Below are 144,179 nucleotides of genomic sequence, written 5' to 3'. Positions count from 1 at the left end.
AACATCTTATTAAAATTTTCTTGTATAAACACACCTAAAACTAGATTTTTTTTTTTTCGCGAAATAACACCTTTACCCGATTTTAGAGCTTTGACCTTGTTTTCCGGTGTTGACCCTCACGTGAGGGTCACATGCTCAACCCCTCCCTCCTCAAAACCACCAAAACCGTAGCCTAACCACCTAGCCGCCACTAGAACCACCTCTCAGCCGCCGACGCCACCACCATCAACATAGCCGCCATCACCACCTACCTAAATCACTCTAAACCCGCTGAATAAATCTCTTTTTTTTTTTTTACCTTTTTCCTCTTCCAATTAGACTCTCACTCCTCTATTCTTTCTAGCAACCCTTGAATTTTTTTTTCAATTGAAGGGAAAACTTCATTGTTTTGCTCGAATTGCTGCAAAGAACAACCTCAAATAATCTAATTTTGAGGTAGGTAAGTTGTTAATGTTAATAAAATTGATTCTTTGTTGTTAATTTTGTTGATTTTTAATTTATCTTAGATCTAGTGTTTCCAATTTTTTTTTTTTTTTTGGGGGAGGGGGGGAGGACTACTACCTATCCTTTTCTCTCTCTCTATTTGTTTTTGGAGGAGTACACTTTTCCGGGTGAATTTGGGTAGTTTAGGGTGGGACGTGGGTGGTTGTAGAGGTGGGTGAGGATTTTTGCGGGTGGGTTTAAAGTGATTTGGATGGGCGGTGATGGCAGCTAGGTTGATGGGTGGTGATGTCGGCGGCTGAGAGGTGGCTCTAGGTGGTGGCGTCAGCGGTTGGGGCTGGCTATGCTATAGTGACCCTCACATGAGGGTCAACGCCGGAAAACAGGGTCAATGTCCTGAAACTGATCTAAAGTGTTAACTTGCAAAAAAAATCTAATTTTAAGTGTGCTTTACAAGAATTTTTTTATAAAATATTTTTTTCACAAAAAGAGTGTTATAAAAGGCGGTTTCTTACAATTTTTCCTAAAATATAATACATTTAAAAAGACTTTGCAAATATTAAGCATGGCCTGGTTTAGTGATTTTATATTTCACATTTTGGTCTCCATGAATTTGCAGGTCCTCTAACTTGGGGAATTTTAAGATTGAGACTCATGTGCTCTTCCCTTGCCATCGAGGATTCCATACCAACGAAAATCACATGTAAATACAACTTGATACTTTGTGAGATCTTGTAACATTGATCTTGATTTTTAGTTTTTATTTATCAAATTTTATATTATCACAAATTCTTAATTACGTATTTAGAGATATTGTTATTATTATATTGCAATGAAAACTATGCAAATTGTAAATGAGACTATCAAAATGAGACGAAGAGACTATGTTCTTAGAATATTTTTTAATGTTATCATCATAATTTATGTTTAATTCAAGATATGTGACTAAGTACATATAAAAATTGTACTACCCCCATTTCATATATTTTACAACTTTTGTCAAAAATAGATGCTACATATTATTTGCAACTAATATTTTCTTTTCTTTTTAGGTTGTTATTTCTTTCTATCTCTCTTCTCATCACATGCATTCCTATTTTATCTCTTTCTATTTTACACTCATAAACAAATTTTGTCTACGAGTCCATACATCCTTCAAAGTTGTAAAAAATGTGAAACATACTTAGTACGTAAATTAGATGATCAAGAGAGACACCTCTCAACTAGAGTATTACAAATGAATATTTTTTCTTAACCATAAAAGAACCATCGTTCAAAATAACGCTAATATAATATATTATTCATGGGAAAAAAAATGATAAGGTTACATTTGTCGTTTTCAATAATTTCCACTTTTTTTTTTTTTGAAACGACCAATAATTTCCACTTGGCAAAGGAATATAGGTACATAATCCAAAACAGAAAAAACACAAGTCATAAAATGAATTTAAGGTGGAAATTGGACGGTCTATTAAATATGCAAGGAGGAAAATGTTGAAAAACATAATCTTTAAGCTAACTCATTTGTGGCTAAGCTGATGCCTATTACCTCAGAACCTTACCCACTCATGATTCAAATGGCCAAGAATTTTCAAACAATTCATATCACATATTATCTTAAAAAAATTTCAACTAGTGAACATAAATTTTTTAAGGAATCTAACACAAATATTTTCACTACTTCACTAGTATAAATAGTACTTGTATAGTTGAACATAAGCATCACTCTAAGAAAAAAAAAAAGTTAGAAAAAAAAAAGGAAGGGGAAGAGAAATGGCTTCTAGCTTGATGTCCAATGCTGCCTCGGCAGTCGCCTCGGCTGGCAGTGTTCAGGCCAACATGGTGGCTCCATTCAATGGGTTGAAGTCTACTTCAGCTTTCCCTGTTAGCAGGAAGAACAACGTCGACATTACTTCCCTTGCTAGCAACGGTGGAAGAGTGCAATGTATGCAAGTATGGCCACCAATTGGCAAGAAGAAGTTCGAGACTTTGTCTTACCTCCCACCACTTTCCCCCGAGTCATTGCTTGGTGAAATCCAATACCTTCTTAACAATGGATGGGTTCCTTGCTTAGAGTTCGAGACTGAAGTAAGCTCCATTATACTCCGTCTTTTAAAATTACACTAGTTTTTAGGCTTATACATCGAGTTACCGCATTAATTTCATGATTGAAATCATTATTTTATTAATTTTAATATAATGACAAATAATATGGTAATAGTTTAGTGGCTTACACAATACTTTCAAAACTTAAGGTCTTGGGATTAAATCTTGTACAAGCATATTTAACTTTAAGCGCGTGAATAAAAGACTCGATTGATTGAGAAAGGTGTCATGTGGCACCAAATTAAAGTTCTTTAGAAATTCTTTTTTTATATATATAGTATAGATTAGGAATTCCCCTCGTATAGTTTTAGTCTTAGATCATAATAATATTACACTTAGCTAACATATATTTGTTATTTTGTGTAGCACGGATTTGTGTACCGTGAGAACCACAGGTCACCGGGGTACTATGATGGACGCTACTGGACCATGTGGAAACTACCCATGTTCGGGTGCACTGACCCAACACAAGTGGTGAACGAGCTCGAGGAGGCCAAGAAGGCTTACCCTAATGCCTTCATTAGGATCATCGGGTTTGACAGTTTCCGTCAAGTGCAATGCATCAGTTTCATTGCCTACAAGCCCCCAGGCTATTAATTACTAAAGATCATATGATCAATAAATACTTTGTTTGTGAAGCAGGCTTGTGTTTTTATTTAAGTTTAGTAGTTGTGTTTGTAATGACTTTTCCTAATTTTAATGGAATTATATGCAACTATGTATGTTTCATTTAGAGTGAAGTGATTGTTCTTATAATTGAATGGAAATTTCCCTTGTTTTAAAGTGTGCTAGTTTATCAAGTTTTCACACTATTTAGCAATTGGAATCCATGCAAATTATTTTACATGAATTAGTCAAACAAATTAATTTCTTACAAATTTGATCCCTTCAAATTAGACATACTTACATTATAAAACAACTTAATTGGGTAACACCTACAAGATTGTACATCTTTGTTTGTCTTTTTTCTTTCTAATGAACTTGAAATTATTTATACTTAAATTAAACTTGGATATTAAAAAGTGAAACTACAACCGTATGTTGTTATGTTTGCATTAGTTTAACAAAACTATGGAAATCACAAAATGTAGTTTTCAAATTTTTTGTTGTAGATTGTCAAAATCAATAAGTATGGATAATATTTTTTTATAAGCCAACCTAAATCATATAAATATAAATTCTAATACCGATATAGTCATAACAAATAAGCCCGTAAAATTAAAAAAAAAAAAAAATGCTGTGCTTACCATGGGAACTCCAAATTAGATTTTGTATCTACATATGGATCCATCTTTTTAGGCTATGCCATGTTAACATGTACAAGTTCAAACTGAATAAGTGTTGCATGGATCAAAATTTATTTGCAAAAATATTAGAAAAAAAGTTAAAAACAAGAATAGAGAATTAAACCTTTTTCTAATGGATTTGCTCTAACCCAAAATTCCTTGAACTAATTTTAACCTGATCTGAATCAATACAACCGAAAATTGATGTTTTTAAAAATGATTAGTGTATTGCATATTGGCAATAGATTGAAAACAACCTTATTATCATCTCTAAATATTTCCTTTGTTCGTCTTAGCCTTTAATTACTTTAGTCATCAACAACTCTAAGAATGAATAAAATGAAAGCATTACTCAACAAAGAAAGGAAAAAGATCATGATAAAGGTGTGCATAAGAAAGAAAAAGTTGTGGACATTGAGTGAGAGAGTAATCGCAATTCGCAAGAGGTTGAGAAAGGAAGAGGAGGAGAAAAAATTTGGTATATTTGTTGTGCCATTATACAGGAATTTAATAGTAGTAATATTAGTATTGGACCATTAATTATTTAATTGGTACACAAGACTTGGCCTAGAAAAAGGGCATCTCAAAATCATAAAGTTGTACCCTTTTTCTTTCCTTCCTCAGGAGTTTAACCCATTAATTTGAACCAGTTTGACTTGTGGTCTGGCTCAACGGAGCCTTCTCCTTTAAAAAAAAAAAAAAGTTATAGGTAATATGTAACTTCCATAGAAGATGCTCCTTAAAAAAATTAGAAAGTATGGTAACTAAAAAAAAAAAAAAAAAACCGAATGAAAAAAGCAAGTGTGGCAATCAATTAGTCGAAAACAGAGAGAATAACCAAGTGGTTAAATTAGCTAATTTAAGAGTGTTGTATAACCCGTTTGTAAAAGTTACTCAAGGGGCATTCCTCCGTCATAGAGCATCTCTCTACACTCTCTAGAGTCCGAAGACTGAGTATAACCATTAATCTCATGTTTAGTCCCTTATTGTGCTACGCAATTAATACTTACAATGTTACTTGCACTGTGAGTCTGTGATTGTTAGTTGTTTTTGTTTGCTTTATTTCAAAAATGGATCAACACAATCATAAGCTAAAAGTGCAGGGAACTGAACATGAAAATAATTATTTAGAATGATATTCATGCAGCTATGAATATGAAAATAACTGAACAAGAAATGATGCAGATGCAGATGCATCTGAGATACATTATGAATTATACAATGTACAAACAAATTTAATACACTATTTTCCCGATGGACTTTTTTAAGTCAGTGAAATCAACCAGTGAAGATACCTGGAACTGCGTTCCTTCCACGACTGTCAGCTTGTCCCAGAGTTTTGAGTGATACACAGATCCCAGATGTTAAGAAATATTCCTTCAGTTGGCTAATTTTAGACCCAGCATTAAAATGGAACCAAGCTTCTTCCAAGTCTCCAACAAATTTGAGAGTCCAGCAACGCAAATATTCACCGCCATAGTTCATCTAGTTCGAAAAATAGGCAAGGCCACAGGCCCATCAGTCAGCATAAATACTGAAAACAGAGCTGAATACTTGGCTTCCAATACAATTAAAGCAAATTCCAAATGAGTCATTTTGCATTTAACACAAGTCTAGAGTTAAAAATAAAACGAAGGGCAAAACTCAAACCACAAGACTATATGATGTAACATTTTCTGTCAGCAGAGACTTCTGAAACACTTGCTAACAATATATAATGGTTGGAGAAATGGAGAATAGCAAATCAACAGGAGATCAAAATTTAACTGGGAGCAAGAATTGCAACTGATCGATTGAGACTTTGTAATAATGTATTATTTTGGCTGGACAAATAACATTGCTCATCTCCTACAGACTTCATAGTCCCTAAATAGAGGTGAATTCAATATTCTGGAAAAAATAGAAACAATAATTCAATATCTTTTGCCTACAAAATACAAATAGAACAAGGTCTCAAGCTATAGGTTTATTGAGAGAGATTATAAGAAAAAAAAACGGCCATCCCAAAAATAAAAGAATCCATGATGGGAAGAACTAGTTAGTCATATAACAAGATGTATCCAAAGAGTTTCTGAACGTTTTCAAAATGGGAAAATATAAATTGATGTTTGTCCTAACTACTAACAACATTCTATAAGAAGCCTAAACTTTCAATTACCAAGAAAAATAACTTTTCTTTCCTTTTTTCCCCACTATTTTTCTTCGTCTCCTTTCACCTCTTTGGCAATTAACACCCACTATCATAGTCACTCTCCCACAGCACAAACACCTCTTTCTCTCTCTCTCTCTCTCTCTCTCTCTCTCTCTCTCTCTCTCTCTCTCTCTCTCTCTCTCTCTCTCTCTCTCTCTCTCTCTCTCTCTTTCTCAACACCCATTATCGTTGTCCCTCTCCCACAGTACAAACACCACCCAACAGGCCAGCACAACACAGGGTTTTGGGCAACACACTCTTCTAATTTAACACCTAAAAACTGTTTAAAGAAGAATGACTATAGTAGGGACTACTAAAATCAATTCAAATGGGATAGGCTAGATTTTCATTCAAAGCTATTAATAATAAAAGAGTAAGATAGTTTGTGACTCCATAGCTTACCATACCAAGACCCTAATGACTATCTAATAATTACCATACCAAGTTTACATAAAAGCTAATAAGATTATCTCACAAGCAAAAAAAGGGTAGAAACATGGGTTAGAAAGTTCAAATCACAACTAATGATAAGTTTAGATAACTCAAATAGTAGATAAGTCAAATAAGTTTATGAGATAACTTGACAATCCACTTGGCTATGGATACTTCAGTATCAATAAAACAAGGGACTATCAATACTCATATACATACATGCATAGCAAAGGAAAGTACCCTTGTCCAAATTAAATGTCCCAATCAAAATTAGGCTCACTCATAACCAAGTCACTGAATCGTCAAGCTTAGAATTTTCCTTGACAGATTCTCAGACCCTTTCCCAAATCTGGTAGCACAATTTTCAGGTAAAAAAAACACACATGTTTGCAACACAAATGGAGAACACGCTTGAGGATGTCTTTGTCAAACTTAACACCATGATAAAAGTTTTTTTTCAAAGATAATAGACAATTTAATTTCCAAATTATTGAACCTGACATTTACATTTAATTTAGATTTTGCAGATACTATATCTAACTAAAAATGGACATAAGACACTTCAATGTCCAGTTTATACTCTCTAAAATCACATGCCCAAACTATTCTCCCATCAATTTCTTCCTCTCTTACCAATGAGTGATCAATCTACCAAGAGATAACCATATAAATTGTAGTAAAAATGGCCTCTAAATATCGGGACTTTGCATCATTTGCAAAAAATAATCCTCATCTATACAAAGTTGGGATTTTCAATACATGTTGCACCAAGCCACAAAGTGGTTTCACTGATTTACCAAGGTGTCTTTATGAAATCACTTTTAAATCATGAATTCATGTGTGACTTCTTAAACCCCTTTAATCACTAATTGTGTACAAAAGAAATGTACATCAACCCAATTTGTATGCTAACAAATGATACACACCTTGAATCACGTAATGAGGTCTACTAAGATGCTTCATTATCTTTAAATTGGAAAATTAATTAATCACATAATCTATCATCGAATATGGAATATGGTCCGACATACTACCAAGGTTAAAATTGGAATATAGTTCCTAAACATATTGGCATACTATTTGAGAAAGTGATTAGAAAAGGTAAACATATCTATAAAGCTATAAAACTTAACTATAACATAACACTTTTTACTTATCGATTACAAATTATTTCAATTAGTTTGTCCGTTTACCTAGTCCAATATTTTTCTTAAAGTGCGTGCTAAAATGGTGTTTTGAACGTTAATATAACAAAAGAAATATTATTTCAAACACTCTAAAGTATTGATCATTAGAGAAAAAGAAGGGAAAAAAAAAAAAAAAAAAAAAAACCTATACTTCTTCCTTTTAGTTTTAGTTGACAAGTTTGGACTTCTGTCACTATTCACAAATTTTACTTTAACTAGCCTTTTGGATACGGTTTTTTCCTATATTTAAGTGTCCCACTTTCATCAGCACATACGCCAATGCAAAACTTTGACCAATGATGATTTTTAGGCAAAATTGGCCTCAACACTCTCAAGTATGGCTTGGGTGCACCCTTTGCTTAGTGGCCAAAACACCACAAATTAATGACTTGGGTGCAAAGCGCACCTTTAGTGAGTTTTCTGACCACCACTCCCACCAGTAAATTTTTCCGATTTGCGTGCCGAAAAATGTCACATAAAGGTTTCGGGGGTCATTTTAACCCTTAAGGATCCAAATTGAGCTCGAAACAAGCAAAAAAAATATAGGAAAAAAATAGTCATGTACGCTATTTTTTTGCTTGTTTCGAGCTCAATTTGGACCCTTAAATATAGGCAAAAAGTTGATGTGTATAGAACTATAGACTATATATTAAGATTATTTTAACAAGTACCCACGTGATGACATGACTATTTAATCTTATTTATGATTGTAGAAAGCACCAATAGTCAAAATAGTATATGTAAATAGTGCAAAAGTCAATATATAACCATGTTGTCGCACCAATACTTTTTTTTTGGGGGGGGGGGGGGGGGGAGGGAGAGGCATAATTACGTGGGTTCTTGTCAAACTCATCTCAATATGTATTTTCCAAAATATGATTTTTTTTAAATTATTACTTAAAGTGGCTGCTACATTGATACACAAAACGTGTCCCGAAACACGGAACTTACTCGTTCCGGTTCGTGATGGTTCGCGATCTGGTTAGTGTTTGATAGAGTACCCATTTATACGCAAAATAATCTTCTAATTTCTTGAGTTTTTTAGATTTAATTAAAGCTTCAAGTCCCATTAATGGAGGAAAATGAAGAAAGAAGTGAGTAGAAGGAAGAAGGTCATTGATGGCTCTAAATGAGTAAAATAACCCTAACCTAATTTTTAAAACAAAATGGTGGACCCCTCCCTTTTTATCATTTCTTTTTATTATTACTCATAGTTTTTATCGTAGCCATTTTATTAGATCAAATCTAAGCAATTCATTTATTCTGACTAATCTAAACAATAGACATTTTAGCTTAAAAAAATTTGACAAATGAACTATATATATATATATATAAATATATATATATATATATATATATATATATATATATATATATATATATATATATATATATATATATATATATATATATGTTGGATTTTTCCTTCAGTACTTTGCTTCATTCCTCTCCTCCAAAATCCTTCTTGTTCAAATTGTTCCCAAAAAAAAATTAGGTAAAGCAGTCAAACAGGTCATGTCGTGTCGTGTCGGGTTCGTGTCAATATTAAACGGGTTGATAAACCCTTAACCCAAACCTAACCTGCTTATTAAATGGGTTACCTGGTTAACCTTTAACCCGCAACATATTTATTTTATAAAATTTAAAAAAAAACACACACACAATAGAAGGTAAGGGTGAGTTGTGTAAGAATTGAGGGTGGGTAACTAAGGGTAAGTCAAGATTATAAAAGACTTTAGAGCGAAAGAGTAGTAAAATTTGTCGGCCAGCCAAAAAATTTTACCCTCTAAAAGTTTTTACTAAAATATTAATACAACCAAATTATGTAATTAGGAGGGTTAGTAAGATTGGCATAAAAAAAATTCAAGTATAAACATAATATGAAATGGAGGTAGTAATAAACAATGTAAGCTATGAAAACTTTGCACTCGATTTATACAGGCTCGCGAAACAATTCGCTTATGTTCGCTTATAAGCTTACCTATAATTGATTTTAGGGTAGGAATGAGACTTGCCTAAGCTCTAAAAGCTTTTACTAAAATATTTATACTACCAAATTATGTAGTTAGGAGGGTCAGTAAGATTGGCATAAAAAAAATTCAATTATAAACATAATATGAAATGGAGGTAGTAATAAACAATTTAAGCTATGAATTACACTCGATTTATATAGGCTCACGAAACAATTCGCTTATAAACTTACCTTATTTGATTTTAGGGTAGGAATAAGACTTGCCTAATAAAAACCAATTTTAGAAATAGCTAGCTTTTAAAACTTTTTTTTTTTTTTTTCGAAAAAAACTAACTTGAAAACCCAAATAGTTTAGGTATCCAAAACATCCATTTATAGGCCCCACTTTTCGATTTTATGTCTAAATACTAAAAGCAAAAGCACATTATGCCCTTAATACCCTAAGTTGATAGTTAAACTTTCATTCCCAAATTTATAAACCCTATATCCCAAACTTTATAAGCTATAGTTTCTAAATTTACAAAACCAAATCACCCAAATTTATGAGCCCTAAGGCTATGTTTCTCATTTTCCATTGTTTGGTTAGCAAAGGGATGGAAAATAATTTTCCCAAAGGTGGAAGATAGTTCTCCCAAGAGTAGAAATGTTTTCCTTCTAAAGGAAGATATGCCACATTTTCCTACTTGCTCCTTACATCTCGTACCTCTCCTCTCGTCCATCTTCTCCCTTCCACTCCTATTTTCCCTTCCTATATAATTTTTCTCGTAAGGAAACAAACAAAGGAATACTAATTTTACAATTGTGTTTTCCCTTAGAATTATTTTCCATGGAAAATCATTTTAACCAATAAGTCATTTTCTATTAAAACAAAAATGAGCCTTATTCCCAAAATTAATAAAACCTAATTCTATTATAGCTTCATACCATAATTCAATCCCTTAATTCCCATAATTATAAACCCTCAATTGCAACATTTAATCCTAAGTTTGTTTAAAAACACTAAACCCATAAATAGGTATTAAAATCCTATAAATTGATTCAAGAACCCTAAAGGTATACATCTATTCAAGAACCCCTAATTCCCAAAATTAAAACCCTAATCCTCCAAATTTGATAATCAATTTTCTAAATATATTAATTCGAAAGCCTAGGATTAATGAACCAAAGATTGTAATTGTAAGTCATTGAAATTTGAAGCCTTTTCATTTAAAATTTGCTTTGAATTATCATGATCAAGGATATAACATGAATGAATTAAAATAAATTTTAAAAAGGGGTGGGGAGGCTACAAATGAAAATTTTAAACGGAAACCGATAATAGGTAGCGCTAACCAAATTTTTTGGGTTCTTAAGAGTAGTTGTTTTAAAATAAAAAAAATATATTAAAAGCTAATAATTCCAAAAATGGTATTATAATAATTAATACTACCTCGTTTCATAGTATTTGCAAGTTTGGGGTATTATTAGTGAGATTTAAAAATATTCCAAAGCTACAAATAATATGAAACATAGGTAGTTCCTGACAAAAAAATTTACTTCTTATGTTCTTTAAAAAATCCTTATTTGCTCTCACATCATCATGCAGCCTCCTAAAATATTGTACACTACCTTCATGTTACAATAATAAAATAACAGAGGAAGTAGCAAATACCACTACCATATTTAGAATACATATTGTTCATAGCACATCCTAACATATAAGGTTAGAAAATCAATAAAAATCTATTTTTACTTTTTTTATACATTCTTAAAAATCCAGATTGTATGATTATTATTTTACTTTAGGAGATACAGTACTACTACGCAAACTTGTAAATACAATTGACATTCTTCAATAAATTTAAAAATATTTATATTAAGAGCATGTACATTTAGATATATGCTCCTTTAAATTCCACCTTGCTTGTACATATAGGCTTGCTTATCAAAAGCTAGTTTAATTTTGATCTAGATCAAGTTGAGCTCGAATTTAAACTAGCATGAGCTAAGCTAAAAGAAGCAAATTGAAAGCTTGATTAAGCTCGCGATCACATGTATTACTTATTAAATTGGCTCCTACAACTCTACAAGCTCGCTCAACTAGTCAACATCCTTAACCTTAGTGCTTTTAATACATAGAACCCATCTTTCAAAACAAGGATAAAATAATTAGAAGGAAAGTTGATGCCTTGATGGACTAATACTCCCCAATCTACATAGTACTCAAGTAGACGTGAATGGGGGATTCCTCTTATCCCAAATGAACCGATTTCCTCCAAATCTACAACCGAGAAACAAAAAATACTACTCCATCCAAAATTAAATTTTACATTTTTCCTTTTCATTAGTCTTAATTTAGTTTTTACACTTCCTTAATTATTTTAACACGTCTCTCTTTTCACCACTAAAATGTTAGGACTCACTCTCTCTCACGTGTACTTCAAAAGAATCTCACTATTTTCTATCACATCTACTTTTTAAATAAAATAATACCCAATTGTCTTCTTTCACATCTACTTATCCAATAGAATAACGATAAAAAACACATTATCACGAAAAACTATGTGTCATAATAAGTGTAAACATAGATCTAGGACGAAAGGAGTAGTCTTTAATAAAGTCTATTAACATTCTGATATTTTTTTAACATAAAAACTTAACTAAAATTACTAAAATCTACAAGATTCTATGGGTTCTTTCTTATTTTGTGTTATTTAATCATTCATAATTTTAACTCTTTATTTTTACAGTTTTTTAATATACTTCATTTTAATATTTAGGTAATTTTTCTTATTCTTGTACAACCATTATTAGTTCTTTTATTATTAAATTATTGTAAAAATTCAATTTTCAATCAAAATTACTACAACATGAATAGGCCCTGTTCTTTTGAGCTTCTGGGAGGGCAGAGCAGAACAAGAGTTAGTAGAGCAAAGCAGATTTCAGGATAGGATAGCATAGCATAGTAGAGCAAAGCCGAGCCGAAGAGGGTAGATTTCAACATTATTATTAATACTATTATTAGTGTTGTTATTATTATTACTATTATTACAATTATTATTATTATTATTATTATTATTAAGTGCATATACCATTGATTTAAGTGAGTGAAAACATAAATAAATGTGTACCGTATTTAACATATGTTAATAGTATAAAGATAAAAGACAACAGTTTACTTATATTCACTTCACAAAAATTTTAAAATAAAATGATTTAATGAGTAATAATGATTTTACTTATAAATATGTCTTAATTATATATTTTTAACCCTCAAAATAATAATGATATATACAAAATACTCCTTGAAAACAAGCTCTTTTTTTTAATTCTTAAATTGTATGGAAAGATTTGAAAAATAATTCAACTCAATGAACTAACAATCAATGCCCACATAAAATGTTTCTATACATTGTGATTCTAATATCATATGTTTATAAAAAGAAATTGTTATTAATTGTTATTATTATTATTTTTTTTTTTTTTGAAAGAATTGTTATAATTATTAGAAATTATTAATTAATAATATTATTAAATATTAATTCTTAATAGTTTGAATTATTAAATATTATTATTGATAAATATTATTATGATTAATTAAATATTAATTATTATTAATATTAATAATTATTATAATTATTTAAAATAATTAATTATTATCATCAATTCAATATTAATTATTATTATTGAATATTAATTATTATTGTTATTATTAATTATTATTTGAAAATAGAGCAGAGCGCAGCAGGCAAGGCAGAGCAGATTTCTTTCGAGCAGAGAGTGCTCAGAGCAAGGCAGAGCAACTCTAAAGAACGGGACCTTAGAATGGTTGTCCATATAATATATTCGCCCTAATAATTTAGGCAATGTTTAGTTCATCTTATTTTTTCTTTTTTCTGATATGATCTTCACTTATTTTTTTCTAAACTGATTTAATTGCCCAATTTGACTAAAATTTGACCTTATAAGTTATTTGTACGCTAATCCATAAGGAAAAAAAATATCAAAAAGGGTCTTATTAAATTTGCATTACTTTTAAAATATTTCGTATGCAATTTTCATTATTTTTTTACATTACAAAATTAAAGATATAAGAACGAAAAATGGCACATTTATCGATAAAGTAGTTCTTAACCTTTTTTTATTAATCTAAAATAAGTAATCGTAATAAAGTGCTTAAATAAGGTGAACTAAACATAGCCTTACTTGTATTAATGACATGTGCATTTCACAGTTTCTATTTTTTCTAACGGTCTAATCTATTGAAACAAACACAGGAAATCAAGTTAAAAGAACTTCCCAACATGTGTTGTAAGAATGGATGCATATATAGGCATAAGTAAAACAAGTAACTAGTTCAATAGGTACTTTCCAAGAAACAACACCACAATGGTACACCAAAAAAAGACAAAAGGAGCCCATTCATGCCTTGCTCTGCACCTTTTTTTTTTTTTTTTTTGTGAATAAGACCAAACAATTTACATTCATTTCACAATAATAAGTTGAATTAAAGTTCAATTGAAAGAACAAAACCATGTGTTAGTAATTACAGATGAGTCATCCACAAGCTTATAAAAATCTTAAATTCAACAGAAGGTCCTAGCATGGGAAATATACTGTTATTGGATTCAACACACTCTGCCTATCCCAAGTAATTGTCCCCCTTCATCTTATGATCAACCATATTCTATACTTCTATAACCCACTTTGGTCAATAATTGAATACTAATTCAACCAATTTCCTCTTTCCCACCATACTAGCATAAGTTGGGTTAAACCCAATTCAATAATAACACTCCTCAATATTAACAGAAAGTTATGGGCATTATTATATTTAAGACAGGGGTTATTATAACTAATAGGCAAACACAGATCAAAAATTTAAAAAGTACCTGTATTTCATTGGACAATCACTCCAATTCAGATGCGTCCTCGGATTCAGACAAAGGTAAAAGAGTGCAGACCCCTAGCATGTGACCATTAAGACAAACATAATACTCAATTGCATCTTCATAAGCTCCCAACCTGCAACTGGCACTCTGTGGTATCATTTTTGCTTCTTGCATACTCCACAATTTTGCTTTACAATAAGGGCATGATTCTGTAGGGTGTAGTTGTGCTTTTCTCTTGATAAGCAACTTGCGAACTTTGGACATAGAAAAGGACTTAAACATACCCCGAAAAAATCCAATATCCCCATCTTCCCCTTGGTCAAGATGTTCACAGGGATCAGAGACATATAACACATCCGATCTGCACTGTGGCAAAAGAAAACTCTTTCCTGATGTTCGAGAAAACCGGGTTCTGTATACAAAATGACCAGGTATATGAATGTTATTAAACAAGCCACCTTTGCTACAACCTGAACAATAGATAAGCAATTTCCCAAGCGCCCTCCAGCTCCCATCAACACTATGACTACCACTAGAATGCAGATCAATCATCATCTTAGGCGCTCTCGTCTTACAAAACTCTTTCCACAACACTCTCTTTGCAAAATCATCAAACCATTTACAAGCACAAGAGAACGCTGCAATCAATTTAGGGTTCCAATTTAACTGCTGGAAAACAAGGAGGATCACATCTTCTGTTATATGCCCTTTCATACAAGCACAGCTTGCTGAATGCATACACCGATACTGCTTCGATAAAGGCATTTCTTCCAAACCAACCTGCAACATACGAAAAACATGAATTTGGAATCTATAAACAGCACCCAATAAATCTAACGAATGCGAGAAATAGGCCCGTCCCTGAGTCAGAGCACGAGGGACGACCGCCCTGGGTTCGGGGAATAAAGGTCTATTTTCATAGTTCCGTCCTAACATTAAAGGTATATAATCAAAAACCTATGACAAATTAACAATCGAATTTGACTCAATTATCAAATTAGGCACCAAAAATCGCATAAAATTCTTCCCAATATCATCGCAAATAGCGCACAGAAAAATTCTACTAACAAAATCGCTTGCTAAGATTTTTCATAACTGAGTAATCATAACCAACACCTTAGAAGAATCCTAAATTGACTATACTGACAATTTAAATCGACGATTTTGTAAAATTAAACCCTAGATTGTAAAATTGAAATTCGATTATTTTAAGAAAGAAAAAATTCATACCTCAAAAGTCGTTTCAATGGAGGAGAAGAAGCTCAGAAATCGCTTCAATGGAGATTTCAGAGCACGCTTCAATGGTGGTGGTGGGGGGTAGGGGGTGGGATGCAACGTAAAAGTGAAAAAGGGGGAAATGCAAACAATGGAGGAAAATAAACGCATAATTACTCCGTATATCTTAATAAAATCAAACGGTGAGTTCATTCTCATTTTTGTTTAGTTCACCTTAATTTTGCTTATTTAATTTAATTTAATTTAATTTGAATTGATCAGATTTGGTATAATTTGATATGGTTTGATGATTTAATTTAAATTGTAAGATAACTTTTGAAGAAAAAACATATCAAATGGGGTCATTGTTAGATTACTATAATGTATATTTTATGTAAATTTTTGGAAATTTTCACTTTTGCTACACTCAAATACGCCTATTTAACTTTTGCTAACCATCTAAAATTTTATGGAAAATTTGGATTTTGGTACCTCGAAAATGGGGGTAATTGAATTTTAGTACCCATCTAAAATTTTATTTTAAATTGGTACCTCAAAAATGACTAAACTATAGATATCAGTACCTCCGTTAGCATTCTGTCAACTTTGCCGTTAGTGGGTCCCATTATCTAATTCTTTAATAATTTAATTTATTAAAAAAAACATTTAATTAAAAAAAAAACTTAAAAAATAATAATAAAAAAAAAACTTAAAAATAAAAAATAAAAAAAAAACTTAAAAAAAAAAAAAAAAACCCAGCCCTGCCTCCCCACCACCCAGCCCTGCCTCCCCGCCACCCACCCTGCCTCCCCGCGCCGACGCCATCCCCCCACCCAGGCTGCCTCGACATCACCCCTTCCCCCTTTCCCCCAAATCAATTTTTAGGTTTTAGGTTTAAATTTCTGGTTTGTGGGTGGTGGGTTTCGGGGTTCGTGGGTGGTAGGGTGGTGGGTTTCTGGGTTCGTGGGTTGTGGGTGGTGGATTTAGGGGTTCGTGGGTGGTCGGGTTGTGGATTTCGGGGGTTCGTGGGTGGTGGGGTGTGGTGGGTTTTGGGGTTCATGGGGTGGTGGGTTCTTGGGGTTCGTGGGGTTTTCTGGGTTCGGGGTTGTGCCTGGCCGCGGCCGCAGCTGCCGTGGCTGGGATTCGTGCCTGGCCGCGGCGGTAGCAGCTGTGGCTGGGCTTCGTGCCTTGCCGCGGCCGCAGCTGTCGTGGCTGGGCTTCGTGCCTGGCCGCGGCGGCAGCTGCCGTGGCTGGTGGTTTTTTTTTTTTTTTTTTTTTTTTTTTTTTTTTGAAAACTGGTTTTTTTTTTATTTTATTAGTTTTTTTTTTGTTTTTTAATTTTAAAAATGTTTTTTTCTTTTTTTTTAATAATTTAAATTATTAAATTATTAGATAATGGACCCCACTAATGGAAAACTTAACGGAACATGGACGGAGGTACCAAAACCTATAAAGTTACACTTTTGGAGGTATCAATTTAAAATAAAATTTTAGATGAGTACTAAAATTCAATTACCCCTATATTCGAGGTACCAAAATTCAAATTTTCCAAATTTTATTTTATTTTGCTACCAACAAAAGTTACAACATATAACTTTTGCTACCACTTAACAGAAACCGTTTGGGTTCCGTTAAGTAGGGTCCATTATCTCATTAAATAATGGTTTAATTTATTAAAAAATAATTTAATAAGTTTTTTTTTAAAAAAAAAAAGAAAAATTTATATAAAAAATAAATAAAAAAAAAAAAAAGTTATTGCCTCGTTGTCAGCCACCCCTCCCCCTGCCGGCTGTCAGTGGTCAAATGATCCCCCAGCGCCGACAACCCCACCCCCCTCCCTTTCTCCCGCCCACACTGCCCATCTCCCTCCCCTTTCCCACTCTTGGCTGCCCCCACTCCCTTCCCGACACCACCCTTTCTCCCCTTCCCCCAAATGGCCATAAATAGTTTTAGGATCCAATTTTTTTTTTCTCTCTCCTCAAATCATACAACAACAACAGCGGTAGCTTCAGGAGCGCTTGCGGTGGCGGTGTTTGAGGCAGACGCGATGGTCGTGGCGGCTTTGGTGTACGCAGTGGTGGTTTCGGTACACCTCTAGAAGTCGTCGGTATTCCTTCTTTCTTTCTTTGTAATTACTTGATTTTTGCGTTAGGTGGCAGGGGAGAATTGATTGAGCGGACAGCTATGAAAGGTGGTGTTGGTCGGTGGTGGTTTGAGGTGCTGTGAAAGGCAGTGGTTGGGGCAGATGTTGTTGGGTGTGTGAAGTTGCGGGAGTTGATGCGCGTGGTTAATTGAGATGTTGTAGAAGGAAGGAGGTGGGCAGCGTGGTTAGGGGAAAGGGAGGGGGTGGGGTCGCCGGCGCCGGGGAATCATTTGTCCACCGACAGCCGACACGGGGAGGGAGAGAGGGAGGGGTGGCTAATAGTGAGGCAGCGGCAGGGATGGTGGTCGATTGTGGGCTATTGTTGCTAAGGTGCTGTTGTTGGTGGTTGATTGTTGGTGTGAGCAGGGAGCAAGGGTGCTGGATGGAGGGAGGGGTTGCTAGAAGGTGGCTAGATGGTGGCTGGGCCCCACTAACGGAAATAGTAACCAATTTTGTTAAGTGGTAGCAAAAAATATGTTTTTGGTTTTCCTGTGGTAGCAAAATAAACTAAAATTTAGATAGGTAGCAAGTGAAATAGGGGTTTTTGAGTGGTGCCAAAAGTGAAATTTCCTATTTTTCATAATTTCTTAATACAAAACAAAAGATATATAGTGATAAAAAAAATAAATAAAAAATAAATAAAAAAAAAAAAACAAAAAACACACAAGGCCCCGTTCATTTCACCTTATTTTTGCTGAACTGAAATTATTTTTTTACTGAACTGAAATTATATTTGCTGATTTTAAATTATTTTTACTGAACTAAAATTAATTTTACTGAACTGAATTATTTTTACTGAACTGAAATTATTTTTACTGATTTGCTATTATATTTCTTCTTTAAGTTCACCGATTTTTACTGAACTTAAATTATCTTTACTGAACTAAATTATTTTTGCTGAACTGAAATTATTTTCACTGAACTTAACTTATTTTTACTGAACTGAAATTATTTTTGCTAAATATTATGTTTTTTAAGGTGAAGTGAATATGGCCTAAAAGGATAATTTGATATGAACTTACTTTTTATGATATGATTTGAACTTATTTTTTCTGAAATAAGTAAAAATAAGTTGAACTAAGCACTCCATAAATAAATTCCATTGAACTTAAATTAGTTTCATAGATTAGGATATATTGACTTTTACCATAAGAATTTAAAATGAAATTATTATTTACCACCAAAACTTCTAAAAATTTTATTTACCACCAGAAAATTTTGTAAAAATTATTTTTCATCATCTACTGTCAAGAGAAACGTTAAACCTAACGGTTTAGAAAAACTTTATTTGATTTTCGTGCCAAAAACATGATCTTTAGAGGATTTGGGGGTTATTTTAGCTCTTAGATCCCAAACCAATTTGAAGTCAGAATCAACAAAAAAATTATAGAAAATATCTCTGCGTGTGTCATGCAATCTGAGCTATTTTCTAGTAGGCAAAACAAGGCATTTGTGATAATTTTTTGTTAATTTTGACCTCGGATTCAAAGGGACAAAATGACCCCCAAAACCTCTAAAGAACATGTTTTTGGCACGAAAATCGAAAATAATTAGGCTAGCTCCCATTTCATACACGGTAATTTTCAATAACCATTATTAAAATATCATTATAATTAGCTTTTAATAAACAAAAAAAATCTAAAAATGTAGATGACAAATTTTAATCGATATAAAAAAATATTACCAAAGATATGTTAGATATAAAATGATATAGAAAATTATAAAAATTATTTTAAGAAATTTTTTTATAGCTACGTAAATTTATGTTATAGATATGTCAAATCTTTTTATTTTAGGTAATTATAGTGTATAAGATTAGGAATTTTTTTTGCATAAGATTTGTTTCTTTAATAAATTTTATTCAGCAAAAAAAAAAAAAAAAAAAAAAAAAAAAAAAAAAAAAACCCACTAAGGACACACTAGGAGATGACATGTGTCATTTCTGCTGTGTCCTCTACTATATAGTTATTGATTGATATTTTGTTATATTTAATAGTTATTTTTATGTTAACTGGTGAAAAACAATCGTTAGATTTACAATTATTTGGTGGTAAAATAGAACTTTTAGAAGTTTTGGTTGTAAAAAACAATTACGTTTTTTTTTCTTTGTGGTTAAATTCAATATATCCTACAGATTATTACTTATAAGTATTTGTCTTTTAAGTTGTTGATTAAATTAAAACTTATCTTTTAGAAATTGATATTATTATCTTATTTTTATTGAAATGAAATTAATTTTATTTTGAATATGATTATTTTAAGGTAAAGAAATCACAAATGAGGTGATTGCCCAAATGCGTGCCCTTGATGATAGGATGGATAAGATAGAAACACGGGAGGATATGTATTAGATACAACGAAGTAGGTAAGATTGGCTCAATAATAATGGGGATAAGAACACCACTTTTTTCGCAACAATAAAGTGAAACAAAAAAGGGAGAGAAATAACATTACTTGTATCAAAAACTTTGTGGGGAATGAATACAAGGATGAGGATCAAATTTCTGAAATTTTTGCGGCACACTTTGAAGAATTGTTTTCCACATGGGGGCAAATTTAACCAGGATCAATCATTGGTAAAGTTGAGGCTGTAACCTAACTTCCAACAAGCAGTATGATGAGCTAGCTGCTCCGAAGCACCCTATGAAGGGCCCTAACCTGATTGTATGTCTACAATTTTTTTTTTTCAAAAATTCTAAAATATTTTGGCAATGATGTGATTGAGAAGATTTTGGGTATTCTTTATAACGATGATGGTATTAGCTCTATTAATCAGACTCATGTTGTCCTAATTCCGAAGAAAAAATTATGTGAGTCTCCTAAAGATTTTGGGTATTCTTTATAACGATGAAATTTGTGCATAATATTATGAGATGTATTATGGTTGCTTCGTTTGATGTTCTAGTGAACGGGCAACCTTCATTGAAGTTTATGCCTAGTAGGGGCTTAAGACAAAGAGATCCACTATCCTCTTTTCTTTTTACTAATCGCGCGCGATAGTCTTGCTTTTTTTTAGTTGGCGGTATGATTCACGTGATTTGATGTGGTTTAGTGGTAACTAATTTTTTGCATCTATTGGTAATAAGCATGAAACTTTTTAACAGCTAATCACTTTCAGTTTTCATTGAAACTAAAATGCTCAGTCTTAGGTGCTTAATTAGTAATAGTACCTTAAAACAAATACTAAGTATATTTAAATTTATTTTTCAAAAGTGTATTTAGTATTGCGTAAACAACTTCAGTAATAAATAATTTATGACAAGTTATTAGGAATTTGTTGGTTAATGTTGTAGGTAGAACCTTAAAAAAAATATTAAAGTAATTAAGTATAATAAAAGGATAATAGAATATCTTTAAACAATATATTTATTGGTTTTAAAGTATTTGCCTTTATTGTGGTATTTTCTGGTTATTTTAGTCTTTTTTGTTTTGTTTTTTTAAGGTATTTTGGTAAAAGTTCTAAAGCTTTGCTAAAGAAGATAAGGCTAGTTGTTTTTTGGGGTTAATGTTAATCTGAATTTAGGGTAAAGGTTGTTATTAAAATTTAAAACCCTATATGTTGAGTTGATTGAATGGTAGGTATCTTTTGTAATGGTTGATGATATTGTAATCTTTTGAAGTATAATGGAATTATGTTTATTAAGTATTTGTGTGAATTGATTAGGTGCTTTAAAACAGGGATCAAGTAGCATTAACACTTATTTTAAGCTAAAATCAATCTTCAATCTAATTAAATTTGTTATTTTGATCTAATATATAATTGACTCAAGTTATGAAATTTGGTCGGAAAACACTCCATTGTTACCTTAATTCTACTGTGACATTGTTGTCCAAACTTAGAAATCCTTGGCTTCAATGGAGGGGAAAAAGCAAAATTGAATCTGATCAAATTGAAGGGAAAAAGAAAAATTGACTATAATCTTTAGAATTGAGATGATTGACTTGGTTTAGATGATGATGAAGATGATGAGAAATTAGATTATGCTAAAATCTGAATTATTCAATAAAATGGGATTGATTAATAAGGTATCTTAAAAATCAATCTTCAATCAAATTGGATATTCATAATTAGATGGTTATCTAAAGATTAATTTATTATTACATAACAAATGCACATCTTTAGCATTAATGTTTGCAAGGTATCACATTTCTCAATTTTTGGTCCTCGATTAAGAAATTCATGCCTAACTACATGATAATATTAGTGGCTGATGTTCGAATCGAGATAATATTGTTAAATTAAATTGAAAGATGTAGAATAAAATAGAATGAGGTTCCTAAGTGCACTTAAGGCGTTCTAAACATCGAGGGATAGGATTTACGGTGCTTTATGCGCTTAAGGTGTTTCAACACCGAGGTAGTTTAAAAAGGGTTCAACATTTAATTATATGTGATCACTATATATTTAAGAATTGAATTGGAATTTTTGATTACTTGAATGATTCATGTTGATTACTTGTGTTGTGAATTGAGAGTCATCACCAAGTCTAAAGTATGTCAACAACATAAAGTGAAAGAGATTACGTACCAAAACACTTGGAACGTATATACCTCGAGTATGAACATATTGGGGGAGTTATGGGGTTTTATATTTAACCATAGCTTCTACTGGGAGCACATGACGCTATATTTTCCTTTTATTATCTTATGCGTGCCCGTCACTTTCATGTGACATTTATGCCTACCCGGTTAGCTCTTGGAGTAGTTTACCCAAATTCTTTAGGGCATGGATTTGGTGGGAAACTCGTTCAATGCATAATCAAATAAATAAGCAGTTCATTATCTATTGTTTGAGTTGTATGTTGTATGCTTGTAAACAGGTGCAATACAATAAGTGGTGTGATGCTAGGATGTAATCATGTTAGTGTGTTTCGTTCACGCTTATGTACTCAGCATTACAGATTGTGTGTTTGTATGTTTGTTTGGCCTTGTCTTTATCTTGGTCCTACGATGACCCATTTCTAATGGCGAGTAGTGGGGACAAAGTAAAGAGAAGCTTTTAAGGTGATGAAGCATATTCATGATGGGCATGAGTAAAGAGCGAATCTTGTTTAGTTTCTATAAGAATATGTTATGTTTTAATTGCTTTAATTATTATATATTTGCTTGTGAGACTAACGCAATGTTTTTAAGAATTTATTTTGGGTTTTGTTAGGGCCTACAATGGTTACAAGTTGTAAGTTGACTTTATTTGACTTTGGTTTGATGTTACTTTCGTTTGGTTTAACTTTAACAACTGGTTTGTTTTGAATGGTTTTGTGATAAGTGTTTTATTTGTCCACTTATCATGGCATTTTAAACACGATTTTGTACTCTTTCCCCTACTCCAATCCCTTTTTCTAACTCTTTTTGTGCACATTATAGCTTTTGGCTTCCTCGATCTTTTTTTTTATGTGTGTTCATGTTTGTAGATGCAATGAGAAATTGGTTATATAGCATAAGCATGAAGAACTATATTGGAAGCAAAGCACACTAGGAGCGGGCGTGCACCCTTGGAGGATCGGGCGCTCCTCCCTAATCCTTTCCATTCTGCCTTAAACCCGTTCTTAGTGGAGCGGGCACGCAGCCTTTAAGAGCGGGCACTCCTAGACGAGCTCCAACAATCTGCCTTGTCTGTGCAGCTAGGAGCAGGCGTGTGTAAAAGCCAGGAGCGGGCGCTCCTACTGTTCTGAAGCCTAATTTTTTACGGATTTTACAATGTAATTTTTGGACGTATAAATACGACCCTTGGCTTCATTTTTCTGGATCTTCTTCCCTTAGTCTTCTTAGGCCCTTAGTTTCTTAGAACACTAATTAATTAGCTTAGTTTTCCTCAAAACTCAATCATTGTAATAGTTAATTGAAGTTTGTTCTCTTGAATTCAACATCTCCTTAACTTTAAAGCTTCATTAGTAATCTTTTTCCTCTATCTCTTGTTCCTAATTAATTTCTGTTTTTATTTACTTTGAATTGTTAATTTCTTCCTTAATCTTGTTTAATTGTTGCTTCATGTTCAATCTACCTTGTTATTATTACTTTTCTCAACTTGTTAGATTAATGCTAGAATTAGAATTTGTTGTTATGATGCTCTTCACCATGATTAGTGAGTAGTTAATTAGCTAGGGGTTGGGTGAAGACCTAACCAAGCCATGTGTTGATTGATATTTGTGCTGCATGTTCATTTTGGGTTAATCATTGATTGTTAAAGAATTGGTTAATTGCATGTGTAATTGGATGGCCACTTATTGGAAAATGGAAGATCTTCCCCATGGAAAACATGCTCTAGGCAATCAGTGGGTATATCAGATCAAATATAACTTAAATGGAAGCATTGAACGATTAAAATCACGATAAGTTGTATTTAAAAATCATCAAAAGGAGGGCATCGATTACACTGAAACTTTTGCTCCTTTAGCTAAAATGGTCACTGTTCGGGCCTTTCTTGCCATTACAACTTCTAAAAATTGGGAGCTTCACCGAACGGATGTTCATAATGCATTTTTTCATGGGGATGTTAATGACGAGGTGTACATGAAACTTCCACCCGAATTTAAATCATCTTAACCTAATGTCACCTTCGAAAGTCATTGTACAACTTGAAATAGGCACCTCGTTGCTAGTTTGCTAAACTTGTGTCTACATTGAAAGATTAGGGTTTCTTACAGTCATACTCAGATTATTCGTTATTCACATATACTACAAATGTTGTGCAAATTAATGTTCTAGTTTATGTTGATGATCTTGTGTTTTATGGAAATGATTTCGTTGCTTTAAGGGCTTTTAAAGCGTATTTGAGTGATTGTTATTTTCATATGAAGGATCTTTGCTTCTTGAAAATTTTTTAGGCATTGAGGTGGCATGTAGTACATATGGGTTTTTCCTTTGTCAAAAGAAGTATACTTTTGATATCATTTTTGAGGTAAGCTTGTTAGGTGCCAAACCCGTTGGTTTTCCTATTGAACAAAACCACAAGCTTGGCTTGGCTTATGGTGAAATTTTGTCTGTTCGCAAAACTTATTGAAGGCTTGTTGGTCGGCTGGTTTATCTAGCTGTTACATGACTGGATCATGCTTATTCAGTTCATATATTATCATAGTTCATGCAAGAACCCCAAATAGAGCATTGGGAAGCAACTTTAAGAGTCGTAAAGTACTTAAATGGTACTCCCGGACAGAGGATACTTTTGCGAGGTGACAATGATTTAAATCTATAGGGTTGGTGTGACTTTGATTGGGCCGCATGTCCCATTATGCGTAGATCTTTAACTGGTTGACTTGTGTTTCTTGGTCACTCTCGTATTTTTTGGAAGACTAAGAAACAAAATAGCGTATCTCGCCCTTCACAAGAAGGCAGTATCGCTCTATGGTTGTCGTCACTTGTGAATTAAATGGTTAAAGGGACTATTACTGAGTTTTGGGATTCATCACCCAAGGGCTATACAACTATTTTATGATAGTCAATTGGCTCTTCATATCACCATCGTCAAGAATCCTATGTTTCATGAACGAACAAAACATATCAAAGTTGATTGTCATTTTGTTCATGGTGCTGATGGTTTAATTTAACCACCGTATGTCCATACAAATGCACAACTAGTTGACATCTTCACCAAAGCTCTCGACAAATCTCAGTTCCATAATTTACTTCACAAGTTAGGCATTTTCACTCCACATGCTCCAACTTTAGGGTGGTTGTTAAGATTATTAGGATATGTTTTTCAAATCGATAGGCATTGATTTGGGAATTAAATATATTTGTTCATATCTTCTGATTTTTCACCAAATTTTGGTAAATGCCTTGTACTCCCTCTACATTTTGATACTTGCTCCATTCCTCCATGCGCAGAGTTTTAAAAGAAATAGTAAAAAATAATAAAATATGAAAAAAGTAGGGTTAGTGAAAAAATAAAGTATCATAGTTAGGAGGAGAGAGAATATGGAAATATTAAAGTATGAAAGTTGAGGATCCACTAGGAGAAAAAAAATTGCTAAAATATTATATAAGGTTTTCAAAAAAGGAAATGGAGTAAATAATAAAATACAGTCGCAAAAGGAAAATGAAATAAATAATAAAATACAGAAGAAATACTATATAAGTATTCTCAAACAATACTATCTAGGGCTAGCTTGAAGCCCTTTCATATTTTACATAACTTCCCAACATTTAGAGATTAAGTACGTCTTCTCGCAAGACTGTGACCTAGTCTATCAAGGAGTACAAAATAAGAAAATTTACTATCTAGAAACGGATCTATATCTTGATGAGTCAGAGTTGAATAGCCGAGAGAGGAAACATAATCTGCCGCCCGATTCCCTTCTCGATAGATATGTCTTGCTTGAAAGCTTAAGAAATAATCCAAAACAGCCTTGATATCTTCCATAAGAAGATGAAGTTTCCATGGACAGTTGAAATGACCCTGCAAAATATTGATAACTGTTAGATTATCGCCTTCAATACATATATTATATTAGAAATATTATATTCCCTAGCAAGAAGGAGTCCATTGTAAAGGTCAATAGCTTCCGCAGGGAAGGTCGGACAAGAGCCTAAATTATAGGTACGACTGGCCACGTGATTACCCAGGCTATCTCGAAAGACTACACCTGCAGTAGCAGAATTCTGATTGGCCGAGCCATCAAAATTAAGTTTACAAAAACCTAATGGAGGAGGAACCCTGGAGATGATGGGATGAGGGGTAAGAGGAGGTGGCGGAGGTGATGCAATAGTAGGACTATGGATGGAATCAAGAAGTGAGCGAGATTCCCATTCCTTACCCAAAGAGAAAACTCGTATAAAAACACTATGAATATTAGAAGAAGAATTCTTACAAAAAATTACATTACGATGTTTCCAAATAGTCCAAAACAAAATAGCTATCTTAAGAAGGAATCTAGATGAAGTCACTTTAAGAAAGCGAAATAAATCATGGATCTGAGTAATCTGGGGGAGGATACCAAGCCATTGACGAACGAAGGAAGAAGACCAAAGTTCCATAGAAAAGGGACAAGAGAGGAATAAATGATCCTGGGTTTCAAGGTGATTAGGACAAAGAGCACAAAAACTAGGGACATTAATATGACGGGAAGATAAAGTATGACGGATAGAGACTATTTGCTAAAGGAAAATCTGAATTTTAAAGGGAATATCCAATTTCCAAAAGGATGAACATGGGAGTAGGCAAGTCAAGTGGCAGATTTTATAGTGAATTGACCATCTTTAGAAAGACCTTAACAGGGTTTATCTGGAACAGGGGAGGAGTGGAGGGGGATTTCTCGAATAATTTGAACTATACTATTAGGAAGAACAGTAAGAAGGAGAGGGACATCCCAAGTATTGTGAAGATATCAACTGCGACATCGATATTTGCAACTTGATAAAGATCTAGGTTGAGAAGCGCAATGAGATTGGTGCGAGCACACCATATATCTACCCAAAAAAAGATAGAAGAGCCATTACCTACTTTCTAGCAAAGTCCTTGTATTAAGAGCGGGCGTATATGTAGAATTTTCTTCCAAATCCAGGAGTCCCTGGACTGAGTACGGTAAGTAAGGAAATGAGAATTGCGTAGATATTTAGTAGTGACAGACTAAACCCACAGGTTAGTAGAATCAGACATACTTTTCCAATCAAGTTTGGCTAAGAAAGCAGAATTAATAGCTTCTTATTTACAAACACTACTACAAAAATTGGGAAAGAGATCTCTAATAAAAGACTCGTTATTTAACTAACAGGTTTGTTTGATATAAAAGATCCAATATTAATTATAACGGGTCTCTTATGTGTATTAGGGCTCACAATTTTGATAGGCAAAAAAAAAAAAAAAAAAAAAAACAAAAAGAGACATAATAGACCCGTTGTCACACTTAACGGGTCTTTTAGATGTAATAGGCCCCATAACTTTTCTTTGAGAAAAAAAATGAAAGAGATAGCAGACCCGTTGTTAAAGTTGACGGGTCTTTTGTAAGATGATTTCACTCTCCTATTTTTTTTTTATTTCATACGGAGTAGTCTTTAACTAGTATAGTACCCGTGCTATTGCACGGTTTTAATAGTTCAAATATTAAATCTCACAAGTTCGAAACCAAAGTTAGCTTAATGCATAATAGCGATATTTTTATTTTATTTGATTATTCATTTACAATAGTGTGCATCATGATATTGCATATCATAATTTCAATTTAACGTTGAAATTTAAATTTAGAGATATAAAGGGTTTATTACCTTAACATATTTTACAATACCTTTTAAATAAGAATGAATCATGCAAGTCATGCCCATTCATATATCTCATCATATATTACCTAGGGATGCCAATGGGTCTAGGACGCGACCTAGCCCCGGTTAGACCCGATCCATATTTTAGGGTATGGGTCCTAATTGGATCTGGGTAAGATCTGAATCTAATACAATGGGTCAGAGTCAAAAAGTTTAGACACAAATTAAAACCCGACTCAGATTTGACCTATAGGCTTGTAGATATTTTTTTTTTAAAAAAATACAATCATAAGTTATCTAATCTAAGAATCAGATGAAAAAAAACCTAAAGAAATTAACTCCAAACTACGGTCGCAACTTCTCCAAGGGATCCAAGTCAAACGGCTCTTAGATCCTATTCTCATCAAGCGGATTGTCGTATGTTTAGTACTTCGTAGTATGTTTTTTGATGTACCTTTTATTTATATGAAGTTTATTTGATAAGCATTATGCAGCAAAATTGTTTAACATATCTGTATGTATAATCACACAAGTAATATAATAGTTATAATATATAAAAATAAGACCCGAGACTCGCTAAACCCAAAATATCTTGGTTTGGGACTGATTTTATTTAGACCAAGTGGATCCAAGTTGTAGCTGGAACAACCTCCAAAAATTTGGGTCTGGGTCTTTTAAGAGTCGGCCCAGATTTGACCCATTGTTATTTCTAATATACCCAACCCCTATGTGTACTTTTGGTTTAATCAACATAATAAAACTCTCTTTTTATCCTACAATGCGGTCATAAAATTTTAAATCAAGTGCTTAAGATTGGAGAGTAGAATTAAAGGATAAATTTGTAGACTTAGAGGCTATACTATAATATGAGCGATTGTATATTGCTTCTATTTATCAATTGTTTTTTTTTTCCTTAATAAAAATTTAATCTTAAAGTTAGTGGATCTATTGTTTATTATTTTGTGGGACTTATTTATCTGCTACATAGCACATTTTAAGACTCATATAATCTACCCTGTTTAGTTGAAATTTTTTACATTAACATTTCAAAGTATTATTTTGGCATATGTATTATTTTCATGAATATTATTATTATTATTATTATTATTATTATTATTATTATTATTATTATTAAATTCAAATTTAAAATTGGCAAAAAAAAACAAAAAAAAAATAGACGAATCAAATAATGAATACTTGTAATATTTTACTAAAATCAAAAGTCGGCAAAATACACATACATAATAATTCTTGTTTACATTTAGTTATATATGATTGCATATACATTAGGAAAATTACCATTAATAATACAACCTTTTTTTTTTTTAATGATTCAACCTTTGGATTATACGGTTATACGTGAATATTACAACCTTTAGGGGGTCTCTATTTTAAACAAGACAAAAAACTTGAAACCGGTTAAACAAGTTGTCTATGCCACGTGTCTTCATATAATTGGCCTAAATTAATAATTTTTGATTTTTTTTAAATAAATATTTTTTATTTAAAAAAAAAAAAAGAAAACCCCAAGCCCCAACCAGCAACCCCTTTCCCCGGCAACCCTCCTCCCCGTCGAACACCCAATCCGTTCCCCAAGCAACCACCTCCCCCCCCCCCCCCCCCCCGTGGAATGCATACACCAAACCACGACGAACACCACGACGGCGGGACGAACGTAAGGAAACGGCGGGATGATCGGTTTAGGCTGGAGAAAGGAGTCGATCCGCGTTGGATTTTCGGCTGGAGAAAGAAGTTCGTAGCGGTTATAAGGCCAGAGAAAGGGAGTGGGTTGTTTTCATGGGGAAAGGGAGGGGGACAGTTATCGGGGGCTGAGGAAGGCGAGGGATGGTTTTTCAGGAGCCTGGAAGGAAAGGGAAGGGTGGTTTACGCAGTAGTTAGAGAAGTAGTTATGCGATTTGCGGGGTAGGGGAAGGGGATATGCGGTTTTCGATGGTGGGGGAAGGAGATTTGCGATTTTCGATGGTGGGGTTGGGGAAGGGGATATGCGGTTTTCGATGGTGGGGGAAGGAGATTTGCGATTTTCGATGGTGGGGTTGGGGAAGGGGATATGCGGTTTTCGATGGTGGGGGAAGGAGATTTGCGGTTTTCGATGGTGGGGTTGGGGAAGGGGATATGCGGTTTTCGGTGGTGGGGCTAGGGTTAGGGGTTGCCAGAGATAGTGTGAAGGTGGAGCAATGGTGGTGTTTGTTGGGAGGAGAGAGAAAAGGAAATAAAAAATCATAAAAAATTTAAACCAATCATTGAGCGGCACGTGTCATGGATAACCTATTTAACAGGTTACTAATCGGTTATGTCTTGTTTAAAATTAACACCCCCAAAGGTTGTAATATTCAGGTATAATCAAAAGGTTGTATTATTAAAAATAAAAAGGGCCAAAGGTCGTATTATTAATGACAATTTTTCCTATACTTTATTTACTATAAATTTAATAACATCACTATTCGGAACCTTTATAATTTATATACAGCTCAAATGCCTTATTTTGTTAACTAAAATATATGATATCATTTTATATGATATAAAATATTTTTATTGTTTATAATACCGTATTTAGTTATATAAGATAAGCCTATATATTATTAAATGTCAACTTAATGAGATCGATCAGTGATTATTATTAAATAAAAAGATTCTTTTAGATAATGCAAAAAACGTTAGAATTACCATAAGTAGTATAATACTATAATATAATTAGGCGAGAAAATTTTCATTGTAAGAGCGACATGTGTCAGATTAAGATTGAGCGTCCTCTGTTTAATATAATTATAGATTTTTATCATAAAACTAACATATTTGAAAGTTGCACAACAATTCAATTCCTAAAAGTTGCACAATATCATCCAATGATTTATTAGCAAATGGGCATGCAACATTCTTCATCGGACGTTCATAACGTTTGGGGCAATTCATTTCATGCATTGCAATTGACAAGTGAGACAACTTTTCCTCACATTCTAAGATCTCATATATACAACTGTTGAGACCTAACCCATCATTCATCACAGCATTATCCATCCCATTATTCATCTCATCATTCATCCCATCATTCAGAGTATTATCCATCCCATCATTCATCACATTCCTATTAACATCTATCTCAGCATCTATCTGTGCATCTATTTCAGCATCCATCTGAACCTTCCTTATAGGAGTTCTTTATAATTTCTTCAAATAAAAATTATATTTATTTACAGAAAATATTAGTGTATTATGGTATTACCAAAAAAATGAACAATACTACATAACCAAATTAGGCAAAATTTAAAATTTAGATGTTCCCATGAAAACAAAATGTTCTCTCGAATGCAAGGACAATCATATCTAAAACAGACAAAATTCTTGGTTTTTGGCAGGTTGAAACAAAATCATTATATATTAGAAAAGAAACAACAAAGGGACCTTATTAAACAGGTGTTGAAGCATCTTTGATGTATCTCCCACAGTGCTTTGAATTTTATTTAACTAAAATTAACCAATTCAATAATGTGAATATATTTATTAGTGGGTTCAATCAACATGAAATTTTTTTTACTAAAATTATTTAAATATTAACAAATTACATAAAATATATATATAGCCACATTATGTGTATCAATAAAGTATTCATTCTTCTTATATTATATTTAAGTTTATATAGTCACGGACTAATATAATGTATAGTACTTGTAAGTTATATATAGTCTATTTCGTATACACTACATAGTAATTAAAGTTATATAAAAAAAATATTTTTTTTTTTTGGCAGATATATGTTGTACCCAATCCTAATCCAATGTACTAGTATAATTTTTTTGTATAAATTTGATTGAAATAATTATTTATAGAATAATAATTATAATATTTTATTTTTCGAATTTATAATTATGCATTTTTATAATGACATTTTGTCGGAATAAATTAATAATTCTAAATAAAATTATATAGGCAAAGATACCCTATATCTTTAATATGGGGTTTGTATATAAATAGCAAAAAAACCGCACTTCTTTGATAACAACTCCATTTTAGTGATCAAAGAGACCCCATTTCTTTAATGACGGTTCTCTTTTGCTATAAAATAATTTTTTGAATTACGTGTATAGTAGACCCCTATTCTCTATGAACGGGTCTCTTCTTTTATAAAATAAACCCCCGAGATAGAGACCATTTCGAAAGGGGTCTCTAAGGCATATTTGGACGGGTCTCTTTGCCCATTTTTGCAGTAGTGGAAGACCAAGGCTCCCTTGCAATTTAGGTTGACATATAGTATCCTAAGCAATCATGGGTAAGCTTGTTTTTGTTGGGGATTGTTTCCAAAAGAAATCCCTATAGATTTTATCAAAAGACGAAGTAATAGAAACAAGTAAACGAGCAGTGGTCATAGCATAAGAGGGTATAGCCTCAAGTTGACTCTGAATTAGAACAAACTTACCAGCTTTGGAGACTAAGTTGGACGACCAACAATTTATTTTTTTATCCACCTTAGAATGGAGATGCTGGAAATTATCCTTATTGAACGTTGCAGAGTTAACTTCCAAGAAAAGATTTAGGGGACATGTTAAAATAGCTTGCCAAATTAGATTTGTTTCGATTAGTAACATGTTTACAGAAAACTATAGAGGATTTGTGAAAATTAATCAATTGACCAGAGAGCGAAGCAAATTCTGCTAATGTACTTCACAGGACATTACAAGACGTAGGAGTAGCTTTACAAAATAGAGGACTGTCGTATGCAAAAAGTAAGCAAGGAATAATTGGAGCTGAAGGGGCAATCTTAATACTAATACCTAGCGATTTGTTATGGCTAAGTAGAAGCAGTTTTTTTTAAAGAACTTCCATACAAATTAAAACAACAAAAAGAGCAGGAGAAAGGGGGTCACCTTGTGTCAATCCGCGGGAGGGCTTATTGAGGTTAGTAGTAGTATAATTAATCGTACGAGAGTAAGAGACTGTGGTAACACAAAATTTGATCCATTTAATCCAAATTGGACTGAAACCAAAGGAAGCTAGAGTGGTTCATAAGAAATCCCACTCGATACGGTCATAAGCTTTTTCCATATCCAATTTAAGAGCCAGCCAACCTTGCTTATTCTTAGACGTATTAAAGAGATTCAGTATCTATCTCATGAACTAGCAAAATATTATCTTGAATAGCATGGTCAGGGGCAAAAGCATTTTAGTGAGGACCAATAATTTTCTTTAAAAAGGGTTTTAGACGAGTATCTAAAATTTTCGAGAATGCTTTATGCATAATCGTACAAAGACTAATAGGTTTGTATAGGCTAGCTTTGGAAGGATTGACAATTTTAGGAATTAACGTAATAATCGTATGATTAAGCTCCCTTAATAGAATACCATTGTAGAGAATAATGAAATTTTTTTCTCTTCTAAAAATTAATATTGACAGGAAGATTATGAATTTTGCAGTTGTCTATTTTCTTATTGTCTTTCTTATGTGCTGACTGACATACAATAGCCCCAATCAAGAGAATTGTTATATAAACATAAACTTTCTTGTAATTCCACTGGGTGGTTATCTTTGGGATCACTAGAAACATTGATGGTATGATACTAGTCACTTAAAACTTAACTTGTACTTTGTGAACTTCTAGTCACCTAATATTTGTAAACATATAAATTATTCTAGTGAACTTCTAATCACCAATTATATTATCTCTTGAACTTTTTTTTTTTAACACAAACTATTAAAAATCACAATCCAAATATAGCTCAATCTCAATGGTATGTTATGTCTTGCCATTCAATTTATTTCATGTATTTAACATGAGAGAGCGTCAGCACATTATTTCTTTCATATCAAATAAACTTCAGGTTTCCATAACGGGAATTTATTAAACCCCGGATGGCCTAATTTTTAATTATCACATCCAATCACTTTTCCTTTAGTATTTAAATTATGGTCAGTTTTATAATACTGGTGATCACCTTATTAGAGATACTTTATGCATGGCCATGAGTAAGATGTGATATAAGTACACCAATGTGTTTTTTTCTATAATTGGCAAGACAATTAACTAATACTCAATTGATTGTAATCTTGATACATAACGATTTTGTTGGACAACATTTTATACTCTTTTGGAGTACTTTATATAATCATAACATATTTTAATGTACAAGAATGATCTCTTTAGGAGATCCATCAAAATGTGTCACTTTCTCAAATTTGTCATTGTCAATTATTGTTCCTGTCCTCATCTAAGGATCCTTATCATTGTAACCCTTTAGATTACCACACTTGCTAGTTTCAATAGCAACTGATCTTGTTCTTCTAGGATATCAACTTAATATGTACATTTATAGCTAGTATATAGGTGATGACATTAATTCATATTCATCTTCAGTATGGTATCATTCTAAATATTTGATTATCAAGTGGCCACTTCTATTAAATAAATCAGAAAATTTTAGATTTTAACACCAGACAAATCGCTGAAAATGGATTTTAACACCTCCTAAAAAAATTTATTTTAACATCACATAAAATATTAAAAATTTGAAGTTACCACCAAAATCTTTGTTCTGTTAACGGAACTGTTACTGGGACCCACTCCAACGGATAGTTTTTTAAAATCTCTTTATAAAGCATGATTCTCTCCAATTTTCTTCTTGTGTTAGCAAATTTTTGGTTTAATTAAGTTGAATCTGGTCGCATTTCATTCAAAAAAGTGAATTCATATCAAGAATTCTTGGGTTGTTGCGAACAAATAGGTATGTCTGTTCATACGTTAAAAACGTATTTTCTCTGCAATTTAATGGCAAATTGAGCTTGTTTGGTAGGTAATTATTGTTTAAATTCATTTTGTTTAGTAATGTAGTCATGTATTATACTGGATTTGATGATTGGATTAGTATGTACGCATCTAAATGCCCAATTACAAAATTAGGGTTTATATGGAAATGAAATTGGGGGTTTTCTTATTAGGCAATTTTAATTGAAAGTTGTTGTTGAGGATGATAATTCGTATGTGTACAAAGCACTAAATGTGATATTCGACCTTAATTGATGTAGATTATGTCTTTCATGAGCTCTTCCCCTTCAAAGGAGAAAAAAATGCCAATGTGGAGTGCCAATGGCCAAGCTAACTAGCTAGACTAGGGAGAATCCAGGGAGAAAGTTCAGATCTTGCAAGTTTTTTGATCCAATCACAGAAAAAAAGGGCTGCAAGGAATTTGAATAGGTTGATCAACCTGATGGGACAAATTGACAAACAGGGGTTATCAACAACCTGTTGTTGGATAAGAAGCTGTTGAAGGGTGAAGTCAATTAATTGAAAAGGGAAGTTGATGAAATCAGTGGGCAAAGGAGATGCCTAATTAATGAAGTTGACAATTTGAAGATGAGATGCAAGGCCTTGAACGCTGAAAGAAAGAGAATGAACAGGGAATGCAAGGCAGGGGAAATGTCTTCAATCAACTGTTTATGGGTGGGCATGGCTATTTGTATTGGTTTGTCAATTGCTGTAGTTTTCCTAATGGTTAGGGGTGTTTAGTTGTAAGCTATAAGAAGTAGGTGTTTGAATGAACATTTTATGACTTGAAGTATTAGGAGCTTGTGTGTAATGAAATATGGATTTGAATGAAACTATTTATGACATGTGATTGATGTTCATTTGTGATGGTTTGAACTTGAGATTGTTGTTTGAGCATGCATGTATTAAAGTAGGGAATGGGGAACTTTGTAATTTGAACAAATTGCAAATTGGTAAAGTGAACAGAAATCTTGAAATATAGTTGCCAAAAGCTGTTTTCTTCAAACTGTTTTAATGGCAATGAAAGCCATACAAAAAATACCTACTCCATATTTCTTAATGTTCAAATGTTAATGAAAACCATACAAAAACTAACACAATGGAGTAAACAAACACATTGTTTTCTAAGTAGCCCTTAGTACATCACTGAGTGAGGTTTACATTCTTAAAAGTTTGCAGCTTGGCCCTTGTTACCACACCTCTGTGTGGTGGTTGTTGAATTGTTGTTGTTACAGGTTAGCTTGAGGAAGCCTTTGAACTTTGGGGTGGTTGTTGAACAGTGGTTGTTGCAGGTTGGCTTGAGGAAGCCTTTGTCTTTGACTTAGCCTGCTGCTTTATTTTTGTCTGACTTGAGCTTGGCTGACTTGAGCTCTGTGGCATGGTTTAAGATTGAACCAGTTAGTCAGATTACAGAATACAACAAAGAAATGTACATAAACACATAGGATATAGGTTTTACCTTTTTTGCAGCTCTGATTGCTTTCTCTTTCCTCTCCTCCACCATCCAAGGAGTGTTCAAGGGGGGTCTGCATGTTGACCTTGTGACATCTGTTTGTGGTGCAGAAGGTACTTTGCAGGTCTTGGCATAGTGCCCAAAACCCCCACATTTACTGCTTTGCATCTTCCTCTTTGTTATGCTTGGCTGTCCACTTGCATTAGAACACTCCCTTGGCTCAAGTTTCCTTTTTTTCCTCTTTGGTCTTCCAGACTGAACCTTAAATGCAGGAAGTTGTGGTTCCCTCATTTTTACTCTCTCCCAGTGTTTAGGAACGGGCATGGGTTGGATAAGGGGTTCATAAGCACTCCTGTATAAGTTCATGGTGTAATATGGGTCAACAAATGCCTCTATGTCACCCCTCATATCCATCATGCATGCATAAGCATGCACATAGGGAATCCCTATTTGTTCCTAATGGTAACATGTGCAAGTTTCCTTTTCTAGATCAACCAATACTTGATCATCCATCAGCTGCACTTCAAATTTTTCCCCTCTTGCTGGTTTCACAATACACTTCCTAGCCACAAATTCTATCCTAGCCAGGACATTCCTCACATATGGGGTAAGGTTGCTTGTAATTCTTTTAGAATCTTCCCACTTTTCATTGTTCCTATTCATTACATACCTCCTCATCCATTCCATTTAGGTGAGGATAGGTTTATCTCTGACAGGCCTGATGACTGCATTGAAAGTCTCACACATGTTGTTCAACAACATGTTAGACTTGCAATTTGGTGAAAATGCATGTCTACACCAGTGATGGGTGGGAATGTTCACTAAATAATCATATGCCTTTTGTGACAACTCTTTGATAGAGTCCATGGCAAATTTATACCTTAACTGACAATATATATGTAGTAATTGAAACAAATTCAGGACACTACACATTTGAAAGCAAGACATAAACACAAATTTCATTACATATATATCAAATGAGTATAGGAACATGACTTACAAAAGTGGTTGCCCTTGTTGCACTCCAAAAAAGTTCCTTGTATGTTAACCCATTAAATTTGAGCTTGAAGTTTGCCTAAATGTGCCTAACACAGAATCTCTTTTCAGCTTTTGGAACTACATCAGCCATTGCCTCCAGTAAACCCTACCAGAGTCATTTAGCAATCAATTCAATTTTCCTACTAACTTTATTACATTAAAATGTTAACAAATACAAATGAATTTGTGAAAATAGGAAAATCATACCTCCTGTCTGTCAGACATGATTGTCAACCCAGCTCCTTGATCATGTGTGAACATTGCCACAAGAGACTCCAAGAACCAACCCTAAGTCTCTTTGTTCTCTACCTCCACTGTTGCCCAAGCTAGAGGATATAGGTTGTTGTTCCCATCTTTAGCCACTGCCACCAGAATTTGGCCAGGATAGGCACCCTTGAGGTGACAAACATCCACCCCAATCAGTGGCCTACAGCCTTTAGCAAAACCATCTCTCAAAGGCCTTAAACATATGATCATTCTCAAATTCAAAGGGGGCTCAGGACTGTCAATACCATCCACAACCACATTACACCCAGAACCATGGTTATACTTCATCACAGCTCACCCATAATCCCACACCCTAGCATACTGCTCCCTGGCTGAGCCAAATATGATGAGTTTATCCCTACACCTAGCTACCCATGCCTTAAACTATGTCACCTCGATTCCCAAATCATTCAGAATCCTAGCCCTAATCTCCTTAATTCTCCAGGAAGGATTACACCTAAACTCCTCTAAGTACCTTTTTGCTATGTATTCAGCAATAATCATCCTGTTCTTCATGACTCTCAGACAAGTGTGTTTAAATTTCAAGCTTTTAATTTTCCAAGTTTCCTACTTAACAAGTTTTGATGCAAACACCTTGAATTGACACTTTACTCCCTCCCCCCCCCCCCACACATGTACATGCAGGCATTCTACAAGTGTAACTATTGAACTCAAAGTCACATCTATACTACAATGTATTGTAATCCTCCTATTGTCATTATGCAAGAAGTAAAACTCATACTTGTTTTGAATGGCATGTAGTCTCAATGCCCTCCTCAAGATTGAAGCATTATTCAATTTCTACCTTAGCTGCAGCTGAATGGGGTTCTCAAAGTCCATAGCAGCATTAAACCATGGAGAAGTGTCCTCTTCTTCATCATATCCACACAAACTTCTTGATTCATCTGAATCACCATTAGTCTCTGGGTTGACCTTAACTGTTCCTACATCCAGGTCATCTCTCAGATCTGACCTCTTATCTTTAACAACACCCTCATCTATGGCACTTCCTAAACCTTTCCTCAAACTCTTGTTAACCTTCTCTAGGATCTCCTTTGACCCTTCAATAAACCATTCTTCATCCCCTTCATCAAATTCCTTTTCACCAGGTTTCCAACCTAAGTCCTCATCACTCAAATCTGAGCTAGAGTAGTTAGATCCATGACTGCCACCATCATTATCCTCATCAAACACCAATTCTTTAGCATTTGCTGAGGCTTTACCTTTCACCTTACCCTTCTACTTTGCACTACCAGACACTCCAATTTCTGCAACCTTCTCCTTCCCTTTCTTTGTGACCAATTTCTCTCTAGGTGGACTTTCCTCCTTTTCAATTTTTGTCTTCTTAAACCTAGGGCTCCTCCTAACACTGATAGTAGAAGTACTTTGACCCTTTTTCCCCTTTTTATTAGCCTTCTTCTTTGGGGGATTAGGTTGGGCCTCACTTGTGGGCTTAAATTGAGGTTGTGCTGTCACAAAGACTTCAACATACCCCTCTGCATTTACACTCTCTAAAAGGCCCCTCACTTCATCACTATTAACTAGTTCCCTTCTACTAGTGTTAAAGGTTTTCCCCTTCTGCCTATACCAATAGTTGAAATACATAGGCACCTCCATATCACCCCATGAACAAACCCATGAATTGCAGCTATTTTAATATAATGTACATCCAACTTAGACACTTGCATTTTTCTTCTCCAACAACACCACCCCCCACACCAACAAAGCAACTGTCTATCTTTGCTAACTCTTTTAGGGACAAAAGCACCCCCACTCTTAGACAAATGTCAACCATATCTTCATTATCACCCATTATCTACCCAACAATAACACAGAGATAATACTTATTAAAAGCCATTTAATATATCAACACATTATTAATCAACTAAACTAATTGAATATTTAACTACAAAGCATCAAGTCCAACATGTATGCATAAACAAATGGAACCAAGTTAATTACATGAATCAATAAACAAATCACACATGTACAGTCTTCTATAACTTAATTAACATTAACCCCCTTTAATTAATCTCAAATTTCAATAAAAAAAAAACACCAATTAACCAAAGTTGCATAGTCAATTATAAAAAAATTTGATTTTTCTTCCTGTTTCTGTTGCCAAAAGTAACCCTAATTAAGCATAAAATTGCAATTTTGACATCAATCATTCACCAGTAATAGACAAAATTGCTGTAAAAAGATAAAAAAAAATACCTTCTTTGGAATCTTTCCCCTGTCTTTGTCAGATTACCAGCAACTTTCGCCCTTTTTTGAAGATGGATGACGAAACCCTCAAAGGTTATTCTTTTACAACGTTGACAGCTCCCTTGTACTCTCCACTCCTCAACCACACAATTTTAGGAAAATTGAATGCCCTAGATGAAGATATTTTTTTGGGTAGATAAAGATTCAGAGGGAATTCAATGAAGATGGTTGGAAGTATTCAATGAAGGTGGAAGAATCGTGTTATTACGTGTGAAAATTGGGGGTAAAACTAAAACATAGGACCCACGTCAATTTTCCGTCACAGAAAATATTAACCGGTGGTAACTTTAAATTTTTAATTTTTTATATGGTATTAAAATAATTTTTTTTTGGAGGTGTTAAAAACCATTTTCAGCGATTTGTCTGGTGTAAAAATCTAAAATTTCCAATAAATTATTGATATTTATGCTAGTATATGTACCAAACTGACCATCAACATATTTAATTATTCATGTGCAAGGATTACATAAAAACGATGGAATAGACACTATCTCCCCCTAATCCTTGCATATGGGGGTATAAAAATAGTCCAACAATCTTTAAATCCCTTGCTCCTTTTAAGCCATAAGTTCTTTTACATTGCTTGTATCAAACAAAGCAAAGTTATTCATTTCCTCTTGCCCAATTATATGAATCTTTATATTGAAATTTTTCAAAAGTATGGGCACAATGAATACATTATTCAACTAATTAATTAATCTTTTCACAATGTCATGTTTAGATTCATTTTATTTCAAATGAATATTATGTACTCATGTTTGTAATTATTATGAACTTTACATGAATGATAATCATTATGCAAACATGTACCTTTTAATCATAAGACTTCCGGGAATGAGTAAATACAATTATTTTTCAACATTCATATATATAGATTGAGTTCAATATCTTAAATATGTACCCAAAAGACAATATTAGAACTAATAAAAAAATATATTTTTCTCTTGACATTGTGTTTATAAAATCACTTTAGTCTTGTGTTGGACTTAATGATTTTGATGATGACACAACCTCACTTACTTACAGACTAATAAGAGCTTGATTGTTTAAGTGTGTGATCAGATGCAATGACTAGGAGAATTAAGTGTCGTGCAAATTAAAGATACCATGAGGAACAAGAAGGCCAGAAGCAAAGCTATCCAAAAAGAAGAGTTTTTTTTGGAGGAACTGGTGCTTCAGAAATAGAGACTTGAGAAGAGAAGGTTCCCCTCAGGGAACAGAAGCTTCAGAGCAGAAGCTTCACCGAAGAAGAGAAGTTCCCCTTGAGGAACAGAAGCCTCGGAGTAGAAGCTTCATCAGAGAAACATAAAGACTAAATATATTTTTATATTTTAGGATTTATGTAAGTATAAGAAATTAGTTACACTCGAAAAAGCTGTGTGGAATTGGTCAAAGTTGATAAAATTGTGCATGCTAGTTTTTAGGAAAACTGTTATTTTCTAACGATTATCTTTTTCTCAACTGAAAAGATTTTATTTTACTTCTGATTTTTGAAAATATCTTTTGGAAATAAAATCTTCTATGTTTTCTAAAAACTTACGGCCTACTCCTCCATGATCTTCTTCAAGTCATGGTCTTGCACATTGAGGAGTTCATGTTTCCTCAATTTTAGGAACATGATCTTCTTAGTGGGTTGGAGTAGTGGCGTCAGGGGCGGATCTATTAAGGTGCACAGTGAGTCACGTGACTCACCAGCACAAAAAAAAAAAAAAAAAAAAAAAACTAAGAGATCGCCTATTACAGATAGGCGGTCTCTTTGCTCCTTCTATTTGAGATTAGCCCACTGTCAGTTTTTTAAAATATCAAAGAGACCTCCTATTAAAATATCAGATAGGAGGTCTCTTTCTTGCTGCTATTGCCATAACGTCATTAGAGACCTGTTATCTAGATAACAGGTCTCTTTTTGTCAGAATTATTTTTGGCAGTGCTTTCATATTTCATTAAAGAGACCTGTTATATAAAATAACCGGTCTCTTAATTTATCTAAATTTTTTTTATATATATAATTCTTGTTTTTAAGTGAAAAATTATAAAGTTAGTTTAATGTAATAGTTTTATAGTATGTATTTTTAGATCCTATTTTTGGATTGAAATCATTTTTGTGAAATATAATTTTTTTTTTATATAATTTTTGGATTGAAACAAGTGATCAATTATTGATGGTGACTCATAAGTTCGAAAATCCTAGATCCGCCACTGAGTGGCGTAATGGATTTGCTGCACAAAGGAGTTTTTCCTAAACGAATTTGATCTATAAATAGTCTTTGAAATCAGTTGGAAAAACTCACCCTTGCTCAACTAAGATTTCAACCTTTGTTCTCTTTAATCGAGTCAAGAGTCAATTCCACGCTTGTGAAAAAGAGTGTTCTTATGTTCTTATACTAGAGTTATTTCATTCGAGTTGTATTTTGGGAATTGGGAAGTTTGAGTGAACTTCTGTATGTGAGAAAGAGAAGAGAGAAAGATAAGAGAAAGAGAAGTGAGAAAGAGAAGAGTAACAAGTTGGGTGACTTGTTCCTCGGGGTTTCAAGTTTGTTGAGGAACTTGAAGTTTGAGTCTTTAGTTTGTAATAGGACCATTTGCCCTATTCTAGTAAAGATTCTTTTCCCAAAATCCCAAGTGGTCGTGGTTTTTCTCCTTGTTAGTGCCAAGGAGTTTTCCACGTAAAAATCTCTCTTGCATCTTTTAGTTCCTTCAGTTTATCTTTTTGTTCCTTTAGCTTACTTAGTTTTAATTCCGCAAAAAGTTTGGCTAAACTCTCATACTACAATTCAACCCCCCCTTCTTGTAGTATTCATTGAAACAACATCTTGTGAATGGTGAACAATTTCAGATCACGTATATATGACCCTTCATTAATTTAAGGAACTTCAGGTCCTTACGTGTGAACACTTCATGTTCAATCCATACATTATTCCAACTTCATGTACACGTGTGAAAGTACTTTCAAGAGCTTCAAAGAATTACAAGTAGATCACTCTTCGTATGGATTAGGCCACGAACATTAATCATAAACTCATCATAGTATTGAATGATGTCTCATATCAAATATTAGGGTTGATTTTAACAATACTAAGAAGGCTCAAGTAGTTAACTAAATTTGTAACCTGAAAATATACTCGATAACATATACACAAGCTACTTCAAGCAAAATAAGAAATTAAGATCATATATATAGTTTAAACAATCTGTGCAAGCATTACCAAATATTGACTTCTAATCATTAGATCTGACAATTGTATAGAGTATATGGACTTATAAGAATATGACAAAATAAATTAATCTCAATAGATTAACCAAAAGTAGAATATAGCTTAGACGAATTTTAGTGCAAATATAATCCCCTTGCACCCAATTCAATATATCTTAGAATTCTACCAACAAACAACTCTTTACGCCAACCATTATCATCATCCAAAACAAAAGTAAGCCAACGTGTAGAGTGATCATGTTGTGATTAACGCTATATGAGCATTTCCTTGGTAATTAATTACACACTCGGTCAGGGCTTCACGGTTATGTATGCGAGTCTGATTAACTCATCGTTTCTCTGTTAGTAGTCACTCTTCGTTCTATCAATTGCTTAATCGGCTATGGCTGCTCAATTGGCTAGGGCTTGGTGCTGATAACGTGTTATGAAATAAAGAGAATAGAGAATAGTGTAGAGAAACATATAGATGGTAATGCAATGTGTTCTATCTTCCATTTCATTAAGCTATGCCATATTTATACATGATCATATGATAACCCATAAGACAATGAAGAGTCCATCGATGTAGGGGTTATAAAGTGTAGTAAAGTAGTCATAATATAAGGGGGTTACAAAGGGGTTATAATGGGAGTCATAAAGATATGGAATTACAAGGCATAATGGACATCCATAATAATAACAATTTACAACACGTTACATGTATTACAGGTTATTGCTTATCGTTATATTTTTTTAACTAGCCATATGTGTAAGGAGGGTGTGCCCATCGTAGGGGATCCCTCTCCTTAAATGCCCATGGCCCTTTAAAAGCCTAGGACTTTACACTTGTTAGGGTGTATTAGGATTTGAATTCCTGACTATTTGAGGGACCTTGAATTAGAATTGATCCTATATCATTACGCTTTTTTGTAAGAAACAAGTAGGAGTCACCAATGAGTTTTAGGAAAACTCATAAACCTCGTTCATGCCTTTCTCCCAAGTAGAGTTCAAGGGATATTTATCACAAATCGTAAGTTTACCCATGCCCAAATAGGTCTATGTGTACCAGAAATGAGTTCGGGAGCGAGGGTACTAAAATAATGTTCCCTTTAGGGGATAATCGCTATCCTAGCCCTAGTACGACCTCTACTAGCTCTTCCTTTTTCACAATTTCATCACCAAACAATATATGCAAGTGATACCTAAAAACTAAGTTAGTTGATTTCATTTACAAGCATCAATCATGTAGGAATTACATTCCAAAAGTCGTTATTCTTATTTAATCAAATTCGTGAAAAGAACAAAAATAAACAATATTCGCCTTGGCTTAGGTGATCAATCAACTATTAATTATTCAATTCTATTCTTTATTTAACGCAAGATACTATGTGGAATTAATTAATTAAAATTTCGTTTAAAGTGATCAAACAACACTAATTAATTAATTAAAAGTTATTTAAACAAGAAAATAAAGGTGATTGATCCAAGTGCTCGGGATTATACCACTTCTCTTTGCTAGATCTTCGTTTAGAACACTTATGAACTCCTTCTTGTTCGGGAACCTCCATCGTAGTAACAAGTATTAAAGGGGTGAGTGTTTAGGACAAGAGGGTTTGGTAGCACACAAGTTCACAAAGTTTCTGCTAGAGTTTTAGGTTAATTTCTGTCCATTAAAGCCTCGTATTAAGCCTCTATTTATAGGGAATGGATACGTTTAGGGTTTTGAACATTCTGCCGCAGCAGGTGTCGCGCGCATCTGAATGGGTTGCGTGTGACAGCCCAGCGCAAGTGTTTTAGATGCGCTGCTATTGGCAGCGCAACTGAACTTCTTGCGCGCGGTATTATGGTAAGATTCGATTTTATATTTTTATGAAATTCTGAATCTTCCGCAAGCACATCACTAGCAGTTGCGCTGGGTGTCACGCACAACTGAGTAAGTTGCGCGCGCCATACCTGCGCGACTCATTGAGATGCGCGCGGATTTCTCTGCGGCAGCATTGATTTTTAACCTGGCGCCTCTTAATCCGTCATAATTAGGTTTTAACTTCGGGCTTAAGCCTAATTATGATCGAGCTTGGTTAATTTGGACCTTAATTTATTTTGTTTTGGGTTAGGCTAGTCATTTTGCGTTCTCGTGATTTAATCAATTGTCCATAAGCATTCTTCACATTGATCCAACACGAAAATGGTTTTTTTTTTATCGTCATAACACTTCCTGTCAGGACAGGAGGCCAAAAGTAGATGTCTATAGTATGTACTGTTATAGTAACAAACTAATACATTTTCAACCTATTTAAAATTAAATAATACTATACGTACTGACAATTGTAATGACATATTATAATGACCTAGATAACGTCTAGGCCAAAAACTAGTTTTAATATTATATATTTATCCTCTCATGGTCCCCACCCAAATCCACCAATACTTTTTTATTATTTATTTCCCCTTACATTCTTTATATTTCAATAAACTATTAACCATACTATTTTCTTTTATAACTTTTTATACTCCAACTACCCCACTGACCTTTTATTTTATAAAGTCAATTAAATTGTCTAACACTATGTGCTGGTCAAAGTATAACGCCTATTAAAGCACAAAGGGAGTATAATTTTATTTAATAAAATATATGGATCTGAGTATGAGGCACATATTAAGTGAGACTAATACAACCTAAAATCCACCAATGCCTTATCACCCATGACGGCCTGGAGGGTATGGTTTTTATCCCTATCCTCGCCCCACCACCCGCCAAACTAGAAGCTATCGTGCCCCGCTGGGGCGAGGAAGGGGCAGGTCTCCTCAATAACATCCCAACCTAAAACCTCAAACCTGCACCAAGAATCCGGCATGAAGCATATAACTTTGCCAAATTGCCCTGGAAATTTGTTGAGGCCGCACTTCACACTGATTTAACCTCTTTTTTTTTTGTTGACAATTATTTGACCATTTGTCATCCATTTGGTAGAAAGTAGAAACTCATTTTGAGTGAGTAGTCCTGAAAGAAAATTCATTACTATCAAGATTTTTTTGTAGCACCGAAATATACAAGGATATACCAACTTCTTTAGGTTCGGAGGAAAAAAAAAAGGAAAAGACAAGGGGGATTTACTGTTTCAGGTATATTCTCTTTTCATTTATTGATTTACAGTTCATCACCAAATATAGAATACAAATTTCTTTCAAAAAAAAAAAAAATATACTCCGTAAAATACAAATTTTGTCTAAGATATTTCAACTTACCAAATTAAATATTCAGTTTTTTTATTACTAATTTCTGTCTAAACCGACTTTTTTTGGTAAATTATGATAATTGATAATCACTACTACAAAATTGGCCAAAAAGACCCGTCCAAATAGGCCAAAGAGACTGCCTTAGAGGCGGCTTCTAGCTCAACGGTCTCTTTGGCAAAGAAACTGCTTTATTAGGGGCGATCTCTAGAATTAAAAAATTGAGACCGCCTATCTAAGATAGGTTGTTTCATTTTTTAGAAAACTGAGACCGCCTATTTAAGAAAGGCAGTCTCTTTTTCAGCAAAACTGAGACCGCTTATTAACCTAACGGGTCTCTTTGGCCTCATTTATAATTAAAAAAAAAAGTATTTAATTCATCAATATAACTTCAATTGTATTTAAATTTCAATTTTAATTTTTACATTATGAAATAATACGTACAAAATAATTCTTAAAATTACATATACCTCAAATTACAAACATATTACTAATACGAAGTATTAAATATCAATGAAAATCCTATACATGAAATATAATAAAAAAGAAACTCTTTAAAAGATAACTTCAAGCTTCTAAGTTCTTCAATTACAAATTTCTTCACTTCAAACTTGAAACTTGTAGATCTTTACCTACAACCTCAAATACAAATACACAAAAAAATTAAAAAAAAAATAGAATGGTTAATTCTCCAGAAAAATTAAATGAAAACAATTATAACAGAATCTTTTAAAAAAATTGACATGCATTTCTTAGTCTTCTAATCTCATACATTGGTAACATCTACAATAAAATACAAAAAAAAAACCAAAGAAAACAAAATTCCAATTAAATCAGCAACACAAGCTTAAATTTCATCACCGCAACAATTAAACCTCTATTCACAACAAAATTACCACCAAAATTACACAATTCATCAACCAAAAGAGATGAAATCATCAACCGACAACTAATTCCATACACAAAATCATCAAGAAATTAAACATAAAAAATGTGACAAAATGACCCAAATTTAAGATCTGTAACTAAGTTAAACTCTAAATCATCGAACAAACAAAAAAAATAAAAAAAAAATGACAAAAATACAAGAAAAAGAGGCGAAACCCAAGGAGTATCACTGTCGCCTCTTTGCAGAGATCCGGCGGATGATCGTTGGAATTTCTTCTTATCAGCGCTGACTTTCTTCATATTATCTTTCTCCTCCGATTATTCTTCACAATAAAATTTAAATAAAAAGACGAAAAAAATTGAGAAAAGCTGGATGATTTTATAGATCTTTAAAATAGCATGAAGATTCAAGAACACTCATCAGCACGAAATTAAAACAAAATGAAATAGATGTTGAAAATATCATGAAGATTAAAACCAAATTATGGCAGAAATTGTGGAAAAATTAAACATTGAGTGTAGAGAAGAGATCATCCACGCAAAAAACACTAGAAATATTGTGAATGTGCTCTGAGTTTACAGGGGTTAGAGAGAGGGCGAGAAGAAAGAAGGGATGAGAAAGAGGGCAAGGAGGAAGAAGGAAGGAGAGAGAGAGAGTAGGAAGGAGAAAGAAGGAGGCGTGAAATGAAATGGAGAGGGGTACGGTGAAGCAATTTGCTAGGGTTTCATTTTTTTTATTTTGTAAATAAGGGAGACCTGTTAAGTCTCCTACTTATTTTTTAATTTTTTTTTTTTTTGCTTTTGAAAAAAGGAGAGACCGGTTTTCTTAAATAACGGGTCTCTACCTATTTTTAATTGAAAAGAAAATAAATTTAAAAATGCGCTAAAGACCTGTTGTCTTAGATAATAGGTCTTTCAATTATTTTTACCCACAAACAAATGAACTTTGAGACCTTTTATTTATGATAAGTGGTCTCTTGGACCAAAGAAACCGGTTATATAGATAACAGGTCTTCTATATTGGGTCTCTTTGGCAATTTTGTAGTAGTGAATACCTCGTTGTTTAGTAGAAAGGTATTTTTGTTGTTATAGTTAAAATTTTTTTTTTTATTATTTGTTTTTATTTTTTTTGCAATGTCCTCCAAATAACTTCCACCCTTTAAAAAAAAAACAAAAAAACCCCTCCAAATAACTTCCACTTTTATATAATGTAAGAGTCAGTTTTCTCAATCCTTAATTTTCATGCAATTTGTTGTAAAAAAAAAAAAAATTCTCATGCAATTCCATTTATTTTTTACCACACAATATTGGAAACCATTCCAAGCTTCAAAATCTTCCTTTATTTGTTGTGGGTCAAAAAGAAGGATGTTCTATTACAGAACTGCAACATATGAATACTCTTTAAGGTTCAATTCGCACTTGAGAATGTCAGGGATTAGGAAGAGGTCATGATGTACAAATTTAAATCATCACTCAAACGAATAGAACTGCAATGGAATTCATCAAGGAAAAATTTCATTTCCAGGGATGTGCTTGAAGGCCTACAACCCCACGCCTCCTTAAAAGAATTAGAAATAATAAGGTATGGTTGTGATTTATTTCCTCAATGGATAGGTGATCAATTCCTTTGGCTTCAAAAGATACACTTGTAGAGATGTCATTTCTGTAATAACTTGCCTCAATTATGGGGACTTAGGCGCCTCAAGATCCTCATCCTTGAAGATATGAGCAGTTTAACGTCTACTGGCACTAGCTTGCGTGGGTCACCCACCAATGATACAGTTGAACGTTTCCCATCGTTGGAAGTATTGGAGTTCACAGATATACCTAAACTTCAGAATTGGAGAGGACTGGAATGAAGTAGCTAGCACGCTACATCTTTGTGAGCTTAAACTTATAAATTGTCCGAACATGGTTGATCTCCCATTGCTACAAAATCTTACATCTCTAGTGGATGTACAGATTGATCGTTGCCAAGCACTTAAGTCATTGTCAAAGCTACCAATCTCACTCAAATCTCTCATTATAAGAGACAGTGCTATGTTGAAAGATCATAAGATTGATTCTATACTACATGTAGAGATTGATTATAAAGTGATTTCAACCTTTGGTGTTTCTATGTCTTCTTGTAATACTACTTGATGGTGTCATGATAGTGTTGTTTTTCAACATCTTTCAGCATACGAAACTTCATAATATGATGAGGGAATTAGTAACATATGCCCTCTAGATCATTATGTGTCTATGAAGTGATTTCCTTTCCAGTTCTTTATTAATAAAGCTCCTTTGAGAATTGGCTTGTTCCCAAAGTACTAAGAATCTATATTGATACATGTGTAATTTTCTAGTGCAGCTTTTTCCCTTTAAATTAAAGTTTTGTTTAACAGTTGGTTGTTGACTGGGCTAATCTGACTAGTTGTTTGTATTGATTTTTTTTTTTTTTTTTTTGAGAAAAGTTTGTATTGATTTTTTAGTATGGCTATTTGATTGTTGGCTGTTTTATACAAAATTACCTTTAAAGGTTTGAGTATTTTTTTTTATTATCCTTGTAATATACATAACTTTCATAATTCATCAATATAATAACAACAATCATAAACCATCAATATAATAATAATAACAATAATAATAATAATAATAATAATAATTTTATTATTGTTATTATTATTATTATTGTTATTATTATTATTATTATTGTAATGACTTTTTGTTAGGAAACTACCAGATAAAACTCGGCCAGATTTTGTGAGAAACTAACTAATAAAGAAAATATTGTAAGAAACTACCTTCTAAAAGATAAAATATTATAAGAAACTACCCTATTAAAGGTACAATGTTGTAAATTGCTACCTCTACCAGATTTCCGCCGTTGACCCACCTTAAAACACCCCGAAAATAATACTAACTATCAACAGTACGTATGTGCAAAATAGTACGAAACCAATTATTTGCTATTAGTGGTACCACATTTTTTACTATATATGCAAAATAATACGCTAGTCACCAAAAAAGTATTTCGAGGAATATTTCGTCTATATTTATTATTATTTTATTTTTTTTATTAAATTTCTGTTTCTTTCAAAATACGTTTTATATTGACAATTTCCTTCATAATCCAAATTATTAATGCCCCACCCCTTTGTTAGATTTTTATTTTTTTAATGGTCAATATGTATTTAATTTTTTTTTTCCAAAAAACATGTAGTAATTCCTACAATCAAACAATAGTAAATATAGGGTATTGCATTATTATGTTGAAATAATTAGTTTTAATAAATATTTCAAAAACCTAAAATTTCTCCACATTCTTCTACCAAAATGTGGGGAATTTTTTGAATTATCTAAACAATTTTTGAAATTCATTATATCAAAATAATAATGCATTTAAATACCCTATTTAATATTGTGTGGTAGTAGAAATTACTACAGTTATTTTGAAATTTAAAAAAAAAATAAAAACATATTGTCATGTTGACAATTCAAAAAAAAAAAAGAAAAGAACTTAACAAAGGGGTAGGGCATTATTAATTTTGATTGTGCCGCAAAGAAAATTGTTAAATAATATGTATTTTGTAAAGAAAACAGAAAATTATTAGCAAATAAATAAATGTAGACGGATTATTTCACGCGAAGCGTACTATTTTGCACATATAATACAAAAGGTGGTCATGCTAATAGCAAATAGTTAAATTTGTATTAATTTGCACACACAGTTAATAGTTGATATTATTTTAAACCAATTTTCCTTATTATCCGTGCAAAACGAATCATGAATAAATTATTAAACAATACTCGAAGTAGATATATTATGAAATCATTACACATACATCAAATTAAGATTACAAATTCATCAAGTACATGTTATCAAACTATAAAATTAAGAATCTTGTAAAAAAAAAAAGTTATAAAATTAAGAATAGTAATCAATACTTTACTATATACAGATTATTCTAGAAGTACACATGTCGCGTCTATATTAAAATAATTTCCCGCCCAAATTTTTTATTTATTTTTTAAAATATAATAAGATAATTGATTAAAAAAAAAAGAATATACCCCTAAATAATAGAACAATAACAACTATGTATAAATAAAATATTTTTTTTCTTGTGAATATCCAAGCGTTGCTCGGGCAAAGAACTGGTCAAACTTATGTTTTAAAAAGATGCAAATCCTTATCCCAATAAACAATTTGGAGTTAAAAAAGGGTAATCCACAAATACGAGAGAGAAGCCTAGAAATAGAGCTCAAGCTAGTACCACTTCGTAACCCAATCACACTCGAAAATACACATACATTTTGTAAGATATACAACCACAACATAGTATTGGCAATGTACAAAATTTATGTAGTCTCAAGTATAATTTTCGCGACTCACTTATGTCAATCCGAAAAGAAGTTTCAACTAAAATTATTCATTTATCGGGCTAGGCCTTAATGCCTTAGCATAATTGTTTCCAGATTTCACCTATTGCTGAGCTTCCTCCACACTCTTCCTCAACAACTTGATAACTTGGGCAGGTTCTGGGGCTCCAAACACTGAACTCCCAGCAACAATACAATTTGCTCCAGCTGAAGCCGCAGCATCGATAGTAGATGGCCCCAAACCACCATCAACCTGCACAAGGTAAAAAAATGTTTTAGCAAGGCCTCGTGTTTGGATCTATGATAACTAATCCACAATGAGATTATTGATAAGCAAATTAAATCATTAGCATATCGCTCTGTCCCATGACAACTATCTAAAAGGTATAGCAAAATTCTTAAGGTTGTGTTTGGTTATCTTTATTTCATTTCTATTTCTAAATTTCAATTCTTGAATTCCAAATTCTGAAATTAAAATTCTATTTTATGTGTTTGGGAAACACTAGAAATTGAAATTCAGGAATTTTACGTACGATGTTGACTTTATAATTTATAAAAATTATGGAAAAGAAATTGGAAAAATGCATGTAAATGAAGCTATGTTACTAACAGAGGAGAGAGAAAGCAACTAAAAAAGAGAAGATTGCAAAAATGGAGACAAGCAAATTGCATAAATGTTGAACACTTGTTCATTTTGGAAAAGACGAGGATACATGCCCATCGATATTCGTCAATCTAAGGAAGTGAATTGTAAATGACAGGGTTTCACAAAGCATTTGAAATTCTATCAAATTGAGGCATGTTTAATGGTCCTGGAATTGAAGCAAATACAAATCCAAATTCTTGCAGTTTACCAAACAACATTGACTCAAATCCAGAATTTGAAATGAAATCAATATATCCAAACATACCATAAGGTATTTCATGATTTTTCAGGTGATGTAAGTTTCATTTATTTGCCAAATAAAATAATATATAAATCAATCAAAGCCTTAATCCCATAAGCGGGGTCGGCTACATGAACCAAAATTGATTATTCCATATAGTCATCCAACAAAAATCTTCATCCTCCATCTCTTATGATCATATACATCATTCTCATGCAAATCCGTATAATTCATATCCTTCCTAACTCCTTCCAAAAGCCTTTGGGTTAGTTTTAAATTTTGCAAATTGAATTCTAAACCTTGGACTAGATAATAGAAATTCTCCCTCATCATCGTCCTCTCTAAAACATGATCTTCATACACAAAGAAGTGAAAGGAGAGAAAATTAGGAAGGAATTGGAGTAAACAGTGTACAGTAGACATAAATAATAAAAACAATGAGATCAAATTGAAAATAGAACCACTTGAAATTAGCACTCCCATGTCCCATCTACTTCAACAAAACATATTTAATTTTGTGCCTTAGACCATAACTATCGCTGAACTCCCCCTTCATCATATAAGCCGTTCATGCTAGGAAGGTATATTCTCAAGTCTCAACAAGCTTCAATCTTGTCTCTGATTTCTCCTTAGTTTAATCTCCTCTTCTCAGATTTGCCACCACATTCAACATAACTATTGCAAGTCAATCCATCTGTGATATTTTCACTACTAACAGCACTAAGATCTAAACTTGTCATCTCAACAGACCCATTCAAACCAATTTTAGCTCAAAAATGAATACCTGTCTAAGAACTTTTTACATATCAAAACATAAAGGAACTTAATCAACCAATCCTCAATATTTCTTACAAATTACTACACCCATATCATCAAAACATTAACTCCCTCATTTTCTTAACAAATCTTAAAACAAGGCAAAGAATTTTGGGACTAGTACTAGTCATACACCGTAAAAGTATTTTGCATACAAATCTTTTCACCCCATGTTTCTTCTGCTAACTTTCCTTTCAACGATAGATTTATTTTTGGACAGGGGGCATTAAAAGAAGTCGGGTTCATGAAAATTAATTCCCTTTCAGAGCTTAATTTCTACAGCTGGTGCAATATTATCAGGGCTATCGAGGGCATTGAACCTGCTCCACACACCTATTCCCATCATAAAAGTCAGTTCAATGAACTGGTTCTACAAAAATTTCCCTTCGCTCGTTAGTAATTGCTCAGTGAACTACAATGTTCAACCCTATGTTTCCCAGACTCAGATTTGGATGTCGTGTCCGACAATCCATAATTTATAAAATTCATATAAGCCACTATATATTTGAGTGTCATATCGTGTCGAAGTGTTGGAGGATCCGACACACGACGTGCAGCAGGGTGTCACAGTAACATAGGTTCAACCCTACTTGCATGTACGGTGAGACCCCCATCTCTTAACTTTAATAGTTGTTGAATTCAAATTGGAATTACCATCCAAGCTAATAAAGTAATAATACCATCAAATTGAGTAGCTGTAACTGGGAAAAATGAATCCACCACCCCTTAAAACTATTCCATTCTATCGTTGATCAAACCAAACTGATTGACAGACTCTGAGGTATGTTCATGGCTACCTTACCTGACCTTCAATTATCCTTTTAGTTTCCACTCTTGCTTTTTGCAACGTACAATTTTTTGTTTTCAAAGTCATGCAAGTTCAGTACACCCGACAGCCTTTGAATTAATTGTCAATATGTGTACACACTGTAGGGCTATTGTCAAGTTAGTATTATGTTCTTACTGTCAAGTTTTGTACACCCTACATCCCGATGTCTGTTGATCATGCCAGGACAGGCTTTTGGTACACACACAATAATGAACAAAAAGGGATAACAGCAAAATTTCATCTACCTATTACTCGCACAATTTACATCTATCTAATACTCCAAAGCACCTTTCATAAGAAGGATAACAGATTAAGAGACAAAAGGGTCCCTAAATTCAATCCAAATCAATCTGATGATCCAAAACAATTGTATTTACCAGGTTAACTTTACTATTAGAGAATACATTGACACTACAATTTTCAATGCATGATTACCCTAGGTTTTTATATTATGATACAAAAGAGATCATTAAGCACCATAAATCTTTCCCATCAGTATTCCCAACAAAAATAGTTCTTTGAGAACATCCAAAAAGCTTGGCCATAGTTGTGACAAGCTTGAGGTTTTTGACAAGCACTTAGCTAACAAGTACATATGGCTTAAAGTCTTAGGGCTTTCCCCTTTAGGAATAAGAGCAATGAAATACCTTTTCATCCCTCAAAATGTGTGTTGACATTAAGATATCCTCATTTCATTTTGAAAGGCTATGTCCCGGACATATTTGATTGACATTGGAATAGACTTGACTACTTTGGGCTAGGCTAGAAAACAGGGGAAGATGGCTTGTATAAGGAGCTGGGCTGGCCAGTTCAGGCAAAGGCTGATTCTGTTTTCAGATCATTCCTCAGAAAGAGCAACTTAACCTTTAAGATAGGCCTAGATTTAGGAAATTACTACATGTCCTAGAGCTTTCCCCTGCTCCCCTCTTCATATTCACTTCCTCAAAGCATTGAACCCCAAACTGACATGAAATAATAGCATTTATTTCCAAACTGCACCAGCCATCTTATCATTATCATCGACATTACCCCAAGGTAACATCAACATCGTTTTCTTAATCTCTTTGTTCTGTTACAATTTTTTTCCGGATAAATTTTTTTTTTTTTTTTTTTTTTTTTAAGACAACCCAGATCCAGTATCATCAGTCATTTCATTAGGAATATGAGATGTAACAATTATAATACTTGATCACTAGGTCACTCATCCAATCGTACAAACTGTCATCAGATAGAACTAGCGTGAGATGGTACCTCAATATCAAGGGACGGATACTTCTTCCTCAATGCACGAACCTAGATAGCCAAACAACAAATGTAAATATAGGCTATCAAAAGTTTTCATGAAAAAGTTAAAATTAACAATTTGGTCATTACCTTATCCATTGTTTCTAACATGAATTTCTGCCCACCAAATCCAGGCTCCACAGTCATAACAAGGACCATTTCAACTGGATTATGTCCTTCCAACTACAGTGCAAAGTACAAACGATTAAAATTATATCCTTCCAGTCTTCCACCCAACAAAACTGTAAACTAGAACATTTTTATAAAAGTAACTTCACCACAAAAGATATACCAGAGGGTAAACTTCTTCAATGGGTGTCCCAGGCTTCAGCGCAACACCAGGTTTCATCCCTTTTGACTTTATCTTTTCAACAAGTTCTTGCCAGTTGTCTACAAAATCAACAACAGGCATCACTGCAAACGTCAACACATGATAATAATTAAGGAAAGCAAGTGCAGTTCAGGCGTTCAGTAAGCACCTTTAGAGACCTCAACATGAAATGTAAAGCCAGAAGCACCAGCTTTTCCTAATGGCTCCACATAATCCAGTGGATTTGTAACCATAAGATGACAATCTAGATATGCCCTATAGACAAGTCAGAAAAAAATATGTTAACTTTCTTGTAAACATCAGTAGCTCTAATCCAGGTTTTATAATGTAAATGAAACAGAGAATTTAGAGCATTACTGAGTGTGTTTTCTTAGACTCTCGATAACTGGAGCACCAATTGTGAGATTTGGGACAAAGTGCCTTCAAAAGACAAAGAAATATAAATGTAGAGATGAATGGACATCAAAGGGTATACTAGTATATAAACAAAAGAAAAACTTTGATGAGGCTAAAATTGAACTAACAATGCATGGAGAACTTAAACTAAAAAAATGAAAAATAAAAAATAAATAAATAATATCAGTAGTTCAACAGCAATTACTGAAGAAGAAACAGCAGCTAAAATAGACAAAAATCCAAAGAATCAAAACAATTTAACCCTAAACCATACAGAATCTTCTAGAACAACCTATAGAGCATTTCATAACTCCTATGCTTAATGGATAAATTAAGCAGGTGAGGTGCATATCATCTTACATCGCACAAAGTCAACAAATAGCAAAATAATTATTGATTTGTTCTTAACACTCTGAAACCATTACAAATCCCTGATTTTCCTGCTCAATATTTGACAAGTAGCTTACATAAGGCAACTTGATATGGAGATGGAAAAGCTAGGCTTAACGGACATCTTATTATACATGGAGAATTCAATGCTTATTATAAACTAATTAGAAGACAAACAAAATAACCACATCACCACAAAAATATACGGAGTAATCGGATGAAAAATTGCTTGTTTTTCCAAACTGCACAGTTTTTTTCCCTCCGGGTAATATAAAATAGATTATACCGTCAAGTATAAAATAATAATACCCTAAATACCCCGCCACCTGACAAGACCACAGGAGCCACAAAAAAGGCAATAGATAATGCCGTAATGGTACAGTACAGCAATCCAATAGAGGTTTAGTCAGTAGTTTGAGATGTTCACATACCCATCCTGTAAAGAAAAATAAATAAATCCGTCAGCTAAATTTCAAAAGGTTTTCAAGGGAAGCAGTTCATGACCAAAATCCTATAGCAGCAATGGGAAGCTGACATCTGCTTCAATGAAACAATTGCAGTGCACTAATTACTAATCCATCCACAGTTTTTTTTCTTAGATAAGAGAAACTTTATCAATGAGACATGAACAACCACATAATGATTGAAAAGCGGGTGAGAGATCAAATCAGACTTGGGTGATGCTTCATCTGATCCAAGATGACCCATCATTTATGTCAATAGAATCACTCACACTGTCACACATAGATTTTGTTATAAGAGAATATAAAATTTAAAAGCTATGACCCACCTCTCTCTGAGATCTAACGTAGTAATGCCTACCCCTCACTCTCCACTTGACTTTCATTTACTCCCCTTCCCTCTAGATGAATTTCATAATTTGAAGTAATTAAAGAAACAAAATCTATTTTTTCTGACATATTCTCATTGTTTTAAAGTTTCATTTTCCTTCAAAAGGCAAGTTCTTGGTCTGATCCTTCCACCCAATCTCGTAATATAGTACTTTTTATGAACAAAGACCCCGAAACACATGAAAGAGTACCTAACACTACCACTACCACAACTACTTTTTGAAATTCGATAATACTCCAAATCCTCAATTTAATACTACTAATTAAGCTGCTCTACACACAAACAAACACAAACACACACGCGCACACACACAACTACACACAAACAACTGAATCAAATTCATAATTCAACCTCTAATCATCACTAATCATCTGAGCAAAAGCCTCTGAAGGAAGAAAAAAACATGCTGGCACCTTCATAAGTTTAAATCTTTTAACATGTCATAATTTAACTAATGCTCCATTAAACATGCTAAAAGGACCCCCAAAAAAAAATTACAAAACTCAAGCATTGTACAAATTAGCACAAGACTCATAATTAAAGCGGAATTCAGCAAACTTGGTAGTCTATTCTGATTAACTGAGAGGGCATCAAACAAAAACTAATATAGAATACTTCATCCATTTTATAAATCATAATAACCAAAATTACCAATAATTTTGTACTTATCATAATAAAACATCAAAGAAACGGGTTTTGTTAGAATCGGATCGATACGTAAATTACTCTGAAACGGAGGGAGTATGAAAAATCTACTAAAAAAAACACTGGAAAATAAAAATTAAGCTATAAAATTACATACCATGATATCCATATGAAGCCAATCAGCGCCAAAATCAAGCATACGTTGAGCTTCAGAAGCCAAATTGGCGAAGTCTGAGGATAGCATCGATGGCGCAATTTTAGGGAGGACACCCATGATTTTTGGGTTACTTTGCTACACTTGATTTCTGGGAAGATCAAAGATTAATCAGGAAGAATCTAAAAATTGAGGGTTTTGAGAATTGGTTCACCAAACTCAGACAATTGCTGGGATTCTGGAATTCCTTTCACGCTTGAAATGGAGAAAAGGGAGATTGGAGAAGGTTGGGGTTGGTGTGAAAAATAAAACGTGCTCTTTACCAGGGTCAAAATGGCATATCAATAATAATATATACCGTATTTAAAAATTATATAATGTTAAATTCTTTATGCATTCTGTAATAAAGTGTTTATTATAAAGTTGAACTAAGTATACATCTATAATTATAACTAAAATAAAAACCGCTTACATCATCATTGTACACATGCCAATTTTTCATGAAAAAATTTCCCTTCAAAATTGTTTATGACATCATTTTTCTCATATTTTTCTCCTTCCAAATTTAATATTGGGAAAATAATTTTTAATAAATAAAATAAAGTGTGAACATCAATTAACCAAAAACGTATTAGTGATATTTCTCTTTCCAAAAACCCTCATTTTGTGATTTAATTATATATTGAATCTTTTTTTTATTCTAAATCGTGCATAGCACGAGTGCTAATCTAGTTAATTAACATATACTTACCTCCTTTTGTTTTAGTTGACACGTATTCCTTTCTAGAAAGTTTTTTTAGTTAACACGTTTTATTTTAAGGATAAATTTTTTCCTTTGCATTTACTACCTACCCCACTTACTTTATCATTCTCTCTCACTCTCTCTCTTCTCCTAAATATGTGTGCCGAAATTAAACATGTTAACTAAATAGAAATAGAGGAAGTATATGAAGTGCAATATAAAAAGTCTTTTCATCTCCTAAACTTAAAATATAATTCAAACCAATATGTCATTTTATATCCTACATTATTCATTATATATACCTAAATAAATTTCTTCCTCTTCTTCCACAGTTTCACCCTTACTTTCTCTTTCTTTTAAGTTTTAACGGTGAACTTTATTTACCTCAATGGTCATGAAATAATTACTTCATATTTTATATCAAAAGTTTCAACTATTTTTTTTTTTTTTTTTTTTTTTGACAATAAAAGTTTCAACTATTGAAAAGCATATAATCGTATAAAAATAACCAAAGTAACAACCCGTGCATCGAACGGGCCAAAATGCTAGATCTATTTAAAAGGCGTTTCTAAGAACGTCCCATTTTTATCACGCCATGTTAGCTACTCAACCTCTCATTCTGCCATGAAAATAGAGTTATATAATTGCAAATCACAGCGTATGATTAAAAATATATATATATATCATAAATATCAAATATATATACTAAGGAATAAATAAAGTAAACAACCCGGTGCATCGCCCAAGCTATACATTAGTTTTGGTATGATAAAAAGGTAAAACCGTTGCAGGTATTATTAGTTTTACCCTTTTCATACCAAATTATGCCATTTTTCCCATTGATATCGAAATTTTAACTTTGTACCAACTAATTATAATCCCTTGTTTTTGTTTTTTGTTTTTTGTTTTTATTTATTTTTTTATTTTTTTTTTTATTTTTTTTTTATATAATACAACAATTTGATGGGCATATTTGTAAACGCACAACTTTGGTTTTAAATGAGTAAAAAAAAACATATGATATCAAGGTCCAAGCACGAGTGACTCGAAGTCTAGTTTGGTCAAGGAAGTCAATAAACATAGGCTAAGAAAAAAGCTTAGATTTGTCTCTTGTGGGTTTCGAACCTTGCCTTGCTGCCATCTCTTTCACAACAAGCACCAACCACCAGCAACACTAAGCTACTGCAGACTGCAGTACTGCATCTCCTAGCTGCACTGTAGGCACTCCGATACAACTTGCTTCCAGCCCATATCATCCCAAGCATCACAACCCACCACCGGCTCTTCCTTCTCCCTTACCAACGAGCCCCACAAATCCCCCTATAACATTAAACCACCTCATTAGCAATGCATCTTCATCTCGAATCACACATCCCACACAATTGCCCAGCAACAGGAAGAATATCAGAACAGTAGCAATTACACAGTCGTCACCAACCATACCATATTATTTATTTATTTAAGAAATCAGTTCATTTACAATTTTCATTCCTAAAAGTCATCGGCTCTTCCAGACTGAGTCCATAAGGGACTAAATAAAAAGTCAGAATTACATTTTCTTCAACCTAAGAAAGTTCGTAGAGGCTGCAACCTGCAAGCTTTCCCATTCAGCGTTGTTAGTTACTCGCATCAATCAGTCTCTCAGCAACACAAATTTAATTAGACATGGTCAAGTTGTCGACTGTCATCTATCAGCAGCAGCAGATGGTTTGCGTTCCTGGAGAGATATGACCGTTTCAAAAGCGCCCACCAAAGCCTTTACTTTACTCTTCCTCTTCTCAACAAGCTTACTAGCAGTTTCTTCGATCACATTATTATATGAAACTTGCTCATCTTTCTTAGTCTCCATTTCTTGGTGCTTCAAAACAACCTTTGCCACACCTGTTTCTGCCTCCTTTTTGTTACATTCAGCAGCCCTATCCTTGTAGCTGTTCCGGTGGGCCCCACCATTAGTATCTTGGTTATCACCCAAGGTCCTGCCTTTCCTAAATCGTAGCCTTCTTGGAATGTTGGTTTCAGATTGTTGTTCAACCACCTTTCCCTTTCGAAACTTCAGCTTTAAAGATGCAGGGTCTCGACCCTCAGAATCATGCATCAGTTCCTTTCCGTCTTTTAAGCTATCAGCTGCTTTTGAATCACCAGAGCTATTGTAGTTAGAGACTGAGCCCTCATCCTCACTATCAGTATACTCTGAATCCAACTCACACTGGTCATCAACCTCACGAGAAGTGAAAGAGAGAGAATTTCCTTGGGAGGATGAATTGAGCGACTCTGGTGACAAAGGAGAAGGAGATTGAATCAAGAGGCCTGTATCGGGAGCAGTTGAAGGATTATCCTCAGTCTCAATCATATGCACTGTTTTCTCCTCAACCTTCTCATCAGCAAGCTCCTTGGGTTCAGCTACCTTAGCTAACATCTGATTCTTGACAAAAGCTTGACTTCTCCGGTTCTGTTCTTTAGGGCCTCCGCCAGCTGTTGTTGGATGCAAGAGTTTTTTCACCTCCACTTTCGAAGTCCTTAGAGACAATGAGGCAGCTGAAGGAGCCTGAGTCTTCACGACAGCAACTCTAGAGGTTCTTAGATTATCACCACTTTTAGTCTCACTAGTCTGCTTGCTCCTGAATCTTAAGGAGCTTAGGGAAGATGATGGCTTCTCACCCCTACCGTTTGGCTTCAGAGAACCTACAGAACCATTCCTTTCCTCAAAATTTATAGAAGTCCGCTTTGATGAAACACTCTTTTTTGCAGCTGAGGCAACTTCTGGCTTAGAGATCTTCATGGTATTGGTTGAAGGTGATGGCTTCTTAGCCCAACTTTTCGGTTTCAAAGGACCCTCAGAAACATTCCTTTCCCTAGGATTTAAAGGTATACGATTTGATGAAACTGGTTTTTTAGCAGTTGAAGCAACTTCATGCTTTGAGATTTTCAAGGTATTGGGCAAAGATGACTTTCCAGAGGATGGAACTACCTTCTTGACCACTTTTGGAGCATCAGGTGAAGAAGATTTGATAGATGATCTCGCTTCTAGCTTAACTACTTTTGACGAATCATGGACAGGGGATTTCCTAGATGACTGTAAATTTCTCATCAATTTACTGTTAGCAGGAGCAGACTCTTTGGCTGATGGAAGCGCAAGGTCGTTAGATTGAACTGCTTTTTGAACCTTTTTATCAACATATATTTCAATCTTTACTGTCTTTTTTCCATGCGGAAGTGGTGCTGACATTCTCCTCCTTTCAGGGCGAATTGGCTTATTGTGGGTAATCCCATGCTTGCAGGCATCATGGCAGGAACCAGTAGACACTCTAAGATAATGAGGAACTTTCTTAGTGGTGCGAGGCTTTCCAGTAGAGTGATCTAGTGATTTTTCTTCATTGCTATTGTTTGCTCCATTGCTAGCTGGAACATCATCGTTTTCCACTGCCATTATAGAGGAAGGGCAAGACAACTTCACAGTCTATGATCTGAAAAACAAGTGTAAACAAAATAAAAATTCACAAGTCATACTCTTAGCTGCTAGCAAATATCACAATAAAGAATCCATGACTACATAGACAGAGGAATCAGAAATTTTTCAGAAAGCAAGAGTCAGGAAGTGAAGAGGAAAAGGCAAAAATATCACTAAAAAATAGAGAAAGAATGTAACACATAACAACTATTTACATCCAAGTATGTGAAGATCATTAATTATTCAGTTAAATCGGAGCATTATAATCGCCCCTGCCTCCGATTTAACTTCAGAATGGAAATAAAACATATCTAACAGAACTGAAAATGTGTTTTCAAGGTTGATGCTTACGGCATTATTTACCCCTCTAGACAACATACATTCAATTATCCAATCACAAATCAAACAATGGGTTTACCGCCTCAACTAGACAGCCTGTATTCTAGTATCTGATCCCCAATCTAACGATGGGTTTACTGCCTCAACTAGACAACCTGTATTCAAGTATTCAATCCCTAATCAAGCAATTGGTTTACCACCTCAACTTAGACAACCTCTATTCAATATACCAATCCTGAAACCATCAATGGGTTTACCACCTCAAACTAGACAACCTGTATTCAAAATCTTTGCTTAGCACCTCAACACCGTCCAAGATAAAATAATAATCATAAAAGTTAGACTCCTTCCACATTCTGAGTCAGCTAAGTCATACAGCAATGCGAATTGAATCAGAAATCTCATCATGATTCAATGTGCATTCAAGCTTTAAATTTCTACTGAAAATATAATTTCACTGTTGATTTGTAGTTAATGATAAATCCTCACTTCATGTAACCAAATTACTGTATAAATTAATAAACATCAAAACACATTGCTGATACAAAAATAGAAACAAAACTAATTAAATCATAATGAGCTTAAAGAAGCAAACAAACATTCCCAATTATTGTTCATCAATCACATTTCTTTATTAAATTTCATTCTCATTTTCAAAATCATTGCTCAACACATAGTAATAATTACAACTTTACAAGTATATTCAACCAAAAATCATCATTAAAAAAAAAAGAGAGAGATCTCACCTTTATATTATAATAAAAAACACTTCACCAGTTCACTTTTTTTGATGAAAAAACAATCAGCCTTCTTCAACTCCACAAACTAAAAAATCAGCAAAATTAGAAATATCAGTAAACCAAAAATAAAAAAAAAAACAAATTTTGCTATAAACCCAGAAAATATATACGCAAATAAAAAAAACCAACCCATCAATTGAAACTTATAGAAAACCCAACTTTATATTAATAAACCAGATCTTTTTTATAACCCCACAAAAATATTTTTGCAAAAATTAAAAACAAAGAAAGATACCAACCGATTTTCTTCAGAATCTATTAGAAAACCCTTTTTCTATTTTCTAATTTAAAATTTTTTTTGAGGGTCGGCAAAGAAGCGGTGGGTGTAAAAATTAGTAGAAAGAAAGGAAGAATGCGTTCAAAATGCTTAAAGGCTTAAACCTTTTTGTGTATGAAAAATATAGAAGTAGTATATTTGGAGTAAAAAGTGCAAGTTTTGATGGATTCTAAGCATAGGAAAGAGATCGTGGAAGCAACCTTTTGTACAGTTGCTGGGTCAATTCCAACTATGGAGGATGAATACAGAATTTGAGGGACCGACACGACACGACAGGACGTCCGATGATATACCGTATATACCGATAATCCAAAGCCTACTAGATTACGATTAATCAAGATTGTGATTTGATGGGTTATCGTCGATAACTCAAAGTCTATTAGATTACAACTAATTAAGATTGTGATTTTATGGGTTAAAGCCTATTAGATTACGACTAATCGAGATTGTGATTTGATGGGTTCTCGTGTGTTTTGAACTCTTTAAGATTTGAATCTGATTGTTTGTTTGTTGCATATACTGCTCCGTATTGAACGGGAGAAGGTGGGAATGACAGTGTTTGTGACTTTTGAGTGTGAAAAGATTTGAGGGTTTTTCTTTTTTTTTTTTTTTTTTTTGGTGCAATCTAAAATCTGTTGTGATACTTTTAGGGGGTGCAATCTAGTGTGATATTTTTGAGGGGTTAGGGGGGCTTAACAATGATTCTGTGGGTCCAATTGATTATGACTAAGTTTCTATAAAAGTTTGTGGCAAATGCCAAATGTCATGCTTACCATTTTACTAATATGATCATTTTTTTTTTTGACAGCAAATATGATCAATAATTTTCAACTTGTAAATGTGCAATACATAATTCATCCATTTTGAATCAACTAACAAAAAAAATAATGCGATTTTAAAATAATGTTCAATTTAACTTATTTAATCAAATAGAAAATCCAACTTTTTAACCTTGATAGGGATAACATTGGATTTTCACACAATATTTTAAGGGTATATATGTACTTTGATAGTAGAAGCGTTAACAACATTATGAATGGCGTTTACTCTGTTAACAATGAATTCACGTCTTCTCTGTTCTCTATAATTTGTTTATACTACTCTCTCTCCCTATAAATATTTATGCTCTCTTTCACTCTGTTCGGGCTCCCCCAGTCCATATAAGGATAATCTACCAAAATGCCCTTGGCATAAACCCTAGTAATTGAACTATTTCGGAATTGGCTAGGGCATGCATATCGAGAAACCCCTAAGATGTCCCAACAATGCCTAATATGACCCAGACAACTAGAACCTCTAATCCGAACCATAATCAATCATTTAATTCTTCTTTATTTTTTCCAATCTCTATGCAAACTTGCTCTCTCTAAAATGATTGATAGACTTGACCGTTTGAGGGGCTTTTTTAGGAACACCCCTGAAGCAGTTGACTCTCTTTATTTTGCAAGACTTGGTTTGACCAGATAAGCAAGCTCCCCCAGACCCTCATATATACTCATATCTCAAATTTTTTTTACAGAAACACCTCATTTTCTTCTATTCTCATTTTGTTATAATTATGGAGTTTGCTATTCATAATGAGCACTGGTTATAGCTAAAATGATCAAATTAGATCATTTTTAGCTATAACCACTCTTTGTTATGGATTAATATGATCGAATTAGATCAAATCCATCTTTTTATTTATTTATTTTTTTTTGAATAGAATCTTGTTATTTATATTTACTTAGAACTAATTATTTTTAATTTCGTAAATTAGAAATTTATGAAAATATCATATTTGAAAGGTACATCAATATGAATATATTGACATTTCACCTGATAATTTTTTATCTTAAGAATGAGCAAAAAATAAGGCAACTAGAAAAATTGAATTGTTGCAATTAATTTGAAGGGAGTGATAATAATGTCATACGTATGAACATTTTTCCTTTCTTATTTCAGATCATCATGTAGAGTTTTTAAAAATCAAAATTTGATGTACAACTTTGGTAAGACTCACCCACCAAGATTTTTTTCTGTTCACCTGAAATAAGTTGCTTTGTTCATGTTTAATTTGTGTATCGACCGTTTCGTTCGATAGAAATTTGACCTCATTTGTACGCTAATACATACAGAGTAAACACAAAAGCAGTATTAAGTGGTTAGATTTGTTTAAATGTGTATTTTTCATATATCTGATTTTCGTTAATTTTAAAAAAATACAGTTCAAAATTAGAAGTATGTGTCAATAAACAATAATCTAGATTGAACTTCTCAAGTCTGGTCTGATTTTAACAAGGATAATATATAGGTTCCTGAAATGAGGCAAAGAAAACAAAACCTTGGAGTTTAGAAAAGAGAACTCATCTTAACTTCAATTTTCCTTTATATAGAAGAAAAGAAAGAAAAAAATGTAATAAGAGATTCCACGGATATGAAAGGGATATGTACTACATATATTTTTACATATTAAGGAGCTGAAATAAGAAGTGGCTTATCATCTCTTCCGGCCTGATACTGTTTTCTTCACAGCTCCCACAGAAACTAAGAACTCATCAAGGGAAGATAATGTTATCATATCATCCGGCGGGAAGTAACTGGCAGCCTTCCCCATGAATGAAGCGAATAGGAGTGATAGTGAAGGCCTAGTAACATATCGCTCACCCAAGAGGTCGTCCAGAAAAGAAAAGGCAGCTAGAAATTCCGATCTGCTTGCCTTTATTGGAGCTGCAAAATGTGCAGGAATTATCCTCTGGAATTTCCAGTCTCGAACTATCCGATCAATCCAGTCTCTCACCTAAATGTTTATTACATGTAATAAATATAAGTAAAATGAGCATTAGCAAGGGTCTGGAAAAAATTACTACGCATTACGAGTTTCACACAAAATTGATAACACTACTTGAAGCTTGTTTACAAAGAAAATTGAGAAAAGCTTTCTAATTTTCTTTCTTTGAAGAGAAAGCAATGCCCTCAAAGAGTGTTTAGTTCGGAGGAAAACAATTTCAAGGAAAAGCGGATGTCCCAATTAACTTTGTTTTGTTTGTAAAGATGGGAAAGTAATTTTTCCATAGGTGAAAAAGAATTCTTCCCAATGACGGAAAACATTCTTCTCTAACAGGAGGAAGACACATTCTCCTCCTGTTTTCTCCGATACATTCTTCTCCCATTCGTCCTCTCCCTCCTACTTTTATTTTTCCGTGTTCTCTCTAAATTTTCCTACAAGGTACAAACAAAGGAAACTAATATATATACTATTGAATTTTTTTTCCAGAAAAGTTAATTTCCTATAAAAATGTTCTGTCTATTGCTGCTACATTAACTTTGCATGTTGCATCACTTCCAAGAGATTGAACTACCCATCACTTGTGGTAGAATAATAGTAATAAATAAGTACTCTATGAATCTGAGAAAAAATGAAGTCATAGTATAGTAGTGCAGGGTCAAGCCTTGTTGAATAAAAGGGGTTTGCATTACATTCTTGCTCAGAATAAACTGAATCACCAAGTACTTTCCAGTCTATAAGTTTTTTTTTCGTACTCCCACTTTCCATTAGAGGGTTTTTCATGTACCAACTTCTACATTATTAAATTTTTGGCAAAACACATTTTACTGTCTTAACCTTTTTTTCCCAAAATATTTAAACCTTTCCATTCATTTCCGTCCTACTTTATCAACATTTTTCTAACGCCCACCACCTTTGTATCTCTCAGTCTCTCTCCAACTTTGTAACCATTTTCTTACACCTGCTAACCTCTCCTAGAAATAACCCGTCAAGAGTGAGTCAGTACATCAAAAAAAGGAAAGGGAGTATTTGGTTTTGTTGGTCATAACCAAAACTCAAAATTTTCCCCATTGCTGTCTCAATTTGATAACCTATTGTCTAAGATGATCGAATAGTTACCCATGATTCACTCCAAATACCCTCTTAGCAGGATACAGAATACAAAGACTATCATGAAACCCATCCAACAGTAGATTCCGCTTTTCTCCTAATCACTAAGATCTCATGCTTGCTACTCAGTGAGCTTTTAATAAAATCATGTCTACCCTTCAATTTTAAGCCAACTACAATTTGACTCAAACTCTCCCTTACTCTATGTCATGGTTGGTCTCTACATCAACTAGACATCAATAATGCCTTCCTAAAAGGAATTATTGATTGCATCCTACTGAAGTTGTAGTAAAAATAAATCTCATTCATATTGAATACCTGCTAAGGCTATCTATGGAAGACAAGCCCCGAGGCCCAAAGGCTAGGCACACTGAACTTTTAAAAAAAAAATCTTGGCCTCTGCAATTTTATCCTGATTCTTCTCTTTTTTTATCAGCATGGCACACATCAGCTCTATCTATTGGTCTGCATTGACAGGAATCACAAGATCATGGTCAAGGGACCATCTCTCACCCGCTTAGATACCTATATTGATCATCTTATGATAAGGTGGTCTCTTAAGTCCCAACCATACATAGCAAACCTTTTCAAACACCATAGGATGTTTTGCCACACCTACGGTTACACCCACCCCTCGCTCAAATGGAAAAATAATTTATCCTTAGAAGCAACACATGATAATATTAATTCACTTGTATATATATTCCTTTTGTATCAAATAATATTATCAAAATAACAAGTAACATTACAATATTTGTTTCTAAGGATAGATTTATCCGCAACACAGAGATGGTTTAGCCAGAACCAAGGGCCTCAATACAAGATCAATCCCCATGTGGCCATGTGAGGGGATTTAAGGGTTTTCCCTCCCAAGTATACCTTATCCCCAATCCACACGACCTTAATAATAGCAACTAGATTCAGCCACCTTACCACTAATCAATATCCTTTCCCCTCTCCCCTTCAAAAAAAGGGAGAAAAAAAAAAGAGAGTAACACCTCAGTAAAATGGTTCTGTCGTACCTTTTCAGGAACTTTGCTGAAGACCAATGTTTTCACTATAGGAGAGACAATCAGCTTCTGGGACATCTGAGTAAACGTGGCATTTGGTTCTAACAAATTTGATGGACCAAGAAATAGGATCTGGAGAACCATTCTTTCCCATCCTGCAGCAGAAACAAACAACTATCTATTAATAGATCCAACACCAGAAAAAGTCTGGTTTATAGATAAGGAGAAAAACAACGGCTAACCTTTCTGACGATTCATTGAATTGTCAACAACTGGTTCATTTGGGACTTCTTTTCCTTTGCTAAGAATCTTTACAGCTAAACCATTCTTTGCCGATGCCAATAAAGACTCTTTGCTGATACAGTCTGGGGGCTGCCTCGGGACAAAAATCACGGCATCAGTCACCAAAAGGGATCTTGAACGCTTGTGATAGAAGGCCACCTCCACATATGGCCCAATACCTTAAGGTTTGGAGCAGTAAAATAGAACTCCGAGTTTAAAAATCTGCTAGTAACTTTAGTATATAAATTCGAATATTGTCAACAGAACTTATATTACCAACTTCTGGTGAGCTCAGAACTTTCTGTTCGATTTCATCAGACCATGGAGTTGACAAATCTTCATCCTGCAAGGTTTTGGAGCGAAAGATACCAAAAAATTCAAGTGGTAGATTCAAGGGCCAACTCCATTGCCTAGGGGCCACCCAGATCTGAGCACGGGGAAACTTTCTTGAAAATGGTCCCACAAATATTTTATGTTCATAAGCAAATGTTGGCAACACAATGAATTCAACTGGAGCCCCAAGTTCCTTCACAAGCTGCAACAGAGGAACATATAATCATGATCAGCTCACATGTTCTTTGATAAAGTAAGCAGATGAAGCAACTACAAGAATATATACCGATGTTGGCAAAGTATAACCTTTTGTCATATATTCTATACTGTGTTTGACGTTTACAAGGATTACAATGAACAAAGAAATTTTGAACAGAGAAGCTGAACATGCATTAAGTAAACTAATTAAGTCATGAGATTACAATTATACAAAGCTACCAAGAACAAGTCAGGCTTCAACTTTCCCAGTCTAATTTTGACAAATAGAATTTGTATCTTGCCTAAGTTTAATTAAATTAAACAGTCCAATATGAAATGAAAACATAAATAAACAATATAGTCGTGATTAATAGAAGACAATTAGAAGAGAAGATTATTTAATTTAAGCATCTACTCAAAAACAGAGAAATTCACATGCTATCATAATAATTAACATAATATTTTGAGTGACTGAACCTGGATGCACTCTTTAGTTGGAGCAATGGGTGCATGGACCCATAATCCTCCAGATTTGAGCTTGATGACAGTCATGCGAATATTTGTGGAGACACTGCTGAAGCCTAGAGCTTGTTCTTGTTCAAATGACCATATGCTATCCTTTACAATCTGAATAATCAAAAAACAATGGGTTTGAGTTAGATTAGCAAAAGGAATGTATCGGTTACCAGCTATGTTGCTCTTGGGTACTAAGTAGAGTCAGTACCCAACACAGGTACGTGCCCAAGACTTAGCTATGTTGTCAAAGTCTCCATGAATTTGGCACAAAAAGAAGGATTAAAGTGTCTTGAGGATTCAACACGGGAGGTGAAATGAAAAGTCTGTGTAACATAGATTACAAGAGCATTAAACACTAGTGGCTGTAGTGAGTTAGCTTCTTCAGCATCTTGTGCATTACAAACTTGTGAAGTCACATACATCAATTATACCTAGTACCTCTACTCATCAACCCCTTTGACAGTGTGAAGTCACATACATGAATTATACCTAGTACCCTCTAGTCCTCTACTCATCAACCCCTTTGACAGTGTGAAGTCACATACATCGATTATGCCTAGTACCCTCTATTTCGGGTTGTTATAAAGATGAAAAATTGTAGGCACCATCGCGATCTTTTTGTTTGGAATGATTGCTAATACCATTATTCCTACAGCTCAGAATGCACATAGCATCAACAATCATCAGCATCTTTTATACACAAGCTCATGCAAGCAATACAAGGCCAACTGAATACTAATTTCTAGAAACTTCAGCATAATTCTGTTATAACAGAATTGTAGAAATAAGAGTTGCATCTGTAAATAGCTTGTAATAATCACTATAAATATTAGATGCTATTGAAATTATATTATAATCAATAACAAAAATTATTTCCCTCTTTTTCTCTCTAAATTCTTCTAAATAATGAAGTTCATAATACCATGAAATTCAACACTTTTTTGGGGGGATAGTATTAATAATCAAACAAGAACTGAAACTATATAATTAATTAATAATTAAAATATAAAAGAAGAATTCAGATAAAACGGGTTACCTCAGTTCGAATAGTGCGTCTATTAAGAAAAGGACCCAAAGGAAACGGAAACCCAGTAAAATTCAGATAAAATCTTCCACCATTACTTGTACTACTAACAGTTTTGCTTGAAATTGAAGCCACCACCAAGCTAATTATATTATCATTTCTCCTCTTCTTTTTACTGGAATTTAGCTGCAAATATGGTAGATTTAAAGGAACCCCACTAACAAAATTAGTACTTGAATCTCTTAAATTTACTGGGTTTTGCAGAAACAATGATTTTTGGCATGAAACACCACTTATGGTTGCCACCATTTTTGGTCTTTCAAGGTATTTTCTGGTTCAATTTTGAGCAATTTTGTTTTTCAGAGAAAATATGGCACTGTTACTTGACTCGGGGTTGGTTTTACGCCACGTGGAGATGTAATGTGATGGACCTTAATTGAAAATTAATTGGAATTGCTTTGTTCACATTTTGTGTACTGTGTGGCTATTGAGATATTCTACAATAGTCTAGCAAAATGTCAATCCCTATTCCCTAGTTGAAACTTTTGAAAGTTTGGCTCTTAACAATTTTGGATTGAACATAAAGAGTTTTAAACGGGTTTAGCTTGATTATGAAAGGTTCAAGTTTATACCAATTCAGATTAAGTTAATTGTCTAGCGAGTTGACACAAGCTTACTTATTTGGCTATCAACTATTATGAATTGAGTCAATAGTAGGTTGACACAAGCTTGACGATTAAAAACCAACAAGCTGGTTATGTTTTCGAGGAAAAAAAAAGTAGAATCGTCACCGGAAATCGATCCCCTCCTTAGCCCACTCTAGTAACCGCCCCCCTCTCTATTCCTCATCCCGAAACCGCCCTCATCCCCTAACCCCTACGCCGAATCAGCCCACCTTCCCCTTCCTTAGCCCCCAAACCACCCACCCTCCCTATCCCTAAAACCAACCCCTCCTTTCCCTGATATCGAAACTAACCTACCGTTCACCGACACCACTATGTGTCCCTTTTTTCTTTCTTATTTCAGCATAAGGGTAGGGAAGGGAAGGGGGAATCCAGTGAAGGATAAAGGAAGGGGGTTTCCCGGTTATTTCATGGGTAAGGTGGGGGAAGAGGCGGCTGCCATTTCGTGGGTGGTAGTGTAACACCCCAATAATTCTCTCTTAAAAACCTGTGAGAAACCGTATATAACCTGAACAATTTCAAGAGAATTACTGGCGTGCTACCGCCACGTGTTCAAACGTTAAGGCTATCTCAGAAATTAGCAGCGGAAAACCAAAACAGTTTTAAATAAACCTCAAAACAAAGGAATTAAATCAAAATAAGTATTACAAGTTGGAACCATTAAGACCCTTATTTAAAACCCAATAAAAGTAGTAAGTGATTAAATTCAGTGTTCAAATAAATTCAAACCCAAAGGAATTAGTGTCAAATAAAATCGAATTAAAATAAATTCAAACTTGCCAAAGAAATAAAATGCAAACAACCAACTCTCTACTCAAGATCCCACAACCCTGATGAATGCTGCATGTGTAAGAACCTGTGGTTATTCTGCTCCCCAATATTACAAGTGTAAAAATTGGATCGTCATAGGGTCATTGAAAGGCGGAGGCCATGACCAAAGAAAGACACACACAAAAGCACGCAGTCAGCAAAGCTGAGTACATACAAGCTGCGAAATCAAATTAAGAAAATACCTAACATGCTACTAATAATCAAGCACAAGCATCATTAAATATAGACTCAATTCATGACTCGGCTATTAAATTTATTAAGACCTCACTAATGGATACTGACTGACTCATTTAATTAGTTCATTGGATTTAGCAATAGACAAGGTTGTCCAACCCATGTCCCATTTGGAACATCAATAAAGAAAAACCCCATGCCTCCTTTCGGAAACATCAATAAACATCCAACGACCACGGGCGCGACTCCGTGACCGTAGTTAGTATGAGATCTCACCTAACTCCTAGTTTTAGAAAAATAATATTTGAAAGAGGAGACTCGTAGATCAGACGGCCTCGATAAAAGTACACGGCTAATACCCCATGTACCCCAACCCCTGATTGTCATTACTCCAGATGTGCACCATTCCAGAGTTTTATTGCTCATCCATCTTACACTTTACGTGATTTACAGGTTTAGACTTGGTGATGACTCATATACATTTCATTACAAACATCCCAAACAATTCAATCAAACATGGCAAATTCTCAATTTAGATTCTTGATTTATTAGTGATAAACAACATTTATTAATTATTCCATTACTACCTCGGTGTATAAACACCTTGAGTGCATAAGGCACCCCAAAACCTTAACCTCATCTTACAAGACTTGAATCTCTCCTTTACTCATCATGTTTACATAATCATGAATGAGTAATAATTTGATCTTTACACCAATCACATACCTTTGCCTTTAAGCGCACCTTGCATAATTAAAGCACACATAATACTTGCATTATAAACTAGTGCACATCATTTGAAATTCACAATGTATAACCAGACAATTTAACCCAGTCAATCCTATACATGACACTAAGTTCTCGATCCGTCCTTAAACATGCACCTACAAGCAAGGTTTCGTAACTTGTACGTACCTTGAGTAAATAATTCGATTGGCCACTTTAAAACTAGAAGTCGCCTTCTACAAAGTCCTCTCCTAAACCAAACAATTAGAAATAAATCAATACCAAAGCAATTAAAATTACAGCAATACTAAACTACTTTAAAACCTCTTAAATCATCAAAATAAAGCCTTTAAATTGTCCTCAAAATCAAGGTTAGTAATATAACATCCCAACTTCAAGTTTATATGTTAGATTTATGAAAATATAGTGTTTTATATCAAATTACAACAACTTTAAAGTGGGTAAATAAATCTGGAAATTTGTTTTAAGTATTTAAAATAACCCCATAATCATAATTACTTGAAATAGTCATTATATAGCAAGTTAGTGTGTTAAAAACCCAAAAATATATCAATTCAATGCAATTAGAGGCTTCAAAATAAAAGGTATGAAATCTGAAAATTATTTTTAAAGTTAGAATATAAAGTTCAAAGCTTTTTAAATCACAAAATACTCACCATAATTATTTTATAGGTTTAGAAGCATAAAAAAACTTCATTAAAAATAAAAAACTGCCCGAAAATCATATTTAGAGGCTGAATTTGGCCACGAGAGGGTGGTGCTCACTACCAAAAGTAGTGAGTCTTTCTTAAAACGTTGTTTTCACATGGAAAACACTACTTTTTTTTTATCAAAATCAGATGAGTTCAGAACCTGATCGGGATTAAAACGGGATTAATATTAACGAACAGAAATCTAAAAATTAAAACACGAATTTACGTGTTCAAAATAATCTGGAATTAAGTTAATCTAATCATTAGTTATAATCACCAAAATTTCAAAACATCATTACTATAAAAGCACTAAATCAATTGTTCATAAAAACCCTAAAATCATGATTTTAAATAATTAAAAACCCTAGGTTATAAAATTTACAAAATCTGAAAATTATGACATTTATAAAATCTGAAATTATAAAGTTTAATCATCAAAATACAATTTGATACTAATTAAATTAATTTCAAACAATAAAATCAAAACCACAAATTAATAAAATAAAGGAGAAAGAAAATAAGACTAACCTTTTTGTGTGGGAAATTTTTGGGGATTCATGGTGTATTTATAGATTAGGGAGTGTAGGGTTAAATTTGGGCTTATAAAAATGTGGGCTTAAGTTATGAGTTTTGGAATGGGTTATTCCAATAAGAGTATGTAGGAATAATTTACATTGCCCAATAATTAATAAACGTTTGGTCCAAAATATATTTTACTTTTATAAAACCTTATACTTAAAATACTTTAACCCTTTAAAATATTTAATTAAAATACTTGAGCCCTTAACAATACATTTTATTAATACTTAAATACTTTATAAAAAGTACATAAAAATACGGGGTATTACAGGTAGGAGTGAAACCGTGAAAGTAATACGGTTTAAAATCGAAAATCGAACCATACCTAACCGAATTAACAATTCGGTTTGTTTTTTTTTTTTCGATTTGGATCGGTTTCAAAAATCCAAAACTGAAGTAATTCGGTTTGGATTCGATTTGGGGCTTCAAAAAACCGAACATCGAAATTCCAAACTGAATTACACCAGCCCAAATATTTCAGCCCATTTCCCCTTCATATATAAACACCTAAACCCTAATTTTCATTCCCTCTTTTCCTCTATCCTTTCTTCTGAGAACCCTTTCGGCTCCTTGACATCCTCATCACCTCCCTAAATTCTCCCCTTATTCTCACCACCTCCGTCGGCACCTCCCTTAGCACCTCCGTCAACTCCTCCGTCGGCACCTCCCTCACCACCTCCGTCAACAACTCCCTCATCACTTTCACTCTCTTGTGCACGCTCATATCAACACCTCTGTCCCTGACTTCACTCTCTCATACGACACTCAAAGGGAATAGATCTACTTAATTTCACCTTCATTCCATTGTTATGTTCGAATTAATTTCACATTCACCTCCGTTTATTTCCATTTTAATTCCATTTTCATAGCTGAATTAATTCTGTTGATGTTGGTTATTTATTTTCTGGTTTTTTTTTCCCCAAATCATTTTGCCCTTGTGTTGTTGTTCGAATTTGATAATATTGAGGTTGGGTTTTTTTTTTTAGCTGAAATTTCGGTTTGGATTGGATTCGTTTTTGAAAACCAAATTATTTCTGTTTGGATTAGATTGGATTGAATCCAAATTCGGTTTGGATTCGGTTCCAAAAATCCAAAACCGAAATAATTCAGTTTGGCTAATAATCCAAACCGAAATCCGAACTTTCACCCCTAGTGGGTGGGGCGGATTGCCATTCGTCGGTAGGGTAGGGTGGGTTGGGGCGGGCTGCTGGGGAGGAGGTGGCTAGGTTTTTTTTTTCTTTATTAGAATTATTTTTAAATATTTTTACCAATCACGTGCTAACACATGTCCAATAAAAAAAAATATCTATTTAATATGGTATCGATCACTTAGGCCCAAAGAAAGAGAATACCCCCCCCCCCTAAAAATCTAAAATTGGTAGTATTATTTTAAGATAATCGATAATTGAGATTATTAAAAGGGAATACGTGAAGGTTAAGATTATTTTTACCAAATTTTCCTACATTTATTTCCATGTTATTAAAAAATTACTCTATCTTTCCTTGTGATCATGTTTATCTTCATTTTTTACTTCCTCTAATGTTGAATTTATTGTGAAAAAAATTATAACTTTAAATATTTGTTTCGAACTTAAGGTTTGCTATGATAACAACAAATTAACATTAAAAAAAAAAAGTTCAATTCAAATCCATAATTTAATTTGTTTGGGTCTATTGCTTTGTTCTTGAATAAAGCCCGTTTCAATATTGAAACTTTGAAAAATCAACTTCAATTTGAATGATTAGTGCTTGTTTGTTGCAATTGAAGAAGTAATTAAGGATTTTTGCCAATTTGGTTGGGGAAATTGTGGTCTTGGAAGTAAATAAGGGTTTTTGCCTATATGGATATATGGTTAACGGTTTTCCACTTCCCACATTAATACGTTTTCATACAAATCATTAAATTGTTAGATTATACCAACAAGACTTGGCTCAAGTGGTAAGCAACTTGATGTCGCTTTAGAGAGCTCTCGGTTTCGAGCCTCACCATATGCAGAAACTCTTGTTGGGAGACTCACCTACCATAAGCCAAGTGTGCTACCCGAGTTGGATCCGGGTGTAGTCGGAGCTAAGCTACGGTGAACCGGCTGGGCATCCTAAAAAAAATAAAATTGTTAGATTATGAATATCTTATGACAAACATATTAAATTAAAACGAAAAATATAATATGTTTCATGCCTATCAAAACATAATATTAATATCTTTAATTTTCGTCACTCGCATTGACAATTCCGTCATTATTAGTCACCGCTCCTTTACGGAAAAAGGGATTTGTTGCTTTGATTTAATTTTACGGATTAAAGAATATAATTGTAAAGAATTGTCACTAAATCTGTTATGAAAGCGTACTATAGTTTACTTACTAAGTCCCTGTTCTTTTGAACTTCAGGGCAGAGCAGAGCAGGACAAAGCAGAGTAGATTTCAGTAGAGCAGAGCAATGCAGAGCAGAGTAGGCTGGGCGTTCACACACTATGGAGCAGAGTAGAGCAAATTTTAGCAGAGCAGGGCAGGATAAAGCAGAGTAGAGCAGTGTAGCTCTAAAGAACAGGGCCTACGCTTAACAGCCGTCACCGGCATTATTGTCTAAATACATTGAATTACAGTTCCCAAACCACCCCAAAAATCTGCATAAGATACCCGTCCTACCCCTCTGTGTGCTCTATTAGTAATTAAGGTCCTGTTCTCTTCCTTAAGAAAATTAGCTGATATGAAATAACCAACAAAAATCAATTTTCAATCCAAACCTCAATGTTCAAGATCTAATTTGAAAGAGAACAAATAACAAAGATAAATTCTTATCACACCAATCACCAATTTTGATGCAATAAGGGTTTAGTCAAAGTCTAACACAAAGTAGGGTAAAGGTTAGAGGAGAAATCACATAGATTTCAATAATCGCAAAGATTATGGGTAGAGAGAGAAAATCTCACGAGATTCAAAATTAAGCAAAAGTTGTTCCCAAAAGCAAGTCTAGCCCTATTTAAAGGCTTTACAAACAAACCTAGAGTTCTTTAATTACACCCATTGGATTACAAATGAAAGACCAAGATTAAAAGCAAGCTAAGAAAAACAAAAAGAAAGAACAAAAGACGCTACGAAACAGGGGCTCTAGAGTGGTCGCTCTAAAGGGTTAGAGTGGACGCTCCGCTTAAACAGAACGGTCGCTCTATAGAAGTGAGTGGTCGCTCTAAAACTTTAGCCAAAAATCCCAATTTCGGATGGAGCGAGTGCTCTAAAAGGTGGAGCAGGCGCTTTAAAAGGTGGAGTGGGTGCTCCAACGGTTCTACCTGAATAGCTCGATTTCAAACTCTCATAATTTCTTTTTTTTCTCGCTCAAATTGGGCTTGTAAGCTGTCGTTGAAAAGCTCTTGCACTCTACTTTCATTTCCAATTTGAATCACTTGAAAATATCCTGTAACGAAATTTGAAGTTAAATAGTCCATTTTTTATTAAGTACATTGGACAAAGCTATTATTAAGTATATATGAATATGAAAATATCTATGTAATTTTTTTTAACATTATCTATTTTCTTTATTTATTAAATTGGAGAAACACTTTGGCCCTATAATGACCTTAACCAATAAGGGCCCTGTCCATTAAAGACCATATCATTAAAAGTCCTTTAAGCTTGACACTGATCCTATTGTCATTGGGCTACCCTACCCGATAACCAGGTCTAACCGTGGAAAGGCCACTCCTCTCGCATCCTCCTCTAAAATCCTAAGAGGCTCCATAGGAGCATTGTCTAAGATAATAAGTCCATTTAATTAAGTCAATCACCGATTAGTAAGCCAATCTACGACCCGATTACCTTCAGAAGTCAAGATCAAGATTATGTGATTATGGACTTATGGTACTACTTTCATATTGGGAAGATTATATAAGTAGTGATAAAATATGTAGTTTTTATATTTTTGTTTGAAAACCTGTTTTGCTATGGAAAATTGTGTTTTTATTTAAATTTTAGTGACAATTTGGATAGTTAAGATAGGTTCAAATAAGTAAAAATCAGGTGAATAAAACGCACCCTAAGTTTTCACTCCTCTCTCTCTCTCTCTTTTTTTTTTCTTTTTTTTTTTTGAGAAAAGCCGCAAAAACGACTCTCTCTCTTTTTTTTCAACATACATAGTTATTTTTTTGTCAAATTTTGAAACCTTTGACTATAAATTATCATCAATCTATAAGAGACAATATAATCATGTGAGATCTTATTAGATTTGTTTCTTTGTTTACTTTATTATTATTATTATTATTATTGTATTTTTATAATTTTTACGTGTATGGAAATGAAGAGTCTATGTTATAAACGTATTTTAAAGACCGTAAAAAATCAAATGAGGCAAAAATAGGGACAAAAGACGTACGAAGTACTTTTAGTTTTGAAGGCAAGAAATACGAATACTCAATTAAGATTACAATCAATTTAATAAAAATAAGGAAAAATTGGCTACAACAACACCAACTATGACAAAGGTGCGTGTAGCAGCATAACCTTTTGAGGGTGCACTCGACTCACAAACTATGCACTTGGGTGCACATAACAATATAAATGACCTTGGCATAACTTAGATTTCTTTAGAAAGTGGAATCTTAAATATTTTTAATGCTTTTTTTTTATTTATATACATATATATTTTTGTTTAATTCCATTCTATTTAATTTTCCATCTCACGTAAGTAAGTAGTCTTCTCTTTCATTAATTGTTTTACTTTAAACACTATTCAATTTCCTCCATTGAATTGAATTATTTCAAAAAGTTTTCGCCATTATTTCTATCATTTGTTTCTTCAATTACTTTTTTTTTTTACATTTCATGTGATTGACTTAGTTTCCTCTTCCATTATAATTATTTTTTTACTTAAAATATTCTCTCTCAACCTCCACAATTAAAGTGTTGTACATCATAAACCAGAAAATCAATTTGGCAATATCCTAAAATCCAATTCTAAAATTGTTGTTTGAATTAAGTAGTATTTTGAATCATTTTGTGGGGCTTGGTATTAGAAAGTTACTTATGTATCCTGAACTCTGGTAGAATAAAGATTTTCGAATGATTTTTATTTATTTATTTATCAATTTAATATATGACAAAGTGGAGAAGGAAAGGAAACTAAGTCAATCATGTGAGATCGATATTTAAAAAAAGTAATTGAAGAAGCAAACAAAGGAAAATAATAACACGATTTTTTTTTAAAAGAATCTGCTTAAATGGTGGAGCTGAGGTTAAGAAATGCTTAAATGAAAAAAAAAAGGCTAATTTAGTTACGCATGAGGAAACCATTTAACTTTAAAAAATGTTTAAACAATTATAAAATAATGAAAATTCCACTTTTTTCCATGGAACCTTAGTTCATTAGTGTCATTTATGCTAATATGTGCACCTAATTATATAATTTGTGCTGTAAACCGTACCCTTAAAAAGTTGTGAAGCTACACGCACCTTTATCACAAGTGGTGTTGTTACGGCCAATTTATCCTAAAAATAATTATTAAATTTTAGAAAGTTAGTAAAAATAATTTATTTTTTTACTTTTTTATTTTGAAGACAGTAAAAATAAATTTAATTGGTAGGAAAATAATTGAAGAAGTTGTTCAAAAAAAATAAAATAAAAATAATTGAAATGTTACGAGTATTATCCATCCACCTCCAAAGTTTCTAATCCAAATCCTCAGCACCGAACTTTCTTGTTCTTGCTTACCAAAACCCAATCGTCTCCTTCCCTCTCCGGCCACCTGACCGACGACAACTTGAGGTACCCTTCTCAATTATCAACTACATTCAATTTTTTTCTTTAAATTTTAATTACTTCGTCAATTTTTATCGAAATATCAATTAATTGAACTTTTTCTCTTTTCATGTTTTTTTGAGATTATGTTTTCCACTTTTAATTGGGGTTTAATTATTATTATCAACAGGTGAAATTGGGTAAATGATTTGCTGTTTAACATAGATGAAATGGTATTGGCAACCCATCATATACAGGTAACACTTGATTAGTTACAGGAACTCAAATTTATTTTCTTAATGTTTAAAGATAATTAAGTTATATGTTGTTGAAATTGAATTAATAAGACAATCTGGGGTTTTGTTGATTTAATTAATGTCAGTGTAATCAATTTAGTTTAGGGTTGGAATTATTGAACTATTGCTTATGATTATAAATAATATGCTCAATGATGATTAAGTCGTATTTTGTTGCTAATGTGTTGCAGGGTTTTGTTTATTGTTAGGGAGGAACTATAAAAATGGAAATTTTAGGGCGGCCGCCCCTCAGGGACGGGCCTGGTGCTGTGGTTGCGGTTTCACTAAGAAACTCATCATGTAGCAAAGGAATAAGATTAAGGCAAAGTATTGCCCGGTTTCAAATGATTTCACGAACCGATAGATGTATCTTGCTGAAGCCGGCTTTTCCTTTGAGGTGATTGTCATGCTCTTGTTTTAATTAATTATTGATTCATTTAAGTTGCATTGACCTCATTGTTATCTGTTGTTCTATTATTACTTTTACTTGTTTGTGATGTTGGTACACGAGAATACTCCATTGACTCCATAGAATACTATGTGTATTTTCAAGGAAATTATGGTGAATGAAGGGGTTAAAAGTCTACTGCGATAATTGTTAACATTTTAAATGTTACCCAGAGACCAGAGTAGTTTGTACTTATTAACGAACGAAACCAAGAGGCGAGTACATATGCTGTTTTTTTGTTTTAATGGGGAATTGCATAATAATCTACGGAGTTGCTCAGATTTGGTGTTTAATCTAATGTGTTGAAATTTTGCTTTTGGGCCATAGTGCGATAATCCCAAGCCTGGTTATGCAAGCTAAATCTTTCAAGCTTTAGTGTACCATTCTATAACGTGGATGTGCTGTTGGTTTTTTTTTTTCCCCCCTTCTAGGCTTCAAAGTTTAAAGCATATCATTTATAAAGGCACATGATTTATAGGTTTGGTAAATGTGCTAATATACTCCTGAATACCTCATCTGCTAGATTGGTTAAGAACTCGCTCACATATATATACATGAACTTGAGTGATAATTTAGAACTCATTTCTATTTGGTGGATCTCATATGTTAAACACTGTAAATGTTTATGTATCACACTATCACCCTAATTTAGCCTCTGCAAAGCAATGTTTTTCTCAATTGACTAAGATGTCATGGATTTTGTTATGTCCGTCAATGAGCTTGAAAGCCTTGAATCAATTTAGTTAATGAACAAGATTTTGGTCATGCTTGCCAAAAGCTTGAGCTTGAGTGGAGTTCAAAACATCAGCTTGAAATATTAGCTCAACTATAACTTTTAACTCATTAGTATTCTTTTTATTTTTTTCTGTCTTATGAAATTTTTTAAAGCTCGATGCTTAAGTTTAAATCTCATTGGGCATTGTCCTTGCATTAGTTATTGAAATCGGAGGGAAATCTTTGCCAATACTTGATAATTCTCTGCTCCATAGTACTTTTAGTGCTCAGTTTGAGGTCTTTTAGTGCTCAGTTTTAGTTACATTTCATATGGCTTGTGTAGGTCAGCTTTCAAAGTCGATTTCTTCCCATGGTCCCCTATGTTTATGATAAGTTTGCTGCTGCAGGCCAGTACCCAGATTTGTACATGAAGCTAAAGGGAAGTCATTTCAGATTTCGTCCTTCAAAGCAAATTTTCAAAATGATAAAGCCAGAGATGCGTCAATTAAACCAATATCATCCAATAGCTCAGTCAAAATATCTTTCCTCCCGCATGAAAGGGAGGAAAATTTACAAGTGTCTCCCGCAGCACAGGACATGCCTGTATCTTGTACATCAGAGTCAGACAAGACAATATCTCAATCTCAGACTATACGTGGATTATTCTTGAAATGGTTGAGTCTTCTGCGAACAGGAGCAACCGTTGAGGCTGGAGATGGTATCCTGGAAAAGACACCTCAAATGGACCATTTGACTGAGCAAACAGCAACCAAGTCAAAGGAAAGAGGTGAGACTCTAAAGGTGGTTTTGTGCTACTTTCTGGGACTGGATGCAACAATAATGGTCCCCTTACTAATATTGTAAGTATATAGCTTATTCTTGAAGCTTTCTGTTTAATGTCAAATTCCCTAGTCTTTTAATTGGTTTGCCTTTTTGCTTAAAGCCTTTCTATCTGGCGAAATCTTTTCACTTATTATGTGCTAAAAGTAAATTAGATGTGCTCTATAGTGTATGATATATATCAACAACTTGGTATTAGGAGGTTGTTTGTTTGTTTTTGCTTTGCTTTTGGGAAAATCACACTTTTGGTGACATTGATCAAGACGTTACCCACATGATTAAGTCGGGGTGACTTAAATGGAGAGCGGCCACGGGAATGTTATGTGACCGAAGCATTCCCTTACACTTCAAGGGAAAATTCTACATAACTGCCATAAGACCAATGTTGGTCTATGGCACAGAATTTGGGCTTCTAAGAAAGAGTACATTAAAAAGATGGAGATTACGGAAATACGCATGTTAAGATGGATGTGTAGGAATACACTAAGAGATACAATTAGAAATGAGGTTATTCGCAGGAAAGTGGATATGGCAAACATTGCAGCAAACTAAGGGAAAGTTGCTTGCATTGGTTCGGGCACGTAAGACGGAGACTCGAGGGTGCACCGGTACGTAGAGTGGAAGATTGGGACCATGGAGGGGTTAAACGAGGGAGAGGGAGACCGAAAATGACTTAGTTGGAAAGAGGTTAGGAAGGATATGAAGTATATAGATTTGCATGAGAACGAGACATTTGATCGTAAAAGATGGAGGAGGAAGATTTTTATGGATAACTATATGGAATAATCACTTTTGGTTCATGTAGCCGACCCTACTTATGGGATTAAGACTTTGATTGATTAATTTGGGGGAAATCACACTCATGTAGTTGGAGTTGTTGAGTTGATGAGCATTATTGCTAAACTGGTTGCTCCAGTTTCCTCAACAAACTAAATTTTTAGTGGTAGACCATTACAGTATGTGGAAGTGATTCAGTGAATGCTTGTTATGCATTTTAGCTTTTAAAATCACCACTCATTGTGGGTCATTTTGCTACTAACATTGTTTGTTAGTCCATCGATGAAGATGTAGCAGTAGACCTTTGTAGTTTACACCCAAATTTGTATGAAAAAAAATAATGAACTTATTAGGGAAGGAGTGAAGATATGCATAAGATGTGTTTTGTATAGAAAGGTGAAATTGGGGACAAAAGTTTGTCTAAATTGTACCTTTAAGCTATGCTCTAATTTTCGTTTGCTTATTACGAGTTATTAAATATCTTTAATTTCGTGATAATTAAAATTACAAAAGTTAAGTATCCGAAAATACAAAATAAGTTGAATCTATACTTGGAATTAAAAAAAAAAAAAAAAAAAGAGGCATATTCAAGGAGTCAAGGCAAAGTTTTTTTTTTTTTTAATTTTTGATTATATATATATATATATATATATATAAAATTTACACTACTTTGACCATTTATAACTTTAATTATGTTTTAATATAATTTTTCTGAAGAAAATATTTTTGAGGTTAGCTCAACAACAATTAAAATATGTTATTCATTTTTGTGTATTAGTAATAAAACTCGGTCAAAGCTAGAATATGAATATTGTAAAAAGTCAAAATGATAACTTTTAAGAGACGGAGATAGTAATAGTGTACAAATATTGTCAATAGATTAAATCATACTAGAAAAAATTAAATCGAGGTACGTTAGAACTTAGATGAGACCAAACCTAGGATTCAGATTAGAGTTCATTATTTTACATGCAGAGAACATTGCCTCAATATGGGAAGCGAGGAGAGAGAGAGGAGGGGGGGGGGGGGGGGTGCCAGGGGGGTGTAAGATTTTTTACTCACTTTCTTTTTATTATTTTTTTTTTTTGGCAATTAAAATTTTATTAAAAAGCCAAAGAACATGCTACAGAAGCATGACAGTACAAACCAGCCAACAAAACACCAGCACCCCAAAAACAAAGCCTGAACACAGGACAACACCAAGAGCCTACACTAACCATCTCCTCATTTCTTCATTACATTTACAAGCTACATTAAACATGACTCTTCTAATTATAACATCTTTTGCTTCTGAACTTCTCTTGAACACTTTTGGCATTCCTCTGCAGCCACACTTGATAAACGGTCTCAGCAAAACACATTGTGTAGAGCTTAGCTTGAACTGTCACTTTCCTGCTCATCATAACAGCTAGTCTCAACTCTTTCGTAAAATGCAAACTGCTTCTCTGTAATCTAATAGCCTGAAGAACTCCATTCCAAATCTCAGCTGAAAATTGACATTCAAAAAATAAATGCTCAACAGACTCAGGCACAGCACCTTGGCACATCACACAATTAATAGAGCATTCAACACCCCAAGCACTCAATCTGTCAGCCTATTCTGAGCAGCAAGCCAAAGAATGAACTTACTTTGAGGGCTAGCCTTGGAATTACAAATTACTCTTCTCCAGGGAACTTTCTCAAAAGGCCCCTGCAACTTTCGGTACAGCTTGCCAATAGAAAACTTGTTCTTCACCATAACCTCAGGCCAAGATATACCAGATAGGTGCTCCCTGGACTGAAAGATCTTCCTAAGAGTCCAAGAACAGGACTTAGGAATAGGCATAGTGAAGATATACCTTCCTTTTACATACTAACTATCAACCCATCTGACCCAAAGCTTATCTTTCTTGTAAGCTAAAGCCCACAGAAGCTTAGTAATAGCAGCTTTGTTCCACATGTCTGTATTCTTGATATTCCATCCTCCAGCTACCTTAGGAAGCATTAGTTTTTCCCAAGCAATAAGAGCTTTCTTTGAGGCATTGACATTACCAGTCCAAAGGAAGTATCTACAATAAGACTCCACCTCTTTGATAATCTTTTTTGGTAAAGCAAAAATCTTGCACCAGAAAGTTTGCATCCAAAGAGAATAGACTTTATCAAATGTAATCTAGCAGCATAGCTCAAAAATTTATTAGCCCAAGACTTAGCTCTATTAAGCACTTTCTCCACAATTGGCTTGCATTGAGCATAAGAGAGTTTTCTGGAAGACAAAGGAACACCTAAATATCTAAAAGGAAAAGTTTCTTCAGAGATATTTATAGCTTCAATAATAGCATCTTTCTTATCAGAAGACACTCCAGCTAGGTAAATATTGCTCTTGTCTAAATTAGCTTCAAGACCTGAGGCCTTAGAAAACTTCATAAAAGCTTGCATCATCTGAGAAACTGAGCCTAAATCAGCTCTTGCAAACATCAAGAGGTCGTCTGCAAACATTAAATGAGTCACATTTAACCTCTCACATCTCGGGTGATAGTTAAAATTAGGGTCCTGCTGCAATTGGTTCATACACCTTGATAAGAATTCCATGCCAATAGCAAAGAGGAAAGGAGACATTGGGTCCCCTTGCCTCAACCCCTTCTTAGCTGGAAACGGCTTACAAGGAAAACCATTAATCAAAATCGAGTAAGAAACAATAGATATACAAGTCATGATCCACTTGACAAATATGCTAGGAAAACCCAACTCATGCAATACAGTCTTGAGAAAACTCCACTTGATGGAATCATAGGCCTTTTTCAAGTCTACTTTCACCATACATCTAGGAGAATTATGAGCTCTGCCATACCCTTTTTGCTATCAACTATCTGTCTTCCAGGAATAAACCCAGATTGACTTTCACTAACCACCTCAGAGATTACACCTTACACCTTGAAGTCTGTTAGTGATAATCTTAGAGATTAGTTTATACACTATAGAACAACAGGCTATAGGTCTAAAAGACTTCACATGAGAAGCATTCTCGACCTTAGGAACAAGAGTAACTGCAGTAATATTGACTTTGGAGCACATCCTGTTATTATCAAAAAAATCCAGCACAGCAGCATAAATATCAGCTTTGACTATATTCCAAGTTTTTTTAAAGAAAACTGAATTATAGCCATCCAAACCAAGGGCTTTAGAGTCATCTATAGCAAAAAGAGCAGTATCAATTTCAGTATCAATTTCAGACAGAGAAATAGGAGCACAGAGAAAATCAGCAGATTGTTTGGAAAGCCTAGCCCCAGACCTAAGAGTCACAAGATCAGCCATAGGAAGAGACCTAGCAGCAGAGCCAAGAAGATTTTTATAGAAGCCAACAATCTCTTTTGTGATGTCAACAGGATCAGTAATCTTAATCCCAACATCATCATACAAAGAAGTGATTCTATTAATATGTCTTCTTTGTTTAACATAAGCAAAGAAAAACTTACTATTAGAATCACCAGAAGAAAGCCATTGAATTCTGGATTTCTGCTTCCATGCTTCCTCATCAATTTTCAACCATTTCTTCAAATTATCAATACAAACTTTTTCTCGTGAGTGCAAGTCAATGTCAGAATAGTCATTAACCAGCTTAGACTGAATATCATCAAGATCAATCCTAGCTTGCTCAATTTTTGAAGTAATTCCAGCAAATTCTTCCTTATGCAAAGTCTTCAAATGACCTTGCAATCTTTTCAGCTTATACCACACTTGTTGCATAGGAAAACCTGTACAATCTTCATGCCAACTGGACAAAACAACATGACCAAAGGTACTATGATCACTCATAGTATTAAAAAATTTAAAAGGTCTCCCTCCATTTCTAATCTCCACCCCAAAATCAATAAGCAAAGGAGTATGATCAGAAATATCAAAGTTAAGGTCCTCAGCTTTCACATTTTCCATCTCTTGCATCCAACAAGTATTTCCCTACTATCACCCATCACCCTACTATCACCCAGCCCCTTGTTATTCCAAGAGAAAAAGTGACCAATACTTTGAAGCTTAGCAATACCAGAAGTAGAAAGAAATTGATCAAAATCATGAGTTTTAGCATTAGTAACAGTATTACCATTAACTCTATCACTTGAATAGAGAACCGCATTAAAGTCACCAGAGAAAAGCCAAGGAAAACTATCACAACTAGGAGCCAAAGCTAGCAGACTTCTCCACAAATCCTTCCTAGTTTCAATAGAATGCAACCCATAAATAGCAGTGAACATACTACAAAATTTACCAGTGTGATCAAACAGTTCACAATGTAAGAATTGCTCATGCTTCATCACATATTTAACATCAACACACCTGGTATCCCAGCCCAACCAAATCCTCCCTTTAGGATTGTGACAATAGTTATCAGACCAAAGCCACCTAGCCCCAAATTTATTTCGAATTCTAGCCACATTCTTAAGTCTGACTCTAATTTCTAAAATAACCATAATATTGATTTTATTATGACTAATCAACCTCCTAACTTCACTAATTTTACTAGGGTCATTAAGGCCTTGAATATTCCAAGTACAAATAATCATTTAACAACAAAATCATCATTTACCTCGTCATGAACCTCCTCATCCACCTCATCTTCCTCATCATGCTTCTCCTCAAGCTCATCTTCTTCTTGTGGCTGTAAAACTGCGAAGTTGTTTTGGATAGGGGTCTCTGATTTATTCACTTCTTTATCAGGAGATTATCTTTATCCTTCTTACTTACCACTTTCTAACCCACATCATCATCAGAGTGGACTGGTATTGATGTATTTGCTGGAGTAGCAAGCGGTTGAATCTTTTCTTGCTGCTTCTTAGGAACCCACTTCTGCACCACTCTAGGTAGCGCTGGTTTAGGCTGAGGTTTCCTAGCAGCACAATTATGGCCAATAACATTACATTTAGCACAAAAGGAGGGCTGCCATTGACACCTTTTTCACAAATTCCTCACCATCTGGGCTAGCAACTACAACAGTCCTTGGCAAAGGCTTTGTGACATCCACCTCTATGAGACTTCTAGCAAACGATACACGCAATTGCTGTGTAGTGCATTCATCAGCATACAAAGGGATGCCAAGAATACTCCCAATCCTGCTCAACGAGTCACTACCCCAGCAGTTCAATGGCAGATTTGGGAACGTCACCCAAAGAGGGATCACCTTCAAAATCTCTCCATGAAAATCAAAATTATCAGACCTTGGCTTGATAATCACTGGTTTCCCAAAGAAAAAATGAGGGCCTGCATATAAAATAGTGTTCCGGTCTTCAATTGAATTAAATTGATCACAAAGTATCCATCATCATGCAAAAGCACCTCAGGCTGAGCTACTGACTTCCATTCCTTAGCTATGAATCGATTAACAGAGGCAATAGTAGGTGTATCTCCAATAACAAACATCACAATCGCATTCAACCATTTTGCAGTACCAGAATCAATCTCATCCTTTTGCAATTGTGCAATGGGTTTTCCATCCTTCACCATAGGAGAAACAAAATTAAGCGTCGCTCCTTTCGAAGCTAACTTTCTGCCCTTAACCCTACCAGCCCAACTATCCTCCTTAGAACCGTTCTGACCTTCATTAACCAAGTCTAATCGATGATTAACGGTACGCTGAGAAGATGAAACAGTAGACTTACCCAGATTACCAGGTAGGCAGCACCCTCTATTTCTCCAGTAGGTCTCAATGAGCTTAGCGCTGCATTCATCTCTTTAATCGCCTCAACAAGCCTGACAGGGACCGGTCCAGCACTTGGGTGAACAAGCGACGGGTCCGGAATCACCTCAGGTTCCTCAATTTCAAAAGGTTCGATGTTCGTCAATGGAATAGTAGTCGAGCTGGGTTGTTCATTTCTCTGGCTACCAGTCAAAACTCGAGTTCCCCCTTGGGCAGAACCCTCCTGGGAAGATTTCCCATGATTTGCACTAATTTCCACAGCAATCGCTTTCTTCTTTCTCCCCATCAATGGCGGCGGCGTATGACAGCTTAACACCTTATCGGGCGCAGAAACCCATGAGAGAGAGAATATAATTTGTTATTATTTACTTTCTTGCTATGCTTATAAGTGTACATATTGAAGTTACCCCCTCTTTGTGAAAGTTATTGTCAATAATGTTACAAGTATGTACATAAAAGCTATAGTTACTAGAACTTGCAAAGTAGTGAGTGCTTTTCTTATAATTCTAATTTCTAAGTTGATACTTGTGAGTCGACTGATTCACATTGATATCCTTGCCGTCACATCTATTAGCCATTATCCACTTATTGAGTGAATTGGAAAGTGTTATTCTTAGCTCAATTATTTATTTTATTTTTAAAAATATATTTTTATATGCATGATTGAATCCTGTAATTATCTGTAATAGTTGGAACTTTTTTTTTTTATTTTTTTTTTTTTAAATTTAAATTTTTGTTATTTAATTATATTTTTGCTATTATTGTTGTTGTAAATATTCCTTCTTTGTGACAAATGAGTTTATAATTTGATGACTAATGTGTCGAAGGAAACCAATATTTGATTCGAGTTGTTATGTATTCGTTTAATTCATATCACTATTGTAGATGTCATATGACTATTTATTAATGAACTGATTTTACTATATAAAAAAGGAAAATTTGTTAAAAAAAAACCTTTTAAAAGCACCATTTTGCAAAAAACAAAAAAAACCTTTTAAAGCGTTTTTTGCAAACAAAAACCATGACCTTGCATTTTTTTGTAAAATGAAACCTGTGTGTATTATTTTGACATTGACTGCGATTTTCAGGCATTGACCTCTTCTTTTTCTTATGTGCACCCAATTAATTTGCTATTTACACTCTCCTTCTCTCTTATTTCCCTCTTATCCATCCCAACAAAACTCGGCAACACTATCGGCGCTAAACCCACTAAAATCACCACCATAAACAACCCTATGATCCTAAAACTCCTCTTAATCTTTGTTGCCATAACATCCACTGGAAAAAGCTTGCCTTGTTTGTGAACCCATTCCTTGCGATTTTTTTGAAGTCGAATTTCACCTGTCGAGCTTTCAATTGCCGATTGTGTTGTTCTTCCAGTAGAAAGCTAAGGGTAAGTTATTAAAATTAAAGATGGAAACAAACCCATCTCCACCCATCTCCACCAACACTAGCTACCATCCTTCCTCAATTCTCAACCAATCTCCACCAACACCATTGCATCTCACAGGAGCACCATCTCTATCTCTTGGATCTGATTTTTCTAGGGTGGGGATAGATTTTCAAGTAGGTGGGGGGATTTTCAAGGGCTGGGTGGTCAATTGGTAATGGTTGTGTGTTTTTCGGGTGGTAGGGATGAACTTATGGTAGTATGAGTGGATAATCGGGATGTCAATTGGACTTTGAGTGGGTGGTGTGGATTTTGGGGTTGTGGGTGGTGCGTAAAGAGTGAATGAACTGCTCATTCACTTGTAAGTGGGTTTTTTTTCGATTTCGTTGTTAAATTAGCGGCGAGCCGACGAAGTAGTGGTGGACCTTGGTGGTTAGGGAGGTTTGCTTAATCGGAAATGAATTACAAATTTTTTGCTCCGACATGAGTTGCAATTTGTTGGTGAGGTTCAGCTTCCAATTAGGTGTAAATAACAAAAATAAAGAAGTCAATGCCTGAAAATCGTAGTCAATGCCAGAATAGTACATACTGGTTTCATCTTACAAAAAAATGCATGTTGGTGGTTTTTTTTTTGCCAAAAACGCTTTAAAAGGTTTTTTTCTGCAAAATGGTGCTTTTAAAAGAATTTTTTTTGACAAATTTTCTTATAAAAAAAAATAAAATGGAGGCATTATTTGGAGGTTATTAATAATATATATGACCTTGTAGGTGTTTAATTTAGTCATTTGACCTTTACTAGTTTGTCAATTTTCCTGGATCTTTTCAAATCATTACTTCATAAGTATGAACAATATTTTTAGAAGACCTGATGCAAATATGAAATCCAGGGGAGGCACTTGACCTTGATTATTTAGTCTTTTTATATTTATGAAATCCAAATGCAATTGAAAAATTGTATTAATATGAACTTTCTAAGGAGTCTTGATGTAGATAATCTAACATGACAAATTTGATACTTTATTTTCATCTATCTGAGTTTCATATTAAATCAACATATCATAAAGCTGTCTTCTGTTATTGATGTGTAGGAGAACAGTTGGTACTCTTTTTACTTTTACATGGAAACTATATATATTATGCTTACGGGGTTTCTGTTATTGTGCAGCATTCCTCTCTATCTAGCCGTAAATGTGAAGTATGGCAGTCAAGTTTCAAGAGAATTAACCCCCTTGTGGATCATAGGTCCCCTGATTGTCGCTCTGTATGTGAAGCTGCTACGATGGATCTTTGCTCTATATGTTTTCTCCTTCAAGCAATCTGTCAAGGTAATTAAAAACCTACCGACTTACCTCTCATTATCATCGAATTACATTGCTGAAGGAAAGCTTAAAGAAGACATCGGAGCTCGATTTTGGCAACCTCTTGTCAACATTAAAAACTTGGACTACAAAGAGTTTACTATGAGGAAATGGAAGGTGTTTCAAGAGTGGTTTGTTGAGAAGTACCTTGATTTCGTGGAGTCTATATGGCCGCACTATTGCAGGACAATAAGGTTTCTAAAGAGAGCTAACCTTATCTAATATTGTTTGTTTGCATCAACTAGAAATCTGCTCTGTTCTGAAGGGACCGGGCTATTCAAACACGCATGAATGAGTTGCATCTGGTAGTGGAGGAATAGAACCTATTTTGTTCATCTGTTTCATCTTCTTTCCTCTTCTTTCCTCTTTCACAGCACACTGAGTATCTGCAGGCAAAGTTTAGTGTACACCTGTAATATTAGCCATTTTGTCCTTTCGGATTCGAGTTCAGTACCTCCACATTGAGGAGGATTTTGTTTTATTTTTTACTTCATCCATCTTTATCAGTACTGATATGAGCTCGAAATCTTCTGATAAAGTATCTGATTAAGCAAGCCTGGCTAATTATTTCTTTTTTGTATCTGCTTTTGGTTTGGTTAGTCATGTGAGTAGCAAGCAATTAAATTCAGTTTAAGTGCATATGGGTTATGTACTTTTCCGTCATTTTACTTTGCTTGGGACATCAGAGTTGCAGCTTGATTATTTCTGTTGATTGGAGTACCGAGTACCATCAATATTGCTGGCACATTCAACGAATTCACCCTCATTGGAAGTTTTGCTGAGATTGTAGAAAAACTTTGAACGCCCAAAACAAAATCGATTATCAGCTTAAATGTAGAATTGAAAAAATTGAGTAGTTTTTGTAATTTTGTTTTGGACATATGCTCAATAAAATGAAATAGAGTATTACAAACTATGGAAAAAGTTTGATAAACCACTCAAAGAAGTCTTACTTTTTTTTTTTTTCAACAACAGTGTTAGAGCATCTCCAATGGTTTACTAGAAAGACTTGCTTGTAAATTTAGAAAGTATTAAAATAGTAGCTTAACCATTAGAGTAATAATTCCAAACCTGCTTTGTTGAGCAACACTGCTTGGAAAAAAAAATTGAAGTAAATTAATTTTTTTTTTTTTTTTAAAAAAAGTAATACAAATTAGTTACAATCAATTAGATAAGTACTATGTGTCAAGGGTGACGGTTTGGCATGTAAATGTTGGAAAATTGGAGTAGAAGATATATGCTGCTTTGGGGTCATCATTATCTTTCTCAACATTTTATTTTATTTTATTTTATTTTTATTTTTTTTATTTTTTTTTAAGTGTAAAGAGTTTATTTTCATTTAAAAAAGAAAAAGAAAAAACCAATCACAATTCTGTATGAGAATAAGCAAAATTATTATATTATCCAAAATTTTTATCAGCCAACAAACATTAAAAGAAATAATTAAAAAAAATGAACAAATGTTTATATGATAAGTTACAAAGTGTTGTAGCCAACCAATGGAGAAGTTTGTAGCTTAAAAACATTGTAGTTTAAAAATCTGATGTGGCAAGGCAAGCTACAATACCTTGTAATTTGCCATTGGAGATGCTCTTACTCTTTTTAAGAATTAAATAAAATTACAAGTTCTTTGAACACTCTCACAATCTCGCTCATAGTCAAAAAATTGCCCAAAAAAAATTCAAGGTAAAAACCCAAAAACATGCATCCCACTCATGGGCAAAAAAATAAATGTCCATGAGGAAAATTAGAAAATGCTTAAACCCATGATACTTTTAAAACGCTACAGTAATTAGTGGAGCCCACTAATTAAATTTAAAAACAGTTATTTTGACCAATTTAACATATCAATACTATTGTACTAAAGTAATTACCGGTATTATCCCCTAATACATGTGTCACATTCTTAGCAAAAATTTTTCCGCCCAAAATTTGTTATTATTTTTTTTACATCTTTTTTGTTATCTTCTTAAAAAAGTTTGTTAGTATTATTGAATATTGCTTTAAATTGGTAATTATCTCTTAAATTATTAAAAAATATAAATAACTTTTTATAATTAAAATAAATAAATAAAAGGTTTGTTACTACGAAATTTTGATAAGTACACGTGTCGCATTAACAACAACAAAAATTTCCACCAACTCCCCCTAAACGATAACATGATGATAAAAAGTTACAATAATTTATTAAAAAAAAATATTAAAAAGAGTTTTAAGGTAGACATTAAATGAATTCAATTTTTTTTTTTTAAAAAAAATTGTTATGTAACTCATTCCATTTAGGGCCTGTTCACTTCAACTTAATTTCATTTCAATTCAGTTCAATTCAATCCACCTCAAATTAGTTCAGTTCAATTCAACTCCTAATTTCCTTCTCTGATAAAATATTCATTTCATCTCTATTCATTTCAATTCAGTTCAGCTCCAATTAGTTCAGTTCAGTTCATCTTAGTTCAGTAAATATGAATAGACCCTTAAACTAACTTTATTTTTATAATTACAAGTCTTATTATTATGTAACCGTGCATGGCACGGGGCAAAAACTAGTTTAAAATAAAAATAAAAATTAAAAACGTTCATAATTTATTGTTCTTTAAGTGGACACTCATTTTGCTGTATTTTTATACACTTTAAAAGACCAAAATTTTCTATTTAATTTTTTTCTATTATTGTAGGTATTTTTTTTTTTGGGCCCATGAGTGTGTGAGGAATTGTTAAAATGAAATGTCAATGAGAAAAAGTGGAAAAGAGGAGTGAGAAAGTGAATGACAATTTATTTTTTTGACCATGAGTGAGATTGATCTTATACAACTTGGCAATTTGAAAATCCAAATTAATTCCACGCATGGACGATTATCCAATTGATACGTGTTAAACACGAGTCTAGGCTGCACCCGCAACCAAGAGAGAGAATTCATTTCACAAGTCCAAATAAGGGTGCAATACCAAAATCATATGGGAATAGGAGTAGCCCCCTAGCCTTATAAAGTGTTTAACTTTCTTTTATTTTTCTCAATGTGAGACACTTACATGTGTTATTTGGAAAATTTATACAACAATATGTTATAAAAAATCATGAAGGTGGAGGTTTGTGCAGGATCATTCTTCTTATTAAAAATAAAAAAGTGGTTTAATATTGCTTAACCTAATACAAAAACGAGTTTAACGTTTAATACCTCTATAGTTAGTACAAATCTAAAACGATGTCATATATCACAATATCTTTTTGTTTTCTTTCATGTGCTGAGTTAGAAAATAATATGGCTGCTGCTGCTCTACTTTTAACTACTCGTATTTTAATAATGCTATTTTGTAGAGGTAAGAAAAATGCTCTATCGAATTAGATGCTCATATATTTAACTCATCCCGATTAACAAAAAATGTCCCTTAAGCGGGGGTGTTAAGGGTAGGAAAACTAAAAGCTTTATAAAATGGGATTTACTACTATAACCTCACACAAAAATCGAAATTTTCAACTAGGCCAAGCACGGCTTGGTTAATTTTTACTATTTCAGTCTTGTTAGTATTTTGTTTATATAACTGAGGTGGCGGGACCATGGTACATCGAAGAAACGTGGTTTTGCGTTGTTGCAATTGGGGTTTGGGGACCATATGCATGATATGATACATATAACTACATAAAGAGACTAATAGTAGGCGTAATAATTCTGTCAATAATCGTACATTTTTCGTCAAATTCTATAAGATTAACATAATTACACAACAATATTGGTCCCACTTTACGTTCCGTAAATCAGTTCCCTCTTTCGTCTATACTAACCTTACTTGCTTCCACCTTCACTACTCGACACCAACACTCTTATCACTCCCTCCTTCCTCATTACACAACATCCAAACTCACACTACTATCTCTCTCTATTCATCTTTCATTGTTCCTCATTTCCAACCATGCCCTCCTCCCTCCTCGAGTACGTATATCTGGCTCGATTTTTTTTTTTTATTATTTTTTTTTTATTATTATATAATATATTATATATAGACGGGATTTGGTCTCAAGTCTTCTTATTGATTATTTTGTTTTATGATACTGTAGGTTTTGGCGGATGCTGGTGAAGAAACAAGGGCTGCCGCCTGCCCAGGAGGGTGCGGCGGCTGGAGAGGGAAGTAATAATGGTAATAGTAATAGTAATAGTAATAGTAGTAGTAATGAGGATGATAGTAATACTAGTGGAAGTTGGAGCAGTAATCCCGCAATTGAGTGTTATGCATGCACTCAAGTCGGGGTTCCTGTATTCCACTCCACTAGTTGTGATCGAGCTGGTCAACCTGAATGGGAGGCCTCTGCGGGGTCCTCCCTTTATCCAATTCGAACCCGAACTGAATTACGTTCTCGGTCCAAACAGGCCAAGGGAAAGCGTGGCTCCATCCAGAGATGGCCAACTGGCTTGTTTGGACCGATACTAGACCCAAGGAGCGAAAGAGTACGAAGGTGGAACCGTGTCATCTTACTCGCACGGGCTGTGGCCTTAGCCATTGATCCTGTTTTCTTCTATGCTCTATCCATTGGGCGAGATGGATCATGTCTTTACATGGATGGGGTTCTAGCAGCGGTGGTTACCGTCATTCGCACGTGTGTGGATGCTGTTCACCTGTGGCACGTGTGGCTCCAATTCCGGCTTGCGTACGTGTCAAGGGAATCACTTGTTGTTGGGTGTGGGAAACTCGTGTGGGATGCACGTGCCATTGCTTCACATTATGGACATTCATTGAAAGGCTTCTGGTTTGATCTCTATGTCATACTTCCAATTCCACAGGTATGATTTTGTGTCTCGAATTTTTTAATTAAATGTTTATTTATTTATATTTATATATAAAAAGCTAAGAAATAAATAAAAGAAATACAAGATACAATAATCATAATTTGACTTCGAACTATATGAAGTATTAGGTTTTCTACCAACGTATTTTATGTGCGGCTGACCACTCTATATAGTTGATGGTAAAAGAACAAAATAATCTAACACTGACAAGTAACCCATGTAATATATATCCTTATAACACTGCCAATTACCCCTATAACACTGATCGAGTAGTCCTGATAACATTAACGAAACAATCCCCATAATAGCTAACTGTAGTCCCATATAAGAATTTGTATATATTCTGCATTATTACTTCGAAGAAACCATTTTCAATAATTGAATTTCTATGTGAATTATTGAAAATATACCTATCTCGACTTGAAACTTTAAAATTTGGTGGGGTCTAAAGTATATTTTCCTTGATTATTGTAAGTATGTCTTATTGTCTTATCTCATCCTATTATTCATTAACATAGATTTGGTTAGTTACTCGTAACTTTTATATGTAATAAAATAATTAATAAATTTTATTAGGTATTAATCTCATATTACCATATCACATTGTCACCTTCATTTTCCACTACATTATTGACACAATTCTAGCGATCTTATTTATTCTTTTACATCCATCTATTTCTTCAAATAATTTTTCTTACTTAATCCAACTTCATCTTGTAATACAGATATCCTTTTACCGTATTTTCATGAAAACAAGAGTATATAGTAATCGAGTTGAACTTTCAGGAGCTGAGGAGTATAGATGTATCGAAGCTACATAACTATGTGAAATATCTCATTCAGAACCTTCGAAAACACGTACTTCAACAAATATATAGAATAAGAAAAATCCATAGATCGAGTATCATATTTGTTACTATCACATTACCCTATGAAATGTAACGCAAAAGAAAATCATATTATATGAAATCTAATGCCAAAGGAAAATCACATGAAATCTAATGCAAAACAAAATCATACGGGTAAGAGATTTATGTGCACAATCAATGAAGCAATTATTGATGTATATGAAGAGTAACGGACTGAAATAGTGAAAGGGGTGTAGTGTAAGGTTCTTTTGTTTCCTACCTAATATAATGGGCTGACAGTGACTTCAGATGACATATATATGGCCCATTTGAACGGGTATCTTTGTTTAAAACAACCTTGAAAATCAGTTTTCAGCTTGTCTTACTGTTAAATTTACCATTGTATTACTTTGGTTAGACAAATTTCAGCAATTCAGATTACCATGTGAAACTTGGGAAATTGGTTCTACAGTTTCAGTAACCATGTGAAACTTAAGGAAATTGGTTTTACTAGTAAAGATTAACAGCGTGTGTACATTAGGTTGCAGGTTCAAATCCCTCACCTTTTATATGTAATTGATTGATACTGTATTGTCCTTGTGACTCATTTTCTAAAAATACAAGATCTTATCTGATATGATTAAATCTAAAATAAACTATTTTCAACTTTAAAAAATTGAACTGAACATAGCATAAGGAATACCCTATAGAATTCTTACATAATGAGTAGGGCTAAATTAGCCTCAAAGGTCGCAGGTTTAAATCTTTCACATTTTAATTGTAATTGATTGATACTGTATTGCCCTTGTGACTCATCATTCCCTAAAAACACAAGATCTTATCTGATCTGATTATTTCTAAAATAAACTAATATCAACTTTAAAAAATTGAACTGAACATAGCATAAGGAATACTTTATAGAACTCTTACATAAATGTCATGTTATATAATGAGTAGGGCTAAATTAGCCTCATAGGAGCTAATTAAGGACTTACTAATCAGCTTATAAAGATTATTTTTTTGTTTATGGTCACTTGCAGATTGTATTCTGGTCTATTGTGCCAATGTTACTAAGACAAGATCGAATACAGATTTTGATGACGATATTGCTGCTTATTTTTCTATTCCAATTTCTACCCAAAGTTCACCATAGCATTTACTTAATGCGGAAAATGCAAAAGGTCACTGGATATATCTTTGGAACCATTTGGTGGGGATTTGGACTTAATCTCATTGCCTATTTCATTGCTTCTCATGTAAGTCGTCTTCTAAATAGACTAATTTCTACATAAACTTAAGAATTACTGATTAATCAATTTGTCTCGACTAGACTGGTTAATCAATTTGTGTGGTGTGAAGGTTGTAGGAGGATGTTGGTATGTTCTTGCAATACAACGCGTTGCATCTTGTCTGTCACAGCAATGTAACAGACATGGGAACTGTAACATGTCTTTGTCGTGCTCAAAGGGAATTTGTTACCAGTTTTTTCAGCGACCAACTACAATAGAAAGATGCAATGCTAACTCCACTGTGACCAACATGATGTCCTTTTGTTTGGATGATAACGGACCTTTCAGCTATGGAATTTACAGCTCCGCTATTCCTGTCATATCTAGTAATGCCGTCATTATTAAGATCCTTTATCCCATATCATGGGGTTTATTCCAGTTGAGGTATGCAATAGCTCAAAAATTCGTTAACTCAATAGTAATCATGTCACAAATTAACTACTATTTGATATAGTAAATGATATTCAGAGTGTTGAAGATTTGTATTGTATTGTATTGTTTCAGTACTTTTGGCAACAATTTAACTCCAACAAGCCAATCGGCCGAAGTATTATTCTGTATGTGTCTTGTGCTTGGCGGCTTAATGCTTTTCACCTTATTGATTGGAAACATTCAGGTAAACTTATAGCTAATGTTTCTCCAATCAAGTTGCGAAACTCTGTTTTTTTTTCCTACTTACCAAGTATGTGACATTCCAAAAGGTATTCCTGCATACTGTTATGGCAAAGAAGAGAAAAATGCAATTAAGGTGTCGAGATATGGAATGGTGGATGAGGCGAAGACAGCTATCATCTCGTTTAAGGCGTAGAGTCAGTCATTTTGAACGCCAGAGTTGGCTGACTACTGGAGGAGTTGATGAAATGGAGTTGATCAAAGACTTGCCTGAGGGGCTTCGGCGTGACATCAAGCGTTATCTTTGCCTTGATCTTATAAAAAAGGTGATATACTCATTTAAAATCTAACTTATTGCAAAGTTTATATAATCATGTATGTGTTTCAAATGATAATTTATCTTCTTTGGTTATAACATGATCTTGCAGGTTCCACTATTTCATTGCTTGGATGATCTTATCCTTGACAATATATGTGACAGAGTCAAACCATTAATATATTGTCAAGATGAAAAGGTAAGTATTTCCTCCGTTCTTTTAATATTGCAACGTTTGCACTTCTGATGACACTGTAAACACACCCTTTTTTAACTAGATCATGAGGGAAGGAGATCCAGTTCAGAGGATGGTGTTCATCGTTCGTGGAAAAATAAAAAGCAACCAAAACCTAAGCAAAGGCCTAGTAGCAACAGACACGCTGCAACCAGGAGCGTTCCTTGGTGATGAGCTCTTATCTTGGAGCCTTCGAAGACCATTTTTACATCGACTACCAGCTTCCTCAGCAACATTTATTTGTCTTGAATCGACTGAAGCTTTTGGACTTGATGCATATGACCTACGTTACATCACCGAGCACTTCCGTTATAAGTTTGCCAACGATAGCCTAAGACGGACCTTAAGGTACCATTCTTCTAACTGGAGAACTTGGGCAGCAGTAAACATACAGTTTGCTTGGCGGCGTTATATGAAGAGAACAAGAGGTTCAGGGACTCATGTAGTCTCTCATAGTGGAGATACTGAGAAAAGACTCCTTCAGTTTGCTGCTATGTTTATGTCGATTAGACCACATGATCATCTCGACTAGAACCCATTTTGGCTTATCATTGTTTCGTCTTTAAAGAGAAACTAATAAAGCTTAATTAAGCTACCTCTATATAGACTTATTATTTTTTAAAAATTATTTTTGCATTTTGTTGTTTTTTCACGGCTATTGATACGGGTATAGGCTTTGAAAAACTAAGATCAACCATTGTTTTTAATAAGATATAATAAGTGTTTAATTTCTCGCAACATTAATCACCAAAGTTCATATATAGCTTAATTGTAAAATTATATACTCAGTTTCATGAATTACTAGTGGAGAACTGGAGACACCCAACGTTTGTCAGACAACTAACCCTATACTAGTAGAAAATGTTATTTCATTTTTGTTACAAGGGTTGAAACAAATCACATATTACTATCAACTTATCAAGGCAAATTAAATGTATTGCAGCTTCTCCCACAATTTGGTGTGCACGTTGAACACGCTGTGTATCAGCTTTGTACATATTGCACTGTTGAAAAGTCGAACCAAGATTTGAATCTGCTGAATCAACCACAAGTAATTAATATCTCCTTGACCATCACCTTGAAGAAGAGTATCTAGATTATACAAGTCACTAAGTCAGTAAACACAATAATGGGTTAAGTGTTAGAATTCAAAGCCCATTGTAGACCATACAAACATACATGCAAGCACTTCCAAATGCAAAGTCGAAGTATAGCACCCGAAATTACTACCTCCAATAATTCTGTTGTCTACAGGATAGGCATTATAAAGGCACCAACCCATCCATGCTCTTAGCTTAGTGTATCTTTGAACCATGAACCATCAATTTGTATTTGATTCAAATCATTCCTAATTGTTAGGGGTGTCAAAAACTAATGACTCCTGTACATATACAACTCATGCATACATAAAATACTAACCTTATGAAATTAAATTGTGTAAACACCTATTTTCATATATATATATATATATATATAGCTACGCTCGTGTATTCCTTAGCCATCATCAGCTTATCAACCATAGCTCATTATTGTTCATATATTCCTTAAATTGCTTATTATATATAGCTCATCATCATGTTCCTTTTATATTTTCATTGCTAGAATTCCTTGCCTCTTATCTTAAGCATAATTTGTTCTTTCTATGAATAAATTAACAAATATACATCATAACATCATCATCTTTAATTTATTAATTGTCAAAACATGAATAATTTATTTTTCCTAGATTGCCTACTCTTACACCAAGACAAGTTTTAAAAAGACAAAATAAAAGGCTTGTTTTTATTATTTATTATAGCGTACAATTCCTTAATACCAATACACAACTTAACTTGATTCTATCTTAAAATATATGGAAATTGTATCACAATAATATATTTTCGAATATTTAGAATCTGGAAACATTTTAAAATTATGGTAGCTATTTTTTATTTTGGTATTCAAAGAGCCACAAGGGTAGGTGATTAGAATCAATCTCAGGATCTTTTGAAATCGGGAGATCAGGGCAGCTTTAATCAATCTAACCCTTAGTCTCATCGTAGCTAATAAGTAATCGGAATACTACGAAGAACGATAGTTTCAACAGTAATGCCAGGACCAAATGCAACAAGAACACCCCATTCAGATCCTTCCCCAGTAGTTGCTTTACCCTCTTTCAATGACCTCTTTCTCATCTCATCCATTATGAATATAACACTTGCACCCCACATATTCCCAAACTCGCTTAGTATGTGCCTACTAGTATTCAGTTTGCTCGTCTCGAGTTTGAGTTCGGCTTCTACCTGGTCCAAGATAGCTGGTCCTCCAGGGTGAGCGACCCAAAAAATGGAATTCCAATCACTGATCCCCAAATGCTCAAAACATTCGATTAATGAAATTTCGATGTTATTAGCTATTATTTTAGGGACATCCGGACTTAGTTGAACGATCATCCCCACCTCGCTAAGGCGTGCTTGAATAGCATCTTCAGAATCTGGCAATGTAGTCTGCCCTGTCGAAACAAGCTGAAAGATAGGCCGCTCGGTAGGCTCATCAGGGTCAGCACCCACAATCATTGCCCCGGCGCCATCTCCAAAAATGGCAAGTGGTACTAAGTGGGCTTCACTCGGGGCATGAAAACAAATGGTAGTACTCTCTGAGCAAACTACCAATACACGTGCACCAGGGTTGTTCTCAGCAATGTCCTTAGCTATACGAAGGACCGTACCACCTCCATGACAACCGCCTTGGCGTAGTATAAATCGCTTTACCGAAGGGTGGAGGTCGAGAAGCTTGACAAGCCGGAGATCGGCCCCGGGTAGATCAACATCCGAGTTAGTACCAAAGATAAGATGGGTGATCATGGCCTTGGGTTGCCCCCATTCTTTTAAGGCCTTCTCAGCTGCCTCTTTACCAAGTTTAGGAACTTCTTTAGCTAATATAGCTTGACGAGTTTTAAGGGAAGAAGCATTATTGTCACCTAAATGTGGATTTTCTTTCAACATCTCTTCAGTTATGGACAAGTGACGTTTCCTGATCATTGATTTTTCACCTGCATATATATGTGCAATTTAGGATCAGTGCAATATAAGATCAGGGCAATGTACGACCTTAAAAAGTTTACGAACTTATAATAAGGCGGCGTACAATAAATATCGTGCATTAAAGGTAAAAATGTCCTTAAATAACACTCGTAATAAAAAATTTACCTCTGTGATAGTAGTAGTATTTTTTGTTTATTGGAAAGTTGAAGGTGAGTTTTAAACTAATTAATCTTACAATATAGTATAACTAAGGCCTCGTTCACTTCAACTTATTTTTGCTGAATTGAAATTATTTTTACTGACTTGAAATTATTTTTGTTGAACTTAAATTATTTTTATTGAATGAACTAAAATTAATTTTACTGAAATGAAATTAATTTTGCTGAACTAAAATTATTTTTACTGATTTTCTATTATATTTCTTTTTTTATAAATACTGAATTTTACTGAATTGAACTTATTTTTACTGAACTGAAATTAATTTTACTAAACTGAACTGAAATTAATTTTACTAAACTGAACTTATTTTTACTGAAGTGAAATTAATTTTACTAAACTAAACTTATTTTTACTTAATACGGAGTATTATTTTTTTTTTAAGTGAAGTGAACATGACCTAATTATAATCAAGATTCACATGACTAAAATATTTTTAAAGTATAATAAATAACTTGACAATCCATTACTTGACACAATCAATGCAATTTGTAAAAAAAGTAAATGTTACGTTTGTTAAATAACAGAAGAAATCATACTACCTCCGTTTCTGAAAGTTCGACTCACTTAGGCCCTATTCACTTCACCTTAAAATAATAATATTTAGTAAAAATAATTTCAGTTTTGTATAAATAAGTTCAATTCAGCAAAATTAATTTCAGTTCAGTAAAAATCAGTAACTTTAAAGAAGAAATATAATAGAGAATCAGTAAAATTAATTTCAGTTCAGCAAAATAATTTCAATTCAGTAAAAATAATTTAAGTTCAGCAAAAATAATTTTAGTTCAGTAAAAATAATTTCAATTCCGCAGAAATAAAATAAAGTATACGGGGCCTTACTGTTCATCTGGTCAAAATAATAATAATAATAATAATAATAATAATAATAATAATAATAATAATAATAATAATAATAATAATAATAATAATAATAATAATAATAATAATAATAATAATGGGGGCCCAGATTGTATCTCGGTTTCACACTAATTTATTGTAGGTTGTATGACTTTTGTTTTTGAGATATAATAATAATAATAATAATAATAATAAAAGCATACATATGCGCTTGAACTTGGCCTTAAGATCTGTCAAATGCTCGCTCTTTGTAGAACGGAAGTAGTAATCTGGATAATTAGATTGATACATTACATTTAGAGGGTTAGCGGTGCCAATGGCAAGGATCGTGGCAGGATGGCCACCCAGGGCATTAGCTCTTTTGAAGGCTTGAGTTTCATGGAAGGATGCCATTTTTTAGCTGAAATAGGGTTGATTGTGAAAGGGCTTTGTCAAGGAATGTATCTGTGTTTTACCTTAGCTTTATTTGTATGTATTCCTTGACTGAAGGGTACGTATATAGAAACCTAAGCTAATTGTTGCATTGAATTTTTTTTATAGTATATAATACTAGGCAAGATTCATGTTAAATGTATTTATAAAGGTTTTGTTTCTATTCACGTGATTAATGTGATTTTGTGTCCGTCAAATAAATTTTTTTTGTGATTTTGTGTCGGACAAAAAAAAAAAAAGGAACGATTTGTTTTGTAGATCCCTACAGTAAATGAAATAACACACCAATAATACACCGTGCGACGTGATATTTACTTACCATTTTTGGCTGTTTTGTGGCTATCTTGAACAAAATCTTAAGTTCTACTTATGTTGGAGTGAAATATAGTACAATACTCCCTCCATTTTTAAATACTTGCTCAATTTCTTCAAGCGCGGAGTGTTAGGAGAAATTGGAAAAAGTAATAAAATATGGAGGTAGTGAGGTTGGTGGAATAATAAAAAATTATAAAAAACCAAAAGTAGTGGAGAGAAATGAAGGAGAGAGAATATGAAATTAATATTATTGGGTCCAATTGGTGAGAGAAATTAATTAAATATTGTAAAAGTTTTCCAAATAGGGAAATGGAGCAAGTATTTAAAAACGATCGGAAAAGAAAAATGGAGCAAGTATTTAAAAACAAAGGGAGTAGTATCTTTCATATAAAACATTTTTTTAAAAAGACAGGTGTATGTTAATTTATTGTAATATGGGTTAAAGTTATTTTAAAGAGAAGGTATTAAACAATTCGTGTGTTAAGTATATATAAAATGCAGTATTTGATCAGGATATGGAGGATATGTGTTATTTAATATAGAATATTTATAGTTTTTTTGTAGGATATGTATTTTTTGTTGGATATGTATTTTTTGTTATAGGATATGTAGTATTTGATAGAAGATATATACAATTTATCTTTGTAGAGAATACTACAGTTTGTTAGAGGATATCATCATATAGCCAATAGAGGATATCGTCCACCCTATAGATGATATCATAGACACAATTATAAATGAGATCATATAGCAAATAGAGGAAATCGTCTAGCCTATATATGATATCTTAGGCACAATTATAAATGATACTCCCTCCGTCCCTTAATACAAAGCCTCATTTCCTTTTTAGGTTAACCAAAATACAATGTGTAGACACCTAAAAATGTCTCCCCAATACCAAACCTGATGATGAACAACCTTTCACCGTCATTATTGGTCGGGTTGACTATCTAATCTTTGGAGTGCTTAATCCATATTTCCATTCAATATATTCATAAACCAACTCAATTCTTAGCACATTTCCCCACACTATAACTTATTTTTCACTTTTCGTATCCATATCACAAAACAGAGCTGAACTGATTTTGTGGCCATATAATTTTGATCCAATTATTATTTGGTTGAATAGGCCTTTCAATAAGCTTTCCAACGATATATCATAAGCGCAATTTCTTGGCTGCATTCTAATGCATCCAAGCTTGCTGCAACAAGCCAAAACGCAGCCAAGAACTCATGAAATGCATCTCGCTTTTTCCCCTTCAACTTTCTATTTTTGCTTCATCTTTCCTGCTAGAACTTTCCTTAATTAATTTTCTCTTTCTTTATTTGGTTTATGTGATTCGATTCTTTCTTCATTCAAATTACACATTTGATTGCAATTTGCTCTCTCCTCTTTTATTTACTCCATTCGATATTTTCATTCTCCTGTTCTTCGATTCTAATCAAGATTTTCTCTCCCCTCCTCTGTTCTTTACTTAACAATGGAGGTGATCGTTATTTCTGACGAAATCATCAATGTAGGTTAGTTTTTGTTGTTTATTATTAATTAGGTTATATTTTCGTTGAATTTGTAATTGTTTCTGATTTTATAATTTTATGAATATGATGAATTTCAATTTATTATTGATTAATTGATTTTGACAACATTAATTTTGACGACATTGATTTTGATGAATTGAATGAATTCGATGAATTTTGATGAATTGAATGAATTTTTTGGTTTTATAATTTGATGAATGTTGTTCTGCATTTTTATGATTCATTTTGTGATTTTATAATTAGTGAATTTTGTGATCTATTTCATGAATTTATTGAAGTTTTATTTACATTTTGCTGAATTTGATGAATTGAACTATTTCAATTTACAATTGCTATTGATTTCTTGCATAAGTTATGAAATCTTGAATTGCTTTTTTTGTTTTGATTTTTTTCTTCTTTTAATTGAATTTGTTTTGAGTTCGTTAAATGAACATTTAACATTGTATACGTTTATCATTTACATTTTGAACATATATATATATATATATGAACATTCCGTTTTTATACTATGAACATTCATTCTCCAGAAGTGAGCAATGTACAATCACCAGACAATGAAAACTGTTATTTAACTATGTATAGTCATTGTGAACATTATTTTTTGTCCATTTTATGAACATTTGTTGTACAGATTATGAACACTTTTTTATTTTTATTATTTCAGAGAATGCAATTGCAGTTGTGTTTAAGGAAGCCGAAGTATCTGAATTAATGTTGAAAGAAGTTGGAAGTGAGCAGCAAGCATTTGATTTATATAATGATTATGGCTTTAAGATGGGTTTTAGTATAAGGAGGGGCAATGTCCGAACAGTTTATGACACTAACATATGGCGAAGTAGGAAACATGTATGTTCAAATGCTGGTTTGAAGGATGATTCTAAGAAGGATGTTAGGAGGTATGAGAGGTTGGATTTTCGAACAAATTGTGGTGCTCTAGTTGAGTTCATTATTGATAATCGTGGTGTATGGACTGTAGTGCAGCATCTTATGGAGCAAAATCACCCTATGATACCAATTGATAAGAGACATTTGCTTAGGTCTCAAAGAAAAGTGAATAAAGAACATTTGAAGGTGATTAGTGTTATGAAGGCTAGTGGTGTTCGGGTTAGTGATTCTCTTCGTCTTATGAGTAAAGAAGTTGGTGGTTCACCAAACCTTGGGTGTACTAACAAGGATGTATACAATGCTTTGGAGGTTAAAAAATCAAATAGACTTGATGGTTTGGATTGTAATCAATTGATCAAGAATTTTGCTCAAAGGCAAGCCAAGGAAACATATTTTTAATATGAATTTGAGGTAGATGAAGCTAACTCCCTTACTTGTGTCTTTTGGAGAGATGGAAGTATGAAAAGAGATTATGAATTTTTTGGGGATTTGATGGTTTTTGATACTACTTATAGAACGAACAAGTACGGCATGATATGTGCCCCATTTGGTGGGATGAACCACCATTATTGTAACAATGTTATGTTTGGCATGGGATTTGTTCTTGATGAAAACACATGTAGTTTCATTTGGTTGTTTGAATCATTCATGATATCAATGGGAAGTGGGCGTGTAGGGAATATTTCAAGAATCCCACACTTTAGCCCTAATGTGATCATACACTTAAACATGGTGGCGTCCAAAAGAAAGGAAGCTAGAGTAAAAGAGTCACCAACAAGTTTTAGGAACTTGTAAACCGTTCACAGGGTGAAGGTTACATCCCTTCACGATCCATGAGATCGCTAACTCCATAGTGGTCTGGAACCATGACTGGATATTCGGGGATGAAGGTACAAATCCAACCTAAAAGAGATTGAACCAGCCCTAAAAATACGCCTCTACTTTATTTTTCTCATATTCATGTGCGCTTTCTGACTAACATACAATCAATAGATTAACCCTAAACCTGTTTAATCTATGTTGGTTGAATATTAATGCACAAACAAAACTATTATTGGCGATCACTTGAATTATAATCATATTAACCTAAACAAGATTATTAATTATCTTATTAAGCGTGATTCCAAGTACAAATTCCCTTTAAACATGCATAAAAAACGTGATCAAGTAATAAAAATAATATATCAAGCAACAATATATATTAACAATCACCATCATAATAATCTCAATAAAGCATAATATATTAGCAAGATCTTAGGCATGATACTAACAAGATTAATAACAAATCCTAGCATATCACTAAACAATAAAGATCAAAGTTTTATCCCTAACATGATACTAACATGATAGAAGAAAATAAGAAGCAACCTAAACATGATACTAAAAATCAATAAATAACATCCTAACATGATACTAGGAATTAAAATAATATAAACATGCTTTTTAAAGACATATAGTAATAAAACAACTTACTTGGTTGCCTCGTATCTCTTTCTAATAACAAAATACACGCGTTAGTAACTTCAATACAAATATTAAATCAAACAATTAAATTAAATAATTGAAATAGGGATTTGGGACCAAACCCTCAAAAATTATCGACCTTTCACGTCTAGAGCGAAGGCAACTTCGAACTTGGCTAGGTGTGTCTAAGACTCGTGAATGCGGAATGATGTATTTTGAAAAGGGCTAGGCTTAGAAAAAAGAATAGAGAGAGAATAAGCTTTAGCTTAAAGAGAGAAGAGAGATGATTGGTGATTGTTGATCCATAAAAACGGGGAAATACGACCCCTATTTATAAGAAAATAGTCCGGAATCGATAGAAAAGAATCAAAATTTGAATCGGAATAAAACCGACCTCTGTCGCCAGCGACAAATCCCAGCGCGAAACGACAAGCATCACGCATGGCGACAGGCTCTGTCGTTTGGCGACAATTTTTTCGTTTGGCGCTAATCAAAAGACAAAACTCGCTTTTGTACGGAATCCTCTTCTTAATATAATTAAATTAATTTAATTCAGATTTTTATCATAATAAAACACTTGTTTTATTCTAAACCAAAATCATTATTTATCTAAAAAGAATAATTATCAATCCTAATGCTATTAGAACTCAAAATAACCTTCTACACTATTCTAGAAGATTAGAATCAATCCTGATAATTTTAAGAATAATAATTAATGGGCCCTCCACTAGATCATTGGGCCATAAAACCATTTCAGACCCAATTCACTATTTTGACCATAACTTCCTCATTATTCATCAGAATTGAGCCTATAATATATCATTGGAAAGCTCTTTACGAGCTTGATCCAACTACACTATTATTGGGCCCTTGTCATGGACCAATCTAAATTAGACTAGCTATTTTCATAAAATAGGGAAGATTTTCAAAAATAGAAAGAAAGATTTTATTAAAACGACCGCATCACATGACTTTTCACACTTTCACCTCGTTCGATAATCAAGTGATATGAAAATTATTCATCATTGGGTTTGGTTTTAAGGGAGAAAAAATTAGGTGTCTACAGAAGCCCCCACTTTGACTGAGTTTGGAGAAACTCATGTTTCGAAAACAAAAGTCAAAGTAGCGATAGGGACGGAGAAGGATTCAGAACGTTCTGCGATCCTAAATCATTCTTGTAACGCCGATACCTGCAAACTAGCGTTAGTTAAACAGATAAAAAAAGTTAAGAAACGCATATCTTATACCGTTGAGCACACGTCTCTAGAGTAACCGATTTTTTTCTGCGTTTTGTTGTGACAAGCTCCACGTGCCTCGTGAACACCATCGTCCAAGATCGCTGCTTGTAGTTATCCTCGATTGTTAGTGACAATCCTCCACAGTACCTCAGGAACATCGTCGAAGGTTACTGTTTGTAGCCATCTTCAGCTTTGTTATGACAAATTTTCCACATCCTCGGGAACATCGTCTATCATTGTTGCTACATCATGAGCTATTTTCTTGAATCAAGGTGACAACCTTCACAATCATAGCGAATGTCGTCGAAGATCGCCCATCTCGTGCCATCTTCTCAATTCTTGGTGACAACCTCTACAATCTTAGCGAAAGCCATCGAAGATCGCCCATCTCGTGCCATCTTCTCAAATCAAATGATAACCTCCACAATCTTAGCGAAAGTTATCGAGGACTACTTCATCTTGAACCGTCCTTCTCAAATCTAAGCGAGAGACCCTTTAATCTTAGAGCCTCTTGTTGAAGGCTTCTTCATCTTGAGTCTTCAAATCTTCTCGTCCTTACTCTAAGGAGTAATTGACCTTTCTATCTTTGGGAAGAACCTTATCTTAAGATTCTTCGATCTTCATGTCCATTTCTGTAGAGATCTTCCATCCTAGGAATTCTTTTATGATCAATCACTACTTGATCGATCTTCAAATTTGCTTCTTTTGATTGTCATCAGGCCGATCATCAATCAAGTTGTAATCGGGTTGACTATTAATCAAAGGATTGAATGCTTATCAAGAGGCTCAAATGGATTAGTTGCGGACCAACCAATCAAAGTTATGAGACCATCGAAGGCTGACATGGGCAAATCAGAGCCATCGCGTAACGACAATGCTATCGTGCAGTGACAGGTCTGTCGCGCTACGTCAAGGTGCATCGCATTGCGCCAAGGTGTATAGTGCTGCGTCGTGCTTGAATCCAAGTGAGAGCTTTTTCTACTTTCAAATTGCCTTTTTGTGTACCTGCAGCTATGTTTTGGACTATAGGACTTTGCTCATGCTTTTCTTAGGGTTGACCTAAGGCTTGGTGCTATTCAACTCATTGTGTGAACTCGATTTAATGCGTTTTGACACATATGAATTTAACATGACTCAAAATGCAAGACTCTACATGACTCGTGTATGTATTGTATTGTGATGTGATTGACTCAAAATTCAAAAAAGCAAAAATAAGCAAAACTTTTCCGTCATTTTTGTGGAGGGTACCGACTTTCTCCCAAGAAATAAAGACACGCAAAAAAAAAAAAAGAATCGAAGTGAGTGTTTGAGTGTTTGCGGTGCATGTTGAATGAGCTTAGTCAAATGTATTCGTCGACGTTGTATCTCATAGTGCAAGGATTAATTCATCCTAGGCTATCTCAATTGTTGACTCGATGATGAAAGTATTCGGGTAACTTAGGCGCGGAGGCTAAGTACTTCATACTTTTAGATGCAATGATGATTACAACGATGATTGATTTTGATATGACAAGGCATGCTTCAACGTTGTGTTAAAATTTTATGACAAAAGGTTCCTAAGAGGAGGATTATTTGTCTATGTATCTGTGATGTGTGTGAAAGTGACACTAAAGCTAGGCTGCAAAGGCTAAGTGTATGGAAAAATATTTTGAAAAGAGTCAAATAGTGGTGACTCTTAGGCTAGGTAAGCTAATAATGTAGGGATCAAGCCCCCAAGTCTAGCTCTAAATGGATAGGGATGAGCATTATGATCATGTATGAATGTAAATATGTATGAATGCATTTTTGTTACGGCCGCACCTCAATGTGAGGTTGCCTACGTATCAGTTAGGAATCAGGCAAAACGTAGCTTTAGCCGAACCTCGCACAAGTTTATGTATATCTCAAAGAGGTCTTTTAAGGGTTGTAACATGGTTAGGCTAAAGGTTGAAGAATAAAGGGGATAAAGGCTCAAGACCCTAGATAAACCCCCAAGGTGTGCAACCTTGCTTTTGAAATCTTTATACTTTTATGCTTGAGGTTTCCTCACTTTTTAATTCTCTTTTGTTTTATATTTTGCTCTCTCTTTCTTTTTTTTTTTTTTGCTTTATCATTTTTTATTTGTTTTGATAAGTGTGGGAAATCTCGATCATGTGGTCTATCACTCACTTGGTATTCATGTTTCTTAGGCACGGTACCTAGCACTCGATAAGAGACGCAATCTGAGACGTGTTCATATCAGAGACAGGTTCATGTTCATGTCAAAGACATTGGAACACTTACCCTTTTGCACACTTTTATTATTTTTTGTTTATTCTAATTTTTGAGATCTAGGTAAAATCACTCAAGCTTTTGTATTTAGAATTTGCATAAGTTGCACACCATCCCTTCCCAAGGTTAGGTAGATGTGGGTTGATGAAAAAGAAAGGCCTATCGTTAGACGAGGCTCAAAGTGGTTTATCAATAAAGGATTTATATTTGAAAGTGTGATATGATAAGCTACAAGGGGCGCCTCAAATCATTGGTATACCTTATACTTAGTTCGGCATGGATTTTTTTTTCAAATGCAATGCAATGCGATGATCATATGCAAGAAAAGAAATGCTCATTTATTAAAAAGAAACAGAAAAATTCTACAAAATAAAATCTAATGAAAGCAAAAGGTGTCTATGCTAGACTTATTGGGGAAGGGTTTGAAAAAAAAAAAAGAAAATAGAAGTCATGAAATCTGGTCGTTGAAGCTCGCCTTGTGTCTTGTGCTTTATCATCACTCGGTCTTCTTTCCAGTTGGAGGTATGGAAAGCTTGTTATTATTGATCAAATATTGGATGGCTTCTTTTAGCTTCCAACAGCTTTCAGTAGTGTGACCTCTGCCCTGATGGTACTTCCAGTGTGCGTTTGGATTCCAACTAGGCAACCTCTTTTCAGGTGTGGGATCTTGAATAGGTCCAATGGGAGTAATGAGTCCCTTGGCATGGAGTCGATCAAAGGCACTATCATAGCTCATCCCAATAGGAGTGAACTCTTTCCTTAGTTGCTTTTTAGGTCCTTGATTATCCATGGCTAAGACTTCATTGAGGTCAAAGGTACTAACACTGTTACTAGAGTGGGTGCTTTCGGAAGAAGAAGGATTGTCGCTCTTTTTCCCTTTCCAGCCACTGTTGTTACTATTATTAATAGCTTTTTGCTTTGCAAGGTCATCTTCGATTTCAATACCTATGTCATAGACGGCCTTGAAAGTATTCAAATTATGTTGATATTTCAAATTTTTTTAATACTTTTCTTGGAGTTTCTTTATGAACATCCTTACAGTCTCCTATTCAGTAGGAACCTCGACCATATTAGCAGAAGTCTCCCTCCACTTGTTGAAGAAAGAGGTGAACCCTTCGTTTTCTTTTTGTTTTAGCATCTCAAGTTGTCTATGGTCGATTTCAACTTGAATGTTACATTTGTATCTATCAATGAAAGCGTTTACTATCCCATCCCAAGTAGAAATATTTTCTTTGTCAAGAGAAAAGAACCATTGTTGGCAAACGGTTTCAAGAGATAAAGAGAACAAGAGTGAAAGACTTTCCTATCAATTCACTTAATGTTCATTATGGTTTCAAAAGCTCTTAAGTGGAAGTAAGGATTGTCAGTAGGTTTGAACCTAGGGATGTCATTGGCATTGAACTTCTGTGGAAGAAACTCCTTGTCCACTGAGACCCCTTGTGAGCTAACGCCCTGGAACTTGTAGCCATTAGAGAGCTTGTTCAAGCTTTCCTCATTCGTTGCCACTGTTGCTGTCTTGTACGATCATTGACTTGAAGAGCCATAGCCTTCACCATTTCAGTTACATTAGCCAAGTCTTGCCTAAGTTCATTGACTTCTTCTTGAGTTGCCACTATCCTCTCAGCCTTTCTCTTTTGACGGATCGGTTTATTAAGAAGTAGTACTTGGATGAAAGTGTTGTCTTTAATTAAACGCCCTTCTTTCCTCGACCAAGTGTTGTGGAAAGGGAAATTAGGGATATTTTGCATTAATTATTTGACTCAAACACGGTTCAACATGCATGGATGGAGAAAGATCATGGAATAATAAGGGGAATGATATGTATATAGGAAGTATGTGGAGAGTGGAGAGATGATGTAGGTGGAGAGATGTGGGAGAATTTAGGAATAAAATGGACCCCCAACTCAAATGACGGAAAGAATGACTCATGCATGAACCTAAGATATGGTCATGGTGTGAAAAGAGTATGTACAAAGTGTGTGAATACTTGTGAGTGTAAGTGATATGTTCAAGACTCGTGTCATGACCATGGGACTAGACTATGTGACTAAACTCAATTAGGGACTAAATATACATTCTATCGTTTAATTAAATTAATTAATTAGACTCAATGTGAGGACTCGAGCAGAAAATTGGATTGTCGCCGAAGCAGCTGGACTGTCGCCGAAGCAGCAGGACTGTCGCCATACGCTAAGAGCCAGCGCGATACGACAGTGTTGTCGCATAACGCTGGATACTAGCGTGTCGCGCCACAGTCCAAACTCCTGCGCTATTACTGGAGCAGTAGTCTGGTTTTGTTTCTAGTGTTTTACTCTAAAAGGACAAGCCTATAGTCGTACTAAGTCGAGTTTGATCAATTTCTTTAGACTTATATTAATTAATTAATTAAGCAAAGTCCTTTAGTCATTAATTAGTTTATTTAGACTCATTCACAAGTCAAACAAACGGTTAATGTAAGCACACAAAGGTTATGCACAAGTAAGAATGCACAAGTAGTCAAGTAAGCACAATATGATGCAATGAGTTTGCAACCTAACCATGGCTCCAGTTCTCTAAAGTTTAAGGATAAAGGTTAGTCAAAGAGGTTCCATGGTTATGAGTCCAGAGGCATCGCGCGAAAGCCTTACCTTTAGAAGGGTTGGCACGAGTAGATGGGACCCCGCGAGTTAAACTCGCTTCCACAGTTTGACGAATCCAACAAACTCGGATGTACCCTTCGTTGCCATGAGGGTTCGATTGGGTAGATGGAGCGTGAATTCCCAGAGGGTTGTGGCCATATGTAGAACATATATGGGTTCAAAAAAGTAAGAAAAACTCAATAAGGAAGTAGAATCGAGTGAACAATACTAGAATCGGTCGAAACAAAGAAGGTAGATTTCTAGCTCGGTATTGGAAGAACATGGGGCGAGACAACAGGGCCTGTCGCCATAAGATAGCTCTGTCGCCAAACGTCATTGCTGTCGCGCAGCGACAGAGCCATCGCATGGCGCTAGCTCTGTTTTCTCGACGCCGGTTCCTACATGCCTCAGCAGCTTTCTATTCTTAGAATTTTTCGATTTTTCGTAGCGTTTTTTCGATCCTAGTTGTGAAAGATATTTCCCAAATTTCCTACGTGTAAAAATTCTATGTTTTTGACGCATTATGGATGGTATATCCAATGCGGACCTTTTTTTATGCTTATGCCAATAATGTCAATCAAAATTACGCACATGAATACTTAGAACGTTTCGAGTCTCATCCACTCATTCTAAATTATTGCCAAAATAAATTTTAGGAATTAAAATAGAAATCCTCCCCAGTGGAGTCGCCAAAAAACTGTAGGTAATATTTCAAGCATCCCACACTTTAGCCCCACTGTGATCATACACTTAAGCATGGTGGCGTCCAAAGGGATGGAAGCTAGAGTAAAAGAGTCGCTAACAAGTTTTAGGAACTTGTAAACCGTTCACAAGGTGAAGGTTACACCCCTTCACGATCCATGAGATTGCTAACTCCACAGTGGTTTGGAACCATGACTGGATATTCGGGGATGAAGGTACAAATCCAACCTAAAAGAGATTGAACCTGTCCTAAAAATAGGCCTCTACTTTATTCTTCTCATATTCATGTGCGCTTTCTAACTAACATACAATCAATAGATTAACTCTAAACCTGTTTAATCTATGTTGGTTGAATATTAATGCACAAACAAAACTATTATTGGCGATCACTTGAATTAAAATCACATTAGCCTAAACAAGATTATTAATTATCTTATTAAGCGTGATTTCAAGTACAAATTCCCTTTAAACCTGCAAGAGAGGGCGTGATCAAGCAATAATAATAAATATATCAAGCAACATGATAATATTAACAATCATCAAATAATATTCTCAATAAAGCATAATAATAATATATCAAGCAACAATATATATTAACAATCACCATCATAATAATCTCAATAAAGCATAATATATTAGCAAGATCCTAGGAATGATACTAACAAGATTAATAACAAATCCTAGCATGTCACTAAACAATAAAGACCAAATTTTTATCCCTAACATGATACTAACATGATAGAAGAAAATAGGATGCAACCTAAACATGATACTAAAAATCAATAAATAACATCCTAACATGATACTAGGAATTAAAATAATATAAACATGCTTTTTAAAGACATATAGTAATAAAACAACTTACTTGGTTGCCTCGTATCTCTTTCTAATAACAAAATACACGCATTAGTAACTTCAATAAAAATATTAAATCAAACAATTAAATTAAATAATTGAAATATGGATTTGGGACCAAACCCTCAAAAATTATCAACCTTTCACGTCTAGGATGAAGGCAACTTCGAACTTGGCTAGGTGTGTCTAGGACTCGTGAATGCGGAACGATGTATTTTGAAAAGGGCTAGGCTTAGAAAAAAGAAAAGAGAGAGAATAAGGTTTAGCTTAAAGAGAGAAGAGAGATAACTGGTGATTGTTGATCCGTAAAATCGGGGAAATACGACCCCTATTTATAAGAAAATAGTCCGGAATCGATAGAAAAGAATCAGAATTTGAATTGGAATAAAACTGACCTCTGTCACTAGCGACAGATCCCAGCGCGAAAAGACAAGCATCACGCATGGCGACAGGCTCTATCGTTTGGTGACAGCTTTGTCGTTTGGCGCTAATCAAAAGATAAAACGTGCTTTTGTACGAAATCCTCTTCTGAATATAATTAAGCAATTTAAACGCCGTTTTAATCAATTTTAAATCAGATTTTATCATAATAAAACACTTGTTTTATTCTAAACCAAAATTATTCATCTAAAAAGAATAATTATCAATCCTAATGCTATTAGAACTCAAAATAACCTTCTACACTATTCTAGAAGATTAGAATCAATCTTAATAATTTTAAGAATAATAATTAATGGGGCCCTCCACTAGATCATTGGGCCATAAAACCATTTCAGACCTAATTCAGTATTTTGACCATAACTTCCTCATTATTCATCAGAATTGAGCCTATAATATATCATTGGAAAGCTCTTTACGAGCTCAACCCAACTACACTATTATTGGACCCTTGTCATGGACCAAGCTAAATTGGACTAGCTATTTTCATAGAATAGGGAAGATTTTCGAAAACAGAAAGAAAGATTTTATTAAAACGACCGCATCACATGACTTTTCACACTTTCACCTCGTTCGATAATCAAGTGACGTGAAAGTATTCATCACTGGGTTTGGTTTTTAGGGAGAAACAATTAGGTTTCTACATGGCGTCATCTAATAACTATAATGACAGATCAAGCACCATCTATTGCTGCGGCTTGGGCAATATTCCCAAGTTCTAGGCACCGATTGTGCACATGGCACCTTGGGGAGAACTCAAAAACTAATATTAGAAAATTTAGAGCTATAAAGGGGTTCACAGACCTGTTTGATTTTCTGACTAAGTATTGTGAAACTACTATAGATTTCGAATATTATTGGCCAAGGTACATTTCATTTCTTTTTTTTTTCTCTTAAACAAATTCTTATGAACTCTTCTAACAAGAAAATGAACTTTATATATTATAAATTGAACATGTTCTTGGCTTGTGTTATTAATGTATTATTATTATTTTGTCCACTGCTATTGATATTAAATATCTTGTTTGTCTTTATGAACAGTTTATATTATGTACTGAACATGTTAGTTTAATGTATGAACATACATATTTTGAATTTGAACATTTTTGCATTTATGAATATAGAAATATCACTGTTCTACGAGCTGTAGTTACCATTTGAACATAGTGTTTTATTTTTTGAACTTAGCTAGTATTGTAATTTATGAACATACAGAAGTTTGAATCTGTTTTTTGTAATAGGATGATGGATAAGTACGGCTATAATGATAATGCGTGGTTGAATCATTTGTACTCAATCAAAGAAAGATGGTGTCCAGCCTATTCGAAGGAATATTTTTCGAGAGGAGTTTTGAGTTCACAAAGGAGTGAAACTATAAACCGTTCGGTTTCTCATAGGTTGAGGAAGACGAATGGTTTGTGTGATTTTTACAAGCTAAGACTTTTCATGATGTTGTGGCTGAGTGGAGGAGTAAGGAAAGCAAACAAGACTTTCGATTTTTGAGAGGTAATCGACAATTGGTGGTTGCTAATGTAAGTCTTCTAATTCATGTTAGAGAGGTGTATACTCTTTCAGTGTATATTGCCTTAGAAGATCAATTTGCTAAAGCAATTTCTTGTCGTCAAGAGAGAAAGTATGAAAATGATGAGACTATTAGTTACTTGGTATGGAGACCTAACAAGGATATGATTAGGCATGAGGTTATTTTGAATAAATTTACTAGGGTAATCAAATGTACATGTAAGTATTGGAGTGAAATGGGTTTATTGTGTTCACATTCTCTTCGTATTTACAACATTCATTGTGTTCAAAAGATCCCGAAGAGTATATAGTTAAGAGATGGACCAAAACCTCTATGTGTAGTCATGTGGTTGATGAAGAAAGTATTGATGAGAATATAGTGGCATCTTCTATTTGGAGGGCTTAAATGATAAGAAAGTTTATTCAGTTGGTGACATCTTGTCAAGATTATGTTAGAAGCAAGAGGTGAAATTGAATATACTTTTGATATGCTATGGTAAAGATGGAGAGTGTTAGAGGACCAATACATTTTAATGATGGAGAAGAGGAGGTTCAAGAGGTTTCTAAAGAAGGTGAGCCTATTAAAAATCCCAAAACAAAAAGAAAAAAGGGTGAGAGAAATGATAGGCCAAAAAGTACTGTTGAAAAAGCTTGCAATAAATCTAAGGGGTGGAAGAAAAAAGTTGATAAATATAAGGATGAAGTCAAAGCTACTGCTGAAAAGTTTTTCCAGGTATATCTGAATATAATATTATTTTATGTAAATATTATTCTTTTATAAATGAACAATACTAAAATATCATTTTTAATTATATTTTTTGGATGATGATGGTGATCCCATGATTTATTACATCCAACAGAACAAGGTTCAAATCTTAATGTCCTTCCAAAACAAAAGAATTTTCAACCATCAACTAAGGTAATTTTTTAATATTTTTCAATACTTTATTATATTATCTGAATGTTTTTTTTATTTATGTAGGGTATGGGTTTCCAATCTGCAAGCAAAAAGACTAATAATTGTACAACAGCTTCTCAGCCATCCTCTTCATATGTAATTACCGATTTGAACTTTACAGTTTTAATTATGAATTTTGGTAAATAGATAATGAACATATATGTTATTTCTATTTTGAAGGGTGTAAGTCGTCCACCAGCAAGAGGAAATACTAATAAGTCAAAAAATGTTGCTCAACCTTCATGTACACCATCAGGAAGAAACTTTAATAAGTTAACACATGCTTCTCAACCTTCTTCCTCTAATGTAATTATTTATTTGAACTTTTAATTGTTTTCTTATGATTTTTTATATATTACATTATGAATATAAGTGTTTTTTTTCTTCTTATTGATAGGGTGTAGATGGTCCCCCAAGAAGAGAAAACTCCAATAAGTCAAACTATGCTGCTCAATCTTTATGTGCATCACCAACAGTAAACTTTACCAAGTCAACAAATGCTTCTCATTTCTCTTCATCAAATGTAAGATATAAAGTTTCCTTTTTTGAAAGTTTGTTATTAAAATATAAACAAAATTTGTGTCACATCTGAACATCTTTTATATGATGTAGGTATCAAGTCAATTAGGATCTCAAGGTAAAAAAAAAAAAAAAAAAAAAAAAAAAAAAAAAAAAAAAAAACATCCTGAAGTCAATTCCAACAGAAGTTTTCAATATGAAAAGAGTAAATGGTTTCAGGTAATATGATTTTTTCATATTAAATTATGAATATATGCATTTTATTTATGAATAAAATTTACTTTTTTAATTTTCTATTTTTAAAATATTTTTTTTTTTTAGTATTTTGATGCTGGTTGCAATGCAAGGAATGAAGGATCTTCTAGTGCTTCTGGCTCTTCTAATGTTTCTCATTATGATGAAATGTTATCAATGTTTGAAAAAACAAGTTATTCATAGATTTATTACTTTTTTTTATTGAAATTGTAATAATATACAAATTTTTATTACTTTTCAATATATAAATCTATTTTTTCATTGTTTTTTCAATTTATTATTATTGTTCTGTATTATTTTTACAAATTAACAAAAATACTGAACATCTAAACTTTCATTTTTGAACATAAGTTTAACGTGAATAGTTGCTACAAATTCAACATAAAATTTAAACAGTTGCTACAAATTCAACATTAAATTTCAATCTCAAATTTAATAACATTTGTTTTTCAAAGTAACATTCAAGCACACTTAAATAAAACCACTGTTTCTTCAATGTAATTAATTCACATTATCATTAATTATCTTCAATTCTTCTTCTTGTAGCCATCTTCACTCTGTATCCTTCTCGATTGGTGGTACTTAGAATAATTTATGCACAATATTTCACCCTGAACTTCCGGATTTGATCAATCTGATTTCATAAAAATGAACATATTATAAAAGGTTTTGAACATTTATAAAAAAACAACTGATTAAACTCATAATTATGATTAAGATTGTTAAAACACTTACATCATTAGCCACCAAGTCACAATCCCACTCTACCAAATGTTTTGTGGTGTATGTCTCCATATGTTTCATTAAGTAAACAACACAATTGTCATGATCTAAATTTCTTCTCCATTTTAACTTAATCAGATCTGTTTTGAAGCTCTTTACTTTATTAATATCAGCTTCTTTGTAATATTTAGTTTTTAGAAAATGTGCAAAAGCTTCAAGCTGAAATATGAAATTAAACAAGCTGAAACGTTGAACAATGGACAAACAAAATTGAACAAAGAACAGAAAAAATTGAACAAAGCAAATTTAGTTATTTACCATTTTTCCTGGATTGTCTTCATATTTTGTACTTGCTTTTACATTCATTAGCAGATTTCTGTTATAAATTAAGTCAATCGTGCCATTGTACATGTTGATGCACATTAAATAGAAATGCTTGTATGCAACCACAGGAAAAAAGAATTGCATAAAGTCTTTGGTTCTTTGAATGCCACTATTTCTCATTTCATAGTGCAATCTTTATGCAAACTTTTCAAATCTCTGTTTTTTTGTAGTGTTTGGAGTTGCACCTTTGTCTGTGCATACTATCAGCTGCATTTCAAATATAAATAAATGAACATGTTGTATTATAATAATGAACATTTTATTTAACAATAATGAACATTAATACAATGATAAAGAACATGTAATGTAAATTAATGAACATGTAATGTAAGAATAATGAGCATTTTATAGAATAATACTAAACATTCTAACATATTGATAAAAACTACTAATATAAAGTAGATTTCTTACATTTGGCATTGTGGATAAGTAAAGGTAATGTTTTTTGCCCTTGATGTTTAGAATATGAGCCTAAGCATCAATAATGGCACTGTCGACTTCTGCATCAGTTCCAAGTGTCTTCATTTCACCTCTGTTGACACTATTTTCTCCATCATGGTACAAAAGCTCACTATCAAAACAAAAAAAAAAATCAAAGTTATTAAAGAATGAACAATGTGTTGGGGATTTTGTGTTTACAAGGGTCACAAAGAAAGCAAACAAAATTAACGGAAAAATCTTGAGGCGTGAACGTGATCACTTTCCCAAAAGTATAATTTTGACCCTATACTACAACCGGGTATCATGGAAATTTACTCAGGAGATACAACGAAGAAAAATTGCAATCACAAGTAGGATGATTACAATACAATGTAGATAAGCTTTTGTGATGATGAACAATGACTTGCAAAAGGTTTCAAGAGAATGAGAATAAAACTGATTTCTTGAAGTTCTTTTCATCAATATGAACTCTCATATTTATATCAAAAGTAATAAACCAAGCATAACTGAAGAATAACCGTCAATATTGCCTCCCGTGCCCTACCGGGTGAGCCCTCGCCCTACCGGGCGAGAGAAATCAAGCAACCTAGAAAAATTAGGTGCTCTCGCGCCCTACCGAGCGGAGACCCACCCGACTGGGCGGTGGCACTTTTCTTGCCGGGCGATGACAACACACTTAACTTTCCTTTGCTCTCGTGCCCTACTGGGCAGAGACCGGCCCTACCGGGCACGCCACCGGGCGGAAGAACATTTTTCTAAACCAAGATAGAAATTGCTCTTTTACTTGTTCAATTAAATTTCAACACCTTAACCTAAGAAATTCAATCAAATACATGAATATTTGTCACCAATACTCTAAGTAATTCAACAATCCTCCCCCATTTAGAGTATTAAACTTGACTCATTGCAAAACATCATCATCACAAAAACAATCTCATGCATAAATGAAAGTATACAAAGACTTGAACTTCCACTTAGTGCAACATACAATTCAAGAATCCGTATCCATTTGGTATCGTAAAACGTTTGAACCAAAAGCAACACATATTGGAAACTTGAAGATATTACACACACAAGATTAATTACTTAAATACATATTAACTTGACACTATAAGCCATGTGTCCATATCTATTCATAAGTACATCAAAGCTATGCCCCAATAGCTGCTTGAAGCAGCTAAACTTCGTACTTATATAGGTAGACTTCCAAAACATGCTCCTGTGACCGAGCACTATTTAAGGAATTCTATTAAGTTATAACAACCTCTTTTCATCACAGAAAAACCAGAACATCATCTTGGATGAATAACAAGTTCCCAATCATCAATTAAGAGAATTGATCTCATTGAACTTAAGACCCAACGTCTTATTGGGCGTTAAGTTGAGATTCTCCTAATTGTGATTACAAAGGGGCTCCAATCTAAAATGATTGCCATCCTTTAATTAACTTCTCTAACTCATGCTTTTTAAAGCAACTAGTGAGATTAAACTTCGTACGAATATAAACAATAGTGATTACACTATCCTTGTTAGGTCCTTGGATGTAATAACACCTTACACCAATATTTCTTAACTCACCATTTTACAATTTTACACTTGGCTATATGCCTTAGCCAAAATTACATTGTTACCCCAATTCATCACTATTAGTGATATTGGCTTTTGCAATAAAGGAATCTCATCATGCATTAAAACCCTTAACCATTCTGCTTCTTTACTAGCAGAATGTAATGCAATGAACTCCAATGTCATTGTTAAATCAGCAATGCAAGTTTACTTAGATGTCCATGAAATGGCACCTCCCCCATATGGGAATACCCATCCACTACTTGCGGACGAATGAACTCTAATTGAGATCCAACTTGCATCAAAATACCCTTCTACAACCGAATGGTATCCACTATAAGACAAACCATAATCCATGATTTTCATCAAGTACTTCACTAAGCATCGAATTACCGTTTGCCAATATAGCATACTAGGATTGCTAGTGTACCTACTTACTTGACCAACTGCATAAGCAATATCTGCTTACTTACATAGCTTTTGTCTGATACATGCATATATACCTTTTTGTAACCAAGAGTATAAACTCAAAATCACAAAGAGATTATCATTATCCATATAACTTGAATAAATTTCACGAACAATATCAACAAACACTCCATTATTCTATCACCATAGAGGCATAAAATAACATCAATAATTAAGTTAAACGTTGATTTAATCAATTACAATAATTTTAATACAAAATCCTCATGTCATAGACCATGACACTCATTGCATACCTTTATTCTATTTCACCATAGAAAATTCATTATTGTTAATTAATCAACAATTCTTGACATATAACTCATAACCCTCTAAACCAAGGAATTATATATTCATGATTAATTCACTATAACTACAACATAATTTATCATTGCAATTTCATTATTCTATTATACTATAGAGTAATTACTTGAATCAAATTAATCATTAATTTAACATATTTCATTATTACTTTTATATTAAGACAACAAGGCATTAATAAACCTAATAATTATAACATATTAATCACAAGATTATACTTTCCATGATATACAATTCCATCACACCACAAAGTGACATATTACAACTGCCGGCATACATGCACATATACCTTTGTCAATAATTAAATGACTACTTGATTTAATTCATGCTTGTAAACTTACAATCACAAATAAAACAAAACAAGGCCATTCACCATGAATAAGTACTACGGAGTAACACATTATTAGGCCATACATTATTCATCATACATGAGTAACCGCTATATATAAATAACTGCCATACATGAAACGATATCACTTAGGCCATACAAAGTACAAACTATCAACTGACAACCCATGTAACAAGATGAAATAATACATACTTTGTATAACATATCATGGCTATTAAACCGTCCATACATAGCAAGCATTAACCGTCTAGCATATGTATTAACAATACACCCAGAAAAACATCTAAGTATCTTAATATCAATGTAAAAACAAACAGTGATTCACTCCCATTTCATGAACTATAATAATTAGTTCATCCATTAACAATGTTAAATTACATGGTTTTGACTAACCATCATGATTTTACCAATCATCTTTAATGGGCATAATTACAAGACAACATATCTCTAATAATAATTAAGACACAAATAGTAAACTTAGATTAAACATGTCAATAATTAACCATAGAGATAAATAATCGGACATATAATTATATATTAATCACAAATAAGAAACCTCTTACTTGAATGGAGTGACTTTGATCATATAACTGTAGACACCCAAATGTGTCTCCCCAAAACCAAACCCATTGATTAATACCTTTCACGTCATTTTATTATCGAATGAAGTGAAAGTGTGAAAAGTCTAGTGATGAGGATGTTTTTATTAAAATATCTCCTTTCTGTTTTTGAAGATATTTCTTTCCTTACTCTATTTATGAAAAACATCCAGTCTAGTTTAGTTTGGTCCATGATAAGCCCAATTCCGATGGATGGGGTTTGAAAATACCTTTCCAACAATATATTATAAGCCCAATTCCGATGAATAATGAGGAAGTTATGGCCAAAATACTAAGCTGGGCCCAAACCGGATTTTACCTACGGCCCAATGATCATGTGGAGGGTCCAAAGGTTTAATCCCATTCCTAAACTAATTAGGATTTATTAGAAGCTTCTATGAGTTTCTAAAAGATCTTAATTATCCTTTTTGAAAAGATAAGATCATAGAATTTGAAATTGAATAAAAACTTTCCTTTTTTAAGTCCTAATTTTATTCGAACTTAAAGATGTTCAAAGACAGTCAGATATTATTTTCGTGCCTCATAATCTTTATCCAAATCTTATATGGTTGGATAGATCTTAAAATTATCTTTCCAATTATATATTATAATATTAATTCCGAGTTATAACGAAAAAGATATGAAAGGAATACGAAACTCTATACAAAACTGACATCGTCCCACTATCTCGGTCATATATTTTTATCTATAAAATATTTTAATTTGATTCCAATTGGTTTAAAAAGTAGACTTCAAGAGCTTTCCAACGACATATTACATGCCTTATTTAGACTTCTGGATCAAAAGATATGATAAAAACAAAATTCACAAAAACTGCTGACCGACGAGTTTTATTTTGATTCGAATTCGGATTCTTTTCTTATTCTTCGACTCTCTTTTTTCCTATAAATAGAGGTCATATCTCCCCTTTTTTCAATCACCTACATTCATCAAAAATCATCAAATTCTCTCTCTTTCTCTCTCTAAAAGCTAGAAGCTTTCTCTCTCTCTATTCTTTTTCTAAACCTTCCCTCTTACAAAATCCCTCATACATTAGCTCTAGACACACCTAGCCAAGTTCGAAGTTGCCTTCGCCCTAGACGTGAAAGGTTGATAATTTCTTAGGGTTTGGTCCCAAATCCCTATTTCCATTATTTAGTATAATTGTTTGATTTATTATTTTCCTTGAAGTTACTAACGTGTGTATTTTGTTATTAGTAAGAGGTACGAGGCATCGAATAAGTAATTTAGTTGCTTTATTGATATTTTGATATAGAAATCATGCTTAGATTGTTATTTAGTTGATCCTTAGTATCATGTTAGGATGTCTTTATGATTCCTAGTATCATGTTTAGGGTTAATTAATATTTCTAATATCAAGTATGATTATGATGATGCTTCCTATTTCTTTCTTATATCATGTTAGTATCATGCTAGGAATAAAGCTTTGATCTTTGATGTTTAGTGACATGCTAGGGTTTGTTATTAATCTTGTTAGTATCATGCCTAGGATCTTGCTATTATTATTATGATCTAATGAGAATATTATTATGATTGATGATGATCGTTATTATGTTGCTTGATATTATATATATTTATTGTTATTGCTTGATTACGCCTTTTATGCATGTTTAAAGGGAATTTGTACTTGTAATCACGCTTAATAAGATAAATAATAATCTTGTTTAAGGCTAATATGATTATAATTCAAGTGATCGCCAATAATAGTTTTGCTTGTGCATTAAATTCAACCAACATAGAATAAACAGGTTTAGGGTTAATCTATTGATTGTATGTTAGTCAGAAAGCGCACATGAATACGAGAAGAATAAAGTAGAGGCCTATTATTGGGGCAGGTTCAATCTCTTTTAGTTTTCCCAACATATTTACAATACAAAAGTACTTCATCCTAATACTTGTTCATTTAAATTACATTTTGTCCAAAAAATTTCACAGTACTTCATCCCAGTACTTGTTCAAAAAATTTCACAGTACTTCATCCTAGTACTTGAGCAAAAAATTTCATCTTCATACTACACCCTAGCACTTCAACCATTTTATGTCCTACACAAAAACTAATATCCAGTTTAAAGTTACTTTACCCTTCATTAAACGGGAAGTTTTCTGACAGTGGCGGGCCAAAAATATCTGCCATAGTTGTATCTGGGTTGTTCAGCATAGTATCAAATTCTGATGCTTTAATTATCGGAATGTCTTCTATCTCAACTGCTGACGGTCCTAGTCTAAGATTCAAGTTGATTTTTGATCCACTTGCAATAACAGCTTCTTGGGGGCTTGGGGTTGGACTTGCATTAATCCTCAAGTCAAAAGGATTGCTCGAGTTAAATGCAGCTTTCCCTTTTTCCTTAGCTGCACTCTTTCCAAGTACTGTCTCTCAACCTCATCCAATGCACGCAAAAAAGACTCAGATCCAAACACTTCTTCATCTTGACTCAACATTGCAGGTTCCTTTAACTTCTTTTCAATGAACACTTCCATTGTTTTGAAAAGGAATTGTTTGGGAATAGTTCCTTAGCACGGTTGAGTTTTGCTGCCATCTTTGACAAATATCCACCTAGAGTTCACTAGTGGAAAAATAGCTATTCGTAACGGACAAAAACAGCCTATCCATAACGGGCAGCGGGCGTTACGTATGCTGCCGTTACGGATAGGATATGTTATTTGTAACGGGTGCTGCCCGTTACAAATAACGGGTTATTCATAACGGGAAGTCAAACCGTCTGTTACGAAAACCCGTTATTGGTAACGGACAGTTTGACTGCCCGTTACGAATAACCCGTTATTTGTAATGGATAGTTTGACCGCCCGTTACGAATAACACGTTATTTGTAACGGGCATTTAAACCGCCCGTTACAAATACAATTGAAACCAAAATTAAAAAAAAATGGAGCAGGTGATACCTGCTAGTCTGCTACGATGCCAAATTTTAATTACTATTATAAATATTCAATAATAATAAATGTAAAATTTAATTAATACAACTTTCACAAATGTCCAAATTGACTTTACAATAACTCCCTAACATGAGTCAAAAGCTACTGCATAAATAATACTCCGTAATACAACATGAAAATTTAAACAAGTTTTCTATTCCATAGTAGACTAAGAACTTGAAAGATCTTATAGATCCTCATACAGCTCTGGTGCCATGTACTCTGGTGTACCCAGTATTGAGTGTGCTACATGGCTCTTACCCACTATTGCTGCCAAGCCAAAGTCACCGATTTTAACCTGCATAAACAAGCAGCAACAACCTGGTCAATGGAAACACAAACTAACAGGAAGTACATTTAAGATTCGTTACATCAAAGGTTACATAACAGGCCAATAATTTGACTCAATAGTCTCAATTAACCCCAAATCAATAGTACATAAAGGACATATTAATGAAGAAATTATGGTACAGTTTTTTAATTCGATCAGTTATCTATGCATGTGCTATATGTCATTGGATCATAATTTAGATAGCAGGTTCAATAATGATTATTTCAATCATAAGGGGGCCAACACAGAGAGTATTGCATCTTCCATTCACAATTCACAAGATTCATTGACAGCTGACAACTATGAAACAATAGTCATGTCTATTTATAGGCATATCGCAGTATGGCTAGCTTAAAAACACAGGAATAAGGATCAAACTCTGATAGATGCGTCAGAATAAAATTTTAAGGGACAGGATCACAGGATAGAAATTATTACATATTATCCATATTGCTTATTTAACAATTAGAAAATTGAAACTAACTCGTTAAAAGAAGATTAATAAGCATATTTTTAGACTTAAAATCCCAATTCACAACTAGAAACAGAACGTTTAGCTTTATTCAACTAAAAATAAGAGTTATCAAACAAAACATTAGCCAAAAATATCTCAAACACCACAAAAAATCCCAAAATAAGCATTAAAAAAACGCATTCCATATTATTCACATTAACATATTCAACCCCCTACTTCACAAAAAGTGAATCATGCAACACAACTATATCATAAAGAAAGTATCATGAGCAAAAGACGAAAATCGGGCAAGAATTGGACAATCAGCTAAACTCTAGTGTATTAGGTGAACAACCTAATCACCCATTTTGTCACTAAAACCAATCATATTCTCATAGAATAAAAATTCAAATCAAAGAGACAAAAAAAAAATCACACAAATTGTTACTACCTCAAAATGGCAATCAAATCACTTCCCACAAACTTGAAACTTACAAAACAAAATCGAAAGCTCGATTCAATACAATGACATAAAAGCACAAGCTAATTAATTTAATTACCCCAATTTCTCAATCTCAAAAGCAAAAAATGAGCAAATACTATCAAAAATCAGTATAATAAAGCAGAAACCTAACAATTCCAACGAAAAACCTAGAATTGAACTTCCACCGAAAAATGCAAACAAAATCAGTAACACAAAATCAAAAAACAACAAATCGATCTACATCTCAAAACAGAATAATAAGACGAGAAAATCAAGAATAAAATTATATAAAGAAGCAAAAAAACGCAGAAATAATTTACAATTACAAAATAATCTAAAAACTGAGAAATAGAAAAATTCAGACTAAAATTAATCAAAACAAAATCCCACGAAATCACACCCAGATTTCACAACCAAATTCACACCCACAAAGCTAGAAACCCAGAAAGTTAGATCCGGCCATGAACACCACCCTCACAAACCCACAAATCCCACGAAATCCCCCACAAAATTTAACTAATTTGAGAGTAAAGCAACAAAAATTGAGGAATTTAAATTGAAAAATGAGAAAGATTACCATGGTGTTGTATGTGGAAGGAGCGACAATGGTGAAGGCGGCGGTTTGACGTTGAGATGATAGAAGTTTTTTTTTAGAAAGAACGAGATGATAGAAGTAGAGTGAGGAAATGAGAGAGTGTAGGGAATATTTCAAACATCCCACACTTGAGCCCCACTGTGATAATACATTTAAGCATGGTGGCGTCCAAAGGGAAGGAAGCTAGAGTAAAAGAGTCGCCAACAAGTTTTAGGAACTTGTAAACCGTTCACAGGGTGAAGGTTACACCTCTTCACGATCCATGAGATCGCTAACTCCATCGTGGTCTGGAACCATGACTGGATATTCAAGGATGAAGGTACAAATCAAACCTAAAAGAGATTGGACCTGCCCTAAAAATAGGCATCTATTTTATTCTTCTCACATTCATGTGCGCTATCTGACTAACATGTAATCAATAGGTTAACCCTAAACCTGTTTATCTATGTTGGTTGAATATTAATGCACAAACAAATCTATTATTGGCGATCACTTGAATTATAATCACATTAGCCTAAACAAGATTATTAATTATCTTATTAAACGTGATTACAAATACAAATTCCCTTTAAACATGCATAAAAGGCGTGACCAAGCAATAACACTAACAATATCAAGCAACATAATAACAACCATCATCACGATAATCTCGATAAAGCATAATAATATTAGCAAGATCCTAGGCATGATACTAACAAGATTAATAACAAATCCTAGCATGTCACTAAACATTAAAGATCAAAGCTTTAGCCCTAGCATGATACTAACATGATAGAAGAAAATAGGAAGCAACATAAACATGATACTAGAAAGCAATAAAGACATCCTAACATGATATTAGGAATTAATAATAATTAAAGCATGATTTTTATATTAAAAGAATAATAGGGTAATTAAATTACTTACTTGGATGTCTCGTATCTCTTTCTAATAACAAAATACACGCATTAGTAATTTCAAGGAAAATATTAAATCAAACAATTAAATTAAATAATAGAGATAGGGATTTGAGACCAAACCCTCAGAAATTATCAACCTTTCACGTCTAGGGCGAAAGCAACTTCGAACTTGGCTAGGTGTGTCTAGAACTCGTGGATGTGGAATTTTGTAAAAGGGAAGGTCTAAAAAAAGAATAGAGAGAGAATAATCTTCTACCTTTAGAGAGAGAATAGAGATTGTTGATGATTGTGAATGAATAAAAACGGGGAGATACGACCCCTATTTATAGAGAAAATAGTCCGGAAACGGTAGAAAAGAGTTAGAATTCAAATCGGAATAAAATTAGCTCCTGTCGCAGAGCTGTTGCACGCGACAAAGTCTGTCATGAAACGACAGATATCATGCATGGCGACAGACTCTGTCGTTTGGCGACAAAGCTGTCGTTTCGCGCTGGGACAGTTTTTTGCAGATTTTGTTTTTATCATATCTTTTGATCCAGAAGGCCAAATAAGTCATATAATATGTAGTTGGAAAGCTCTTGAAGTCTACTTTTCAATCAAATTTGAATCATATTAAAATCTTTTTTATATAAAAAGATATGGCCGAAATAGTGGAAGGTTATCACGTTTGGATAGAGTTTCGTATTTCTTTCATATCTTTTTCGTTATAGCTTGGAATTAATATTATAATATATCATTGGAAAGATAATTTAAAGATCTATCCAACCATATAAGATTTTGATAAATATTATGAGGCAAAAAAATAATATCTGACCATCTTCCATTTCGCACAGAGCAAGGACTCTCAAAAAGAGAAATTTTATTCAATTTCGAATTCTTTGATCTTATCTTTTAAAAAAAGGATAATTAAGATCTTTTAGAAACTTATAGAAGGAAAATTATAGAAGCTTATAATTAATCCTAATTAGTTTAGAAATGGGATTAAACCTTTAGACCCTCCACATGATCATTGAGTCATAGGTAAAATCCGATTTGGGCCCAGTTTAGTATTTTGGGCATAACTTCCTCATTATTCATCGGAATTGGGCTTATAATATATCGTTGGAAAGGTCTTTTCAATCCCCATCCAAATACACCATTATTGGACCCATATTATGGACCAAGATAAACTGGATTGGATGTTTTTCATAAATAGAGTGAGAAAAGAAATATTTTCAAAAACAGAAAGAAGTATTTTTATTAAAACGACCGCATCACAAGACTTTTCACATTTTACCTCGTTCGATAATCAAATAACGTGAAAGATATTCATCACTGGGTTTGGTTTTTGGGGAGACACAATTAGGTGTCTACAGAGAGAAAGAGAGATTGAGTGAGGAAAAGAGAGAGAATGAGTGGAAATGAATGAGGAGAGAGGATAAAGAGGGGGAGGGAAAGCTTTGACGGCTAGAGAGTGAAACCCTAATAGTAATAACTAATGGGCTATGGGCTACTCTCATGATCAGTTGGACTAAATTATTTGTGACGAGCACAATATGCCTGTTACGAATAGTATAATATATGTAACGGGCAATATTTTGCCCCTACGAATATTATATATTTGTAACGAGTAGTATTTTTCTTGTTACGAATATTATATATTTTTAACGGACTCCTATTTTGACCGTTTCGGATATATTTAATGTAACCGGCATAGCTTTGCCCATTACAAATAGCCTGTTACGAGTGAAAATTTTTCCACTAGTGGTTTTAGCCAGATCAATAAACTCTTCCATGAATTGCTCCTACAAAATTATTAGAGAATATGAACATTCAGTATCCTATTACGAACATCCATAGCAAAATAATGAACATAATACGTTTTTATATGAATATGCCAGATATTGAATATAGAACTTAATACTTTGAATCACAACAACAAACATTATGAATATAAAATTTTAATATTATGAACAAGATTATCAAACATAAAATCAAACATTGTATTTTTTTTAAAAAAACAAACCTTATCTGTTTTCTCTGGTACATCGAGAAAAGCCCGTTGGATTTGGATTCTTGGTAACACGGTTCCTAATCCATAATCCTTCTTCTCCAACTTCATTCTCTCATTCACCATGTCCTTGTTCCAAACAGAAATCAGTGGTGGAGTTCTTGGTGTTACAATACCCTTTCTTTGCAATCGATCAAAGTAAGTCAACTAAGCAAACATAGAATAATTCATATAAAAATATGAACAATCAACCAAATAATATGAATATTTTAAATAAACTAAAATAATAAATCTTTAACTATTATTAGATTATGAATAACTGTATTAAATATATGAACAAACAAAATGAATCAATGAATTATAGAAATACCATTAAGAAAGGCAATGGACCCTTATAGAACCCTTTCGTGTTGCTTTTCCAATCAGATTTAGTATCTATCAAGCTTCTAAGTACATACTTGCACCAATTGTACTCCTTGATTTCATTACCATCTTTAAATGAATATAGGAACTTGTTATGACAAGTGATGATTTGGCTGCATTTCATCAAACAGTTTACGGCTAGCACAATGAAATCAATAAGAAAAATTTCATTTGCTTCACCCGAGTTTTGTTGAATAGCAAGTGTTTTTGCAACCTTCTTCTTCCTCGTTTTCTTGTCCTTATCTTCTTCCTATTCTTCAGGTGCATACTTTCCCGAAATCAAGTGAGTTTTTGGGCTTCCAGAAGTGATGTTGTATGCTTTTCTCCACCTTCATATTCAATTTTAAAAAATTATTACCAATTATAAGAATAATGAATATACTTAAAGTAATAATGAACATCATTTAATGTATAATGAACATTAATAAACTGAACACATTTTAACCTTGTTAAAAGACTTTCTTGCTCTTCCTCCTCATCAGATCCAGCTATTTCTTCAACTTCTTTCACAACTTTTTCTCCTCTTGGTATTCCATATACCACTTCTACATCATCTTCACAAATCTCAATAGATTTGTTATAAGGCAAATACAATGTGCAACTGTGTTTCTTCAAAGTTCTTCACCAACCAGGCACAAAATTTTTGGTCATTTTGTGGGAGGTTAATATCTAGTATAGCTCCAAACCCCATTTGAACAACGAGTTCTCTTTGATCTGGACTCAAATGTTTATGAATTTGAAATGCCCAACTCTAACACCTAATCTGTCATTTTCATCATCCATTACATTGTCATCATCATCATCTAAATTACCACTTCAAGTTCATCATCATCTGTTTCTGTTTCTCTCTTTCTTTTTTTTACGATTTGTTTCTTTTCCTCAACTTTTTCCTCATTTAACATCTTCAACTCCTGTTTCAATTCCTTCAACTCTTTCTCCTTTAACTCCTTCTCCTTCAACTCCTGTTTCTTTGGATTTTCTTTTGATTTTTTTGAACTTTGTCCTTCATCTTTTCCTACCTTCAACTCCTTCTTCTTTAACTCCTTCTCTTTTAACCCCTTTTCTTCCTTTTTCTTATTAGGAGATTTCTTAACACCTTCATCTGCAATTCTTCCTTCCTTTTCCTTGTTTTCACTTTCTCCTGATTTCTTTTTGAAAGCAACATGTTTCCTTCTCTTTTAAGTTCTACAAAAAATAATGAATAATATCATTAAACATAATGAACATAAATAACCAATTAATGAATATAGATCAGAATTGAAGATTTTCTTACTTAGCAGCAACAATTGAAAGAGATTCATGATCAGAAGCAATAGCAAGTTCTACAAGTCGATTTTGAGGCATAATTCTACGGATATAAGAATGAATATCAAAACAAATAAAATGAGTAAAGTTTATATTAATATGAACATTGTCTAATAATATTGTATTTACTCTGTTTGTTCTTCTGTAGGTTTTGCAGAAGAATTTTCTAGTTCTTCAAAACCTTGATTATCACCTTGTTCAGAAATAGTATGTTTCAATTCTGATGCTTCTGCTCTATGTTCAGATGGTTTAGAGACATGTTCAAATGTTTTTGTATCACGTTTAGAAGGTATATTTTCATTCCTGTGTCCAATTAAAAACTAGTCAGTATATATACTATTGCTTTGCAAGTCCAAAATAGTGCACATAAAAGATTAAAATATGCACAACAAAAGAAACACAATGAATTTATAATTTTTAAAATTGCACAAAGTTTAAGTAAGGCAATACATAACTGAATAGGAAGTGTAATACCTCGCATTTCTGAAATGTATTTTCTAATTAGTATTCTCTTAAAAAAGGATATTTTAGGGCTTGTTTGGCATCATTTTTGGTTTTCAGTTTTCTGTTTTTTTTTAAAACCAAAAACCAAAAACAGGAAACAAGAAAAAGGTATTTTCACTTTTCTGTTGTCAGTTTTCAAAATTATCATGATTTTAATAAGTTTATATAATTTTTGATTCATTATGGGACATATATCATATACTTTTAAAAAACAAAAAACCAAAAAACAGAAAACCACAGCAATGCCAAACGAACCCTTAGTAATTTATTTTACTATTTGAATTTTGGAGCCAAAATGATATTTGAATTTTGGCGCCAAAAGTATTTTAAAACTCAATTATTATTTTTGGATTTTGGATAAGATTTATTATCCATTTATTTTATTTTAAAAACCGGATTATTTATATATATATCGGATATTTTAATTAAACAAAATTATATTTTATTATTTATTTAAAAGGGCCAAAAATTCCTAAATTATTAACTATGATTTTCGGATTTTCTATGTGTAGAAAATCTGATTTTTCTTAGTTATTTTATTTAGTGAATAATTGGAATTTTATTAATTAATTATTTTATACAATAAATATTATTTACACAATTATTTTTAATTCCTTAAAACTAGCAAATTAATTCCTTAAATATCTAAAGCTACCATGATGGATTTTTTGGTGACTTATTTTGGTAAATTATATTTTTAATTATCTCCTTAAAATCTCTTGTTTTCCTTAATTCTATTTCTCCATCTTTTTAATATCTAATCATCATATTTTCTTGTCATTCATTCTTTTTAATTATTCCCCAAGTAATTCCAATGTCCTTATTATTTTTCATGACATACATACATTCCATATTCAATTATACACAATCACCTTAATACCCAAACTTTCCTTAATTCTTTTACTCACTTCTCCAAGTAATTTCCTTAATTCTTTTTACCATAATTCTTCCCACATTCTCTTGCCATAATTCTTGCATGAGCTAGCCTATAAATACCCCTTCATAACTCTCATATTCTTCATACCAAAAACCCAATTCTCTTCTTCTCTCTTATTCTTCTTTTCCCTAAACCTTTTCATATTTTTCTTCTCCTCTTTTCATACAAATATTATCCCGTATACCTTTGAAGACAATTTTCGGGCACTTCTGCTCAGTTTTTGGGGTATTGATATTTCACAGAAGATTCTTCCTCTTGAAAAATCCTTGAGGTTAGGCTCACGAATCACCCAATTCGGAGTAATATTGAAGGAGTTATGACCTCTGCAAGTTCTGCCTATTCTTTCCAACGAAAATTCAATTCTCTTTAATCCTATTCTTTTATTTTCTTCATGGTTAGTTTTCTAAGATACAAATACCTATTTCAAAGCTATAATTTTATATTAAAGTATTATTTTAAAAGAGTTTTATAGTCCATGCACATTAGGTTTGAGTTTATGTTGTGATAACCTTATGGTTATGTTATTTGCAAGGTGTATTCGTGATTGAACTTTGAAAGTGCGAAGTGTTGATTGATATTCGGAAACAAGGTTCTTGAGGTTCTTTTTGTGTGGTTTTTCTAGAAAGGATCAAGGTACGTTTAGGTGGCTAGATACCTTTGAAAGTGATTGGTTTGAATAACATATTTTATATGATTTTATTGATAATTGAATTAAATTGATTTGAATTATGTTTGGAGGTATTGATTTTAATATTTAATTTGTTTTAATAAAAGTATTTTGAATGATTGATTTTTAAATCATGTTTTGAATGGTTTGAATTACTTATAGTGCTTAAATAAAGGATTTGATTTTAAAAGGTTTATTGAATTAAATAAAAGGTTTTTCAAGGAAGAGTTATTGATTTTGAAAAGTTATTAATATGAGATTTTATTCTCAAGTATCTATTTAAAAGGTTTTGATTTTGAAAGTATGTGGAATTAATAAAAAGGATTTTGAATTATATTGGAATTTATTAGATATTAAAAGGATTTATTGAACCATTGAATTATTATTATTATTAATGCTTTATAAGCAGGTTGGTAATCCCACTATGCGGATTTGGTATATTGATAAGGCCTTGGACTTTGTATGACCGAGTCTTTCCTCAAGAATAGTCTTGTAATATAAGGAGACTAGCTTGGGGGGTGTGCACACTTGGGTGAGGAATTGGATTAAAATAAATTGGTTCTTAATAAAGGAATTATTTTATTAACTATTATTTTGAATATTGAATCATTGGAATCGGTTTTGGAATAATGAGTTTGAAATTATTGGATTAATTATTGGAATTGATTTTTAAAAGCATGTTTGCAAATAAATTGAGTTTACATTATCTTGCACTTATCGTACTTAGCATATTTTGCTAATCCGTATTTTCTTATTTGTTTTGGTTCGCCCTGTTTACCGTAATGGTAAGTAGTGTTGACTAATTTCAGGTGGAGTCAATAATTGAGCATATGGAGTCCCGGGAATGGTTTCACCTAGGTTAGGAATGTTGGTCTCATCTTTATTTTGAGTACTCATAACAATGTTACTATTTTTATAAGTATTAATAAAAGAAAGTTCAGTTTCCGCTGCAAGTTTTGTTATTGAGTTAAGTATTTTGAGTAGCCTTGCATAATCACGTGGCGGTAATACGCCCAAGTCTATCTCTACAGTATAATTATATATATTATACTGGTATTTCCGTAGAGGGAGATTTGGGGGTGTTACAGGAAGTGCAAATTGAACATTCTTTGTTGAAAACTGAACAACATCTATTAAAAAATGAATATCAATAAAATGCACTTGTTTGCTATCTTCTACAGAAGGTTGTTCAACATTATCTTCTTTAGTAGGCTGACCAACACCATGTTCTTTTTTTAGAAAATTCTCTCTCTCTCTCTCTCTCTCTCTCTCTCTCTCTCTCTCTCTCTCTCTATATATATATATATATATATATATATATATATATATATATATATATATATATATATATATATATATATATATATATATATAAACTATGTAAAAACGAACATGAATTGAACCAAAATGATTTTTAACAAAAATTGTGGAAATTGCATACCCTTCGTCACTGAGGGGGGTCCGAATGTTCTACAATATTCGTGTTACAAGTTCCGAAACTTTGCTGTTTAGAAATTTCTTTTGTTTGTTCAAAAGGATTTGAACGTTGATCATTGTCTCTGTCATAAATTGTAATGTACAATAATCATATTTCTATTGTATAAAGTAAATATAAGAATAATAAAAATGAACATAAGTACAATAAATATGAATATTTTTTCTGTAACAAAACGAACATACTTGTCATTTGTACTTCTTTCATCCTCAATTTCAACTTCTTTTTCCAAATCCTTCAAGATCTTTTCATCTACAATTGGACTTTTAACACCTTTCTTGTTTCCTAACAATTGAGAAAGAGTGTTGTTCAATTAATTTAGGGTTTTTAGTGAAAAATTGAAATTCATATAATCAACCATATAACAAAGAATTATTCATTTATAACAATGATTTTCAATACTTACACATGATCTTCATCATCTGAACTACTAGTACCTTCTTTTGGTTTTCTACAAAATAAAAAAACCAACAAATACTTTTCAATTTTCGCCAAAAATAATAAAGATTAACTTAAAAATGTAAACAATATTCACAGAATTTCACTAATATTTAACTAAGATGAAGTAAATTTTTCAAAAATTAAAATCAAAACTACGTAAATATTTGAAAAAATTTCGGACAATTAATATAAATCGGTAAACAATATTTGACTATTATGAAATTCAACATAAATTATGCTAATCTTCATAACAACTTACCCTTTTTCGGAAATTTGGGTTGAAGCTTGCTTTCCATGGTGTTTGCAAATTTTTAGAGAGAGAAAACTAGAGAATGGAGAGAGAAAATAAATTGATGTTGGGAAGTAAATGAATTTTGGGAGGAGAAGTTGAATTAATGCGGTTTACAACAAATGACGGTTTATTTTATTTTCTTTTTTACCGAAAGATTGAGGTAAGGGTGTGTCGGGTGGACCATTTTGTTTTGGTCCGCGTTCGTGTTAGGCTTTTGGGCCTTGTTGCAGCCATCTTGGTTGCACTAGAGTGCATCCAAGACCAATTGTATCATAAGCCCAATTCCGATTTAAAACGAAGAAGATATGAGCCAAACACTAAACTCGGCCCAAAACCGACACCCTTTCACTAAAATGTCCATATCGTAAAATCTACAAATGATTTTGACCTAGTTCTAATTGGTTTGGAAAGTAGACTTGATAAGCTTTCCAAGGATACATTATATGCCTTTTTTCCGAGTTACGAATCAAAAGTTATCACAGTTTTAAAAACGCCTAAAAACTGAAATTACCGCGCAACAGCAAAACAACCGCGTCGCGGCAAAAGCTGACATGTCACAGTGCCTAGTATCGTGACACGGTATTCTGTACCGTGTCGCGGTACACATACCATGACAAGGTGCTTTCACGTGTCTTCTCCGTGTTTTCTCTCAAGCGCTTATGAACCTGGATGCATTTCTGGAAAAACTGTACACCGCGACACAGTATGTTATACCGTGCCACGGTGGACCAGTGCCAAGTCACGGTGCACATACCGTGACACGAAATATTTCTGCATGCTCTCCGCGTACAACACTTTACGCGCTTTATGAATTTAGACGTATTTTAGCCAGGATTGTACACCGTGACACGGCGCCCTCTGCCGCGCCACGGTGGACAATGCCGTGACACGGTGCCCAGCACCGCGTCGCGGCACACACATCGTATCACGGTGCCCAATTAGGGTTTTTTTCGCGGGTCTTATCCTTTCTAGGGTTTTGTGTGATTCCGTACTGATTTCCTCTATAAATACCCCCTCCATTCTACATGCAGTTCAGGGCACGCACCAAAAATCATTCTCTCCCTCCATAGACCAAAAAATCATTCTTTCTTCCTCTCTTCTGCACCAAATCATTCCTTCTTCTCTCTCTTATATTTTAAGCCTCAAACCTATTATCCCAACTACAGTATTCATCCTTAAGCAGTCCAAGGAGTCCAAACTTGACCCGAGGTTCCATCCTAAACCAAGGCGTGAAAGGTAGAATTAACTGAGAGTTTGGACCAAATCAAGTCTCTTTTATTTAACAGATTCAATTTGATTTACATTTTTATTGAAGTTACTAATAATTTATTCATGATGTAGCAATTCAAGGAAACGCAGAAAGTGAGTAATTAATCACTTAATTACTCTTATTTTTATTCTTATTGCTAGTATCATGATTAGGGTTATTATTTATATTTGATTTGACTAACGATTATTATTGTTAAATTTCTTCCAATATTAATGTTAATTTTATTATATTTTTATGATCACCATATTGCATGTTAAAGGGAATATTTAATTGAAAATCACGCCTAATAAGATAATTTGGACGACTGGTTTATGTTCCTTTTTAATCTTATTGTTAATTGAAGTGATCACGAATATTTTAGAATTATATGTTACATTAATATTCAACCAATTTAGCTAAATAATAGTTTGGAACAAATTGAATCTTTGTTTGTATGCCTTTGAGATCGCAGGGAATCACTTTTCACTATAAGAATCGAGTAGAGGCCAATATGGGCGAATGTGACTCCATGACTCACTTCGTACTATCATCCCTGATCCTCCTTTCGTGGTTCCTAACATATGGAGTTAGTAATCTCATGGATTATGAATGAGGTGTAACCTTCACGGGTCAATCGTTGTTGCCTTTCGTTATCCCTTTATTCGTGGTTGCCTTTTATGATCCGTGAACGGTTTACAAGTTCCTTAAAAACTTGTTGGCGGCTCCCTATTTTGCTTAGTCCCTAATCGTATATGTTAGTTCCCACTTCCTATGAGTACCAAGCATATTCACAACATGCTTACGTAGGCGTGCTTCAAATGACGCCTACACAATGCCTCTTTCTATTTAAAGTTTGTATTTTTTTGACATTATTACCCTCTTTTTGATGACTTGTTATCTTTTTTCCTTCACTTTTTTGTACTTTTAGCATCAATTCCCAACACTTTCTCTCTCTATCTCTTTAATTATTCCCGACTACTTTTTCTTTCTCTCTATCTCTCTCTAACCCCACATGCACATATGTACTTTTAATTATTAGTTTAAAGAATTTACAATTTTTTTAATTCCCGCGCAAAAACCAAAAGAGGCTTTGTATTAAGGGACGGAGAGAGTATCATATAGCCAATAGCAGATATCGTCCAGACAATAAAGGATATCATAGACATAATTATAAATGATATCATATAGCCAATAGAGGATATCATTCAGCTAATAGAGAATATTATAAACACAATTATAAATGATATCATATAGCCAATAGAGGATATCATCCGGTCTATAGATGATATCACATACATAATAAATGATATCATCTAGCTTATATTATAGAACCAATGGAGGATATCATTCAACTTATAGCAGATATATATCATAAAAATAATAGAGGATATCATCAAAACAATAGAGGATACCATCCAACTCATAGAAGATACTCGTATCATAAAGACAACAAAGGATTTTTTTTTTTTAAAAAAAAAAAAAAACAATAGAGGAGATATCATCCATCGTATAGATAATAATGTAGACACAATACATGATATCATCCAACCTTTAGATGATATCATCTAGACAATAAATGAATAAAAATCATACATATTTTATATTTAGTAATCTTTATTTTTAAAATAAACAAATACAATAATTGTCTTCCTATCATTGAAGGTCAACAATGGTGGAACCACAATTAAAGGTCTCGTACTAAGCTTATGGGTATAAGCTAACATGTTCATTTCTCAACCAAAATTCATCCATTTGTTATCAAACGCTCACAATTCAACATATAATCACATAGTACAATCAATTTCAACAAGTATACATCACACAAGAAAGCCCCAAATCGATTTTTTTGGCATTTTTCAAAATATCCAAGAATTTCAAGCAATTATCAAGCCAATTCAAGCATAAATCATGGAAAAATATAATCAACAATCCACGAGTTTCTCGCCGACGACGATACCACCGCCAATAACAACGACGTCGATGGGAGCGATCATTGGTATAAAGCAAAACCCCGCTGGACTGACGAAACATTTGGTCAGTCCAGACTGACGCAATAGTTTGTGTATTTTAAAAGTATTTAAAGTTACTCTATATACTATAAGAGTTATTATTTTTGTAATAATAAATTTTATCTTATAAAAAACTTATAATGTATTAGATTAATCATATTAGCTTTTAAAGTATGTAATTATGAATTTATAAGAAATTACACATCAAAATAAAATTCAAATCAACGACAAATTAAAAGTTACCCTTTAAGGGGTTAAAGTTTTTATAAAAATAGTTAAAGTTACTCTTAAACAGACCGTCTTACAATAAAATTGCATCCTTATGGTTGAAAGCGTTTTCCCTTGCAAGATATATGAAGCCACATTTTCCTCCTTTTTTCTTGTCTCCTTTATACTTTCACCTCATCCATTCTCATACTTTCACTTTTATTTCTAATTTTGTATGACTTTTCTTATAATGAATCAAACAAAAGAAAGTTAATTTGCAATTGTGATTTATTGGCCAAACTAATTTTTCATTGTACAGTACTATTTTGTTCCCGAGTGATGTCCCGAATTGATAAAAATTTTGAGATAAACCTTTTCATAAATTCTTATATGTGGCTGGCCACACGGTGTGGCTAGGCGACCAACCATTATTAAAGGGTTATCTCGTTAGTGTAATAGTGGTTACTTGGTCTGTGTTATAGGGTTACTCGGTCTATGTTATAGGGGTTACTCAATCAGTATTACACGGGTTACTTAGCTTAGTCAATGTTATAGGGATTACTTTGTTTTTCTATAAGTGGTTACACGGTATGGCCGGCCACACACGAACTTAAACCTTTTTGCAATTGAATGTTAAATCTTATCACATACATAGTATAGGATATTTTAGACATATCATATCATTATAGACTTATACAATATGAAGTACTTTTTAGAGGTAACTAGTATAATACATGTAATTATTTATTATTGTGCTTATTTTTAATTTTTATGTGTGTTAATTTGGTAAATACTCGTATGTTTTTTTGGACATTACATAACTATGGCTTATGCAAAGTTGAGTACTGTACATATATCAATATTCGATTAGGTTTAGGATTTTAACTTACATGTATTAGTATCTAATTATGTTTAGATCAGAATCTTAAAGATCGTTACAAATTTAGGCATATGTACGTAGTTAAAAAATATATATCTTGGAATTTTAAAAATTATATACGTAGTATATTTTAATTTTTTTTTTTATTTGTGTTTAATTAAAATAAAGTACTCGTATCTTTCAAAAAAAAAAAGTACTCATAAATGGTTAAAACATATCATAAATAGACTTAAATTGTTTAAAGCATTTTTTTTAAATGAATTTTATGATGCAAAAATTACCGTTTTACAAGTTATGTATTAAAAGGTTGTTTAAAATATGTATTCTATTTTGTCCATTGTTTAAAAATTAGAGTATATATTAAAAGACGTTTAAACAAAGTATTTGTGCCACATGGCGAATCTTCCATATGTTTTCCATTGCAAGTCAAATGTTAACGATGAATAATAAAATAGTTACCCACGATACTCGAACATGCAACCTCTAATTTGTAAAACTATGATAATATTTTATGTATGTGATAGATTAAAAGTTTATTGACTAAACTAACATTTTATACTAAAAAAATCTATCTAATATATGTATATCATACCCTAACATCAAATGTGATATGTTTATGCAAATTATAGTGACACTTGACAAAAATACTAAAAACGTCAAATGTCAACAAAACTTTATTTATTAGTGATCTACGAAGTACATGATATGATACTCCGTATTAGATTAGTGGGTAAAGGAAAGAGGGCACCCTTTATGCCCCATTTCCTTGCGTACAACTCATTAACCTCTTAGTAATTATTTTGTCAAAAACAGATTGTCCACCTACTTAACGGAATTACGCCTCTATGGCCTATATATTCTTTCAGTTTTTAAGGAAAAATTAAATCCAGAAAGATCGTTAGAACAAAATTAACATGTTAGGTTCAATTGTTCAAAGCATTTATGTGTCAATATGAAATCAAAATTTAGCTTTTAATGGGCTTAATTCACATTTTAATCAACTCTATATGAACAATTGTTACAAAAATTTCTCTTGTTTAAAACAGACCTAAAAAACGAGATCAGCTGATCCAAGAATTAATCTACAACAAGTATGCTACAAAATGTCAAGATTCAAGTGTAAATTGAGACTATAGAACTGAGTTAGTCACTAGTCTTTCTTTCTACGCTTCATTCTTT

At 33.4% G+C, this 144,179-nt stretch overlaps 8 protein-coding genes, 2 long non-coding RNA genes and 2 pseudogenes across 12 annotated transcripts in view; 4 read left to right on the top strand and 8 right to left on the bottom strand.

Annotated features, from left to right (window-relative positions):
• The first annotated feature begins 2,158 nt into the window (after positions 1–2,158).
• On the top strand, positions 2,159–3,330 carry LOC145586222 (ribulose bisphosphate carboxylase small subunit, chloroplastic 3-like). Its single transcript, XM_081642999.1, has 2 exons — positions 2,159–2,529; positions 2,914–3,330. The coding sequence occupies exons 1-2, from the start codon at positions 2,215–2,217 to the stop codon at positions 3,142–3,144; spliced, it is 546 nt and encodes a 181-aa protein (XP_081499125.1). The 5' UTR covers positions 2,159–2,214; the 3' UTR covers positions 3,145–3,330.
• A 1,587-nt stretch (positions 3,331–4,917) lies between these two features.
• Positions 4,918–15,823, bottom strand: LOC145584884 (EID1-like F-box protein 2 pseudogene; annotated as a pseudogene). The gene is made up of 3 exons (XR_014100438.1): positions 15,717–15,823; positions 14,487–15,266; positions 4,918–5,318 (listed from the first exon to the last, which is right to left on the bottom strand). The product of XR_014100438.1 is annotated as an EID1-like F-box protein 2 pseudogene (transcript).
• A 30,879-nt stretch (positions 15,824–46,702) lies between these two features.
• LOC145584883 (uncharacterized) lies at positions 46,703–47,986 on the bottom strand. Its single transcript, XR_014100437.1, has 2 exons — positions 47,366–47,986; positions 46,703–46,893 (listed from the first exon to the last, which is right to left on the bottom strand). It is a non-coding gene; the product is annotated as an uncharacterized LOC145584883 (long non-coding RNA).
• Positions 47,987–51,234: 3,248 nt separating this feature from the next.
• LOC145584882 (ribulose-phosphate 3-epimerase, cytoplasmic isoform-like) lies at positions 51,235–58,420 on the bottom strand. The gene is made up of 8 exons (XM_081641666.1): positions 58,102–58,420; positions 56,879–56,883; positions 56,019–56,081; positions 55,810–55,916; positions 55,623–55,720; positions 55,421–55,513; positions 55,298–55,339; positions 51,235–51,767 (listed from the first exon to the last, which is right to left on the bottom strand). Exons 1-8 carry the CDS (start codon positions 58,216–58,218, stop codon positions 51,618–51,620), a joined length of 675 nt encoding a protein of 224 aa, XP_081497792.1. The 5' UTR covers positions 58,219–58,420; the 3' UTR covers positions 51,235–51,617.
• Positions 58,421–60,273: 1,853 nt separating this feature from the next.
• LOC145584881 (uncharacterized) lies at positions 60,274–63,718 on the bottom strand. Its single transcript, XM_081641665.1, has 2 exons — positions 63,374–63,718; positions 60,274–62,304 (listed from the first exon to the last, which is right to left on the bottom strand). The coding sequence occupies exon 2, from the start codon at positions 62,265–62,267 to the stop codon at positions 60,525–60,527; it is 1,743 nt and encodes a 580-aa protein (XP_081497791.1). The 5' UTR covers positions 62,268–62,304; positions 63,374–63,718; the 3' UTR covers positions 60,274–60,524.
• Positions 63,719–66,034: 2,316 nt separating this feature from the next.
• Positions 66,035–71,383, bottom strand: LOC145586221 (uncharacterized). The gene is made up of 6 exons (XM_081642998.1): positions 70,957–71,383; positions 69,882–70,031; positions 69,150–69,408; positions 68,834–69,052; positions 68,604–68,746; positions 66,035–66,483 (listed from the first exon to the last, which is right to left on the bottom strand). Exons 1-6 carry the CDS (start codon positions 71,251–71,253, stop codon positions 66,184–66,186), a joined length of 1,368 nt encoding a protein of 455 aa, XP_081499124.1. The 5' UTR covers positions 71,254–71,383; the 3' UTR covers positions 66,035–66,183.
• Positions 71,384–80,261: 8,878 nt separating this feature from the next.
• LOC145584880 (uncharacterized) lies at positions 80,262–92,444 on the top strand. 2 transcript variants are annotated; one of them, XM_081641663.1, is made up of 5 exons: positions 80,262–80,407; positions 80,571–80,637; positions 80,886–81,073; positions 82,246–82,698; positions 91,676–92,444. In XM_081641663.1, the coding sequence occupies exons 2-5, from the start codon at positions 80,611–80,613 to the stop codon at positions 92,088–92,090; spliced, it is 1,083 nt and encodes a 360-aa protein (XP_081497789.1). In that variant the 5' UTR covers positions 80,262–80,407; positions 80,571–80,610; the 3' UTR covers positions 92,091–92,444. The 2 variants fall into 2 exon arrangements, with proteins under 2 accessions (XP_081497789.1, XP_081497790.1); XM_081641664.1 differs by having other exon boundaries at positions 80,335–80,407; positions 80,868–81,073.
• A 3,163-nt stretch (positions 92,445–95,607) lies between these two features.
• On the top strand, positions 95,608–100,632 carry LOC145584879 (cyclic nucleotide-gated ion channel 2-like). Its single transcript, XM_081641662.1, has 8 exons — positions 95,608–95,797; positions 95,923–96,643; positions 98,538–98,753; positions 98,857–99,170; positions 99,291–99,402; positions 99,488–99,724; positions 99,827–99,913; positions 99,993–100,632. Exons 1-8 carry the CDS (start codon positions 95,778–95,780, stop codon positions 100,479–100,481), a joined length of 2,196 nt encoding a protein of 731 aa, XP_081497788.1. The 5' UTR covers positions 95,608–95,777; the 3' UTR covers positions 100,482–100,632.
• A 1,359-nt stretch (positions 100,633–101,991) lies between these two features.
• LOC145583878 (chalcone synthase pseudogene) lies at positions 101,992–104,439 on the bottom strand (annotated as a pseudogene).
• A 1,835-nt stretch (positions 104,440–106,274) lies between these two features.
• On the top strand, positions 106,275–107,616 carry LOC145583877 (protein FAR1-RELATED SEQUENCE 5-like). The gene is made up of 2 exons (XM_081640835.1): positions 106,275–106,314; positions 106,997–107,616. Exons 1-2 carry the CDS (start codon positions 106,275–106,277, stop codon positions 107,614–107,616), a joined length of 660 nt encoding a protein of 219 aa, XP_081496961.1.
• A 20,206-nt stretch (positions 107,617–127,822) lies between these two features.
• LOC145584876 (uncharacterized) lies at positions 127,823–129,818 on the bottom strand. The gene is made up of 2 exons (XR_014100435.1): positions 129,685–129,818; positions 127,823–128,136 (listed from the first exon to the last, which is right to left on the bottom strand). It is a non-coding gene; the product is annotated as an uncharacterized LOC145584876 (long non-coding RNA).
• A 14,197-nt stretch (positions 129,819–144,015) lies between these two features.
• Positions 144,016–144,179, bottom strand: part of LOC145586220 (uncharacterized) — an 8,899-nt gene continuing 8,735 nt past the window's right edge. Inside the window, exon 5 of the mRNA XM_081642997.1 lies at positions 144,016–144,179. This exon is cut by the window's right edge and continues 400 nt beyond it. Within this exon, the coding sequence (XP_081499123.1) occupies positions 144,151–144,179 (29 nt within the window). The 3' untranslated portion in view covers positions 144,016–144,150.

The sequence above is a fragment of the Chenopodium album genome, chromosome 16 (assembly GCF_948465745.1).
Source record: "Chenopodium album chromosome 16, dcCheAlbu1.1, whole genome shotgun sequence".
NCBI lineage: Eukaryota > Viridiplantae > Streptophyta > Magnoliopsida > Caryophyllales > Amaranthaceae > Chenopodium > Chenopodium album.
The sequence above is the reverse complement of the archived record's forward strand: the minus strand, read 5'-3'. Positions and strand labels throughout refer to the sequence as shown.

What these genes read in the sequence shown, in the direction of transcription:
- LOC145586222 (XM_081642999.1), top strand. Translation starts at nt 2,215, where the DNA reads ATGGCTTCTAGCTTGATGTCCAATGCTGCCTCGGCAGTCGCCTCGGCT. An exon ending in GCTTAGAGTTCGAGACTGAA is followed by an intron (nt 2,530 to 2,913) that starts GTAAGCTCCATT and finishes TATTTTGTGTAG; the next exon opens with CACGGATTTGTGTACCGTGA.
- LOC145584882 (XM_081641666.1), bottom strand. Translation starts at nt 58,218, where the DNA reads ATGGGTGTCCTCCCTAAAATTGCGCCATCGATGCTATCCTCAGACTTC. An exon ending in TCATGTTGAGGTCTCTAAAG is followed by an intron (nt 55,721 to 55,809) that starts GTGCTTACTGAA and finishes TTGATTTTGTAG; the next exon opens with ACAACTGGCAAGAACTTGTT. An exon ending in TTGAAGAAGTTTACCCTCTG is followed by an intron (nt 55,514 to 55,622) that starts GTATATCTTTTG and finishes TTTGCACTGTAG; the next exon opens with TTGGAAGGACATAATCCAGT.
- LOC145584881 (XM_081641665.1), bottom strand. Translation starts at nt 62,267, where the DNA reads ATGGCAGTGGAAAACGATGATGTTCCAGCTAGCAATGGAGCAAACAAT.
- LOC145586221 (XM_081642998.1), bottom strand. Translation starts at nt 71,253, where the DNA reads ATGGTGGCAACCATAAGTGGTGTTTCATGCCAAAAATCATTGTTTCTG. An exon ending in GACGCACTATTCGAACTGAG is followed by an intron (nt 70,032 to 70,956) that starts GTAACCCGTTTT and finishes TTGATTATTCAG; the next exon opens with ATTGTAAAGGATAGCATATG. An exon ending in TTCAATGAATCGTCAGAAAG is followed by an intron (nt 68,747 to 68,833) that starts GTTAGCCGTTGT and finishes TTTCTGCTGCAG; the next exon opens with GATGGGAAAGAATGGTTCTC.
- LOC145584880 (XM_081641663.1), top strand. Translation starts at nt 80,611, where the DNA reads ATGGTATTGGCAACCCATCATATACAG. An exon ending in AAGCCGGCTTTTCCTTTGAG is followed by an intron (nt 81,074 to 82,245) that starts GTGATTGTCATG and finishes TTGCTGCTGCAG; the next exon opens with GCCAGTACCCAGATTTGTAC. An exon ending in ATGGTCCCCTTACTAATATT is followed by an intron (nt 82,699 to 91,675) that starts GTAAGTATATAG and finishes GTTATTGTGCAG; the next exon opens with CATTCCTCTCTATCTAGCCG.
- LOC145584879 (XM_081641662.1), top strand. Translation starts at nt 95,778, where the DNA reads ATGCCCTCCTCCCTCCTCGA. An exon ending in ATGCCCTCCTCCCTCCTCGA is followed by an intron (nt 95,798 to 95,922) that starts GTACGTATATCT and finishes ATGATACTGTAG; the next exon opens with GTTTTGGCGGATGCTGGTGA. An exon ending in GCCTTGATCTTATAAAAAAG is followed by an intron (nt 99,725 to 99,826) that starts GTGATATACTCA and finishes ATGATCTTGCAG; the next exon opens with GTTCCACTATTTCATTGCTT.
- LOC145583877 (XM_081640835.1), top strand. Translation starts at nt 106,275, where the DNA reads ATGGAGGTGATCGTTATTTCTGACGAAATCATCAATGTAG. An exon ending in TGACGAAATCATCAATGTAG is followed by an intron (nt 106,315 to 106,996) that starts GTTAGTTTTTGT and finishes TTATTATTTCAG; the next exon opens with AGAATGCAATTGCAGTTGTG.